A 144,179-nucleotide genomic window follows, 5' to 3' on the forward strand; every position below is an offset into this window, starting at 1 on the left:
AGCATCATCTGGATGTGTGTGCAACAAAAGTTCAACATTCACCTTCTGCTACCATTTCTGTCAAGCCATGTACGTATAGTTTGACGCCTACGTTCGATAAATCCAACGTATGCAGCACACAGAACGCACACCAACTGCATCTGCAAAGCAAGCACGGGAAACGCAGCATTCCATTGGAAATAAATGTACTTCTGGTGTACCAAAATGCAATGACACTGATCGAGGCGTTATCCGTGGTATATTGGTCGTGGTATACTGGCCGTATAGCACACCACCTCGGGCAATATTGTTTTATTATATTGGTGTCAGCTACATATGTATTTAATAATCTGACAAACTTTTTGTCCAATATGCCTACACAAATGCTGGGACAGTAATGCTAAACAATTGGGCTACAATACAAAACGATGCGACGCAAAGGATGCTGCCTCATTCAGGTATTGCTAATCATAAACAGCTGTTCAAATTGACAAGTGTGCCAAGTAGTATAATGTACACCAAATAAGGTAGGGATGAATTTCATTCCTATAATAACGGAGAAGACAAAAGTACACACATGACTCCTTAAAAAAAAGTAGCATTTAGCAAAAGTTTCCATGCAAACACTTCGAGGGAAAAATAACATGCTTGTTGCTCCAACTGCACCCGACATTTTGATTCATTACAAAACATACGGGCATAAACATGCAAATACTGTCCTACCAGTTGAAGACCGAGCAGCATCCACTCGGGCAGAAATGCTTTCCACTCTATTCGTCTTTGAATCCATGGTCATATAAGTTGCAGTTTAGTTTGAGTTCCGACGGTGAGTGTTTGGAGCGCTGGATAGTTTGTTGTATAGATAGATGCTCACTTGCAACTTGTACCGGAGTTATTGCAGAAATCTCGCGCGCATGACATTCTCCATGGGCGCGCGCAAACAATGTGCTATAATTGCAGACCGTAATTCCGGGCGTTTCGCTCATCGATATCTGCCGGGGCAGAAAAGCGTTGAGGTCATGTTGACGCTGCTTGGTCATGTTGTCAACAAGGCAGCATTGTGCATCGTCCAGAAACATGCATCTCTTTCCCATAAAATATTATGTTTTCATTTTCAAACTAATATTCATTGGGAAGGCAGATAAAGCGTTTAAAAAAAATCTAAATCAATCACTTTTGCATGTGAAAACAGAATCTTAATTAAGCACGAGGGGTAATGATTATGTCACTTTTCTTTTACGCCAACTTCGCCCAGGGCTTTGAACGAGCATCTGGCTCATACCTGTGATGCAGCTAGGTTCCAAAATTAATGCAATCAACTTTCACCCTGTGTAAAACACGCCTAACGGGGCACCTGGGCCAAGTTAAATTGGTTCTTTCTGGTGTTATGAGACTGATGGTTTCTTGACAGATGATTCGTTAACATAGCAGCGTTAACTAATGTGGCAGGTTAGGAGAGGTAAGGTTAGGAAAATAGTTAGGGTTAGCTACAACGCTACAGTTGTCCCCAACGGACCAGAAACTGGCACAGACCAATGGTGAACATCAATGTGTGTAACTTGATATCAAGAAACCCTAAATCAGAAAAGACCGCTAATTCGGTCTGCAATTACACCCTTTTTATTCCAAAATGTGAATAAAATCAGGTAAATGTCTCACTGTGCACCCATTTAAATTCTATAGTCTGCACCGTACAGGGATATGAAAAGCTGACTCAAGGACATAAAACAAGTTCTTCCTATTGACACAGTATATTGACTATATATAATTCTGGGGCCATGCAGGAGTATGGTACTGTGGGTAGCTAATATTACAGCTGTACATGAACACACACACGTCTTGGTTTTACCATGCAGACCCTAATGCTTTAAATTCTGAGATCAAAAGACCACCCAGATTGCCTGTCAGCAAATGTAGACAACAAAACTGACGTTTCACAGAAAATGCTTCCTTTCTGCTTTTTACAAACTGTATCGAGTGCCTGTCAGTGACAAATCAAAGGATTTTGCGAATGAGTGGAAAAAGTTATACTCGGCATTACTGGGAATAGACATTTTCATCTCTATTTTGTACACTGTCAGTTACCTAAAGCACAACGGACATCTTTGGTGTAATCATTGGTGTGAAACAGGAGTAAATTTACTCAGTTGATTGCAGAATGATGTATTAAACCACACATTCACATCAAAGGTGCAGTTGTCCTGCTGAGCTTTGCTGCAGGACAGGAAGGAAACTGCTTAGAGATGTCGCCATGAGGTCATTGGTGATTTTAAAACTACAGAGCAATGGCTGTGATGGGAGAAAAATGAGGATGGATCAACATTGTAGTGACTCCACAATAATGACCTAAATGGCTAAAAAATTATAAATAAAAAAAATACAAGTATTCCAAAACATGGAACAATAACAAAAAGCCAACGGATAGGAATACTACGTTTTAATAATACGTTTTGACTTAAATCTGCTTGAAAATCTATAGCAAATTGCCGACCAGCAATGATCCTCAGCACCTGGATAGAGCTTGAAGAATTTTGAAAAGAATAAACGGGCAAATATTATACCATACAGGTGTGCACAGCTCTAATGAGACTTACCCAAGAAGTCTCACAGCTGTAATCGCTAGTGTTTCTGCCATATGTTGACTCAAGGGGGTGAGTACTTATCTAATCAAGGTATATAAACTTAGCAAAATAAGAAACAACACTTATTAAGGACCCTGTCAGTCAAAGATAATTCGTAAAAATCCAAATAACTTCACAGACCTTCATTGTAAAGGGTTTAAACACTGTTTCCCAATGCTTGTTCAATGAACCATAAAAAATGAATGAACAAGCACCTGTAGAACGGTTGTTAAGACACTAATAGCTTACAGACGGTAGGCAATTAAGGTCACAGTTATGAAAACTTAGGACACTAAAGAGGCCTTTCTACTGACTCTGAAAAACACCAAAAGAAAGATGCCCAGGGTCCCTGCTCATCTGCGTGAACATGCTTTAGGCATGTTGCAAGGAGGCATGAGGACTGCAGATGTGGCCAGGGCAATAAATTCCAAAGTCCGTACTGTGAGACGCCTAAGACAGCGCTACAGGGAGACAGAACGGACAGCTGATCGGCCTCACAGTGGCAGACAACGTGTAACAACATCTGCACAGGATCGGTACATCGGAACATGACACTTGCGGGACAGGTACAGGATGGCAACAACTGCCCGAGTTAGACCAGGAACGCACAATCCCTCCATCAGTGCTCAGACAGAGAGACTGGACTGAGGGCTTGTAGGCCTGTTGTAAGGCAGGTCTTCACCAGACATCACCGGCAACAACGTCGCCTATGGGCACAAACCCACCGTCGCTGGACCAGACAAGACTGGCAAGAAGTGCTCTTCACTGACGAGTCGCGGTTTTGTGTCACCAGGGGTGATGGTCGGATTTGCATTTATGGTCGAAGGAATGAGCGTTACACCGAGGCCTGTACTCTGGAGCGGGATCGATTTGGAGGTGGAGGGTCCGTCATGTTCTGAGCCGGTGTGTCACAGCATCATCGGACTGAGCATGTTGTCATTGCAGGCAATCTCAACACTGTGCGTTACAGGGAAGACATCCTCCTCCCTCATGTGGTACCCTTCCTGCAGGCTCATCCTAACATGACCCTCCAGCATGACAATGCCATCAGCCATACTGCTCGTTCTGTGCGTGATTTCCTGCAAGACAGGAATGCCAGTGTTCTGCCATGGCCAGCGAAGAGCCCGGACCTCAATCCCATTAAACACATCTGGGAGCTGTTGGATCGGAGAGTGAGGGCTAGGGCCATTCCCCCCAGAAATGTCTGGGAACTTGCAGGTGCCTTGGTGGAAGAGTGGGGTAACATCGCACAGCAAGAACTGGCAAATCTGGTGCATTCCATGAGGAGGAGATGCACTGCAGTACATAATGCAGATACTGACTGTTACTTCTGATCCCCCCCCCCCCCCTTTGTTCAGGGAGACATTATTCAATTTCTGTTAGTCACGTGTGTGGAACTTGTTCAGTGTATGTCTCAGTTGTTGAATCTTACGTTCATACAAATATTTACACGTTACATTTGCTGAAAATAAACAGTTCACAGTGAGTTTATTTTTTTGTGAGTTTATATATATTTTTAAACATCTTTAAACAATGATAGAATGTTTCTTCCACTTTGACAGAGTATTGTGTAGTGTAGATCCCTAAAAAAAAGTGATAATTAGGAACTCAGAGTGGCGCAGTGGTCTAAGGCACTACATTGCAGTGTTAGCTCTAGCTGCCACTAGAGATTCTGGGTTAGAGTCCAGGCTCTGTCGCAGCCGGCCACAACCGGGAGACCCATGGGGCGGCGCAGAATTTGTCAAGGGTCGTCCGGGTTAGGGGAGGGTTTGGCAGGCAGCGATGTCTTTGTCCCATCGTGCACTAGCGACACTGCTGGGCGCAGTGAACGCTGACACGGTCGCCAGATGTACGGTGTTTCCGACACATTGATGCGGCTGACTTCCGGGTTAAGTGGGCATTGTGTCAAGAAGCAGTGCGGTTTGGCTGGGTTGAATTTCGAAGGACGCAAAGCTCTCGATTTTCGCCTCTCCCGAGTCTGTACGGGAGTTGCAGTGATGAGACAAAACGAACTACCAATTGGATACCACGAAATTGGGGAGAGAAAGGGGTAATAGAAAAAAAATACAAAGGTGACAATTATATAAATTTCTCCCTCTCTTTAACGCAATCAATGTGAAGAAATCCGTTTTTGTCCATTTTGGTGATCGGCAGGGTTTTCTTTAGTCTGTTTCCGCACACAAGATCGGTAGACGAATTCAGCAGTACTACTCGTAGTAGGAGTGGGAACTATGGGAATTATGGACGGGATTGTTCAATGAAGTGTTTGTCAAACAAGAGATGACAACTTTTCATTTTAAAAAAATTACTCAAGAAATACTACACTGAACAAAAATACAAAACGCTACATGTAAAGTGTTGGTCCCATGTTTCATGAGCTGATATAAAAGATCCCTGAAATGTTCCTGATGCACAAAAAAGGCTATTTCCCTCAAATGCTGTGCACAAATGTGTTTACATCCCTGTTAGTGAGCATTTCTCCTTTGCCAAGATAATCCTTCCACCTGACAGGTGTGGCATATTACAGTTTTTTACAATCACTTTGGCACTAATTTCGGAACCTTGATGTCATTTTTCAAAACTCTAGACACAACACTCACAACCAATGATCAAAATGCAAATTTTTCAAAACTCTAGACACAACACTCACAACCAATGATCAAAATGCAAATTTTTCAAAACTCTTAACACTTTTTCCAATTGCTTGGATACAATACACATAAAGCTAAGGTCATTTGTTCATTGAACTAAAATCACCTGTTCAAAACGACAACTTAACATCAAAGTATTACCATTTCAAAATGCAATTCACACATTACATCTGAGATGACTGTCTATTCATTTCATTACAATGATCTAACTATCAATTGATACAACTGCTCAAAATGATAAGTAGCTGTTGCGTTACTCTAAATGCATAGTTTTATAGAAACTGACTAACGATATTCCATGTTAAGATCATGAAAGTTTCAGGATAACGAGATCCATTGACACCAATTACCGTGGAACATGAACCAATTGGACAACATTATCTATGGATGTAATATTTCATCATCATTCTTTCAGACACGGATTTTATCGTCCCATGTACCACTTTTCCAGACCATGTTTTCAGATTTGACATTACTGTACACTTATTTGGCACACCTATCTAGTGCTGGGTAGGACCCCCTTTTGCCACCACAACAGCCTGAATTATTCACGGTGTTGTACGTTAAGAGATGCCCTTCTGCACACCACTGTTTTAAACAGCTGTTATTTGAGCATTTGTGGCCTTTGTTAGCTTGTATGAGTCTGGACATTCTCCTCTGATTTCTCTCATTAACAAGGTGTTTCTGCCCACAGAACTGCTGCTCACTGAATGTGTTTTGTTCATAGCACCATTCTCTGTAAACTCTAGAGACTGTAGTGCATAAAAATCCCAGGAAGGCAGCTGTTTCTGAGAAGCTGGAATCACCGTGTGGCATCAACAATCATACCACGATCAAAGTTCTTTAGATTATGCATCTTGCCCGTTCTAATATTAGGTCGAACAACAACTAAAGCTCTCTACTCTATATATTGAGTTGCAGGCAGCCACATGATTCGCTGTTCGAATGTAACCTTCCTTGATGGGCTAAATCAGGTCTGTAGAGCTAATGGCATGACCCATGTCAGTGTGTGGGATAATGTCAGGTTCCACCATGCTCAAATGGTGCAAGCATGGTTTCAGGCCCATCCACAACTTACCACCCTGTACTTACCCGCATACTCTCCCTTCCTAAAACCCGATTGAGGAATTTTTCTCCACATGGAGGTGGAAGGTATATGATAGGCGCCCTCACGAACAAGCCACCCTTCTCCAGGCCATGGATGACGCATGCAATGACATCACGGCAGACCAGTGTCAGGCCACGCCCGAAGATTCTTACCAAGATGTTTTGCTGATGAGAACCTATGGCCAAATAAGTACAGTAATCAATCCTTTGTTTTGCTTTTTACAGTAAGTCAGGTGAGGAACACTGCAGTTGATGTTTTACTGTAGTTTCTTTTTTTGTAACTAATTATTTTTGCTTTGATTCAAAGAAACTTGAGTGATTTTATTGTATTTCATCAATACATTTCCGATTTTGTTCAATGATTCCACTGTGTCTGTAGTATTCTCTTTACTAGTCCTTTTACAGTGATGTATTTACATGTAGTACCATAATGAAACCTGTATCACATATTTTGTACTACAATATTTAATGATTGAACGAACAACTACACAGTGAAACTATATCGGTATCTTGTGTGTGGGTGATCTAAATGAATGTTCCTATGGTATTTCATGATAAATTAGTTATTTGAACCAATGATTCTGCAAGTGCAAGGTTTCTTTAAAGATATAAATGCACAACGCAATGTTTTGAACATTGGACAGCCTGTGTTACAAGTCATGACCGTTTTGAGTTTTGTGTCTAGAGTTTTGAAAAATGACCACAAGGTTCTGAAATTAGTGCCAAAGGGATTGTAAAAAACTGTAAGAAGCTGATTAAACAGCATGATCATTACACAGGTGCTGGGGACAATAAAATAACTCTAAAATGTGCAGTTATCACAACACTATGCCACAGATGTCTCAAATTTTGACGGAACGTGCAATTGGCATGATGACTGCAGGAATGTTCACCAGAGCTGTTGCCAGATAATTGAATGTGTCTGAGCCGTTGAATTGCGACTCCCCTTTGTCCCTGTACCGGCATTTTGCTTGTTTGATCACCTTCCGGAGAGAATAACTACACTGTTTATATTCAGCCATATTCCCAGACCACTTACCATGGTTAAATGCGGTGGTTCGGGCTTTCAGTTTTGTGCGAATGCCTCCATCCATCCACGGTTTCTGGTTAGGGGAGGTTTTAATAGTCACAGTGGGTACAACATCTCCAATGCACTTCCTTGTAAACTCACTCACAGAGTCAGCGTATAGATCGATGTTGTTCTCTGAGGATGACCGGAACATGTCCGCGTGATCAAAACAATGTTGAAGCGTAGATTCCAATTGGTCAGACCAGCGTTGAATGGTTCTTGTCACTGATACATTCCGTTTCTGCCTATAAGACGGTAGAGGAGCAAGATGGCGTCGTGGTCGTATTTGCCAAAGAGAGGGCGATAGAGCTTTGTATGCATCATGGAAGTTAGAGTAGCTGTGTTCTAGTGTATTACCCCTGCATGTGCAATCTATTTGCTGATGGAATTTAGGTAGCCTTGTTCTCCAATTTTCTTCATTAAAAATCCCCAGCTATAATAAATGCAACCTCAGGATATATGGTTTCCAGTTTATATAGAGTCCAGTGAAGTTCTTTGAGGGCCGTCTTGGTGCCTGCTTGAGGGGGAATGCACACAGCTGTGACAATAACTGAGGATAATTATTTTGGGAGGTTATATGGCCGGCATTTTATTGTAAGGAATTCTAGGTCGGGTGAGCAGAAGGACTTGAGTTCCTGTATGTTGTTATGATTACACCATGAGTCGTTAATCATGAAGCATACACCCCGCCCTTCCTCTTCCCAGAGAGGTGTTTATCTCTGTCGGCGCGATGCATGAAGAAGCCCGGTTGCTGAACCGATTCCGACAACATATCCCGAGAGAACCATGTTTCCGTGAAACAGAGAATGTTACAATCTCTGATGGCTCTCTGGAAGGCAACCCTTGCTCGAATTTCGTCAAGAGACTGGACTTTGGTGAGTAGTATGGGAGCGGTGGGCGATGTGCACATCTACTGAGCCTGACGAGGAGGCCGCTCCATCTGCCCCTTATGCGGCACTGTTGTTTTGGGTCGGCTTCTGGGATTCGATCCATTGTCCTGGGTGGTGGTCCAAACAGAGGATCTGCTTCAGGAAAGTCGTATTTCTGGTCGTAATGTTGGTAAGTTGATGTCGCTCTTATATCCAATAGTTCTTCCCAGCTGTATGTAATAAGACTTCAGATTTCCTGGGGTAACAGTGTAAGAAATAATACACACACAAAAAAAATACTGCACAGTTTCCTAAGGACTCGAAGCGAGGCGACCATCTCTGTCAGCTCCATCTTGCTAATGAATAGTGTTTACATGACTTCCTGTCCTGATTGAGAGATAGAAATGTGATATGTAGAACAGACATTCTATGTGAACTTTCTACTGTGTACAATTACACATTATGGTTTCACAATTCGAGTAACTTCCCAAAAATTCCCAGTTTTTCTGAATCCTGGTTGAAAAATTCCTTGACGTCAGGATGGAATAAGAAGGATATCCATAAGTCCTCCAACCAGGATTTCTAGAAAAACTGGGAATTTTGGGAAAGTTACTGGAATTGTGCAAACCTAATTGCATCCAAGCCTAGTAGGGTATACTATAGAAAATGTGTCCCACTTGAATGTTTTGTAAATACCACTGCCAGCACATTCACTTGACTTGAATAGCATATGAATATGTGCAAATGCCATAGAGTTGAATTGTAGTACATGAAATAAGCTAGTTTACCCAAAAAGCTAGTGGTTCAGTCATAGTAGCTTCCCCTTCAGATGCAATTTGGAGTGATTCTCACAGTAAGCTGTAACCTGCTGATTCTACTATGCAGTTGACGGGTCGCACTAGAACTGAGTGTGGCCTGGGGGTGATGAGGCACACAGTCTGTTATGTGTGATGGGTTTATGTAACTTCAGTCTAAAGTCACCATTTTCTGAGCTATATGGTACACAAAAAGCAGGTCCCTGGATTTGGATATTACAAACACTTGTGTGTTCTCCATTTACCGTGGTCAGTCATTGCCTTTGTGTGGATTATCCTAACGCTCTGAGGTATCGTGGGTAGTCATAGCCTAAAATGCATGCCTTCCAATGGAAATGTAAGTGAAAATCATGAACATGGCAATTAATATAGAAGACTTTAATGAGTCAAAAGATTTCAGATTATTTTGAAAGAATCAATCAATAGTGCAATATTGTGGCTTTCTTGTAAACCTGTAACATATTGCAACATTTCAACTAACCAACATATGTAGGTTTAGTGCAGCGGTGTTAGTGCAGGGCTGTAACAAAACTAAACACTCTGGGAGTCCTATAGGAATGGAATGAAAAAACAACAAAGGAACCTCTCTTCTCCTCCTCAACTTCTACCTTCTCTCTTGCTCTTCTTTCTGCTCAACCTCTCCCTTTCCTCTACTTCCCTCTCACTTTCTCAACTTCTACCTTCTCTCTCACGCTCCCTCCCTCCCTCTTCCATCCTTCGCTCCCTCAATCTCAGTCTACCGCCAGTCGCCCTTTATCTTCATTCCCTCTCCTTCTACCTTCCCTCAATTTCAACCTTCTCTCTTGCTCTTCCTTCCCCTGTCTCTCCCTCAATCTGATCTGCTCCCTCAACCTCGATCTGTCTACCTCCACACACCCTCTACCGCCACTCCTCCTCACCTCAATCTCTCCCTTCCCTCCATCTCTACCTCTTCATCACTTAGCTGAATCTGGACCTCTGCCCATTGCCTTAAAAAAATGGCCCCCACACCCAGCCATCTGCATAGTCAAGAATCCATTTGGATGAGCCTGAAAAGACCATGAGATCCCACTTTCCCATACTGACATCCTAAGTGACTATACCTATAGACCTGCAACAGTTGGATTCAGGACAAGCAAGCCAAACAATGACTTGCTTTTTGACTTCAGCATAGGCCATTGATGAATGTCCTCCATTTCACTCGGTTCAAGGCAAGTTCTTCCACTCGCCCAGTCAACTCCACCTGGTCTTCTCTCCCCCAGGTGTGACTGCAAACAATGCGTTCAGATAAAAGCACATGACTACTCATCATTTTTAGCTGAAAATACTAAGAATACAGAATAGAGAAAAGCGCCATCCAAAGGGACTGCATGGTCTTAAAACATCAGTCCACATGGCCCCCCCATGTGCAGGAGCACACCAAACGATCAACTCTCACCACCACACGGATTCCTGGTTTCAGATTTCGCTACATGTAATAAGACAATGGCTTGACACTGCCGTAATCATTAGAAACGCTGGTTGCTCATTTATAGTTTAGGCCTCTAAAGTTGTAAGTAATTAAGACGCTCCAGGTAATATATGTATTTTCCTCTAGACAGTTCGAGCCAGCTAATTGTGACTAGCACAGATGGCACGACTTTGTAGAACGTATCAATCTTAATTCCCATGGCAAGTTTCCACAACAAAGCCAGATGCTTCTTCCAGGCAAGGTAGGCAGTAAATCGGGAAAATGTAAAAGACGCATTACTCGTCTGACCTTAACCGTCCTTCGCCTCCCATAAGAACGTGGTTGGCCACGCTCTTAAGAAATCATAGTTGATGACAAAAAAAAAACACCATTTGAAGTTTCTCAACTACTTTTTATTTTTTACAGGCAAGTCCTGGAAGCATTGGATATCCTTTGCCGAGTTCTAAACACACATTTGGGGAAGCAATTGACTATTAATATCGGATCTCTGCGTGATTTCAAAGCAGATTGTATCCGCCCGTTGGTCGACTTGATTAGCTCAAGAAAGAAAACAGAAAAGTGTCAACCTCAAGTTAACTTCCTAACAGATGGGATCGACTCCTTGAAACCTCTGTCATTATTTGAAGCTCACTCTCTTGACTGGAGGGAATCACTGAAGCCAACACTAATCAAGCCATAACTGCTCAATACATTATTCAAAGGCCGTATTACAGATTGTCACTTTCAAGATGGCCGGGTAATACATCTCTGCCTGCCTGAAATGTGCTTTGTATTGCATCATTAGCATAAACATTCAAGTGATGTCTTTACTTTCTTTGCTGTGTCCTTCGTGGCTTCGAAAGTTAGTCTTTTTTTAATGAATCCCATCTGGACATTCTTTTTACATGACCTTCACACAAAAGTTGAATAAAAGGACAGATTGATTCGGTATAGGTGCAGTATGTCAAACAAATGACTGTGAAAACGTATTGTGAACATTTAGGGCAGACCCTCCAGCATGGATTGCCCCTAGGCCCTATACGGGGATGACTAATAAACAGATTAAGACCAGTACATGATAACTGACAATTGGATGCATCTAGCAGACTAAATGATGGCAATCCATCCCTCTGCGACACATTGTGCGGTAAAGTACAGCTCAGTCGTCACTCCTCCCCACTCTCTCCTAACAGATATATGCAGCAATATAAAACACTGATGGTCTGCTACAGAGAGGGGAGAGGTATAGAGGTGAAGATGCACTGCACTAATGATCCTCTCATTGCCGACAGTGACTCTCGCTGTCAAATCACTGCAGGCGGTGCAAGCCAGCGGACCCCTTGAGCAAGTCAGTGGTTCCTTGAGCTTGTCAAGGAACCACTGACAGTAGGGGAACTTTTGAGAACAAAGATGTTCTGACTCGCCTTCGCACTCTTGAAATATGCCTGAGTCAAGGTTAACCGAGAACAGGGGAATGAGAGACTTTCAATTAGGTGAATGGAATTAGAAACTGTTGGTTTATTACGTTGGAACACACTAGAAAATACAAAAGAACCAGCCCAATGGATATGCACGGTACAGTAACGGTACAGACCATGCAGTTTCACGTACAAAATTTGAGAACAGTGTAACAAAATCGGGATTAAATGATGTAAAAATAGACCGTTTATAAAATGTCTCCTACAGAAACTGATGAGTGGCATCCAAAACACACACTTTCACAAACTCAAAACAGTGAGACTATTTATCCCGATACATTTTTCTTTTTAAATTAAAAAAAAATAATTGTACAGAAATCTAAAAAGCAACAATAGTATAAAATAAAATTTCACAGTTGAAGGGTAGAGCATGTGATATGCAGTCTTTGGTGCAGAAAACATTCGCTACACGGTAGTTTCGTGTTTCCATAGGCCAGTCTTTATGTTGGCCGAGCTCAAGCTCTCTGTGTTGATTAAAGGCATGTTCTGCCCGTTGTCTTTGAGCGTGCCGTTTTGTATAGCCAAGTTGAGCCCGTACGATTTGGGCTGGCCCTCCACCAGTTCTGTGTTATTGGGCTGCTTTACGCTACTACTGCTTTTACTCGTAACCGAAGCAGCAGTCCCAACCCCCTCACTTTCTCCACCTGATCCTACTATTGTTCCTACACTACCACTTCCAACTCCTCTGACAGCCCCGTTGCCCAGGGTGCTAGTGCTGCCCCCTCCCTTGCCGGCATAGCGCGAGCGTCGGGGCAGGGATGTGCTGGCGTCGCTGCTGTCCTGTTGCATCTGGCTCTGGAGGCGCTCTCTGTATGCCATGTAGGCTGCCCGTCGGCTGCTCCGTGCCTGCTGACTGTCGTGGTGTTCGTGGCGATGCCGCCTGTGGGGGGTGCTCTGCACGCTGCTGTCCACGCTGGTGGGCACATCATAGGCGTACTCGCGCAGCACCGTGAGTCGGCTGGCCCGGTGGGCCCGCGCCCTGTTCTTGTGGTGCCGGCCCGCGTGTCCATTGGTGGCGGCGATGGGATTGTTGTTGTTGTTGACGGGCCGGAACTGCACCTCCACAGGAGCCACGTGCATCTTGATCTCGTTGTCCACAGAGTGCTCAGTCAGGCTGTTGTCCTGCAAGGCTGCGCCATTAGCCAGCGCTGGAAGGGGTAGTAGGGGCAGGGACTTGTTCTGCGCCGCCTCTGCATGCAGATTGGTCAGTTTACTTCCCTGAGCGGAGTTTCGCATGCTGGGGACACTCTTATTGGTGCAGGATGACTCAGCGCTGCTGTGGGCACACTTGACTGCATCGCCATTGCCCCTACCAATCGACCCAGCCGCGGAGGCCGTGGATGTCCCCGGCAGCGGCAGCAGGGCGTCCTCTTGCGCAGAGTATGCCCGTCTCCCAGGGCAACAGGCCTGAGCCCAGTGGTGCCTCATGTCCTGGCGGTTGACGCAGTGGTGCGCCATTAGAAAGCCACCCAGGGCCAGCGCCACCACGCCAAACAGGCAGGAGAACACCAGGTCGGCCGGCCTCTCCTGGGACACGGCCATGGCACCAAACACCCACAGCGCAGCGTAGAGCCCAAGAGCTGCGGCTGCGCCCAGGAGCTGCACCGCGAATGTATGCTCGTTCTCCAAGGCCAACAGAGACACGGCGTGGGGAGCCAAAACTGTGGAGGACGAGGCGTCGTGGAGGTGGAGGAGGGTGGCTGGGACATCTCCGGCCTCGCTGCCTGCTACCGCCAGTCGCCGCTGCTCCTCGGCGGGCTCTTTGAGTTCGTAGCGGCGCTCAGGGTGGCGTCGCAGCTGGAGGAGGATGCTAAGGAAATACATGCAGTCCACGAAGACGATGAAGCTGACAGGGCCGAAGAAGGCCCCCAGGCTGGGCTCCCACGCCATCCAGCAACTGAGACACACACAGAGGGAAAGGCATCAGTACAAACAGTAAATATTTATGTAAATGTGGTACACACGCACATTATCATTCACACAAATGTAGTATGCAGTGGTGTTGATATGTCAACAAAAACATATGTTGGTAATGGAGCCATATGACATGTATTAGGGTCCTGCCACAAAGCGTGCCTTTGATATTTTAAATAGATATTATGCACCAATACTGAATGTTAAAAGCCTGTTATATTAAATGAATTGTCCTTTAAAATAGACCAAATTGTTCATTCAATAAATCATTAAAAAAAAAAAAAATAATAATAATAATAATAATAATAAATATATAAATATAAATATATATATATATCACTTCTTGGGAGATTTTAACCTCTTAACCCCAACATTTCACCAAGTTTCACCAGCCCTAGTTATTTTGTTGCTTTACAAAGTCATTTCTGAGATGATCATTTATTTCATGTGAAGAGTGATTCATTTACATCTGTCCCTCATTTTAAGGTCAACCCTGTTACGTGAACTGAAAATGTGTTAATGGTGAAACTATTCCTTTTTGTTATTATTGCAAAAGAAACATTAAACATTTTAATAGTCAAATAATAATGTTACAGCAGGTGAGCTGGTTCTCTTTTGGGGCATTTTCTCATGTTTTGTGGTGGAAAACTAAGCATAACATTTCAAGCCTATCTACAGGGTTGAGATGTTTTCACAATTTCATTTTGCCACTCCTATTCGCACACAACAAGCTTCCCATGTCACAAGGGGATTTATGGCCAATTTAAGGTGAAATAATCAACTCGATTAATACTTATTTTCCACCATAATTTGCAAATAAATTCATAAAAAAATCCTACAATGTGATTTTCTGGATGATTTTTTCTCTCTCATTTTGTCTGTCATAGTTTAAGTGTACCTACGATGAAAATTACAGGCCTCTCTCATATTTTTAAGTGGGAGAACTTGCACAATTGGTGGCTGACTAAATACTTTTTTGCCCCACTATATATAATAACTTCATCATTTCAAGTTTGAATCAACCCCATATCTCATTAAATCAGGTAAAGACACATGTGCACTCATTGAGCCTCTTTGTATTAAACATCCTGCTCTTCCTATTCTCAGAGAATCGGTTCCAGAAAATTCCACAGGGCGGTTTCCATTCGTCTCGGTAGCTGTGAATTAATTAAACTCCAAAGACTCCCAGGTCCAGATTTCCAAATTACCCAGGGCGCTTATGCAACCCAAACAGCTGCCAACCATAAAAGAGAAAAGGGGGAGCGAGGGAGAGAGCAAGAACAAGAGAGAGATGAGAATGAGAGAAAAAGAGGACGAAAGAGAAGAGAACGATATATTAGGAAAATGGCAGAAGATTCGAGAGAAAAGAGAGCGAGAAGAGAAAGACAGAACACGAGATCGAGAGAAAAAGGAGTGACATTGGCAGCAGACGTGAGGTGCCGAGACACTATAAATAGCGCTCCCTAATCGGGTTCTCAGAACTTCACAGGGACTCAGAACTGTTCCTATCCCCGCTAAATATTTGTTATTTACATAAATCCACACACGCATTCTGGTCAGTCAAAAACAAAAAGCAATTTCTCTTGGGTATAGTTTTGTCTATATACACACACAAAGCCTTCTGGTGAGATAAAATGTAACAGAATTTCCATAAACACACAGTATAGTAGAAGGACTAATTGGTTTCCATACAATGTGACAGACTGGCACTACTTACTATGCCGCGTTGGCCCGACTACCGTAGTTCTTGATGTTGGCGGCTGCGGTTATGCCACAGACTATGATCGGTATCCCTCCGCCTATTAGGTAGAACCTGGTAGGAAAAGGTATTGGAAAAACAACTTATTAGGACCTGCTTTCTTGTGAAAAATATCAAATTGGTGGTAGAGATGGTATGTATGCTTTAGGCCTCTATAGTAACACCCTGTGATGGAATTTAAATAAACAACACAAACCAACCTTTCTCCCTCCACAAGTCACAGAGATAAGAGAAACCTTTCTAAAATATATTTCAATAGTATTAGCAACTCCTTGTAAAGGGAGAGAAAAACATTAAAATGTGAATGTACAGCATTCCAACTACAGTAAACACACTTGTCGGACTCGCTAGATGCCCTGAAAGTGGTACTTCCTGTTTCCTCTTTTTGTAGGCCAAAGATTGGCTTGAAATTTACACAGTCAAATTCATGAAAACGTGGTCATGTAAACATGTATTTGATGGCCAAGATTTTATTTATTTTATTTTTACCTTTATTTAACTAGGCAAGTCAGTTAAGAACAAATTCTTATTTACAATGACGGCCTAGGAACAGGGTTGTTCAGGGGCAGAACGACAGATTTGTACCTTGTCAGTTCGGGGGTTTGCAACCTTTCGGTTACTAGTCTAACGCTCTAACCACTAGGCTACCCAGCCGCCCCAAGATGAAGCATGAAGCCGAAAAGTAATTACAACTACACACTAACTAACTAAATATATATATATATATAACACACTGCTCAAAAAAATAAAGGGAACACCAAAGTAACACATCCTGAATGAATGAATGAAATATTCTTATTAAATACTTTTTTCTTTACATAGTTGAATGTGCTGACAACAAAATCACACAAAAATTATCAATGGAAATCAAATTTATCAACCCATGGAGGTCTGGATTTGTCTAAATTAAAGTGGAAACCCACACTACAGGCTGATCCAACTTTGATGTAATGTCCTTAAAACAAGACAAAATGAGGCTCAGTAGTGTGTGTGGCCTCCACGTGCCTGTATGACCTCCCTACAACGCCTGGGCATGCTCCTGATGAGGTGGCGGATGGTCTCCTGAGGGATCTCCTCCCAGACCTGGACTAAAGCATCCGCCCACTCCTGGACAGTCTGTGGTGCAACGTGGCGTTGGTGGATGGAGCGAGACATGATGTCCCAGATGTGCTCAATTGGATTCAGGTCTGGGGAACAGGCGGGCCAGTCCATAGCATCAATGCCTTCCTCTTGCAGGAACTGCTGACACACTCCAGCCACATGAGGCCTAGCATTGTCTTGCATTAGGAGGAACCCAGGGCCAACCGCACCAGCATATGGTCTCACAAGGGGTCTGAGGATCTCATCTCGGTACCTAATGGCAGTCAGGCTACCTCTGGCGAGCACATGTCCCCCCAAAGAAATGCCACCCTACACCATGACTGAATCACTGCAAAACCGGTCATGCTGGAGGATGTTGCAGGCAGCAGAACGTTCTCCACGGCTTCTCCAGACTCTGTCACGTCTGTCACATGTGCTCAGTGTGAACCTGCTTTCATCTGTGAAGAGCACAGGGCGCCAGTGGCGAATTTGCCAATCTTGGTGTTCTCTGGCAAATGCCAAACGTCCTGCACGGTGTTGGGCTGTAAGCACAACCCCCACCTGTGGACGTCGGGCCCTCATACCACCCTCATGGAGTCTGTTTCTGACCATTTGAGCAGACACATGCACATTTGTGGCCTGCTGGAGGTCATTTTGCAGGGCTCTGGCAGTGCTCCTCTTGCTCCTCCTTGCACAAAGGCGGAGGTAGCGGTCCTGCTGCTGGGTTGTTGCCCTCCTTCGGCCTCTTCCACGTCTCCTGATGTACTGGCCTGTCTCCTGGTAGCGCCTCCATGCTCTGGACACTACGCTGACAGACACAGCAAACCTTCTTGCCACAGCTCACATTGATGTGCCATCCTGGATGAGCTGCACAACCTGAGCCACTTGTGTGGGTTGTAGACTCCGTCTCATGCTACCACTAGAGTGAAAGCACCGCCAGCATTCAAAAGTGACCAGACAGGAAGCATAGGAACTGAGAAGTGGTCTGTGGTCACCACCTGCAGAACCACTCCTTTATTGGGGGCGTCTTGCTAATTGCACAAGAGCATGTGAAATTTATTGTCAATCAGTGTTGCTTCCTAAGTGGACAGTTTGATTTCACAGAAGTGTGATTGACTTGGAGTTAGTTACATTGTGTTGTTTAAGTGTTCCCTTTATTTTTTTGAGCAGTGTATGTATGTATGTATGTATGTATGTATGTATATATGTATATATGTATATATATATATATATATATATATATATATATATATATATATATATATATATATATATAATCTCACTTTCAACAGCTTGCCGTTCTACAAAAAAAATAGGTTTATATTTCTTTTAAGTACTGGCTGGCACTGTTCAGTAAAAAAGCCACAGAGTAATCTAACATAAAACACGTCAAATGGACTGTAACTAAAGGGTTTTTACCATCCTGTGAGTCCTCAACTCAAGCAAGCACGCTCCAGCATGCTAACTAGACTACAGGAATTGTAGTTCAAATGAGACTAACTTTCGCCGATGTATCTTACGTATTAAGCATAAAATATTTTGATAAAAGGCATCAGGTACGAGCAGATTAATACACAAATATAAATATAATTTTATATATATATCTTATATCTTTTCAGGAATTTGATGATATAAGCTTGATATAAGCTTGAAGCCCGTTCAAAAACTGTACAGGGCTAAAATCAGGAAGTAGGCCGGGCTTTCATAGGGTATAATGACCAAGCAGTTTCATAACAGTGCATTGTGGGAACTGTAATATTTTACCTCAGCATGGGTCGTGGAGGGGGCGGGGGCTCGTCCAGCTCTTCATAGCGCTTGGCCTTGCGAGTCACCTGCTTGTAGATGTTGCGTGCCGTCACGCCCACCCACAGAGCTGTGGCCAGGGTAGAGTAGTGCAGAATGATGCCCACCTAAAAACAAGACAACAATCTCAGTCCAACTTCAAACAAAAACCTTAGCTGTGAAAGTGTGAAAGTGCGTACTTGCACACATCCCATCATGGATTTAACAAATGGTGTAAACTCTCTTTAGCCAATCCAATGCATTTCAATCTATTACGGCAAGTGCACACTTTGGGAGAAGGGTGGCGAGTCGGGACTCAGCCACAAGTCCAGAATCACAGTATATTGCCAAAGGCACATCTTTCTCCACAACATCTTGAGGTCCCCATATAATTGTGAGATGCTTTGGGCACGGGAAGGCAGGTTGGCAGTCTGCATGGTAGGCAGATAGGCTTGCACACCAGGGGGGTATGGTGGGTAGTAGGGGGGAATACTCACGGCTTGGCACACGCTGGCGTAGCGTGTCTGGTTGATGCCACCCACAAAGACGACACAGGTGAGGAAGATGTGGAGGCAGAGGTTGACCAGCATATGCCAGTACTTACGGCTGATTCGGACAGACCTGGACACGCAAACACACAGAACTGACATGGTAAGATTCAGCAAATAAATGCTGAGCTCAGGGAATAAAATATGCCAAATGTCAAAAAAAATTTAAAAGCTATTCGTACGTTTGACTAATTCAAAATTTTTGTTGTAATTTTGAATGAATGTGGAATGGTATAGATGTGTTTGTGGAGTGGTGAACATCTTACTGGAGCCTGGACAGTATTGGTTCCTAAACTTCTTTACATTGTGACCCAACCAATAAGAAACCTTCTGGCCACAAATCTTATGCTGCGACCCGAAAGCGAGTCACAGTCCACCATTTGGTAATATACACGGTATTAGATACAGTACTACTAGTAAGATGGTTACTTGGTATTGTCATGTCGTTGCACTGATGGTGAGGTTTATGACCCCTATAAATACCTTTCCCCCCCTTTCTCTACTCTACAGATTGGACTCTTAGAAAGCCCTTTGTTAACATAGAGAGAGTCTGGCAACATCAAAAGGTTGGGGAATGGAACCATATTTCGGTAATCCAACCAGTTGAAAAAAATCTGTGAGTACATAAAGAATATGATGTCAGATCAGTTGTTGTCTGATACATTATTACTGATGATAGGATGACAAACTGTCACATCCTAGTTATCAGATTCACATGGAATTGTTGTGCAATTTAAATGTTTAAATATGAAACTATTTGTGAAAAGATTAAATGTAATTTTAGCTTCTAAATGAGATAATTGTTTTCATGAGTGAACTATGCTCACTCAGTGGCCCCGCCCAACTGAACAGACATTGGTTGTGAACTATGCAACACGCCGTTCTTTCCATCACTACAAAAGCCCATTGACGAAAGTCAACCTTGTGTTCCCGATGACGTGAGAACTGCTGTCCATACGTTTAAAAGGGCTAATATCAACTACAGAACTAAGCCAACCTCAGCATGAGCTCTGGTTGCAAATGGTTGAATGGCAACTTGGTATGAACTTTGAACTCTTATTCTCTAAAGAAGTGATACATCCTAGATGTCGAGTTAGCAGCAGCAGCTGTAAACGTGGGCTAGGAAAGGACTAACAATCTCTTCAGAAAGACAGGGTACTACAACGTATCCATTCTACCACAAGACATATTCTTCAAAGGACAAGGGAGATCTCTGCTGGGCAACCCAGTCTTCCATCTACGACCAATCTATCGAAGCGCAGCTCAGAGTAAATATTTCTTGCATTTTTCTTTTCCAAATGGGCGGTTATTTAGAATGCATAAGAATCTGTATTTACAATAGCAAAGCTTCATAAGATCCGATAGAGACCCAATCCTTTTGTTCCTCAGTCTTCCCGCGCTTTCATTCAAACACAACCCCCTTTCTTTGTGTAACCAGGCGTCATATCGGTTCCGTCCGCTAGGGACGTTTTCTTGTATGACATAATTAGTAATCAATGTATGATCCATCTTGTGTATATGTAATTCTGTGTGATTATTTAGGTTAATAATTGACTGCTATCAATATAAAAGATTACCAGGTCTTTAAGAGTCTATTCGGAACAAAACAGCTCTATAAACATTCTTCCGTGGTGCCCCGACTTTCTAGTTAATTACATTTACATGATTAGTTTGATCAGGTAATATTAATTACAGAAAAATTATTTTATAAAATAGCATGTCATATCACTTAATCCGGCATAGCAAACACACAACACGTATCTTATATACCTGGTATACACTGTATTAGATACTAACAGGATGAGTATGCAGGTAGAGTTGTTACCTGTGGTGGTATATGTAGCTGATGATGATGATCAGTAGACAGAGGAGGAGGACGATAGCCGTGGCGTAAATGACTGGGTGGAGAGGCTCAATGCTGGGAGAGAAATACTCCACCCCAGTAAGATCCTGTGGGATCAAATCAAATAGTTTTTGTCACATGCGTCAAATACAAAAAGTGTAGACCATACCGTGAAATGCTTACTTAGAAGCCCAATGCAGTTCAGGAAATAAGAGTTAAGAAAATATTGACAAAATAAAACAAAATAAAACATAACACAATAAAATAACGAGGCTACATACAGGGGGTACCGGTACCAATGTATCAATGTGCGGGGGTACAGGTTAGTGGAGGTAATTTGTATATGTAGGTAGGGGTAAGACGGACTCTGCATAGATAATAAACAGTGAGTAGCAACAGTGCAAAAGCAAGGGGGGAGGGGGGGGTGTCAATGTAAATAGTCATGGGGGCCATTTGATTAATTGTTCAGCAGTCTCATGGCCTTTTGGACCTAGACTTGGCTCTCCGGTACTGCTTGCCGTGCGGTAGAACAGTCTGACTTCGGTGACTTGAGTCTGACAATTTTTGCCTAGTTTTATAGGTCCTGGATGGCAGGAAGCTTGGCCCCCAGTGATGGACTGGGCCATACGCGCTATCCTCTGTAGCGCCTTTTTTTTTTTACCTCTATTTAAGTCCGTTAAGAACCAATTCTTATTTTCAATGACGGCCTAGGAATAGTGGATTAACTGCCTTGTTCAGAACGACAGATTTTAACCTCGTCAGCTCAGGGATTTGATCTTGCAACCTTTCGGTTACTAGTCCAACGCTCTAACCACTAGGCTACCTGCCTTACGGTCAGATGACGAGCAGATGCCTGCCATACCAGGCGGTGATGCAACCGGTCAGGCTGCTCTTGATGGTGCAGCTGTAAAACTTTGAGGATCTGGGGACCCATGCCAAATCTTTTCAGCCTCCTGAGGGGGAAAAGGTGTTGTCGTGCCCTCTTCACGACTGTCTTGGTGTGTTTGGACCATGATAGTTTGGTGATGTGGACACCAAGGAACTTGAAACTCTCAACCTGCTCCACAACAACCCTGTTGATGTTAATGGGGGCCTGTTTGGTCCTCCTTTTCCTGTAGTCCACGATCAGCTCCTTAATCTTGCTCACATTAAGGGAGAGGTTGTTGTCCTGGCACCACACTGCCAAGTCTCTGACCTCCTCCCTATAGGCTGTCTCATCGTTTTTGGTGATCAGGCCTACCACTGTTCTGTCATTAGAAAATGAAACGATGGTGATGGATTCGTAACTGGCCACACAGTAAACAGCAAGTACAGGAGGGGACAAAGCACGCAGTCCTGAGGGGCCCCAGTGTTGAGGATCAGTGTGGCAGATGTGTTGTTGCCTACCCTTACCACCTTGGGACGGCCCGTCAGGAAGTCCAGGATCCAGTTGCAGAAGGTGGTGTTTAGTCCCAGGGCCCTTAGCTTAGTGATGAGCTTTGTGGGCACTATGGTGTTGAACACTGAGCTGTAGTCAACGAACAGCATTCTCACATAGGTGTTCCTTTTTTCCAGGTGAGAAAGGGCAGTGTGGAGTGCGATTGAGACGGTGTCATCTGTAAATCTGTTGGGGCGGTATGTGAATTGCAGTGGGTCTAGGGTTTCTGGGATGATGGTGTTGATGTGAGCCAGGACCAGCCTTTCAAAACACTTCATGGCTACCGATGTAAGTGCTACGGAGCGTTAGTCATTTAGGCAGATTACCTTTGCGCTCTTGGGCACAGAGACTATGGTGGTCTGCTTGAAACGTGTATGTTGACCTGTTTAAAAGGTCTTGCTCACATCGGCTACGGAGAGCGTGATAACACAGTCGCCTGGAACAGCTGGGGCTCTCATGCATGCGTCAGTGTTGCTTGCCTTGAAGTGAGCATAAAAAGGCATTTAGCTCTTCTGGTAGACTCGCGTCACTGGGCAGCTCACGGTTGGGTTTCCCTTTGTAGTCAGTGACAGTTTGCAAACCCTGCCACATCCAACGAGCGTCAGAGCCGGTTTAGTAGGATTCAATCTTAGTCCTGTATTGATGCTTTGCCTGTTTGATTGTTTCGTCGGAGGGCATAGCACGATTTCTTAAAAGCATCCGGATTAGTGACCCGCTCCTTGAAAGCAGCAGCTCTAGCCTTTGGCTCGGTGCGGATGTTGCATGTAATCTATTGCTTCTGGTTGGGATATGTACAGTTGAAGTCGGAAGTTTACATACACTTATGTTGGAGTCATTATAACTTGTTTTTCAATCAATACACCAATTTCTTGTTAACAAACTATAGTTTTAGCAAGTCGGTTAAGACATCTACTTCGTGCATGACTCAAGTATTTTTTCCAACAATTGTTTACAGACAGATTATTTCACTTACAGTGAATTATATCACAATTCCAGTGGGTCAGAAGTTTACATCCACTAAGTAGACTGTGCACTTAAACAGTTTGGGTAATTCCAGCAAATAATATAGATGAGAACTCTCTCGGTAGATAGTGTGGTCCATAGTTTATCATGAAGTACTCTACCTCAGGGGAGCAATACCTTGAGACTTCTTTAATATTAGACATTGCGCACCAGACAAATAGACACACACCTCCGCCGCTCGTCTTACCAGACGTAGCTGCTCTGTCCTGCCGATACACGGAAAACACAGCCAGCTCGATATTATCCGTGTTGTCATATTTCCTGAGGAAAATAGCCCTTGTTGGGAACAAACAACCTTATGTTGTCACATTTCTTCATTAAGTTCAAAGGCCAGGAACGCCCTGGCCACTCACCATGAGCACGGCATAGTTGCTGAGCGAGTCACAGGAGAGCGTGGTGAAGTTGTCGTGGTGGCCCAGGAGACGGCAGCCCTCGCTTTGCCAACCGCCCTGCCCACCCAACAGGCTGAAGTTCCAGCAGGCGGGCACGGCGTCAGTGCCGCGGGCAAACCTCCGCAGCGTGGCGTTCACCGGCATCCGCAGGCCGCGCAGTGGGAAACCATCTGACCAGAGAGAGAGGCGTTATGTTTTGACCGTCAAGACTGTGGTTCTCATCTTTATGAATCTATCAATCTTTTTTGCGCAACATTTTCAAAAACCTGTTGTAACAAAAGACAAGTTGTCACCTCACACGTAATTAATAGAGAATAAAATGGCCTCACACACTTTCACTACATAGAACTAAATGTTTTTAGCTTTTTCGCACACTGTAAAATGTCAAATTACAGACGAATCCTAAATCAAGTCTTTGAAAGCTTTAATCAACATCTATTCATTCTAATAACATTTGTTGCCCATTACATAAAATTCACTATTAAAACAAGTCACAACACCATCTTGAACAAAACCCATCTAATACTATAGAGATACAGTGAGGTCCATGCCAGACTCACCTATCTTGGCCAGGAGCACGGGGGTGGCCACGTTCCTCCTCTTTCCCCCGTCGGCCAGCAGGGTGGAATTGCCCGTGGAGGGGAAGAGCTTGCCGTTGCGGAAGGCCAGCAGGTGGAACTTGTAGACGTTGTCACCGGCCTGGCCAGGGACAGAGTACTGGGAGAACAGAGAGGGGGGGAGCTGCAGGGACGCCTCCACTATGGTGTTCTAGGGAGAGAAAGAGGTGATTTATTCTATAATTGTATTTATACTTTATTTCTACAGGTGAATCCCATTGAGATTAAAATTCTGGAGTGTACAGTATAACTGTGGGATTCTGGGTAACGCTTTATTCTACAGTTCATCGTTTTAATATGTGTTATGGGTGAACGTCACATGACAATGCACCTCATTAAAGACGTACGCATGTTTCCCCATCCGAAACTGTTTGTGGATAATTATGACAACATTTTGTGACGTTTTGGTCCTTGGTATGTCTTTTTTGGGCTGTTCGTGCACACAACAAGCCAAAGTCTACGCCCCCAAGGTATTCTTCAATTAGTTGTGTTTTGTCATTCAACAAGAGTTGACTCTTTTTCCTGCGAAAATTTTTCACTAGAACAATACTGCACCAAACAGATTAGTTTAATGTAACATTTTACGACTAGGCAAAAACATCAACATTTATGACAGATTTCTTAAATGATCTTAGACTAATTCTGACTGTTTTGAGCAAGTGTATAAGATGGACAAGCTAAGGTCTGAAGGGAGTTCACGTCGCCTAGCCGAGTTCTGCTAGGAGCAAGCCAAACCAAGTATTCAGACGCATTAAGGAGGCCCGTTTCAATTAACGTGACTGCTGCCGTTTGCTCTTTGCGGTCGAGACTTGGTTACTTTATAAGCACCTTGTGATCGACTCCCTTATGGACATTCCTGTGTACTGACCTTAAGAGCAAGGCTGGACAGGGTGCTGGTGATGTTACACTTGAAGCTGAGCTGGCGGTCAGGGTTGCCGTCTAGGTCGATGCGCGGACCCAGGTCTCTGATCCCAACACGTTCAGGCATCAGCTTCTGAAACAGTGTGCAGGTCATGCCGTTGAAGCTGCTCGCCTTGATGGCGTGGGCCTCCAGAGCGATGTTATGGGAATTCTGGGAACAAATAATGGGAATTAGAGAAAGAATAATACACCAGGCGAAATGAAGAACAGTAAGATCAGACGGGCTTTGAAATTCAAATAGTGGAAAACACATCTACAGACAGTAGTGCGCCTCCCAATGACATCAATGCATTTATGCATCAATGCTGCTTAGGATTTGGTCCGTAGAGTTGTAATAGGACATTATATACTGTGATCTCATGATTTACTGTGATCTTACGGTGGAGTAGGCCTGGGCTGTGCTGGCTAAACGGTGTACAGCGATCCTCTGGAGACACTCCACAATGCGGGAGCAGGCCCTGGCCTCGCGCTGAGCCATCCACAGCAACCGCTCATCAGCCAGCATCAGGTTACTGGAGATGTCCACCATCACATTCCCCAACTGAGACAGACAGAGCAGGGTAAACACACACGCCAAGAAACAACATAACTGCATGCTAACAGTTACCTGCACATACACGCAGGGCCACAGACAGGGCACATGCATACACCAGCCGTATCAACCGAAACAATGTTATTATCATCACCATGGTTCCTCTCAGCGCTCTCTCCATTAGTGCTGACTGAGGGCCGGAGGTCTCAACCAGGTGTGACATTCAGAGCCCTCTCTAATGAGCTCAAACTGACAGGTGCGCCACTGAATGCCCTTCCAATGGAAACCAAACAGGCAAAGAAACCTGACCCGGGCCTTGCTCTGCAGTCCCTCACAGCTCAAATCCCAGACAGGAAACATCCCTCATTCCAGATCCTATCTTATCCGCTCTCATTCAGATTTTTGTGGATTTAAACAGGACAGGGTTGCCTTGTCTCAACTACGAGAAACGTAGTGATAAAGTCAAGGGAAGACGCCCCAGATATCAGCAGTAAGATGGAAAGGCCTACAGTAAGTTGTATATTCACACTATCACTTGCACTCAGAAGAAATGTGGCAGCATTCACTTAGAACACAGTGAACACACACTGACAAACTATTACCTACAGTAGCTCGACTTAGTGACCCCATTTCTTCTCATGACACCTATATGCCTGAAGGTTCACCTCATCGTGCATGGTGTTCGTATCCTCTGTTTGTGCGTCTGTGTGTCTTTATATGCAAGTGCGTGCATCTTATTCGTGCCTAAATGAGATACACGGTGGGACTGTGAGATGGAAGCGGGACTCACCTCCTTGTATTTCTCGGCAAACTTGCCAAACTTCTCGATCATCTCGGCCACGAAGATGACGTCCATCTTATCGGAGAAGTTGGCGGCCTCAATTGTGTAGACGAGCAGCTGGCGGGCCGTGATCACTGCGTTGGTCATGTTCAGAGGCATCTAGAACAGACAGACAGAGACAGACAGAGACAGACAGAGACAGACAGAGACAGATTTAGGGTGAAAGCTTCAAGAAGGAATTTGAGTGTCGGAGGGGATTAATAATAATAAAAACCCTGTCAGAAGAAAGAGATGAAAATAACAGACCAAGAGTAAAGACTTGAAAGATGAAAACAAAAGGAAGATGAGGAAAGAGAGAACGGTGGAGGTAGAGAGACAACACAGACAGACAAAGAGGGCAAATCAAACATGGGCAGAAAGAGTGCCGTGGTCACCTGGTTGATGATGTAGAGGATGCGGGTGACGTCCTTCTGGTACTGGCAGCGGGAGTAGTTGTCCTCGGCCCATAGGCCCCCACGGTCACAGTGCCGCCATGCCCGCAGCTCATCACCCACCGAGCCCGAGTAGATTCCCGCGCCCGACGCTAACTTGTTGCAGGGCATGTAGGCTCTGATGCCCGCCATGGTACGAGGCCATCTGAGAGATGGGGGAGGGGGAGAGGAAGAGCCGGAGAGGGGGAGAAAGAGAGAGAAAGTAAGGGGGGGAAAAGAGAGAGAGCCAGATGGAGGGGAGAGAGACAGACGGAGGGGAGAGAGAGGAGAGAGAGAAAGAGAGAGAGAGAATTTGTTCAGTTAGCAAAATGCCAGAATCCCCCTAAGATTGATGAAGTGCTTAATAGATGTGCCAGGTTCACGTTTATTGTCATGAGTCTTCCTCCCAGCAAACCAGTTAATCAGCAAGAGAGTTGGTTACGAAAAAGAAGAGTGGGAATGCCAGAGTGTGGTTAGCATGAGTCACGTGGTGTGTTCCAGGAACATCATGTGATTATTTAGCCACAGCTGCTGCCACTTACTGGTGCTCAACATCACCATCTAAAACCGTGGAAAGCTTTAATTCCAGCCCTGTTCTACGATTCACTCAATGGATTAGACGCTTTTAGACAATTACAATTTTACAAATTGAAAACATTAAGAAATGCTTGTTTTGATTGCTGATCGGACAAGTTCACGTTAGTCCTTCCCTCGTTCTGTCAAGTTTTCTTCCATTTGGTGCCTAGTGAATACAACCTCGATATTACTACAATTAACAGTCTGATATTCAACCACTAGGAGGTGCCACAGAGCCAAGCTTGTTCCACAAACAACTGACACACTTAAGGGATGGGTAGCGTCAAGAAGTTAAACAGCCTAAACAAGTCCATTCAAATTACACAAGTCAGTATATACATACCTGCTTGCATAAAACAATAGATGAGATTAAACCACATGGCGGAGATTAGATTAAACCATTAGATGAATAAAAGTACAATATTCACCTGAAAACATTTATCTGACAGATTACTGACTGACATCAACCCAGCTCACCTGAAGTCTCCCTTGTTGTTTGACACCCTGTCGGGTGGGCAGTACTTGGCAGAGCTCTCCAGAACCATGATGTGGACGGTACGTGTGGTGTTCCCACGGCTGGTCCTCACACGACACTCCCAGTTTCCCGTAGAGCCAGGCTGGATGTTGGAGATGGTCAACACACTGATAGAACAGAGAGGGACAACAGTGACATAATATATTACTGCCAAACAGTAGCTAGTTTCAACCATGATTGCTGACAGGTGCCATTCGCATCAAATTCAAGTTTTTAAAAAAGGTAACGTTCATTACCATTTCTGACTTTGGCCTTTTACCATAACATAGGAGTCATGCACAGGATTTCCTCAGGGCTGACCGCATTGCTTTTTTACAAATGCATATACCGTGGTTTCATACACTGCCGAGGTAAAGAGGCCGCTTCAACTTCACAGTATCAATAACATTTTGTTTACGCTGACCCCCCCCCCCCCCCCAACAGCATTTGTCACAAAGTGCAAACAGTAGCACAGTGAGCAGATAGCAGGAGCACAGTGGCAAGAAGAAACTCCCTGGAAGGAGGAAACAGACAGGAAGCAGATGGTCTTCATCGTACCTGGCGATGAGGGAGCAGTTCTGCACCATGCTCTTCTCGATGAAGATGCCCTGGGCTGCGTCGGGTTCCACCATGCGGCCATCCTGGTACCACAGCACCTGCATGTCCTCCGCCACGAACGAGGCCTGGCACTGGAAGGGCAGGCTGTCGCCCTGGAACACGACCTGATGCTGGGATGGCGTCAGTTGGAAGGAGGGCAGCTCCAGGGGTGCGTCTGGGGAGGACACGGTTCCATTTAGGGCATTTGTTTCAGGTGTGGTTTATTTGGTGATGTGTGTGTGTGTGTGTGTGTGTGTGTGTGTGTGTGTGTGTGTGTGTGTGTGTGTGTGTGTGTGTGTGTGTGTGTACACATGACCATAGGTGAGTGTCTCTCTCTAGGGGACATGTCTGAGTAGGATGGGGTTAATTCAATGCATTTCAAAACAACTTCATTCATCTCCTGCTGGGATCCCCTCAATAGTCAAATGGGGGTCCTATTCATCACTCAGGTCATGTGTGTCTACTTGTGAAAGCTGTGCCACGTATTTCCTAACCCGTGCAGTGAAGAGTGCCAAACTGATAAGACAGGGTAAACAAACGCTGCAGTGCGACGTACTGCTGGCCCTTTCCTTATCGCCTGTGCCATTGGACAACTCCCATTCCCCAAAATACCAGCAACACAAAACAGACGACAGAGACGACAAACTCACCACTATGGAGTGGGGAGAGAGAGGTTTTAAGTACATCTATACATCTGTCCTGTCTGAGAATGCGTCTTAGGAGGGCAGCGTGCCAAAGACTGCTTGTGAGAGTGTGTTCATCAAGAGTTAGCCTTGAGCAAGGTGATGTATGGTGTAGGGGAGTAGCATGTATGTGTTGTTGATTGTGTTCTGACAAAACTTAGGTTTGATGAAGGTGAGTGAGTGTGTGCATTGGTGCGTGCCTATGTCTAGTGTTCTCTCTGTGTATATACGTACGTGGAGCTTATGGGCTGATGACTAAGTGTAGGACCAAATGTGTGTGTCTGTATCCTTACCACAGGTGAACAGTTCAGGCTTGGTGGAGGTGAGGAGCTGGCCCTGCAGGGAGCGAGGGTAGGAGCAGCTGGTGTCCTTCACCCCCACGTTGTTGTCATTGATCCAGCGCAGCAGCCACAGCAGGTTGCAGTCGCACAGCAGGTACGGCGTCTGGAACTCCCTGAGGTAACATGGAGACAGACACGGAGTTAAAGGGGCAGTTCAACACTCCCGATGACATCGTAGAGAGTCATTTTCTTATCTTTTTGACGACAGAATATATTAAATCACCGTTTTACACATCTGTAGAGATAATAAATATGAGGTTAAAAAGTGGTAAAGTGCCCCTTTAAGTTTAATTTCCAGTCAAAAGTGCTAGCCCTGAGTTTTTTTTTGGCAGAACCATTTGATTGTGTGTTTTGTAATGTGTTTGTAGAACCTTAAGTTGCCAACTGGGAAATGAACGTTACAGATTCCACCTTTAAGTGCCTGCCTGAAGAATGGCATAGCCCAGTAAAAACACTGTAAACTGCTAGAGAGACGCATTTCTTTCCGTCACCCCTAAAATCATACTTACAATGTCTTCAACGACACCAAGCTGTCGAACGTCCCTTGGGCTAGCGATGAAAACATATTTCCTGAAAGGTTTCTGAAAAGACAAGACAAAGGCTATCAATCACCTATAACAAATTCATTCAAATATGCCAACCTGTCACATCACACCATCAGGACCCAAACACAAACTGTCATTGGTTACTCTACTGAGTTGTCCAGGAATATCTTAATCCTCACCTTTGTATTGTGGGAAGAGGACATGGAATAATGTGTTGCAGCTGTAGCACTGAACCTCGTGGGGGAACCCTGGGTAATATGCTAATATCTCAGCACCTGGCTGCCACCATTTTCTGGTGTTCTAAGAAGGGCAAATACTATTGGGGCACTGGAGCCAAATATGTAACTTTCCCGTGAATGTACTTATCAATGACTTATGGGGTTGTTTTGAAAGTATTTTTTTAAAGATGGATAGAGAAAAGAAATGAACAGTTTTCAAAGCAAATAGAAAATAACTATTACTTACAGTCGAACCAGACTTAAGAGGCCCTTGAATATGTCCACGTTGAGGCAGCCAATGCGGTTGTTGGACAGGTCTCTGTAGAAAGCCAAACCAATGGAGATTCTGGTTATGTTCTGTCCTGATTTGCTCATGTCAAACAGGAGCAATATTTTTTTGAAACATCATAGGCCACCGCAAATTGTACAAACATGGAATGCATACGTTAATTGACATCATGTGGTGACTCAGTGAATTCTAATAAATCCACGTTTTCGGTCAACAAAAAACTGTCAACTAGACTGGTGTTGTCGTTCCCCGAGAGACAGGTTGGGGCAGAGGCAGGGATAAAAAAATATATATATATATATATATATATATATTTTTTAAATCAGGTGTCAGTTGTACAACTTTTCAAGGTGATTTGAGACGTCTGTGTTCACCCAGAGGGGGTTTCCACATCAAAGCTTGTGTAACCCACTAAACTAGTCAAGATTAGCCTCTTATGATGCCTGTCATACACGTCGAAGCTTGTGTAACCCACTAAACTAGTCAAGATTAGCCTCTTATGATGCCTGTCATACACATCGAAGCTTGTGTAACCCACTAAACTAGTCAAGATTAGCCTCTTATGATGCCTGTCATACACATCAAAGCTTGTGTAACCCACTAAACTAGTCAAGATTAGCCTCTTATGATGCCTGTCATACACATCAAAGCTTGTGTAACCCACTAAACTAGTCAAGATTAACCTCTTATGATGCATGTCATACACATCAAAGCTTGTGTAACCCACTAAACTAGTCAAGATTAGCCTCTTATGATGCCTGTCATACACATCAAAGCCTGTGTAACACACTAAACTAGTCAAGATGAACCTCTTATGATGCATGTCATACACATCAAAGCGTGTCTTTTTCGCCAGGACGGCAGGTAGCATTATCTATTGCCCGGGGGTCCTTTGTAAAGAAACCATGTTTGGGCAAAGATTTTTCTTTGACAACATTCTGGAAATGTGTTGTCTAACTCAAAGATACAGTAGGTCAAACTAGAAGAAATTAGGTAGGCAGGGAATTCGAAAACAGCCATTCCAAAAACATGCCCCCATGTATAAAAGTAATGCTGTGGGTGTATAAAAAGAAATCAAGGTTGTGGGTGTATATGGAAGCAGTAAGAGGTGGATAAAATAGCATCCGCTATCCGCTACATCCGACTCAAACGTAAACCAATGACTAAAGTGTAACACCAGTACATGTTACGAGCATGATAGCATCGATGACATCCTTACGATGCAGCATTGCTACAACCCTAACCCAAGGTCCAATGCCAGGGCAGCAGCATTGCTACAACCCTAACCCAATGCCAGGGCAGCAGCATTGCTACAACCCTAACCCAAGGCCCAATGCCAGGGCAGCAGCATTGCTACAACCCTAACCCAAGGCCCAATGCCAGGGCAGCAGCATTGCTACAACCCTAACCCAAGGCCCAATGCCAGGGCAGCAGCATTGCTACAACCCTAACCCAAGGCCTAATGCCAGGGCAGCAGCATTGCTACAACCCTAACCCAAGGCCCAATACCAGGGCAGCAGCATTGCTACAACCCTAACCCAAGGCCCAATGCCAGGGCAGCAGCATTGCTACAACCCTAACCCAAGGCCCAATGCCAGGGCAGCAGCATTGCTACAACCCAGCAGCATTGCACTGGCAAACATCACAGCACTAGCAACACTTTTTTTCAAATAATTGTGGAGCGCATCACGTAAACGTCCTGGTGTTGGTCTAATTATTGTTGTGGGTCCTAGGGAGGGTGACAGCTGGGGAATTTACTGTGTGAGGTGGTTAGTTCCGCCTGCCCCGGAACCCGGAAAAACCTTTCGGGGGCTGCCAAAAAGTCGTGCTGGCATCCTGTGTCTGAGGAGGATTACCTAGTGGGGGGGGGGGGGTACTTCTTTAGCTAAAGGGATAAACTCCTGTCCTGCCAGTGCTGCCATGCCATATCACTAGACATGGTGCAGTGCTCTCGCAGTTGGGAAAATGTAGTGTGATGTCAAAGCAGCCCACATAAGGAGGAAACCATCTGCTATGCCTCTCACAAATGACATTGTTGTTGCTTGTGTCATCATCAGCAATGATCATAGCAACATCATGTCCAATGAATTTCCAACAATATTTTAAAATGACAATTGCAGATCTCCTTGCCAGTTCCCCCCCCCCCCCACACACTATAACATCGCTTCAGGGCTGTGTGTCAAAGTCACAACTATCTTGGTTGTACAGTACTTCAAATCATAAAACCCGTCCATGAACTTGTAGTCTGTCCATGAAAGTAGCAGCAGAGCTCAACATTGCAGCCAGGCAGACCCAGAGCAGGCCGTCTTTTGTGATATGAGCAGATGTTAAAATAGCCTGGTGTGTCAGTAACAAGGCAGGGTCAGTGACTGTTCAGCTGTTGGTGGAATGTTGAGGCTGCAGCTAGGTGGTAAGCCCCTGGAGAGGCCAGTATGGAAGAGGAGGGGTTGTAGGGTGAAGTTTCCCCCAGACGCTGATCTTTGGTCAGTTTTGCATTTTCACCACTATGGGTTAATATCAGGGTTGGGGGATGGGGGAAGTTGTTCCTACATCTGTACCCAGGGGAAACTTCACCCTGGAGTGACTTGAATAGGTGGCACTAAAACGCATCCAGTGACTCATGCAGCACAAACAAGCATTGTCATTTCATAGGTGTCATGTGACTATATTGCCAACGTATGCATTTTGCTGAATGCAGATGATATATCGACACCGTACTGAGTCGACTACTTGCTCCTCACCAGGACCTTGACTAGATGTATCAGGTGTTACAACAGGGTTGGAACTAGCCTTGCCTGGGGGGGCTCTCTCCTCCCAGGGTCTCTACTCCCCCACCTCTAGCCAGCCCGCCCCTAACAGCTGAGACCAGGCACCGTCTGACTGACACCAGATCAGACGTTTGTCCCGTGAAGAGGCCAGGCGCCAACCTAAAAGCAAAGCTAAGCGACCCTGCCAACGTTGCGGTCATGTTGTGTTAGCTCTGCTTTTTATTTACTACAGTGGGAGAGGATCAGTTGCATATCTGCTGTGCTGTAAGAGCCCTGGTTTGACTTTAATTTTAATTATTTAACCTTTATTTAACTAGGCAAGTCAGTTAAGAACAAATTCTTATTTACAATGACGGCCTACCCCGGGCCAAACACGGATGGCGCTGGGCCAATTGTGCGTCACCCTATGGGACTCCCAATCACGGCCGGTTGTGATACAGCCTGGAAACCAACCAGGGTCTGTAGTGACGCCTCTAGCAGTGTGCTGCTGTGCCTCTCGGAAGCTGCTGTGCCTCTCGGGAGCCAATCAATAGGCTACAACATTTCCTAACAATGTACACTGGAGTGGAAAGAGGACTTTGACCTAAGTAAGTTTTGATTACAAATGATGACAATGAAAGGGGTGAAGTAATGCATTGTAGCGTGCAGGGTAGCCTAGTGGTTAGAGCGTTGGACTAGTAACCGGAAGGTTGCAAGTTCAAACCCCCGAGCTGACAAGGTACAAATCTGTCGTTCTGCCCCTGAACAGGCAGTTAACCCACTGTTCCTAGGCTGTCATTGAAAATAGGAATTTGTTCATAACTGACTTGCCTAGTAAAATAAATAAAATAAATGTATGTTTCTTCAAGTCTGACTTCCCTCTCCTCTCTCTGACAAGATGGGTAAAAGAGGCAGGCAGCCTCGGTTTGGCCTAGCCGCCAGCGAGTGGCATGTCTCAAAAACAAGCAAAAATCTAATTAGGGTTTTTGGAAAGAGGTATAAGGACAGATGGGACAAATTTAAGATTGGCTGAGTGTGAGTGAGTGAGTGAGGGCGCACTGTCTTTGTCACGAGTCTGCTACCGACTGCATTAGAAGAGAGGGAGCATGTATTTTCATGTCCTCCGTGTCAATTATGTCGATCACCTTTTTCCAGAAGCCCAGCAGAGGGCAGGTGCAAGGGTAGGAGTTCAAGACTTTTTACCTCAGCTACTCTTTTCGCTCTTTCGTTAGCTGTGGAATAGGTTGAAGTGTAAACGATATATTGGAGATGCAGCCAGTTACCAATCAAATGCATGATTTAACGACCGGACAAGCTGTCTGCAATATATTTCCACTGCCAAACATGTTCATTTTGTGAAAAGACTGCTGTGTCGTTCTGAACAGAAACGCATTGATGAATTTTCACCAATTGGATATACAGTGTTTCTGATCAATTCGTTTCATTCTGACCCAACGTTGGCATTGTGTTATATAGTCCCATTCAAGATGAAATAGCTGTTGGCTGAATGATATAGGTTAGATAAGGGAAATACGGCTATAGGTTTAGAGAATATAGTTATACTGTTGGTTGTAAAATGGCCGCGGCTTGACAAGGGGAAATTAAGCTCTGTCCAAGCCAAGGAGATGACAACCTTCCCGTCTCACTCACTGCTCTGCACCAGCAGCCAAACTCTAGTTTATGTTGGCAAGGTCCGGCCAGTGTGAGATGACAATACACACGCACTCATACAAGCGCACGCACACACACACACACACACTCTCTCCCTAACACACACGCATACCAAAGCACACACCCATCCCCCTTTTCCCTGTATGTGTGAAAGTAGATAGGGCATCATGCAGTCCCTGGCAAGGGCCCAAATGGACTGGAGAACTGAATAGAAAGCTGCTTTACAGCAGTCGCTTATAGACTGGATACACTAGAGACAGAGAGTTGGCAATAGCCTCGATACGAGATACGACAGATAGGGCCAACATGAGTCAACAGTATTGATGAAACCTGACCTATCGGTCAAAATGGTGCGATGTGGGACCATATACACAGTGTGTAGGTATTTCTCTTATCATCATACCCATCTCTTTCTCTTCTCTAACAGTATTGGAAACGGTGCGAATTGGATTCTGTGAAAGAAATCTGACATTGAGCAAAAGAACTGGGTATAGACACAGGTTTGAAACCGTTCAGCCCATCACTCGTGCTGGCTGCCGTCCAAGAGCTACACATTAAAGCATTTGCCAAGAAATTGACAAATGTTATTAAAATGAAAATGATTTAATGCTGATGGTAATACTGATAATGCTCACAGTCTTTTGAGTGCGAGCAGTCCAAGAAAAGCCCCCGGTTCAATACGGCTGATGATGTTGTTCCGCATGTCCCTGTGAAAGACAAAAGAGGGTAAGTCACAAGAAAATAAAAGACAAACTAAACAAGTAAGTACACAACAATTAATACAAGTACACAACAATTAATACTTGTAGTCTTGTTCAGATATTACGAATACTTGCAACCGACTTCAGTAAAAATGAGTAAAAATCATATAACACACATTAGAAAGAGTTGATTCATATTCCCTGATTGACTGCTCAAATAAATAGGCCTACTGTTAATATAAGTGCATTGTACATTCAGGGACCTCATGAGGGCAAAGAGACTAAAGGTGTTCGCATGCTTCCCAGCTGAAACAGTTCGGAAGAGTTTGTGCATTTTTGTTAGTTTTAGTTAGCGTTTTTCGGCTTTTTTTTTCTTTTCTTCTAGAGGCAAGTCGTCTACATCCCTTCGTCGGCGATTGGTCAACAGCAGGGATTCTTCAATAAAGTATGTTGTCGTCATTCAACGAGGGACAACTCGTTTTGATGCACATTTTCTTCATTGAGAAATACTGCACCAAACATCTTCTTTAGACGTATAATTGTGCGACTAAGATCTCCTTGGCAAAAATGTAATCATGTCTCGAGTGATTTTAGATTCATTCTGACTATTTTGAGGAAGCGTAGACTGGCTACGGCATCTCAAAATGGTCAAACCGTACTAATGGTGCTTTTTTTTCCGTATTTCAATAGAAGGTATTTTAAGGGAGTACGCAAGCACACTAGTTCGGTTTGGCTAGCCAAGTTCGGCTAGGTGCCAACCGAACTGAGGAATGCTGACGCCTTAAGGCCTTCACCCAAGAGCCAGCTTTAAGCTAAAAATTCAGAAAAATGCATTGACTGAAACCCCACTGCTGCTCACCTCATTAACCCCTGGTTCTATGGTACTTTGTTACAAGATAACCACATGGCCAACAATCCTCCCATATCCCGTAGGACTCTCACCCACTCAGATCCCTGTGGCTAGGGCACGAGACCCCCCCCCCCCCTACATCTATCAGGCCTCCTCAGCACAATCGCTGACATCCGTAGGTCCCCACACACTAAGGACCCCGCCACGCTTCGTCCTGGACCAAGTTCAAAGGCTGCGCGGTCACAGATACCCGCTAGCGCCTAGCGCTCCCCCGCGCCGCCACTGCCGAGTCACTCATTTACGATCCATGTTTCAAAAGATCTTGGGGGTCGCCACCTGAGCCGCTGGGTAACTGTGACTGGACTGTTTGATGATGAAGAGCTGTCATCTGGTTGGAGGGGGATGGTGGAGGGGATTGGGAGGCAGGGCTACACATGGATCATAGGAGTCTATTGCTTTTGATGTGAACTGGCAGAATTGGCTTTCCTGTAGAGGGGTGTTGAAAGAAAGATGGAAAAGGGGGAGGACAAAAAAAAATGATTCCCTTTGAAATGCAAGGCACAAATAGAGCACAGAGTGCCTTCGACCACCTGCAAGAGGCGAAGAAGTGAGGATCTTTGTACTTGCTTTGTGCCGAAATTGTACTTTTCCCCTACTAATTTCTCTATAGCCAATTCTGTTCTCCCCTCTAAACACCTTCCAAAAGTTTCACTTTGAAATGCTGGTGTTGCCATCCCCAACCCTAGCTGTGGTTTTTACCCAACTGTTTGATGTTGCTGACCATAGTAAATCAACAGAGGGGCAAAATATCACAAGTGGTAGAATAGCAGTCCAGACTCTGGGGGAGGGTGTTCAACATGCAAAAGGTGGGTTTTACATTTATCCATGTCTTGATCAGGCTTAAATCGTGCCATGGTGGGGCCGGTGCCAGTCAAATGGCCGGTGTCAAAACATCAGTGGGGGCAGTTTAGCACCAAAGCCAATCCCAATCTAATGAGCCTTTCATTTCCTCAAAGAGTAGTGTTGGAATGCTGGCAAAGGGTGAAACAGTCCAAGAATTGTTCTGGACTCGTTTCGAACTCCAGTTCACATTTCTCTGCGATTGCCTTTCCTAAGCGTTCAATGGTTTTCCCCCAAAAAAAAGACAGCTTGAAGTGATCAGTTCTGGGCTTCTTGGAAGGAGGTAAAGAATGGTCTTTGTTTGGTGGATTATTTGAGGCGAGTCACTGAAAGGTACCGTTTCCAATCTGTTTGCAATTCAACGGAGTGTGTCAGTTGTTTAAAGATGGAATTTGTATTAGGGGAAACAGCGCCACTGGTCGCCCCCACCGCCTTTGTTATTGTTTGAACAAGGTGAGGAGCATCACCGTGTGGTAAAGAAGACTTGCAGTACAAATTCTTCTGTTCTATCGTGAGTCCAGTATTCGTTGTTGGAAGTAACTTATTTATTGTTGTAATAGCCCCAACGGACGTGGCCGTTTCACCATTACGGATTCCAGCTTTAAGAAGCTGGTTGATCTAGATGTTTGATTCATCGACGCTTGGGTGAAGTACAATCTGCAGTACCCCACTGTCAAGTTGTCCCTGCTATCACTAAGATGCAATTTGAGGGGTGGCATCAACGTGTTGCAAAGTAAAATCTTACAAACCCAACACTACCACCTTTGCATCTGCAATCTACTGGCAGAAATAGGAGTCAAAGTGCAGAATATAAAACCATTTGAAGTTTCCTTTTTAGAGAAGCTTGTGGATAACACGAGGGAGGGGTTGGGTTAATGGTGGGGGTTGCATTTGGAGGTACACCGTGCACAACCTATCCCAACTCAAATTCTAGCGTCTCTTTGTAAGAACACACTAGGCCTGCTTGCCATGCTAAAATGGAAATTACTGGATAATGGAGTGGGAATTAATTTACCTCAGTGCTTTAGGGGGTTCCAGAATTATCCTCATGTTCGGTCTAGTTTAAACTAAAAGGTTATGAGAAGCCAATGCAGCCATTTTGGAAAGGTGTAGAAACATAGCCAAATGCGCTGTTCAATATGAGAGCACGGTAGCTACTGGCAAACATTATGACCTTGTCATTCTGAAGGTGGAAAAGAAAGTCTCTTCAATTTCCATTTGCCACAATCAATATTAAAAGCCACATTGTCTCTTTGGCAGGTTTCTAAAAAAACATACTCTACCAAATCTGTCACAAAAGGCTGCATTTTCAAGATGAACATTCATGTTGCGACGAAGACAAATTGCCGATGTTAAACAAGGCTGTCTGCTGAAACAAAATGATGGATGATTCCTTGTTAGCAGATCACAAGAGTCGATCAAATAAGGCTTCTCTCAACTTTGAGATTTTTCACTCCACCTCAGTCCGGTTAAGTGAGAAATAGAAATGTCTCACCCCATAATATACCTTTTCTGTAATTGCTTTGTTATCTTATGCACAATATGTACAGTTCTCTTACATGCATACAGTTCCAGACTAGCATTCCTCATAAGACGGTTATTCCCCATAATAATGCTTCCTCTTGAAACGCAATACCTCTCCAGTCTTTCCAAATAACAAGAGATTAGTCCTGCTTCATTCGTAATAACCCTTCGCTCTGCATTGAATTTGTGGCAGCTTTGAGAGAGAATAACCGTGCGACAGGGGCTGGCTTGGGTTCATATTACTGTGTAGGAAGGCAATAATGGGGATTCAGTGGGCCCCGTCTCCATGCTAGGACACCTTTGGCCCTAACAAAACACTGCCGTCGTCACAGTTACCCTGCCATTTCACGGCTGGGGCTGGAAAGGGCTAATCAATGTACCCCCTGCCTGCCACTCACAATCAGCTCCAATCACAGAGCGCACCACTGCACATAGACTTACCCAAGCAGAGAATCCCTATTTTTGTTGGCTGTGATCTGGGAAAGGAGGGGAGGAAGGTAGCAGGGGAGGAAGGAAGGAAGCAGGGGAGGAAGGAAGGTAGCAGGAGAGGAAGGAAGCAGGGGAGGAAGGAAGGAAGCAGGGGAGGAAGGAAGGTAGCAGGGGAGGAAGGAAGGTAGCAGGGGAGGAAGGAAGGAAGCAGGGGAGGAAGGAAGGAAGCAGGGGAGGAAGGAAGGAAGCAGGGGAGGAAGGAAGGAAGCAGGGGAGGAAGGAAGGAAGCAGGGGAGGAAGGAAGGAAGCAGGGGAGGAAGGAAGGAAGCAGGGTAGGAAGGAAGGAAGCAGGGTAGGAAGGAAGGAAGCAGGGTAGGAAGGAAGGAAGCAGGGTAGGAAGGAAGGAAGCAGGGGAGGAAGGAAGGAAGCAGGGGAGGAAGGAAGGAAGCAGGGGAGGAAGGAAGGAAGCAGGGGAGGAAGGAAGGTAGCAGGAGAGGAAGGAAGGTAGCAGGGGAGGAAGGAAGGAAGCAGGGGAGGAAGGAAGGTAGCAGGGGAGGAAGGAAGGTAGCAGGGGAGGAAGGAAGGTAGCAGGGGAGGAAGGAAGGTAGCAGGGGAGGAAGGAGGGATGACAGAGCTCGTCACTGCATGCAAACAGACCAGGGCCCAGCATTTTTATTTTTTGTTGTCGACTGTAGTCAGAGGAGAGAGAGGAGGGAGATGGAGGGAAGAAAAGCAGGGGGCACTTCAGCATGCAACTGGGCTGGCTTTGTGTGTGTGTGTGTGTGTGTGTGTGTGTGTGTGTGTGTGTGTGTGTGTGTGTGTGTGTGTGTGTGTGTGTGTGTGTGTGTGTGTGTGTGTGTGTGAATCATTCTGCCGACACCTCTGGTCTTGGCTTTATTAGAATGACAAAGCAAAGAGCTTCTCTGGATGAGGGGGTGGGATGAAAGGGGGTTGGAGAGGAGGGAAAGCACAATGGGAGCTGCTTTGAGGTACATGTGCCACTGGCTGCACACTTCTTCCACCCAGAGAATTAACTCGCCAGCCGAAGCAACTGGCCGTACACTTATGCATTAAGATGAAGCAAAGAGCATTAAAGGCTTCCTCAGCGTGGTGGATCAAAGGAGCTTACACTCACCGTCAGAAAGCACTTCCAGTTTATCTTACGGCAGGGCTGCCCAACCCTCTTCATGGAGATCTACCGGCTGAAAACCTACAGGACAGTAGATCTCCAGGAAGAGGGTTGGGCAGCCCTGTCTTACGGCCTTCCACTCCGAAATTCTAACATCTGACCCACTTCTAAAAACCAGGAAGGAAGGTCGCCCCAAATAATCTGGGAGCGGATGTCTTATTAACACGGCAAGGTAGTCGGAGTGAGGTCAGGCATGTGGCTGGTCCAAGCATAACTCAAAACAACTACAGTGTACGACATGCATCCGTTTCAGTGCAGTGATATTCTAAAGCAAATCCATGCCTAGGTAAATCCCTGGCCGTGACCCCACTCTCCAAGGGTGTCTCATGGGGAGTTGGGACATTTCCATTTCACACCCGTACAGGTTACCCACTTGTACATGCAGTGAAACAGGACAAATATAAGCACCCCCAATTTGACCTTTGATGTCATTCTGGGTCTTCTCATTGGTTCAAGATGCATTAGCATGGATCTACTAGTCAATAGCATCATAACATGTTCAGATGAGGGATAGGTATGGTGGGGGGTGAAAGACAAACAGAGGGTAAACAGGCTAACAGACTGGAGCTAAACATGTAGCCTCACGCACAGAGGAACCTCAACAAGTGGGAATGTTTACTAGGTAGAACTCAAACTTCCACTGAGCACGGTTACATGCACACAATAATGTGATTATTGTGGACAGACAGGTTAATATAATAGTTTGTTTAAAATGTTTACATGCTTTGCAAGAAGAACGATTTCCCAGAATAATCCTATTTACATGGACACAACTGAAATCAGGCTACTAAATGGGACTTTTAATAAATGCAGAAAATCACCAATCAGAATAAAACAGTCTACCACAGTGACCATGGTATTCTTGCGGATACTTTTTGACATATAAAGTTTGAATGTGAAAACTATTTATAAGGATGCATACTCAATTCACTCGTACAGAAGAGGGAGGCTTGCCCTACCCGGTGCTGGCACATGTGCAGATCAAATACACTGCTGGAACGCTGATTAAGCAGTTTACATGTCCTAATAATTTGAAAGATTGCTCAGAAATCCGGGTGTTTTAATCGACGTGTGCTTAATTCGATTATGACCGTACGCTGATTAATATAAGCAGAGTAAGGTGTTTTACGTGACTAATGCCGCACTCGACCTTCTGCCATAATTAGTTTAATATCGAATTATTAGTGTGCATGTAAACGTACTGTGACCCAACATGAGGGGATACGTTTGTTCTACTCAACCTCCAACCGCCTGGCTATGGTTTCTAGACCAATACCAGATAGCTAACTGCGGCCAAAAAAAAGGCTTCCCATACCTCCCACAGAGACTCCTGTACCTTTTAACAAGACCTTGGAAAGTATTCCCTTAAAATTCCCCATTGATGCGGTCATCGGTTATTGTAGCCTTGGGTAACAACGTGGCTATTAATGGTCTGGTTATTTTATCTGCATGAAGCCATTGCGAAGCAATAAATCATCAGAGGTCCACAACACACGGCCCGAGAGCATTTCCTCTGAGTCTCGGGAGAAACCGCGGCTGATAGGATTCCAAAACAAGACTCTTTGCGTTGTGGCAGGAACAACGAATTTCCACGTGCTCACTCAATCGTTCCGACGCATATTTAATATTGACCGAGCAGAGTAGACTTGAATAAATGTCTTCGCTGCCAATTGACAAGGAGGCAGAGAAAGTACAATAGGCCTAATCCTCTCTGTATTGCTCCCCTCTAGCTTTCGCTCTTACTCTCTGCCTCATTTATCTTTAAAAAAAAGAATGTTCTCTTCCTAACACTCATAGCTTATTGCATAATGTTTACTCCCCTAGATAAACACTAGATATTGTTCTGAAATGAAACACTAAGAAATATCTGGTGTGTGAAACGAGCTCGGCTTGGATTCTGTCATAACTGCCCCTAGAAAAGCTTTGCAAGGCTGTAGTAAATAAAGCACATTTCTGTCTAACATAGCACTTCCCCAAGCTGTATTATGGTATATATAGTAAGAGTAATGGGTTTGGTTTAGGACTCATCTCACACATTATACTGAAAGGAAGCTGTCTTGTCAAAAAGTATGTGTAAAGTGAAACGTGATTCTAGATATTGATTGACACAAGACGAAAGGCATGAATTACACTTAGGATTCATTCTCCCATGGTCAGAGCTTGTAGGAAATATCAGAATATTATGAAAATGTTAAGACTCACAATCTTTCCAAAGTAGACAGCCCGATGAAGGATCCATTCTTCAGTTCCTGAATTTTGTTGTTGCTTAAAATCCTGAAGAAGAAAAAAAAAAAGATATGTCAACTTCATTTAAAGAATTCCTACAAATGTACAGCAGCTTTCAGCAGTAGTTAGTATTAGCAGAATTTTAACTCAACTACATTTCACATACTAAAACGTGCTCATCACCACTCAAGAATGAGTCTACTTTGGACATTTTAAAATTCCTTCAACACTGAAAAAAAGCCCAGCTCTAGTAATCCCATCCCATTGTCCCTCAACCCTCCATTCATGGAATGTTCTCTAGTGCCAGAAAGAGGCCTGGGAAAAACAACTTTAGCTTCTGCCCTCCATGGTCTTTCATGATGCTAAACGGGTAGCATGTGTCTCTACAGGGTACAATTCGTCCAGGTTGGTGAGATGTGATAAAGTCGGTGGTTGCTTACTTTCCGTCAACCCTCTTCCCGCTTTGATGATTAAAGGTATGATCATTTGATCCAAAGCGGCGGTGACTCACTTTGAGATTGTTTCCAGAGTGCCACAAGAAGTCATTTGATGCAATGCTATACGCTTGATCGTAGACACCGGTAGTTCAGGTGTCTTGCCTTGACCTTCGATAATGATAGATGCGTTGGCAACCAGGCATTATCTTTTTATAGGGGTTAGATCCACAAGTCACTGATATTGCTAAATCTAGGTTCAGACTAGTTCTGGTCAGGGCAACAATGACTCAATGAAAGTATGCAGAACTTGTCTGAGAGAAATCTGATCTGTACATATGGTAAGATGAATCACCTCTATATACTATCAATCAGATAACAGATAAAGCATCGTACAAAGTGCGTAAGTATTGTACTTATTGACCCCTTATGAATTTGAGAGAAGATGCTATCAGGTAATCAACGTTGTGAGTGCCAAATACCTCACCAGGAGCACACTGCCTGCCCTCCCAGACATTTACAGCACCCGGTGTCACAGGAAGGCCAAGAAGATCATCAAGGACCTCAGCCACGACCAGTTCACCCAGCTACAAGGCGGAGACCGTACAGGTGCATCAAATCTGACACCGAGAGACTGAAACACAGCTTCTATCTCCAGGCCATCAGACTGTTAAATAGTCACCACTAGCCTAGCCGCCGCCCACAGTACCCTGCCTTGAACCTTAGTAACTGTTACTTAGGCAGTTACCACCCAGTACTCGACTCTGCACCTTAGAGACTGTTGCCCCATGTATATACTCATCGAACAATGGTCACTTTAATGTTAATGTTTGGATACAGCTTTACACATTTCATACACTACCATTCAAAAGTTTGGGGTCACTTAGAAATGTCCTTGTTTTGAAATAAAAGCTATTTTTTGTGGATTAAAATAACATCAAATTGATCAGAAATACAGTGTAGACATTGTTAATGTTGTAAATGCCTATTGTAGCTGGAAATGGCTGATGTTTAATGGAATATCTACATAGGCGTACAGAGGCCCATTATCAGCAACCATCACTCCTGTGTTCCAATGGCACACTAATTTTAAAAGGCAAATTTAATCATTAGAAAACCCTTTTTCAATTATTTTAGCACAGCTGAAAACTGTTGTTTTGATTAAAGAAGCAATACAACTGGCCTTCTTTAGACTAGTTGAGCATCAGCATTTGTGGGTTCGATTACAGGCTCAAAATGGCCCGAAATAAAGCACTTTCTTCTGAAACTCGTGAGTCTGTTCTTGTTTTGAGAAATGAAGGCTATTCCATACGAGAAATTATCAAGAAACTGAAGTTCTCATATGCTGTGTACTACTCCCTTCACAGAACAGTTCAAACTGGCGATAACCAGAATAGAAAGAGGAGTGGGAGGCCCCGGTGCACAACTGAGCAAGAGGACAAGTACATTAGAATGTCTAGTTTGAGAACCAGACGCCTCAAGTCCTCAAATGGCAGCTTCATTAAATAGTACCCGCAAAACACCCGTCTCAACATCAACAATGAAAAGGCCGGGATGCTAGCCTGGATGTCCTTTGGGTGGTGGACCATTTTTGATACACATGGGAAACTGTTGAGCGTGAAAAACCTAGGGGCGTTGTAGTTCTTGACACACTCAAACCGGTGCGCCTGGCACCTACTACCATACCCAATTAAAAGGCATATTTTGTCTTGTCCATTCACCCTCTGAATGGCACACATACACAATCCATGTCTCAATTGTCTCAAGCCTTTAAAAAAATGTAAGGTGTCTCCTCCCCTTCATCTATAGTGATTGAAGTGGATTTAACAAGTGACATCAATAACAAATCATAGCCTTCACCTGGTCAGTCTATGTCATGGAAAGAGCAGGTGTTCCTGATGTTTTGTATACTCAGTGTACATAGACTAATTAAACATCTTTCATTGAATCAGATGGTTCATTTTCCCCCTCAGACCTGGAGAGAAGTCAAAGTCATTCCAATACCGAATAATGGTAAAGTACCCCTTACTGGTTCTAACAGCCGACCAATCAGTTTGCTGCCGACTTTTAGCAACATTTTGTAAAAAATGTATTTGACAGGATAGTATTTATCTGTAAACAAACGAAAATACGTTCAGCATGATTATAGAGAAGGGCACTCAGCATGCAATGTACTGACACAAATGACTGATGAATGGTTGAAAGAAATGTATAATAAGAAGATTGTGGAAGCTGTACTGTCATTATTGACCTTAACCTGTTGCTGAAAAAAGTGTGTTATGGCTTTTCAACCTCAGATTGCCATATTGTGGATTCAGAGCTATGTAATAGAACATAGAGAGTTTTCTTTAATGGAAGCTTCTCTAATGTTAAACAACTAAAGTGTGGTTCTCTTGGCCCTCTCCTCTTTTCTATTTTTTACTAATAACCTGCCACTGGCATCAAACAAAGACTATCTCTTCGAGGTCGACCGATTAATTAGGGCCGATTTCAAGTTTTCATAACAATCGGAAATCTGTATTTTTGGACACCGATTTGGCCGATTCAAAAATGTAAAAATGTATACACCTTTTATTTAATCTTTATTTAACTAGGCATGTCCGTTAAGAACACATTCTTATTTTCAATGACGGCCTAGGTGGGTTAACTGCCTTGTTCAGGGGCAGAACGACAGATTTTTACCTTGTCAGCTCAGGGATTCAATCTTGCAACCTTACAGTTAACTAGTCCAACGCCCTAACCACCTGATTACATTGCACTCCACGAGGAGACTGCCTGTTACACGAATGCAGTAAGCCAAGGTAAGTTGCTAGCTAGCATTAAACTTCTTATTAAATTTTTGTTTATCAATCATAATCACTAGTTAACTACACATGGTTGATGATAGTACTAGTTTATCTAGCGTGTCCCGCGTTGCATATAAATCGGTGCGGTGCGTATCGTTGCTCCAATGTGTATCTAACCATAAACATCAATGCCTTTCTTAAAATCAATACACAGAAGTATATATTTTTAAACCTGCATATTTAGCTAAAAGAAATCCAGGTTAGCATGCAATATTAAAACAGGTGAAATTGTGTCACTTTTCTTGCGTTCATTGCACGCAGAGTCAGTGTATATGCAACAGTTTGGGCAGCCTAATTTGCCAGAATTTTACGTAATTATTACATAACATCTCTAAAACTACAAGCCTTGTATTTGGTACAAATCATTCCCTAAGTTCTAGACCTCAGATGAATCTGATAATGAATAATAAAATGTAGCTGCTGAGCAAGTTGAGGAGACTAAATTACTTGGTGGTGCCTTGGATTGTAAACATTCATGGTCAAAACATATTGATTCAATGGTTGTAAAGATAGGGAGAGGTATGTCCCTGATTAAGGGATTTGACACCACACTCCACAAAGCAAGTCCTCCAGGCTTTAGATGAATCTTATCGTGATTGCCTCGTCTTATGGTCAGGTGCTGCGAAGAAGGACCTAGTTAAGCTGCAGCTGGCTGAGAACAGAGCGCTACGTGTTGCTCTTCACTGTAATCAGAGGTCTAATACTATGCATGCCAGTCTCTCTTGGCTAAAAGTAGAGGAGAGACTTACTGCATCACTTCTTTTTTACAAGAAACATTGTTTTGAAAATTCCAAATTGTTTGCACAATCAATTTACACACAGCTCTGACACACACACACACACTGACTCCACCAGACATGCAAGCCTTGTGTCTTTTCAGTCCCCAAATCAAGAACAAATTCAAGAAAACGTACAGTATGATATAGAGCCATGATTGCGCGGAACTCCCTTCCATTTCATATTGCTCTAGCGAACAGCTAAAAAAAAATTTAAAAACAGATAAAGCAACAGCTCACGGCACAATGCCTCTCCCTTATTTGACCTAGATAGTTTGTGTGTATGTACTGATATGTGCAGGTGTGAAAGTATAATTAATTTCTTCCTGGAACAGAACCTCCTAAAAATTGTATGGGCCTAATCATAGAATTGCTATTAATTCAATAGGATCTCTGTGGGTCTAGTCGTAAAAGATTTGTCATTTAACTTTAAAAACCTATTACCCTTTTTTTGTGGCATAAACACAACCAGTCATGATGTTCTCGTCTGATTGTCAAACAATCACTTCAAAAAAGGGCTCCTTTACTAGGCTACCCCCGCACGTTCATCCACTTTAAATATATTTCCAGCCTCAACGCAGTTGTGAATGGAAAGAGACATCTGTTTCTCTCTACGTCTAGTCTAGGACACCAGTCTAGTTACACAAGACACCATTTGGAGATGGTTATTAAGCCAGAATTTAGGCATCGACTGCTGTCCACACGTGTCTTTGTGTCGGCCACTCATCTCTGCCTTGGCAAAATGTCCGTGTTCTCATCGAACCACATCGCATTTTGGAGCATAGGCTGTACCACCCGTTTTCAAGTCCATTCGCTCATTTTCCATTTATCTGACATGCGGTAATGATCAAAAGTGGTGTAATGGCCTACAGTTTTTGCCATTTTGTTTTTATTATTGTGATTGACTCATGTACCGGACCACCTTACCCCTGGCTATGTGTGACGTTTTCATTTGAAGTAGTTCTTCCCTTGAGCTGTTCTTTTCTATTAATGTTCTGCATTATGTCACGTTTCATGTTTGTGTGGACTCCAGGAAGAACAGCTGCTAATGGGGATCCTAATAAAAAAAACTTTTTTTTTATTTAAAAAGTGATACATTTTATACGTCTCTTTATTCAAGGGTGAAAACCCCTTGAATGCTAAAACAGGAGAAGCCTCGCAGAAACCATACAAATCGGGGAATTTAGGGTTTCAAACTTCAATTACCAAAGTTTTTTTTTTAAATGGTGGCTTAAGCCAAAAGCATAGGGTATGTAATTAACAACAAAAACGGTTTTGACCAATGGGTAAACGAACAGTGTAGATAATCCTCTAAGAAAACCAACGGTCCAAACCGCTTGTCTCGATCACAATTCGTTTAAAAGTTGAGTTTTTACCCTTGCAGGATGGCCGGAATTAGGGTGACTAAATCAGAGGCCAGAGGGAAAAAAAGAGTGGTCAAAATTCCAACCTGGTCTCAGAGCATTTCATATTATTCCATTTAGTATGATATGTTACATTTGCTATGGTTACATAAGACAGATGGTTATGTAAGGCAAAAACAAAAAGGAAGGTGGTTGGTCGGGGTGGATGGGTATAACATCGAGTTCGAATCTCATCATGGACAACTTTTGCATTTTAGCAACTTTTCAACTACTTACTTCTACTTAGCATGTAAGCGAACCCTTCCCCTAACCTAGACACCTAGCTAGAATTTGTAACATAAGTTTAGAAAATTCATAACATATTTAACATTTTGACAATTAGTAATATGTTGTACCGTTTAGCAAACTCATAACATAATACAAATTGTAATTCTTAACATATCACACAAAACGGGTGATGACATACACAAATTAATACATACCATATGAAACGTAACATACTGTATCATACTAAATGGAGTGTTTCACATTTATGTACAGAATAGTAAAAAAAAAGAAGCTCCGAGACCAGGAAAAAAAAATTAAAAAGGAAAATTAGTGTCAGTAGGCTGGATTCTGTGCAAGAATTAAGGCTACTGGCTACCTGACAGGCTCACTTTCCCGTTAATCGTATCCGCAGGAAATATAACGATAGAGGTAAGACATATCAATTGAGACATGTCGCATTTTCATAGTTATTATACGCTTCTCAATATCAATTACAAATTCCTGTTCTTATAGAAGAGGATTTCTCACAAAAACAAGTGTCTCTCTGGAATGTCAACGAGGCACTGAGCGTATTTTTTATTTTCAAAGCCTTTCACATTTAATTCAGCTTGTGTCATGCTAATTTTGCAACCCGCTGAAACAACTTTGAAGACAAACACAAAATGTAAAATCCCCCCCCCAAAAAACTGGACCGCTATGTCAACAGAGCTTGGTGCTTATTATCGGACGTATAAGATTAAGATTTACAACTTTTTAGATTTTTTTTTATATTGTTAAGAGAATGACCCCACTGAACGATTCAGAACATTAATAATTATATTTGTCTTGGTAAAAATGTATTTTATAGCATAAGGAAGTGAATTTATCACCACCAAAGTGCTTTTAACAGTCATTGGTTTACTCTGAAAAACATTGGTCAGAAAAAATGTCCTGTGACAGAAGCAGTGTCATACATGTCAGAAGAAAAAACAAAGCGCAGGGACATTTTTGGCCCCAAAATACACTTTATTCCCCCTTTCTTCAGATTTTTAATCATGCTAGTCACCTTTCACAGTATAGCATGTTATTCAATAGTATGTTAACATCACTATTCAATTACTAAGCCTTTGGAGGAAGAGGGTGTGAGAAGAGGGGGCTTGTGGTCACCCTATTTTTTGGCTTTCTGGGGGGGATGTGGTGGGTTACACACACAACCAGTACCCACAACCCCCGGCCAGATTGGAGTCATTAAAGGGTGTTGAGGGCTAGCTTTATTACAGGGTTGGCCGGTGGAGACTCATTCTATATTTTCTCTTCCCTGCTAAAAACCCCTCAGAGAGGGAACACAAACAGTTCCTGTGTTTCACGGCTGGCCCGTGCAGACTTTTCTCCCTGCTGAAACTCCAGATGTCGGGGCTTGGCGAGGAACGAGACTGCAAAGACTATCACAGCTCTCGACACGTACCGATGATATAGGCAGAGCCACAGGGGCCTCGCATAAAGTGCCCGGGTCGAGAAAATCTCATTTGCATTGAGGAATAACTGGTTTGACTGATTTCTATAGCCTACTTGATTGCTATATTATATGGTTTAGGGAGGGATGGTCTAAAAACGCAATTCCATTGTGAATAAATAATAGGTAAAGTACATGAATGGTTCTTGCACTGATGATAATGTGCACAAAGAAGAAAGCAAGCAACGCTACAAATGAATTACATTTGTATATTTGTGGGGGGAACAAAACTTCGGATACAAGTTCAATATATTCTCGCTCACTGGACCTGAAGGACATCCAGATCCAATTACAGCTTTGTTTATCCACAAATATATAGACTGGATTCAGAATAAAAAAATCAGCACAGCTATATTACAAATACACACACACTGTTTGGAATTCTTCCAAGTCCATCTAGATAAATATGCACTTCTGACCTTGTGACTCTCTGACTGTCAAAATAAATCTGTGTAAGAGAATTCTCCTGAGTCGTGAGCTCTGTTCTCGCTCTTCTCCAGAGTCTCACCCATGACTGGGGTGTGACATCCGTGAAGGGAGCTGCTTAGCTTCCAGGACTGCAGAAAAACTTGCATATAATTTACCATAAACAACTTCCTCTAAACAGCGGGTGTTTATAGTTCTGTTGACCACTCATAATAGTCACGTCTTAATTGGAACAACGGTTCTGCATTGTAGATGAATAGAGGAGCCTACGATGAAGAACAGATAGTCAACCTGTGCTGTAGAATCGATTTTGAAAAGTACGTCAAAGTAGGCCTATAGACTGTGCTATTTCATACGTGAAAGTTCAGTTGAAGTCGGAAGTTTACATACACCTTAGCCAAATACATTTAAACTCAGTTTCACAATTCCTGACATTTAATACAAGTAAAAATTCCCTGTATTAGGGCAGTTAGGAGTCGGGTTTGTAGGCCTCCTTGCTCCCACACGCTTTTTCAGTTCTGCCCACAAATGTTCTATAGGATTGGAGGTCAGGGCTCTGTGATGGCCACTCCAATACCTGGACTTTGTTGTCCTTAAGATATTTTGCCACAACTTCGGAAGTATGCTTGGGGTCATTGTCCATTTGGAAGACCCATTTGCGACCAAGATTTAACTTCCTGAATGATGTCTTGAGATGTTGCTTCAATATATCCACAATATTCCTCCCTCATGATGACATCTATGTTGTGAAGTGCACCAGTCCCTCCCGCAGCAAAGCACCTCCATGTCTGATGCTGCCACCGCGTGATTCACGGTTGGGATGGTGTTCTTTGGCTTGCAAGCATCCCACTTTTTCCTCCAAACATAACAATGGCCATTATGGCCAAACAGTTCTATTTTTGTTTCATCAGACCAGAGGACATTTCTCCAAAAAGTATGATCCTTGTCCCCATGTGCAGTTGTAAACCATATGTCAATCTTCACAAGGCATCTTCACAAGGTGTTTTGCTGTTGTTCTGGGATTGATTTGCACTTTTCGCACCAAAGTACATTAATCTCTAGGAGACAGAAAGCGAGAGTATGATGAGAGTTTGATTCCTGAGAGTATGATGGCGGCATGGTCCCATGGTGTTTATACTTGTTCATCTGTACAAACAATAGTACACAAACAATAGTACACGTGGTACCGTCAGGCGTTTGGAAATTGCTCCCAAGGATGAACCAGACTTGTGGAGGTCTACATAAAAAATTCAGAGGTCTTGGCTTATTTCTTTTGATGTCAAGCAAAAGTTATTCAGTCTCTCAGTACCAGCTTTGATGCACCTGCACTGACCTCGCCTTCTGGATGATATGGGGTGAACAGGCAGTGGCTCGGGTGGTTGTTGCCCTTGATGATTTTTTTGGCCTTCCTGTGACATCGGGTGTTGTAGGTGTCCTGAAAGGCAGGTAGTTTTCCCCTGGTGATGCGTTGTGCAGACCTCACTACCATCTGGAGAGCCTTACGGTTGTGGGCGGAGCAGTTGTCATACCAGGTGGTGATACAGCCCGACAGGATGCTCTCGATTGTGCATCTGTAAAAGTTTGTGAGTGTTTTTGTTGACAAGCCAAATTTCTTCAGTCTCCGCAGTTTGTCCGTGATGTGTACGCCGAGGAACTTAAAACTTTCCACCTTCTCCACTACTGTCCCGTCGATGTGGATAGGGAGGTGCTCCCTCTGCCGTTTCCTGAAGTCCGCGATCATCTCCTTTGTTTTGTTGACGTTGAGTGGGAGGTTATTTTCCTGACACCACACTCCGAGGTCCCTCACCTCCTCCCTGTAGGCCGTCTCATCGTTGTTGGTCATCAAGCCCACCACTGTAGTGTCGTCTGCAAACTTGACAATTGAGTTGGAGGCGTGCATGGCCACGCAGTCATGGGTGAACAGGGACTACAGGAGAGGGCTGAGAACGCACCCTTGTGGGGCCCCAGTCTTGAGGATCAGCGGGGTGGAGATGTTGTTTCCTACTCTCCTCCACCTGGGGGCGGCCCGTCAGAAAGACCAGGACACAGCTGCACAGGGCAGGGTGGAGACCCAGGGTCTCAAGCTTAATGACGAGTTTGGAGGGTACTATGGTGTTAAATAAGTAAATTGAGGGTACTATGGTATAAATTAGAGGGTACTATGGTATTAAATAAGTAAATTGGAGTGAGTCTAGGGTGTCAGGTAGGGTGAAGGTGATATGATCCTTGACTAGTCTCTCAAAACACTTCATGATGACGGAAGTGAGTGCTACGGTGCAATAGTTTAGTTTAGCTCAGTTACCTTAGCTTTCTTGGGAACAGAAACAATGGTGGCCCTCTTCAAGCATGTGGGAACAGCAGACTGGGATAGGGATTGATTGAATATGTCCGTAAACACACCAGCCAGCTGGTCTGCACATGCTCTGAGGACGCGGCTAGGGATGCCGTCTGGGCCGGCAGCCTTGCGAGGGTTAACATGTTTAAATGTTTTACTCACGTTGGCCACGGTGAAGGAGAGCCCACAGGTTTTGGTAGCGAGCCGTGTCAGTGGCACTGTATTGTCATATATATATATATATATATATATATATAATATATATATTATATATATTATATATATATATATATATATATATTTGCGACTGCTCGACTAAAACAGAATCTCAGTCGACCAACAGCCTATCAACCAAACAATCAACTAAATGGGGTCAGCCCTAAGAGAGATCCACACAAATCTCTCGTAATATGCTCTAATGTAATAGGGACTGTAAATCACAAGAATTGTAGCCTCTATCATACAAACCGTGCGTGTTGTCATGCCTAACTGACTGAACTCTCTCTCTGAACTCTCTCTCAGTCTTGAAGGTAAGGTTGTACTCTTTTCACAACAGAAAATCCAGCCATTTGAAGTACATCGGCCCCAGGTTATTAGCACTAAAGTTAACCAGGGATTGAGTAATTTTTTTTTTTTTAAATAATAAAAAATAAATAAAAAAAATCGGCCACTATACAACCTCCCCAAAGGCAACAACAAAAAAGCCTTGCAACACTTTCTTTATGCTTAGAAGGCTTAACAAAGGACGGCCTGAAGGAGAGCTGAAGTCCTTTAGAAACACAGGGGTAACAACGTTTCTGACGGCAATTGAGCTCATAAAAATAAAAAAACCTGCTAAAGAGACTCCACCATTCACTAAGCTCACACAGAGAGAGGGGATGGGCTGTGTTGGTGAAAGAAAAGGAGGGCTCAGTAGCTGTGGTGCTGCCGTGCTTCAGGAGGAGCCTATTAAAAGGGGAAACTATGAACATTCATCAAAAGTATCTGATTGAGATAGGAGGGTAGGCATCATATTACTTAATTACATCTGATGAAATAGAGGTTAAAGGTGACCCTGGCACTTTCTCTCCACTCCCTGAAACTGTGGTAACAACCAGAACGCTTGGGAGACCATAAGGAAACTCCTCAGAAATTCCCATAGATTATTCTTTAACTAAGTTATGAATTGGCAGCCTGCGTATTCCGCAAAATGAAGGCCTGAATACTGTCTTGCATTTGGAAGGAAAAATGCCTCATCTTTGAAAGAATTCACTGAGGCCACTTGTCATACAAGAACAGACTATGCGGTGTCACTCTCCCACAGCTATAAGCCGGACAATATCTCCTTTTAATTCCAATGATCTACGTTAAAGCATGTATAGAAAACAGTCACCTTACAGCTCCTTTACATGCAAGGTAGAGGTCGACCGATTATGATTTCTCAACGCCGATTGTTGCGGGACCAAAAAAGCCGATACCGATTAATCAGCTGTTTTTATAAAAAGGTGTGTGTGTGTGTGATATATAATATATCACACACACACACACTTGTCTTTTTGTAATAATGACAATTACAACCATGCTGAATGAACAATGAACACTTATTTTTACTTACTATTATACATAAATAAATACATAATGAAACATGCTCAATTTGGTTTAAATAATGAAAAAAAAAGTGTTGGAGAAGAAAGTAAAAGTGCAATATGTGCCATGTAAAAAAGCTAACGTTTAAGTTCCTTGCTCAGAACATGAGAACATATGAAAGCTGGTGGTTCAATATCCCCAGTTCTTCAATTTTCCCAGTTAAGAAGTTTTAGGTTGTAGTTAGGAATTATGACGCGTCGGCTATTCCTCTCTATACCATTTGTATTTCACATATCTTTGACTATTGGATGTTCTAATAGGCACGTTAGTATTGCCGGCATAATCTCAGGAGTTGATAGGCTTGAAGTCATTAACAGCATGTGAATCAAGCATTGCTAAAAGCTGCTGGCAAATGCAGTAAAGTTTGAATGAATGCTTACGAGCCTGCAGCCGCCTACCACCGCTCAGTCAGACTGCTCTATCAAATCATAGACTTAATATTATTAACACAGAAATATGAGCCTTAGGTCCTTAATATTGTCAAATCCGTAAACTATCATTTAGAAAACAAAACGTTTATTATTTCAGTAAAATACAGAACCGTTACGTATTTTATCTAACAGGTGGCAACCCCAAGTCTAAATATTTCTGTTACATTGCACAACCTTCAATGTTATGTCATAATTATGTAAAATTCTGGCAAATTAGTTCGCAACGAGCTAGGCAGCCCAAACTGTTGCATATGCAAAATACAGGGCTAACAGACAAATGAATAGAAACCAAGAACTGGAGCCTTTCAAATAGACAAACAAGAAGGCCCACATCCTTGTACAGAAATTCAGGTGCACATAAGACCAAGCCCAAATGAATAGCCTAGCCTTTGAACTTGAGGCCCAAGTATGGTCTGGCAAACCAAATGCTCAACCGGTCTGAGTGTGCAAGGAGAGACTGTGAGCCGCCTGGATGTGAACACTCAGCTGCCAGTCATTGCCTCGCCTTCGGGATTTGGTTCTCCTCTCCAAACATCACACAACAGCAATGAAAAACACAGGGGGCGTTGCGTTAACCCAAACGCTTGCCTGAAAAGCAAAACAAACCTTTCTAGCCACCGGACATGCGTGACAGCGTACTCTTGGGTACTAGTTACACAAGCACTTCAAAAGGCCGCCAGCCTGGCTACTTCCCCTTTTCATGTAGGAGCAGCGAAACAAATCAAGAGAACAACAGAGAGGATTCTACCTTCAGATGCCACAACTAAATTCAGCTCACTCATAACGTAAACAATGATGTCAAATATAGTGGTGAGAGAACGTAGGCTTGTAAATTACTCGTCTTTGTCATGCATCGAAAACGTTTTATAAAATGTCAAATGACAATGTATTTTACCGCAAGTTTCAAGTCAATCTATTATGGAGTTAGCTACTCCCTTCTTAAAACACGGTCCACTGGAATTCACTGCAGGTTAAGTATTCAGGAAACTGGACACATACCAGGCCATCCCCCATGATTCCCTGCTGCTGTGAACCTTGTGTTTACTGCTCCTAACTGTGTCGTCAAACTGCACTTGCTTTTCCTGCAGTGGGGAGGAAATCCCTGCCTCGTGCTGACATCAGTTCCACACTCTTCGGTGGACTCCAGGTGTGCTCTGGGCCGCATAGTCAAGCCCAGGTGTCTGCTGGGAAGGATCCGAGAGGGGCTGTTCTAATGTAGGGTATACTCACACACACATGCAGTTGTGCATATACTCTTCAAACGACACACCTGAAATTACCACACTGTGCGGAAGAAAGAAGCAAAGGTTATGCTAGCACGAGGCCTCATTTTTAAAAAAAATCACTTTTCTGACAACAGAACAAGCTGGTTGTGTTTGTGTCATTTCTCTCAGATTCCTTTGGCATGCAGTATCGGTTGGAGAGTCCAAATGCTGGGAATGCAGCACTCATCCTTTCTCCACAGAGGCATTCAGCAGCCTGAACTCACAGGGTCCCCAAATACTTTCCCTATGAGCCTAATGAGTTTGACTTTTAAACCAATCCAAGTTTTCCAGCCATTTTGATTACAAACAATGTCCAACTAACATTTTTCTAAATCATAGTCCTTAGTTACTCTGACTAAAATGTCTAGATGAATTTCGTTGAGGATTCAAGAAAGTTTTAAACTTGTCTTTGTTATTCGCTTTAAAGCTGCAATATGCAGAAATCGCGTCGCCATTTACTGGTTGCAAAATTTAAATTAAAAAAAGGCTATCTTATTTCAATTTATGTGACAAAACAAGCAGTCTGGATAGAGTATAATTGTACCATCTAAACCGCTGTGAAATATGTTTTCTATAACCAAAAATATTGTATTTTCAGCTGTTTGAAGCTAGTGTACAAAAAAAGCAAAAATCGGAACTTCAGAGCGGGAAGCGTAGACATATTGCACATAGAATAGATCTACTGCTTCTTAGATTTACTCTCATTGAGAATGCGAGACCTATAACTCACAATATATGTGGATTTAGTCCGTTTGCCCAAAAAGTTACATATTGTAGCTTTAACTATGAGCTGCTCAGTTTGGCTAAAGGTCAGATGATCCCTCCAGACAGGAAACAGGAAGTATGTGGGTCAAAAAGGTATGATTAATGGGTCTCTAATTACACCCAACATGAATCACTGCATCGGACCAAGTCGTTAATTTACTGACAAGCAAGTCTGTCAATAGACCATTTCAAATCTCCCAAATAACAAGTCTGGAAAGGGACTGATAACAATGCACCAATTCAACACATTTAGAACATGTTATGGTGGTTTCACAGACCCTAGACCAGTGGTTAAGGCTGGATACGATTGTGTGAACTCTGTCCAGAAACATCCATTATCTGCACAAGTCAGAGGTAGCTCTAGATAAGCCATTCCCTGAGATAATGGCGTGGTAATCCAAACTAAACCAGATAGAAAGGTTTATTTACCCACAATTGTGGGTCTGACACAGGTCATCTTGACATAGAAAATTCACTGGGGAAACGTAACTTTTGCATACCACGGACTTAAAGATGAAATGCCCACAAAACAATCAATGTATGTGGTGTGCTTAACCAGAAGTTAAGGACTATCTTATTGGCAGTCCATTTTTCAAGATAAACCGAAAGAGCTATCCAAATTTCCTTACACTATCAATTTAGGTTTTTGCACTTTCTCTCCTCTCAACTTTAGCTTTTGGGGCCAGAAGGCAGGGTGAACTTCTTGGCCCCACAGAACAAAAGCGAGAGGTAGTAGGGGCATGACTGGGATCTACGGTGTACAGGCAGGGGGAAGTGATTGATTTTCAGGGTCAGGGAAGGTCGGGTGGAGCAGCTGGGATCAGGTCAGTCCAGGCCCAGTGTCCAGACCGCTGTTAACCCCTCTGACAGGACACAGAGAGGTCGTAAACGAGCCCCAAAATGTAGCAGCCAAAAAGAGAGCGCGGTTTCATGGAAAGCAGTCACTTTCATCTGGACAGAGTTGCAGTGAGTCTATTTGACGGAAACCTTGACATCCTGAAGCACTACTGCCATTATTCCCGAAATTTGTTGACATAAACTTTAAGAGACCCATGGGGAAGTTTAGTGGGAAACCCATAGGAATGCCTGAGAACTTTGCAATGTGTGCAATCTAATTAGCGTTCTTGTTCTGCAGTGACCTACTCTCAGACCTTGAATCATGGAGCTTGGTTCAATGTTCAAGACAGGAATATGTTTCCACTCCCAATCAATCACTGTCGGGCGGAACAAAATGATGGCCATCCAAGCAGTTGAGATGTAAGGAATTGTAAGGAAGGAAAAAAGAAAGATCGCATACCCTGACGGGGGTAATAACATCTCAATCAATCACTGACTTAACCAACATCATGCCTAGTCAGAGTAGAAAAATAATCCTTGAAGAACTACAAGTTTCTTTGGAAGAACTTAAAAATGAAGAAGAAAAAGCAACAGTCTACCACCCACATCAATCCACACCTACATCCTCCGTTTTAAAGTTCTACAGGCCCACATACAATCACTAAGCCTAATTCCTTGCATTCTTTCCTCCTATTTTTGGAAGAGGGACTGGAAGTGGCCACTCGAAGAGAGACAACTGTACCAATGAGGCTTTGATACATGCTTGACGTAGCCTCTTGAAAAGACATCCCATCACGTGGTTTGGCATTAAATTAGCGCCGAACAAAAAAAGGCACCCAACAACACATAGATCAAATTAGGCAAAGGCTCAACCTTTCATCAACCAAGTCACAAAAAAATGCCTTTTCCATCTCTTGGGCCATTGAAATGAGGTATTAGTGTAGAGTACTAGTATAATGAACTGATGCTCTTGGCTGGTGTAGACTCCAAAACGCTGCAGTCTTCTCTCCATCGGGGTAACTGCATGTGCAATATGCTGTGGTTGTTTATTAATGGTAAACAGTGTGGTTGCATTACACAAATAGCTGTGTTGTGGCAATGAAAATGATTACCAACCACACACTAGATGTGTTCAACAATCTCAGTATATGTGTCTGCTTAGCTTATATAAATACCCTTGGGATGCCATACAATTATACACTGCATTTACCATTTTAAACTGTATTCTGGTCACTGACATTTCCATCATACAGGACTAGATTATAGTGAGACATGACAATGACATCTGTTAGAAAGGACACTACTATTGTTAAGCAGCTGACGATGGATGGACGTGGAGGTGATACAATAAAGCTACACATGAAATAGGGACCTCTGTATCCTTGACACAAGCAATAAATAAATGTGGAAATTGAGCAAGTAGAGACGACTAAACTGCTTGGAGTAACCCTGGATTGTAAACTGTCATGGTCAAAACATGTTGATACAACAATAGCTAAAATGGGGAGAAGTCTGTCCACAATAAAGCGCTGCTCTGCCTTCTTAACAACACTATCAACAATAGCGGTCGACCGATTAATTAGAGCCGATTTCAAGTTTTCATAACAATCGGAAATCTGTATTTTTGGACACCGATTTGGCTGTTTGTTGTAACCTCTTTTTAACTAGGTAAGTCAGTTAAAAACAAACTGTGTGAAATGAGTGAAGACTGTGCAAACTGTGTGAAGACTATTTATTTCTAACAAAGACAGCCAACTTCCCCAAACGGGGGATGATTTAACAAAAGCGCATTTGCGAAAAAAGCACAATCGTTGCACGACTGTACCTAACCATAAACATCAATGCCTTTCTTAAAATCAGTACACAGAAGTAGCATATTTAGCTAAAAGAAATCCAGGTTAGCAGGCAATATTAGCCAGTTGAAATTGTGTCACTTCTCTTTCGTTCATTGCATGCAGAGTCAGGGTATATGCAACAGTTTGGGCCACCTGGCTCATTGCGAACTAATTTGCCAGAATTCTACGTAATTATGACAGAAATATTTAGACTTATGGATGCCACCCGTTAGATAAAATCGCACCTTGACTACTGTTCAGTCATATCGGGACTTAGGAAAATTGCAATTGGCTCAGAACTGGGCAGCACGTCTGGCTCTTGGATGAACACAGAGAGTTTATATTAATCATATGCATGTCAATGGAGGCGAGATTGTCTTCATCACTACTTGTATTTATGAGAGGTGTTGAATGCACCTAGCTGTCTTTTTGAATTATTGGTACACAGCTCAGACACCATTGCATACCCCACAAGACATGCCACAAGAGGTCTCTTCACAGTCCCCAAGTTCAGAACAGACTATGGGAGGTGCACAGTACTACATAGAGCCATGGCTACATGGAACTCTATTCCACATCAAGTAACTGATGCAAGCAGTAAAATTAGATTTACAAAAAAAAAACACCTTATGGAACAGCGGGAACTGTGAAGCAACACAAACATAGGCACATGTATACACCCACTCGATAACATACACACTACACACACAGATGTATTTAGTACTGTAGATATGTGGTAGTGGTGGAGTAGGGGCCTGAGGGCACACAGTGTGCTGTGAAACCTGTGAATGTATTGTAAAGTTTTTAAAATTGTATAAACAGCCTTAATTTTGCTGGACCCCAGGAAGAGTATCTGCTGCCTTGGCAGCAGCTAATGGGGATCCATAATAAACACAATTTAGTAAGGGCAGGGTAATTTTATTTGAGCTGTAATGTACAGTATGTGTATGTCAGTAGTTGAATTCATCAGCAGAACTTAGTGATTAATCTAAACATTCCCAAACCAGGTTAGTGTAAAACTAACAAGATATAGCTGGCTATTAGCTAATTGAAGAATTCTGCAGGTGGGATTCTGCAGAATCTAAATTGGTACCCCAAGACCCCTCGCTAAGCAATAGTCTTAACGTTTAAAAAACAACTACCGGTATGTTATGCCAGTTGTGTTGGCCTGAAAGTTGAATAGTAGTTGGCCTCAACAGAAAGAATAAAGTGCCGGTAGTAAACAAGACAAACATTTGGCGGTTTGGTTATTTCTGTGTGCCCAAGCTGTTCCAAACAAGGGGACAGCATAATTATTCTGTTGATGCGATTTATACTTACAACGTGACTGTTCTGTTGGAGAAGGAGTCCGGGGGTAACACCTGATGGAGTTCCATATTGCTGCAGACCACTTTCCTATCCGCCGTGGCCACCGACTGTGTGCTTTTCCCTGCGCTTTTTGAACGTTCATCATATGATTTACAATCAGATGATAGCGCAGATCCATCGCCACCGAGTAGCAAAACAAGTAACAATTGCAACAAATCCACCGCGTTTACCCTCATTTTAAATTATATGTAAGATAATCAGGCTACTGAAGCATAGGTAGAGAAAAGTATATATTAATATCAAGTTGTGTGGAAGGCAGGGATTTGTGGTCGTACTGTGAAATGGCCTGGCACAAATAGGCTACTGTTCAAATGGTAAGCCAAAACGTCCTTCAGAATATTCTGAGCTTCAATCATGTTGCAAACATCTTGTCCACCATAATGTGGATTTCCCCCTCCATTTTTTTGCAACGGTTTCGATTTGTGTTCGGCGTCAATTACTCCGAGAGAGGGTATATACATCCTTTGTTTGCCAAAATATACGATTTATAAATCAATTTCTTTATCGGGTCTTTGCTGCCTCCCGAAAAAGAAAAAAAAAACATTCACTTGTAATTGTACCGATTTTTCTAGGCTACACAATTTGACTGCAACGATTGAGAAAATATTTTCTTTTGTCGCCAATAGCGCGGATCCAAGTGAGAATTGTGCCTACTCCACCAAGAGACAGCTGCAGCCATCCAAAGATAACACACTAACTTAATGAAATCTGATCACGCATAAACTTTAAAAACGTTCTCCCTAAGATAACTGATCCCGAGAGGCGTAGACTGCCACACATTTAAATAGCCTTACAACTAACTAAAACATCTGTAAGCAACTTTTCACTTTAGGCGTCCATCGAGTCCAGTTGTTGGAGCAAAGGGAAATCATAGCACTCCTAAAAAAAAACGAACGAAAGAAACATATTCCCACTCGAGTTAGTCAGTAACGTGTAGAAATTCTCCCAAGTTTAAATAGATATCCATAATTGCGGTCCTCGTCTCTCTATTTGAAAGTACTCATTGGCTTCATTTCCGTTGAGAACTCTTCTCCCACAGTCTTGACCCGGGCTCCATGTTGCATGCGTTTACAGCTACTGACGTCACTCTAGTCTACAGCCAACACAGACTGCCTCTTGTCTCCCATTCTAGCTGCTGCTCAGGTTTACATTTTACGTGCAGGTGAAGAAAAAGATGAAACACAATAAACAAAATTGTGCACCCCATCAGTTGCAGAGAAAACAACCCTATTTTCTTTCATTTAATGGAAAATAGATATGCCTAGCCACTTTGACTATGACAAATATCCAGTATTGGTCCTTGAACTTTTGAGCATTCCCGAGTGACAAATATATGTTCTTGAATATTCCTAGAAAATAATGTAATGTTGTCAAGCTTTAGGCTACATCACAAAACAGGGAATGTCAGTTATTAACATGTATTGCCCCTCTCCTTGATAGACCGATAAAAAAAACTTTTTTATAAAAACATTTATTTAACCTTTATTCAACCAGGTAGGCCAGTTGAGAAAAATTCTCATTTACAACTGCGACCTGGCCAAGATAAAGCAAAGCAGTACGACAAAAACAACAACACAGAGTTACAGTCAATAACACAAAATAAAAACAAAGGAAAAATCTATGTACAGTGTGTGCAAATGTAGAAGAGTAGGGAGGTAGGCTATAAATAGGCCCTAGAGATGAAAATAATTACAATTTAGCATTAAAACTGGAGTGATAGATGTGCAGATGATGATGTGCAAGTAGAGATACTGGGTGCAAAAGAGCAAGAGGGTAAGTAATACTATGGGGATGAGGTAGTCGGGTGGGCTATTTACAGATTGGCTGTGTACAGGTACAGTGATCGGTAAGCTGCTCTGACAGTTGATGCTTAAAGTTAGAGAGGGAGATATAAGACTCCAGCTTCAGAGATTTTTGCAATTCGTTCCAGTCATTGGCAGCAGAGAACTGGAAGGAAAGGCAGCCAAATTAAGTGTTGGCTTTGGGGATGACCAGTGCAATGTGGAGCTGGAGTGCTTGCTAAGGCTGGGTGTTGCTATGGTGACCAGTGAGCTGAGATAAGGCAGGGCTTTACCTAGCAAAGACTTATAGATGACCTGGGGCCAGTGGGTTTGGCGACGGATATGTAGCGAGGGCCAGCCAACGAGAGCATACAGGTCGCAGTGGTGGGTAGTATATGGGGCTTTGGTGACAAAACGGATGGCACTGTGATAGACTTCATCCAGTTTGCTGAGTAGAATGTTGGGGGCTATTTTGTAAATGACATCGCCAAAGTCAAGGATCGGTAGGATAGTCAGTTTTACGAGGGTATGTTTGGCGACATGAGTGAAGGAGGCTTTGTTGCGAAATAGGAAGCCGATTCTAGATTTAATTTTGGATTGGAGATGTGAGTCTGGAAGGAGAGTTTACAGTCTAGCCAGACACCTAGGTATTTGTAGTTGTCCACATATTCTAGGTCAGAACCGTCCAGAGTAGTGATGCTACAGGTGGGTGTTGATTTGGAAATGTAGCCTATTTAAATCCTTTCTCATCCTTGGGTAAAATTAATTTGGTAACACTTTACATACTCTTGGTGCTATATGCATAGTAATACTGCAATAACTACAGTAACAACATTGTTGCAATTTTTAAAATGGTATGTAACAACATAGCAATACTTAATTGTTGTTAATAGTGTTATAATAGCATGGTTACCCATCTACCTATACATGTCTACCATAATAACAATGCAGCCAAGACAATTAAACAATGCTTTCCTTTTCAAATGTAATAAAAGCAGGTCTTTGCGATGCACCCCCCCCCCCCTCTCTTTTAGTTCATCCAGCATTGTATCTCCTCTCTTTCTGTGTTCCTTCACACAAAGCTTCTCAAACAAGTTCAGACTAGCTTTTCAATGGGCAATAGCCATGGAAAGCCAGAGTCAGTCAGAGAGGAAAACACCATATAAGAATTCACATGTGCAATACTACAATACCCTTGTCTAACACTCATGCAGAGCCAACCTGTCTTCACTCATATTTTCTATGATGGGGTAAATTGAGCATCTTGGTTTTAGAAGAGCGACAGACGGACAGATGGACAGACAGACAGAGAAAGAGAGACAGAGAGACATACAGAGACAGAAAGACAGAGAGACAGAAAGACAGGCAGACAAAGTAACCCAATTATCTCAGGAAACCCCATACCCCTGGGCTACGCAGCTTTTACTTCCATTAGTCTTGTTTGTTTTCAGGCTCACATAGGACTTTGACGTCCACTGAAAGAAGGCTGCCTGCAAACATACGGACGACAGCTATTGTAGTAACAAACAAAAAAACAACAACACATTTTTTTTTTAAAGCTATTATAGTAACAGATTTTCCTGGAGACAAAGCAAGGAGTGCTTCAGGATGACACAATTAAATGTATTGATGAGGTGGTGGCCTTCAATATTTACTACCAAGAGAACAAAATAAGGTAACATAAGACAATTGTATGAAATAATGTAATATGAGTCATGTAAAATGACTGAAATGTATCTATTTCTCCAGATGCAGGACTTACTCCTATTATATTACCCATAAACTATGCAAATTGTCACTATGGTCCAAAGGATGTCTGTTATGGATAGTATGCAATGACTGGTAATTTGATTACTAGATTGTGCTATCCCTATAGAGGACAGAGGATTAGTCACATGCCTGATCATGAATGATTCAGGAGGTCATCTCACTCTCTGGGTAATTTTTTAAATCAATGGACTCCTGGAACCACTGTTGTGAGGTAGCCTATAACTAATGCATTTGTGGATATATATATATATTTTTTAAACAAATTCAGCCAGGGTACAGGACAGGTAACAAGTGATTAATGAGCAATGCGCGGATTCACAGATAAATAGAGTGCCTTCAGGAAGTATTCATACCCCTTGACTTACTCCACATTTTGTTGAGTTACAACCTTAATTCAAAATGGATTAAATAGATTATTTTTCTCACACATCTACACACAATACCTCATAATAACAAAGCAAAAACATGTTTTTAGAAATGTTTTCAAATTGATCGAAAATAAAATCCTGAAATATCAAATTTTTATAATTATTCACACCCCATGAATAAATACATGTTAGAATCACTTTTGGCAGTGATTACAGCTTCGAGTCTTTCTCTGTAAGTCTCTAAGAGCTTTGCACACCTGGATTGTACAATATTTACACATTATTGCTTTTCAAATTCTTCAAGCTCTGTCAAGTTGGTTGTTAATCATTGCTAGACAGCAATTTTCAAGTCTTGCCCTAGATTTTCAAGCCGATTTAAGTCAAAACTGTAACCAGGCCACTCAGGAACATTCAATGTCATCTTGGTAAGAAACTCCAATGTATATTTGCCCTTGTGTTTTAGGTTATTGTCCTGCTGAAAGATGAATTTCTCTCTCCCAGTGTCTGTTGTAAAGCAGGCTGAACCAGGTTTTCTTCTAGGATTTTGTCTGTACTTAGCTCTATTCTGCTTCTTTTTATCCTAAAAATCTCTAGGCCAAGGCCCAGTTCTCTGTGACATTTTAGAGACACATTTGCGTACACACATGTACACACTTATGAAGAAGATTCCCTTTCACACCCACACCCAGAGCACAAAGAAGAATGAACATTGAGAGAGAATTGACGTTGACTAAGGAAAATACGAAAAATAAGTCAAATAAATGAACTGGGACTGGAATTTGATAAAATAATGATTAAAGGTATGTTAATGTTAATATGTATGTTAATATGTTAAATGACAAAGTTTGAAAGCATAGGGAAATGTATAAGGGAAGATGTTATTAAAGGGTGATTCGAGTAAGGTAGTAAAGGAGTAACAATGTGTGATTAAAGTAATGCACTAAAATAGTTAACAATGTTTTAATGTTGTTTGCTTTAAGGTATGATGCATATAGACTAGTTTGTTAAACATATAGGAACAAGGCCTTAGGGCCTATAGGAGGTTGACAATGGAAGGTTCTAATGTTGACATTTTGTAATGATGAAATGTTTAAGTTGGTGAATGTTTAAGATGTAAGGGGAGTGATACATTGAGTTGGAGTAAGATTGCAATTGAGTGGGATAAGAAAGATTCATGTTTAAAAATTTATGCTTTAAAAGTTAAGATTAATAAAGTATGATAAGGCGAAGCGGATGGACGTCCTGCTTAGGCGAGAAAAAGCCATTTTTTGAACGAGGGTGTTAAGAAAAATGGATGAAATATGGAGAAATAACTCTCTTTGAGCTTGCTAGAAGAGTTTTGCTGTGACTTTCTAACCTAAAATATATTTAGATTTTTATTATAATTATATTTTTATTTTTATTATACTCAGTTAAAGTAAAATTCTAGGAGGAATCCTTAAGGTTACCTCATTGATAGAGGTTTGGTAGATTAGCGGTTAGTGTTTTAGACGTATCTGAGGGACTGATCATACTGAGGGGGAGACAGAAAACTGTTTATAGAGTTGTAGAAGGACCCATTTTTCTTGTTATTAAAAATTTACCTTGTCGTTTTACTCTGGTTCTCTGAAAAATGCTTGATTAATTGAGGATCTCTAGCTAATTTTCATGGTTAAAGGAATCTAACCTGAAAGCCAACTATAGGTATTATATAAGGCCATAATAAACAAGAAAATGCTCATCCAGAGAAGGCGCTCCTAGTGGCCGGGGACTTTAATGCAGGGAAACTTAAATCCATTTTACCTCATTTCTACCAGCATGTTACATATGCATCCAGAGAAAAAAAACTCTAGACCATCTTTACTCCACACTCGCAGATGCATAGAAATCTCTCCCTCGCCTTCCATTTGCCAAATCTGACCATAACTCTTTCCTCCTGATTTCTGCTTATGAGCAAAAACTAAAGCAGGAAGGACCAGTGACTTGTTCAATACGGAAGTGGTCAGATGACGCAGATGCTAAGCTACAGGACTGTTTTGCTAGCACAGACTGGAATATGTTCCAGGACTCGGGTAGGCCGTCATTGTAAATAAGAATTTGTTCCTAACTGACTTGCCTAGTTAAATAAAGGTTCAATTAAAAAAAGGTTAAATAATAATTCTGATGGCATCGATGAGTACACCACATCAGTCAGTGGCTTCATCAGTAAGTGCATCAATGGCGCCGTCCCCACAGTGACCGTAAGTACATACCCCAACCAGAAGCCATGGATTACAGGCAACATACCCACTGAGCTAAAGGGTAGATCTGCCGCTTTCATGGAATGGGACACTAACCCAGACACTTATAAGAAATCCTGCTATGCCCTCCGACAAACCATCAAACAGGCAAAGCATCAATACAGGACTAAGATTGAATCCTACAACACTGGCTCCGACGCCCGTCGGATGTGGCAGGGCTTCAAACTATTAAGGACTACAATGAGAAGCACAGCCGTGAGCTGCCCAGTGACACGAGCCAACCAGACGAGCTAAATGACTTCTATGTGCGCTTTTGAGGCAAGCAACACTGAAGCATGCATGAGAGCACCAGTTGTTCCAGACGACTGTGTGAACACACTCTCCATAGCTGATGTGAGTAAGACCTTTAAATAGGTCAACATTCACAAGGCCGCAGGACCAGACGGATTACCAGGACATGTACTCCGAGCATACGCTGACCAACTGGAAAGTGGGGCTCCCGAGTGGCGCAGCGGTCTAAGGCGCTGCATCTCAGTGCTAGAGGTGCCACTACAGGCCCTGGTTTGATCCTGGGCTCTATCACAACCGGCCGTGATTGGGAGTCCCATAGGGTGGCGCACAACTAGCCCAGCGCCATCCTGGTTAGGTTTTGGCTGGGGTAGGCTGTCACTGTAAATATTAATTTGATCTTCACTGACTTGCCTAGTTAAATAAAGGTTGTATACAAAATGTTTAAAGTATTTTCACTGACATTTTCAACCTGTCCCTGACCGAGTCGGTAATACCTACATGTTTCAAGCAGACCACCATAGTACCTGTGCCCAAGAACACCAAGGTAACCAGCCTAAATGACTACCGACCCATAGTACTCACGTCTGTAGCCATGAAGTGCTTTGAAAGGCTGGTCATGGTTCACAACAACACCATTATCGCAGAAATCATAGAAACAATCCAATTTGCATATCGCCCAAACAGATCCAAAGATTACGCAATCTCTACTGCACTCCACACTGCCCTTTCCCACCTGGACAAAAGGAACACCTACGTGAGAATGTTATTAATTGACTAATGCCTCAGAGTTCAACACCATAGTGCCCTCAAAGCTCATCACTAGGCTAAGGACCCTGGGACTAAACACTTCCCTCTGTAACTCGATCCTAGACTTCCTGACAGGCGACCCCCAGGTGGTAAGGGTAGGTAACAACACATCTGCCATGCTGATCCCCAACACGGGGGCCCCTCATGGGTGCATGTTCAGTCCCCTCCTGTACTCCCTGTTCACCCATGTCTGCATGGCGAGGCCCGACACCAACACCATCATTAAGTTTGCTGACGACACAACAGTGGCAGGCCTGATCACTGACAACGATGAGACAGCCTATAGGGAGGAGGTCAGAGACCGGATAACAACCTCTCCCTCAATGTGATCAAGACAAAGGAGATAATCGTGAACTTAAGGAAAAGGAGGGCCGAACACACCCCCATTCACATCGACGGGCTACAGTGGAACAGGTTGAGAGCCAATGAACTATCATGGTCCAAACACACCAAGACAGTCTTAAAGAGGGCACGACAAGACCTATTCCCCCCCCAGGAGACTAAAAAGATTTGGTATGGGTCCTCAGATTATCAAAAAGTTCTACAGCTGCATTCTCGAGAGTATCCTGACTGGTTGCATCACCGCCTGGTATAGCAACTGCTTGGCCTCTGACCGCAAGGCACTACAGAGGGTAGTGCTTATGGCCCAGTACATGACCGGGGCCAAGCTTTCTGCCATCCAGGACCTCTGTACCAGGCGGTGTCAGAGGAAGGCCCTAAAAATTGCCAAAGACTCCAGCCACCATAGTCATAGCCTGTTCTCTCTGCTACCGTACGACAATCGGTACTGAAGTGCCAAGTCTAGGTTCAAGAGGCTTCTTAACAGCTTCTACCCCCAAGCCAAAAGAGTCCTGATCAGCTAACCAGGACTATTTGCATTGACCCCCCCCCCCCCTCCCCACTTTACCAACATTTACAGTGGGGCAAAAAAGTAGTTAGTCAGCCACCAATTGTGCAAGTTCTCCCACTTAAAAAGATGAGAGAGGCCTGTAATTCTCATCATAGGTACACTTCAACTATGACAGACAAAATGAGAAAAAAAAATCAAAAAAATCACATTGTAGGACTTTTAATGAATTTATTTGCAAATTATGGTGGAAAATAAGTATTTGGTCACCTACAAACAAGCAAGATTTCTGGCTCTCACAGACCTGTAACTTCTTCTTTAAGAGGCTCCTCTGTCCTCCACTCGTCACCTGTATTAATGGCACCTGTTTGAACTTGTTATCAGTATAAAAGATACCTGTCCACAACCTCAAACAGTCACACTCCAAACTCCACTATGGCCAAGACCAAAGAGCTGTCAAAGGACACCAGAAACAAAATTGTAGACCTGCACCAGGCTGGGAAGACTGAATCTGCAATAGGTAAGCAGCTTGGTTTGAAGAAATCAACTGTGGGAGCAATTATTAGGAAACGGAAGACATACAAGACCACTGATAATATCCCTCGATCTGGGGCTCCAAGCAAGATCTCACCCTGTGGGGTCAAAATGATCACAAGAACGGTGAGCAAAAATCCCAGAACCACACGGGGGGACCTAGTGAATGACCTGCAGAGAGGTGGGACCAAAGTAACAAAGCCTACCATCAGTAATACACTACGCCGCCAGGGACTCAAATCCTGCAGTGCCAGACGTGTCCCCCTGCTTAAGCCAGTACATGTCCAGGCCCGTCTGAAGTTTGCTAGAGAGCATTTGGATGATCCAGAAGAAGATTGGGAGAATGTCATATGGTCAGATGAAACCCAAATATAACTTTTTGGTAAAAACTCAACTCGTCGTGTTTGGAGGACAAAGAATGCTGAGTTGCATCCAAAGAACACCATACCTACTGTGAAGCATGGGGGTGGAAACATCATGCTTTGGGGCTGTTTTTCTGCAAAGGGACCAGGACGACTGATCCGTGTAAAGGAAAGAATGAATGGGGTCATGTATCGTGAGATTTTGAGTGAAAAACCTCCTTCCATCAGCAAGGGCATTGAAGATGAAACGTGGCTGGGTCTTTCAGCATGACAATGATCCCAAACACACCGCCCGGGCAACGAAGGAGTGGCTTCGTAAGAAGCATTTCAAGGTCCTGGAGTGACCTAGCCAGTCTCCAGATCTCAACCCCATAGAAAATCTTTGGAGGGAGTTGAAAGTCAGTGTTGCCCAGCAACAGCCCCAAAACATCACTGCTCTAGAGGACATCTGCATGGAGGAATGGGCCAAAATACCAGCAACAGTGTGTGAAAACCTTGTGAAGACTTACAGAAAACGTTTGACCTCTGTCATTGCCAACAAAGGGTATATAACAAAGTATTGAGATAAACTTTTGTTATTGACCAAATACTTATTTTCCACCATAATTTGCAAATAAATTCATAAAAAATCCTACAACAGGATTTTCTGGATTTTTTTTCTAATTTTGTCTGTCATAGTTGAAGTGTACCTATGATGAAAATTACAGGCCTCTCTCATATTTTTAAGTGGGAGAACTTGCTGACTAAATACTTTTTTGCCCCAATGTACATGTTACTTCAATTACCTTGACTAACCTGTGCACTGGCACACTGACTCTGTACCAGTACCCCTGTATATAGCCTTGTTACTGTTATTTTATTGTTGGCCTTTATTGTTTATTGTTGCTCTTTAATTATTTGTTATTTTTCCATTTTCTTATTTTAATTTTCGGTATTTTTTTACTTTTATTTTTTAGTAAATACTTTCTTACTTATTTTCCTTAAAACTGCATTGTTGATTAAGGGCTTGTAAGGAAGCATTTCACTGTTGAATTCTGTGCATGTGACAAATACAATTTGACTTGATTTGAGTGCATTGGTAGGAGTCGTAGGAGGGGAGATTCTGGGCTAAGCCAACCCGGGAGGGAGCCTCTCATAGTGCTCTAAGGTTGAAGCTCTGGCCTGGATGCAGGGTGAAAGAGCGCAGGCAATCGACTTTGGGGATAGCCCACTCTACCGTAAGGCCCTTACTGTTGAGTCTGAAGGACAGTCCCTAGCTGTACACTAACCCAGTGGTAAAGCAGAGTGGCATCTATCAGATCTGTGGGGATTAGGGGCAAGAGATAACGGAACTGCCATTAGGTAGACAGGGCCTAGTTGAGTCAGTTAATCCTGCAGGGGTGGTATTTTAGCTTTGACAACAGCTATTAAAATCTGTAACTGTTTTAAAGTCACCATTGGCCTCATGGTGAAATCCCTGAGCAGTTTCCTTCTGCTCTGGCAACTGAGTTAGGAAGGACATCCTGTATCTTTGTAGTTACTGGGTGTATTTATACACCATGCAATGGTTGATTAATAACTTCACAATGCTCAAAGGGATATTCAGTGTCTGCTTTTTTTTACCCATCTACCAATAGGTGCCCTTCTTTGTGAGACATTGTAAAACCTCCCTGGTCTCCCTGGTTGAATCTGTGTTTGAAATTCACTGGTCGACTGAGGGACCTTACAGATACTTGTATGCGTGGTGTACAAAGATGAGGTAGTCATTCAAAAATTATGTTTAACACTATTATTGCACACAGAGTGAGTCCATGCAACTTGTTTTGTGACTTGTTAAGCACATTTTTACTCCTGAACTTATTTAGGCTTGCCATAAAGATGGGGTTGAATACTTATTGATTCAAGACATTTCAGCTTTTCATTTTTTATTCATTAGAAAAAATGTCTAATGTCCAACCCCTCTTTTACGCTGCTGCTACTTTCTGTTTATCATATATGCATAGTCACTTTAACCACATCTACATGTACATACTACCTCAATCAGCCTGACTAACCGGTGCCTGTATGTAGCCTTACTACTGTTATAGCCTCGCTACTGTATATAGCCTCGCTACTGTTATTTTTCACTGTCTTTTTACTGTTGTTTTATTTCTTTACTTACCTATTGTTCTCCTAATACCTTTTTTGCACTGTTGGTTAGAGCCGGTAAGTAAGCATTTCACTGTAAGGTCTACTACACCTGTTGTCTTCGGCGCACGTTACAAATAAACTTTGATTTGAATTCCACTTTGACACTATGGGGTATTGTGTGTAGGCCAGTGACACAAAATCTAAATGTAATTTTTAATTCAGGCTGTAACAATAAAGTGTGGAAAAGGTCTACGGGTGTGAATACTTTCTGAAGCCAGATAGATCCTCATCTTCCAGCTATGTTTTTTTTTTACTCCAACCTTCATGTAGCCTACAAACAGAATTTGCGCAGCGCGAGTTCACAACAACGCTTGCGAACAAGCCCTAGTGATGTAACGCATCAGAGTCTACGTAACTAAAAGCCAATTTATGCTTTGTTCTAAATATGGTTGGAGGCGGTGTGTGTCGGGTGTGAGACCAAATTGAGTTCTGCACCCCCGTGCACTTTCCAAATGTTGTAACAATGCGGAGGGCTCCGTATAGCTCCGCATCGACATTGATGGTTGACAGTAGGTAATGGCTGGAGATCCTATATAAACACAAACTCACTTCCTTGAAAACTTCCTTCACAATAGCACTGCTCAACAGTTTTGCGCTGCTCCACGTAGCATGAATGCCACGGTAAATGCTGCACGGCCAATGCAGAGGACAGATTGACTATGTAGCTCCTTTAACTCTAACTCGTGCTTGCTTGACAATACAATATTTCACAACAAGAGGGTTGTTGTCTTTTTTATATATATATTTTTTTTTTGTACATGTAGGCAAATATAACCAACAGCCCTGAATGGAATTGTATCCATACGAACGATTCTGAAACCATGTTCCCGACTAACTTTGCATGGGGCGCGGCTACATCCGCTTATCAAATCGAAGGTACGTAATAAGAATTTGTTTGGCGCCGACAGTCAAACTGTACAAGTGTTTTTTTGTGTGTGCATTTGTAGATACAGTAATTTGATTAGGAAAGGTAATGCGCGTCCCCGAGACGACTTTCTCTGGCCTAGCGCGAGAAGGAGGCTAACCTACACACAACTACTTGCAACCTATAGGTCTACCGTTAGGCTGCAGTTGGATCTCTAATGCAAAAGGGGGACTTTAACTCAAGAGTTTCTCTCAACCACTGTATCATGTATTGATAGTAGCCTAATAGTTGAAACATTAATGTAGTTATGTATACATTTAACAACGACAGCATGAGCTATATACATATACAGAATGAGCAACCATAGACTTACAGTAGCCCATTGACAGTGCATTCAGAAAGTATTCATACCCCGTCACCTTTTCCACATTTTGTTACATTACAACCTTATTCTAAAATGGATTAAATAGTTTTTTTCCCCCTCATCAATCTACACACAACACCCCATAATGACAAATCAAAACTGTTTTTTAGATTTTCTTTGCAAATGTATGAAAAATACAAATTCATACTCTTTACTCAGTACTTTGTTGAAGCAACTTTGGCAGCGATTACAGCTTTGAGTCTTCTTGGGTATGACACTACAAGCTTGGCACACTTGTATTTAGGGAGTTTCTCCCATTCTTCTCTGCGTATCCTCTCAAACTCTGTCAGATTGGATAGGGAGCGTTGCTGCACAGCTATTTTCAGGTCTCTCCAGCATTGTTAGATCGGGTTCAAGTCCGGGCTGTGGCTGGGCCACTCAAGGACATTCATAGGTTTGTCCAGAAGCCACTCCTGCGTTGTCTTGGCTGTGTGCTTAGTGTCGTTGTCCCGTCGGAACCTTCCAACAGGATAACGAGCGCAGGACAACGAGAGCAGGTTTTCATCAAGGATCTCTCTGTACTTTGCTCCGTTCATCTTTCCCTCGATCCTGACTAGTCTACCAGTCCCTGCCGCTGAAAAAGATCCCCACAGCATGATGCTGCCACCACTATACTGCACCGTAGGGAGGGTATTGGCCAGGTGATGAGTGATGCCTGGTTTCCACCAGATGTGACGCTTGGCAATCAGGCCAAAAGTTTCTCATGGTCAGAGTCCTTTAGATGCCTTTTGGCAAACTCCAAGTGGGCTGTCATGTGCCTTTTACTGAGGAGTGGCATCCATCTAGCCACTCTACCATAAAGGCCTGGAGCTCTGTCAGAGTGACCATCGGGTTGTTGTTCACCTCCATGACCAAGGCCCTTCTCACTCTATTGCTCAGTTTGGACGTGCGGCCAGCTCTTGGAAGAGTCTTGGTGGTTCCAATCTTCTTCCATTTAAGAATGATGGAGGCCACTGTGTTCTTGGGGACCTTCAATGCTGCAGAAATGTTTTGGTACCCTTCCCCAGATCTGTGCCTCGATACAATCCTGTCTTGGAGCTCTTCTGACAATTCCTTTGACCTCATGGCTTGGTTTTTGCTCTGACATGCACTGTCAACTGTGGGACCTTGTATAGACAGGTGTGTGTCTTTCCAAATCCTGTCCAATTAATTGCATTTTCCACAGGTGGACTCCAATCAAGTTGTAGAAACATGTCAAGGATGATCAATAGGAAACAGGATGCACCTGAGCTCAGTGTAGAGTCTCATAGCAAAGAGTCTAAATACTAATGTGAATAAGTTTTTTTTTTTTTTTATATATTTTTATGTACATTTACAAACATTTCTAAAAGCCTGTTTTCACTTAGTCATTATGGGGTATTGTGTGTAGATTGATGAGGAAAACAATTAATTAATTTTAGAATAAGGCTGTAACGTAACAAAATGTGGAAAATGTCAAGGGGTCTGAATACTTCCCGAATGCACTGTATATAGGCTACAAACAGTACAATAGGAATTGTAGGCACATTTTTCTTTAGAATTTTGTTGTTGATATTCAAACAGTGCGTTATGGATGATCAGTACTGCTATGAATTGAATCTTGCAGGAGGCTGGAATGTGGATGACAAGGGACCGAGCATTTGGGACACGTTCTGTCACGAGGGGGGCAGACTAGTGTTCGAGGGCCAGAGTGGAGATGTCACCTGTAACAGCTATGAGCTCTGGGAAGAGGACCTCCGGTGTATCCGTCAGCTAGGCCTGACCCACTACCACCTGTCTCTGTCCTGGTCCCGCCTGCTACCGGAGGGGATAACACGGCATGTCAATCAAAAAGGTAGCCGTACTCTGAGACTGTGTAGTGGTTACTTACGATAAGATTCCTCCAGTATTTATTTGTGGTGAATGCCTATGGCATATGATATGATAAAAAATAAAGAAATATCATACATTATTGTGTTACGACCCGGCTTTTGTTTATGTAAACAATGCAGTGCCACAAACCCTGTCAAGGGGTCTGGACCCTTTTGCCACAGTTTGTTGTGTGCTACTCTTAGAAGTGCAGCGTCCCTGATTGAAGCCTAATTTATCCTTGATACCCATGATTTACTACTAAGCTATGTGGAAATCTCTGTCCTGCAGGTTTGCGATACTACAACAAAGTGATCAATGATTTGGTGGCTAGTGACGTGTTGCCCATGGTTACTCTGTACCACTTTGACCTGCCACAAGCTCTCCAGGACCAGGGAGGTTGGAAATCACCTGAGATTGCGGCCATCTTTGACAGCTACGCCCGCTTCTGCTTTGGATCGTTCGGGGATCGTGTGAAACTGTGGATCACGTTGAACGAGCCGTACGTGTGCGCTAAACTGGGCCACGAGGATGGCATCTTTGCCCCGGGGGTAAAAGAACCAGGGATGGCTGCCTACCTGGTGGGCCACAACATGCTACGTGGACACGCCAGGGCCTGGCACAGCTACAATGTCCTCTACAGGGCAAAACAGGGTGGCTCGGTGTCCTTAGCGATTAATAGCGACTGGGCTGAACCGTTGGACCCGGCCAGTCCAGATGACACGGCCGCCACCGAACGCTACCTGGCCTTTACACTAGGGTGGTTTGCCTGGCCCCTGTTTGTCACTGGAGACTACCCAGAAGTGATGAGGTCTAGTATTGAGGCCAGAAGCAAAGAACTGGGTTACCAAGAAGGTTCTAGACTGCCCAGGTTTTCCAAAGACGAGCCTAGTCTTCTCGGCACGGCTGACTTTTTTGCGTTGAACTACTACACGTCTCGGAGGGTGAAGCCAGGGGAATGTTGTCCAGGGGTGTTGGGGTTGAAGAGTGACCAGGATGCAGAGGGGGTGGTGGACCCATCCTGGCCGGTATGTGGGGTGTCATGGCTGGCTGTGGTTCCTGACGGCTTGAGGAAACTGCTGAAGTACATTAAGGTAAAGAGGACCAGGGTCCTGTTCCAATACTTACAAAAATAAAGCAACTTTTTAAAAGCTCCACTTCCACACGTCATGTCAGATCAGTGATTACATTAAGGAAAGTCCAAAGGTATTTTTTATTTTTATTTTTTATTTTTATTTTTTATTTTTTATTTTTTTAACCCCTTTTTCTCCCCAATTTCGTGGTATCCAATTGTTGTAGTAGCTACTATCTTGTCTCATCGCTACAACTCCCGTACTGGCTCGGGAGAGACGAAGGTTGAAAGTCATGCGTCCTCCGATACACAACCCAGCCAGCCGTACTGCTTCTTAACACAGCGCGCATCCAACCCGGAAGCCAGCCGCACCAATGTGTCGGAGGCTACACCGTGCACCTGGCAACCTTGGTTAGCGCGCACTGTGCCCGGCCCGCCACAGGAGTCGCTGGTGCGCGATGAGACAAGGACATCCCTACCGACCAAACCCTCCCTAACCCGAACGACGCTAGGCCAATTGTGCATCGCCCCACGGACCTCCCGGTCGCGGCCGGTTACGACAGAGCCTGGGCGCGAACACAGGGACTCTGATGGCACAGCTGGCGCTGCAGTACAGCGCCCTTAACCACTGCGCCACCCGGGAGGCCCAAGTACACATTTTTAAAGTATCCGAACAGCGCCCAGGTTAACAGGGTTGGCTCCATTCAAAAGCAGTCAATTCAGAGGATGAAATTAAGTTTTAGAATACATTTTTTTCTGATGATTTTACATTTAAGGATTATTCAATTCATGGATTGAATCCCCTGCCTTGAGCCAATCAAATTGAGCCAAACCTTTAGTGAGGAGAACATTTAACATTAACATAGTTGCTCGCTATTGAAAGATGACCAGTTCACCCACCTTTGAATGTCAACTTAATGTCTATTCTATTATCTATATTTCTCTGATTTTCCTATGGGGGATTGACAGTATAATTAAAAACAACATATTCCCATTCAAGTCAACATTCTCTGATGTGTGGACCTCCAACCATCTTAGTGGTACCATTTGAAAGTTTAAATTTGTGCAACTAAACCAACAAAAGCCAGAACACACACACACACACACACACACACACACACACCACTGTAGTTTAAAGCCTCCCACTGTGTTTTTTGACTGTCATTATTGAACTCGTGTTTTGTTGGACAATGATAGCAACCAATTTCTTTGACAGGACACATTCAACAACCCTGCGGTCTACATCACAGAAAATGGCTTCTCCCAGGTGGGGCCAGTGGACATGGAAGATGTCCAGCGTTGTGGGTTTTACCATGACATCATCCAGGAAATAGCCAGAGGTATAGACCAGAAAGTGGCCGCCATAAAGCTACCGTATATTATGGAGAATCTATCATTATTTAATGTGAATTTCTTCCAGTCGCTACTTGTACTATTTAAACCTCTGAGGGGTTGCTTCTCACATAAAATCGTAGTATTTATACATCATCCAGAATCTAAGTTACAGGGGGCTGAGTGACTTGAATCCTTCGTTGATGAACCTGTTCTTTTGAATTAGTGACAGTATTTAGCTAATTTCAGGTCAATGGAGAAGGTTAAGAGAGTGACTTATGGCAATCATAATACAATGGGATCTTGTCCTTTTGTGATGTGTGAACAAAGTATTTTCACATCACCTCTTAATGCGCACTGTCACGTATTTGAAAAAATAAATTAAAAAAATACCATGTATGTTTGTCTCTTTGTTCTAGCTCTCCAAGAGGATGGTGTTGACGTGCGAGGCTATTTCGCCTGGTCTCTCCTGGATAACTTTGAATGGGCCGACGGGTTCAGCGTACGTTTTGGCCTGTTCCACGTGGACTTCTCTCGACCGGAGCGACCACGGACTGCGTACCGCTCTGGAAGGGAGTATGCCGGCATAATTTCCAAGTACAGATCTCAGACCATGGTAAATATCTAAACAGCCAATGGGCACAGTGTTAATCAGCCAATAACAGCTATTTTTTTTTTTTTTGCTCAATGTTCTGTTCTAATCGACTGCAACCAAGCTTGGTCCATTGCAATGTTCCTACAGGCAATTTTGAATTGAAGCCCATCTGAAACAGATTGTAGCTCCACTTTTCTCTGTCAACCCTGAAAATGTTTTGTTAAACAGTGCTAAGCTTATACTGCTTCCTTCGCAATAAAGTGATTTTTGTCTGATTTCTTCCCTGACTTTGGCATATAATTGCAAGGACCCAGCCAAAGAGTGTTTTATTTATTCAAGTGAATGGAAAATGTATTCTATCCTGCCCAATTCCCATTCAATTTGTACAAAGGGTTTATGTTGCCAGGCCAAGCTGTTGTGGCCAATGCAGGGCTTGGTGAGGGGCACAAGTCTACAGAGGTGTGTGTGACCTCATATCTCAACCCTCAAGGCCCCTGTATTGCTCAGATAATAAAATCAAATCCTATACAGCCCTCATGTTGAAACAAAATACACAATGCAACTCACTGTGCCCGGTGGAGAGTTAGGGTTGAGTGAGAGCTTGATTTAACACTAAAAATGACGCCAGGCAGAAGCCCATGTCCAGGTAAGAAGGATCACATAGTCTTAAAACACAGGTTTGTATTTACAAACAGAGAATTGGAGATAATACACAAGGCGGAGTCACTTGTATGTCTGTACATTATGAGGGACGAGAGTTACGGACATTCAAATGTCCAAGATGAGGACAAACATGGAACAACATTTACCAGCCGAATGTTAGCAAATGTCAACATTGTTACTGGTGCTCAAGGTTTGCTGCTCATTGTGCTATTCATTGGCAGGAGAAGCCTTCAAAACAGCCAATTCGTCAGGGCATGGACTCTACAAGGTGTCGAAAGCATTCCACAGGAATGCTGGACCATGTTGCATCCAATGTATCCCAACTGTTAAGCAATGAGAAACCCAGTAGCGTTGCAGTTCTTGACACAAACTGGTGCGCCTACCACCCTACCCTGTTCAAAGGCACTTACAGTTTTTGTCTTGCCCATTCACCCTCTGAATGGCACACATAGTACCTGTGCTTCTACACCTGCATTGCTTGCTTTTTAGGGTTTTAGGCTGGGTTCCTGTACAGCACTTTGAGATATCAGCTGATGTAAGAAGGGCTTTATAACTAAATTTGATTTGACATACACAATCCATGTCTCAATTGTCTCGAGATTTAAAAAAATCCTTATTTAATCTGTGGATTTAACAAGTGACATCAATAAGGGATCATAGCTTTCACCTGGATTCACCTTGTCAGTCTGTCATGGAAAAGAGCAGATGTTCCTAATGTTTTGTATACTCAGTGAATACTGTACATACTATAAAAGGGAAACCGTCCTTTTCAGCATCGAGGGAGAAAAGGCATCCGTCAGATGTGTTTTTAGTTGAAAGGGTAAAGGGTCCGCCCATTGGGGGCTGAGGCACAGACAACCTATTGCTCTCTTAATGGATCCAAACACCAGTGGGATTATGATACTTCCTGTGTATGAGACCCTAGTCGAATGGAATAGCGCTGTGGCATAAAGACTCATGGACAGGAGTATTGAGAACTCCAAAACAGCAAATGCATCCAACAAACGTATACAGTCACAAGCTTGATGTAGTCATTGAATGCTATGAATATGGGACCAAACACTTAACTTTCTACTACTATAACCCACATATAAGTGAATATGTCCCAATGCTGTTGGTCTCCTAAAATAGGGGGGGACTATGTACAAAAAGTGCTGTAATTTCGAAACAGTTCAACCAATATGGATGAAAATACCCTCAAATTAAAGCTGACAGTCTGCACTTTAACCAATTTTAAATCCAACCTTTTGGAGTATAGAGACAAAAGACGAAAAAATGCTTCACTCTCCCAATAATTACGGAGGGCACTGAATGGAACATCCTGTTTGTGTTTCCCTGAATCGGAACCCTTTTCATACAAATGTTCCTTTGTGAACTGCAGTGTGTTCTGTACAACAGCCTTGACCTGTAGTTTTGGTAGTACCTCTGTTTTGCCATCTCGTCTTTCCATTCATTGAATTCAAAGCCACCAATGACATTCAATAAAAGGTATTAAAAAGATACAAATAGATTCATTGCATTTTGAGCCTGTCGGCATGGATACAACCCATTGGAACACCTCTGATCGGAATGCCATGCTGAACAACAGATGTCATCATGCCACCTGAAAATCAGGGTGGCGTTTGTGTACTGCTCTGGCTGCTCCCGCAGCTGTTAGAAACTACCCAGAGAACAAGGTGAAAATCCTCCCTTAAGTTCTGTGTTTACTTGATGAACATACTGTGGTTAATTCTGGTTTCATTTTACATTGACCGTCAAACAATGGACTGCAAAACCTGCACAGCTGAGGCTGGTCTTTCTCTGGGAAAGCCATTGCAAAACACCACTGAATGGCATGTCATGCACCCAAATATTTTGAGGGGGGACTTAAGGGATGACCAAATTGAATGTATTTGAATTAATACAGCGTAGAATTAACTACATGTATGTTTTATCCGACAAATGAATGAAATTGCTCCCTTAGTTTCAGTGGGCATTGACGATTGAACAGCCTCAATTGAGTCTGAAAATGTTCAAATAAAATTACACTTATTTTCAGTTAAAGAATTTAATTTATTTGTTTTGTTGTTAGATAAAAAAATATATTCCTTTAACTCGAATACACGTGAACAACGTTGGTTCTTTTTGTTGGCTTACACTGCCGCTGTGTGGTACTAAATGGAACTACAGCTTTAGTGCAAAATTAAATGATCATGGACACAACGTGGCATCACACAAGAAAGTGTTTTGAACCAATACAATGTATCACAGACAATCTATCTATCCACAAGTCCCTAAACCATATCTGTCGTTATGATATATTTCACATGAAATATTAATATTTCTGCACCAGTAGGATAGAAAGCATCATTTATATTATCTATTATGTGACTTTTGTTGTTTGCATTAATAAGGATATTGTGGCATGACGTATCGTCGACTATGCAGATTGTTTTCAACAGATGTGAAAAATGCCTCCGTGGCCCTCCTCTATCTAAGTCAAGCAGAATGAATTTGTCTTTTGTCTTATGATGAATAACAACCTATTGTGCGGCCATCAATAATGTCTTTGAAGTCGGCAGTGAATATTTCTATGCAAATGTCTTTTATATGTGTGTGTGATTTAACAACCTTTCACACCACTTCTCCAACCTGTCTTGAAAACCTCTGGACCAGACAATACATGCTTTAAAGTGCTTTCACCAAAGTTTGCCTCCTCTTTTACAGAGGGAACAACAACATTAACAGCAGAATATCAGTATGGTAAGTTATTAATTAAAGGGGCATGTCACCACATTTAAACACTTCTATTCACATCTATTCTCTCCAGCACCATACCAATGTCTACGTATTTGAAAACAGCGATAAAGACAACAACAAAAAAGTGTGGAAACCAGTACATTAACACACTACTAATCATTTTACACAACATATCAATGATCCTACTCAGTTTGAACCATACAAAACTTTGCAGGTTATAATTCTACCAGCTTCCAAACTATAAGGCTACATTTAGAACACGTGACAAGCCCGTATTCAATTGGGTAAGCACAATAACTAAGTGTTTCTTTTCAGCATCAAATTGGGGGAAAAAATAAGAGATCTTGAGTTATTTCCATATGACCTTTGATTGTCAAGGTATGTAATTTTCCCTCTAAATTCTAGCCTAGACTGGGGTGAGTAATTTCCCAGCCTGTCTTTCCCAGCCTGTCTTTCCCAGCCTGTCTTTCCCAGCCTGTCTTTCCCAACCTGTCTTTCCCAGCCTGTCTTTCCCAGCCTGTCTTTCCCAACCTGTCTTTCCCAGCCTGTCTTTCCCAACCTGTCTTTCCTAGCCTGTCTTTCCCAGCCTGTCTTTCCCAGCCTGTCTTTCCCAACCTGTCTTTCCCAACCTGTCTTTCCCAGCCTGTCTTTCCCAGCCTGTCTTTCCCAGCCTGTCTTTCCCAGCCTGTCTTTCCCAGCCTGTCTTTCCTAGCCTGTCTATCATTATTGATAGATTCATCTTTCCATGTGACTAACTAAGGGACTACTAGTATGTCTGAGAGAACTACTTTGGGAATTGATTGCCTGAAATATGAGGAGAAGTTAGCATTGCCCCTAACGAGCGGCAAGATTGGTCTGTTGTGATAGTTAGGATGTCATAATATGTGCCTACTGCAGGTTGGAATGCTGAAACATTAATTAAAATGTTAATAATTCTCTGTTACAGCCTCCTTTAATCAGCCCCACAAATATTAAACTTTAATTCTTTATTTAGGGAATTAATTCATATTAGGCGGTGATGTAGAAAGTCACTAAGCAAGCCGTTTCCGAACGTGCTTCCCAATTAAGCCACAACTGTATAACGTATAATACATTCATAATACATTATTATTGTCATTATTATTTGCATTTGGACAAACTTAACTTGTTATATTTGACAGGCCCTATAAAATATTCAATGGCCAGGGAACTCATTTTCTTAATATAAGTTATCGGAATAATTTAGCTGCAAATGAGCGAGGATCTCCATAACAAATGACAGTGCGTTGGGAAAGTATTCAGACCCTTTGATTTTCCCACATTTACTTACGTTACAGCCTTATTCTAATTATTATTATTTTTTTAAATTCCCCTCATCATTCAACATTTATTAAAAATAAAATACATAAATACCTTATTTACATACAGTACCAGTCAAAAGTTTGGACACACCTACTCATTCAAGGGTTTTTCTCTATTTTTACTATTTTCTACATTGTAGAATAATCCTGAAGACATCAAAACTATGAAATAACACATTTGGAATCATGTAGTAACGAAATAAGTGTGAAACAAATGTAAATATATTTTATATTTGCGATTCTCTAAAGTAACCACCCTTTGCCTTGATGACAGCGTTACACACTCTTGGCATTCTCTCAACCAGATTGATGAGGTAGTCACCTGGAATGCATTTCAATTAACAGGTGTCCCTTGTTAAAAGTTCATTTGTGGAATTTCTTTCCTTCTTAATGCATTTGAGACAATCAGTTGTATTGTGACAAGGTAGGGGTGGTATACAGAAGATAGCCCTATCCCTAGCCAGGTGCACGGTGTGCCTCCGACACATTGGTGCGGCTGGCTTCCGGGTTGGATGCGCGCTGTGTTAAGAAACAGCCAACATGTTTCTACAACTTTATTGGAGTAAATTCAATTGATTGGACATGAGGCACACATCTGTCCATATAAGGTCCCACAGATTTCAGTGCATGTCAGAGCAAATACCAAGCCATGAGGTGGAAGGAATTGACCGTAGAGCTCAGAGACAGCATTGAAGCTTCCCAAGAACACAGCACCATCATTCTTAAATGGAAGAAGCTGGCCACCTGGCCAAACTGAGCAATCGGGGGAGAAGGGCCTTGGTCAGAAAGGGGACCAAGAACCCCTGTCATTCTGACAGAGCTCCAATGTTTCTCTGTGGAGATGGGACAACCTTCCAGAAGGACAACCATCTCTGCAGCATTCCACCACTCTGGCCACTCTTCAGTGAAAGGCACATGACAACACGCTTAGAGTTTGCCAACAGGCACTTAAAGGACTCTCCGACCATGACAAACAAGATTCTCTGGTCTGATTTAACCAAGATTGAACATTTTGGCCTGAATGCCAAGCGTCACGTCTGGAGGAAACCTGGCACCAACCCTACATGGTGGTAGCAGCATCATGCTGTGGGGATGTCTTTCAGTGGCAGGGGCTGGAAGACTAGTCAGGATTAAAGGAAAGATAAACTGAGAAAATTACAGAGAGATCCTTGATGAAAATCTGCTCCAGAGCGCTCAGGGCTGGGACAAAGGTTCACCTTCTAACAGGACAAAGATTCTAAGCACACAGCCAAGCTAACGCATGAGTGGCTTCCGGATAAGTCTTTAAATGTCCTTGAATGGCCCAGCCAGAGACCAGACTTGACCCAGATCGAACGTCTCTGCAGAGACCTGAAAATAGCTGTGCAGCAACGCTCCCCATCCAACCTGACAGAGCTTGGGAGGATCTGCAGAGAAGAATGGGGGAAACTTCCCAAATACAGGTGTGCCAAGCTTCTAGCGTCATACCCAAGAAGACTTGAGGATGTAATCGCTGCCAAACGTGCTTCAACAAAGTACTGAGTAAAGGGTCTGAATACTTATGTAAATGTTATATTTCAGTTTTTTATTATTTTTATTATAAATGAGCAAAAAATAAAATAATAACTGCTTTTGCTTTGTCATTATCAAATCAAATTTTATTTGTCACATGCGCCGAATAAAATAGGTGTAGACCTTGCAGTGAAATGCTTACTTACAAGCCCTTAACCAACAAAGCAGTTTTAAGAAAATTCTGCCCAAAAAGTAAGAGATAAGAATAACAAATAATTAAAGAGCAGCAGTAAATAAAAATAATGGGGCTGTATACAGGGGGTATCGGTACAGAGTCAATGTGCGGGGGCACTGGTGTCGAGGTAATTGAGGTAATATGTACATGTAGGTAGAGTTATTAAAGTGACTATGCATACATAATAACAGAGAGTAGCAGCAGCGTAGAAGGGTGGGGGTGGGGGGGGGGGGGGCAATGCAAATAGTCTGGGTAGCCATTTGATTAGCTGTTCAGAGTCTTATGGCTTGAGGGTAGAAGCTGTTTAGAAGCCTCTTGGACCTAGACTCCAGTACCACTTGCCGTGCGATAGCAGAGAGAACAGCCTATGACTAGGGTGGCTGGAGTCTTTGACAATTTTTAGGGCCTTCCTCTGACACCGCCTGGTATAGAGGTCCTGGATGGCAGGAAGCTTGGCCCTGTATGCACTACCCTCTGTAGCGCCTTGTGGTCGAAGGGTTTTTATGGGTTAGTGTGTGTAGATTGATGAGAAGAAAAAAACAATTAAATCAATTTTTGAATAATGCTGTAACGTCTTAGGTCTTGACATATACAGGTATATATATATATATATATATATATATATATATACAGGTATATATACAGATACCTTTTCTATTTACTCTCATATACATATTACTGGCAGAAATGGTGCATTGAAATTGTTAATTTATTATCACGACAAAGAGATGTGCCCTTTGTGTACTGAAATGATAGATTTCATGTATTTCACCATCTCTTCCTCACATTCCTAGTCTCTCGATCTCGTTCTCTCTCTCAGCCAATCAGAAAGGGAATGTGGAGAGGTCTATACAGATCTCTGTATCTCTATCTCTCTCTCGCGCCCTCTCCTTTTCTCTCACATCTACAGTATATGCGCGCCTCTGTCTATCTTCCCCATCCCTCTTTCTCTTTCACCCTCTCTCGCTCTCTTTTCCTCCTCTCTCTCTTCCTCTCTCTCACCCTCTCTCCTCCCTCTCTCCTCTCTCTTTCTCTCCAGAGCTCATCTCCTTCCCTCCTTCTAATCGCATTGCTGCTCAGTCTCCATTGACAAGAGAGGAGAAGAAAGAGAAAAAAAACAGGCCAAACTTTCTAAATCCCATTGACCTACTTCACCAGACATTTTGCTGGGAATTCATATTAATGCGAAACACTGAAAAAGAAATGTAGAAAAAAATGTGTTCTCTTTTTTATTTTTTTCTCATCACAACCTCAATATCCCCCTCTTCTTTGAGCTAGAAGCCATTTCCAGCACATCACATTCTGAGGGTAGGGTGGGTGGGGGGGGGTAAATGCTTTTGCGTGGCATAACTCGCTCTTTCTGAGCTTTTGTCCATCTCGTAAGAAGTGTGACATCGGAGTTAAAAAGCGATTGGACGGCCTCGACATTGATTCTTGAATTTGGGGATGAGACAAGATTGAGGGATGAGTGCTTCGGCCTCGAAGACAGGAGCTGACATAGCAGGGAGCGATGCCGAGGACTAAAGCACACAGAAATTATGAAAAAAAAGAACAAACTATTCAAAGTTTTTCTTTGTGGTCCCACTGAGAGAGAGGAAATGACCTCACTGACGACTGTTCTAGCCCAACTTCTCCCGCGTACGACAGCTCTCCGTGATGGGAGTTCACATACCCCTTGAAAAATCAAACGCTTGTGGAATATTCAGCTGCTTCTGAGAGCACAGTGGGTGAGGTGTGAGGAGATTGGTATTCAGTGTGTGTGCGTGGTAGGTAGGTCTAGCGGGGGTGGGAGAGAGACCCCCTGTGTTTGTGGTGACCAATGAGCCAAGTTCCGCCGTCTCTATCTCATGGCGGAAACCGCGGGAGAGAGATAGAGTGAGTGTGTGTGTGTTTGTGTGTGTGTGTGTGTCACTCCAGGACACCTGCAGCAGCTCGAAAATCAGAAGTCAGTAGTTAGGAGCCAAGCAGAGAGAGAAAGATATAATATATTAAATATAGACACTCTTGTGACCACTGTGATTATTATCTGACCCTGCTCGTCATCTATGAACGTTTGAACATCTTGAAGAACAATCTAGCCTTAATGGCCATGTTCTCTTATAATCTCCACCCACACAGCAAGAAGAGGACTGGCGACTCCTCAGAGCCTGGTTCCTCTTAAGGTTTCAATATAGGTTCCTACCTTTCTAGGGTGTTTTCCCTAACAACTGTGCTTCTACATCTGCATTGGTTGCTGTTTGGGGTTTTTTGGCTGGATTTCCCTATATGCCCAAAACAATACCTAACTATTTCCACAAAAACATCATCAATGATCCCTACCAAAATGATCAATAAAACCCCATGACCATCCCATAATCACCTTATTTTTGCGTGAAGGATTATGGTTCCAGCAATCGCTGTCGACTGCCGCCTCTAGCCTCACACCAAAAGGTACGTGCTAAATAAAAGGGAGATGCCTCCGTCCTCACGCTAGTGACAGAGCAAGGAGGTAAGGTGGTGGTGGGGAGCGACAGTGTGCTACTGCCTCGCTAACCAGTGGTGGAAAACGTACCCAATTGTCATACTTGAGTAAAAGAAAGTAAAGATACCTTAATAGAAAATGACTCAAGTAAAAATGAAAGTCACCTACTTGAGTAAAGGTCTTAAACTATCTGGTTTTACGTATCAAAAGTATTACCAAAAGTGAATGTAATTGCTAAAATATACTTAAGTATCAAATGTAAAAGTGAAACTAGAAATCATTTCAAATTCCTTATATTAAACAAGATTTTATTTTTGTGTTTTTATTTTATTTACGCATAGCAAGGGGCACACTTCAACAAGCAAAGCATTTGTGTTTAGTGAGTCTGCCAGATCAGAGGCGGTAGAGATGACCGCTTGCTTGATAAGTGTGTGAACTGGACCATTTTCGTGTCCTGCTAAACATTCAATGTGTAATGAGTATGTAATGAGCCTGTAATGTAATGGTTGTCAAGGAAATTTTTATGGAGTAAAAAGTAAACTATTTTCTTTAGGAATGTAGTGAAGTAAAAGTTGTCCAAAATATAAATAGTAAAGTACAGATACCCCAAAAAACGATTAAAGTAGTACTTTAATGTATTTTAACTTAAGTGCTTCACACCACTGTCGCTAACACTAATGAGCTCTAAGTGTTGCACGACATGCTCGCTCTCACCCGCGTTGTCACTCAGGGTTGGAGTGTGGCTATTGAGTGAGTAATCTAGGCCCCAGCCCCGGTGATAATGCATTCAAATGAACACCGCTGACCTGACCTACGGGATGGCTTTTTAATCTCACCACTTAATACCAATCAGACCGCTCGCTCGACGCTCGTTAGCTTAGCTTCTTTTTTTTTTTTTGCCCAGTCGATGTCCATTTTCGGCATTGATCGAATAGGTGTGCTAATTGTGTTTTAGTTTCTCTGTGATTTCTCCACACGTGGATCGTCAGGTGTTTTGGAGCGAGGGGGGTGAAGTGGCGCACACACTTGAGTCCTGAGACAAAGTGACATGGGTGTGTGTCAGGGTGTGTAAACCCCTTATCGTGGGTATACAGTCAAGGATTAGGGAGGTTAATAAGGTCACGAGTTTACAGCGGAATTCCACGACGTGCAAAAGAGCTTTCGCTTTGTTTGGATTAACATAATCATTATCGGCTGGCACCAAAACCCGACACTGGATTGTTGTGCAAACATTGTTTTCCAACGCAATACAAACCTTCCAAAGGGTTGCCGGGGAAATGTTATAATAATTACCTGGGTGATATTAGTAATTTAAGTGTTCACACTTTAGCAAATAAGCTTGACATTTTTTAATTGGATAAAGGTTGTTGTGAAGGAGGGAGGGAATGTGTGTCTGTGTCGCTTTCTGCCTCTCAGCCAGACAACATTGAACCCCAGAAAAATGAGGAACAACTCCCTTCAGGTGTTTGGATGTTGGTGTTTTTGTTTTTCCAAGTGATACCGGTAATACATAGCGGATCAGGCAGAGTTCAAGGCTGCGCACAAATGTGCTTATGATTTGGCTGGCTTTTTGGGGGCTTTTATCGTTATGAATCTCTTTGGTGTTTGGGTGTGCGTATGTGTGTGTCTATGTGTGCCTTTCCGTCTGTGAATGTGTGTGTGTTTTAGCAGTGTTTTAACTCGTGAGCAGGACTATGAAGGTAAATCAAACCCCCTTGGCCCTCAGACGTCACAGGGAGCGGAGAGGATGGAGAGAAAAGAAAACAGAAAGAAAAAAGGAAAAAGCAAACTCACACCTACACACTCTCTGGAGTGACTTACATAGAAGGCCCTCCACTCCCCAAACTCACTTCTTTATATTGTGTACAAGAAATTTGAATCGAACTGAATAGCGTGCAATTAAGAGGGACTTTAACAGGATTTGCTAAGAGGGTCACTCCAGGGAGATCAAGGCCTATACCTTGGATAGCCAATTCGGTCCGGAATGTATATTTCCAGTTCAATTTAAAAACGCAACAATGGCCACTCGAAGACTACTGCCATCTTATGGGAGTTGCTACGCCACCCCGGAACCTCAATAATGACGGGATTAGACACATGGCAATTGTTATTCCAGCCCTTTTGTTTAGACAAGAGCTTTTTGTTAGTGCATCGCTCTGAAACATACTTCCCCTCTCCTCTGTCACTCCGATGGACGCAGAAAACTCCACCAGCCAGTGGACTTGAAACGTGTTGTATACTGTGGAAGTGTAGTCATTCTTATATAATTATAACTCTCTTTGAATCTGTTTTTCAAGGGAGATTTGGCCATCGAGTACATGATTAATGCATAAATGTGAAGGCAATTGTCGCGTTCGTCATCACGAGGAGACCAAGGCGCAGCGCGATTGGAATACATTATTTTATTTAACGAATAACACTTAAACAAACGTGCCACTATAAACAACTAGTGCTGACATGCAACTACACATAGACAATAACCCACAAAACCAAAATGGAAAATGGCAACCTAAATAGGATCCCCAATCAGAGACCACGATAAACAGCTGTCTCTGATTGGGAACCAATTCAGGCCACCATAGACCTACATTTACCTAGACAATACCAAAACCCCGTAGATATACAAAAAACCCTAGACAAGACAAAAACACACATACCACCCTCGTCACACCCTGACCTAACCAAAATAATAAAGAAAACAAAGATAACTAAGGTCAGGGCGTGACAGCAATATGTATTCAAGAAGTGGTGTAATGTACTTAAGTTAAAATACTTTAATGTACCACTTATGTAGTTTTTTGGGGATCTGTACTTTACCTTACTGTTTATATTTTTGACAGATGTTACTTTTACTCCACTACATTCGTAAAAAAACATATACTTTTTACTCCATTTTTCCTGACACCCAAAAGTACTCGCTACATTTGGAATGTTAACAGTACAGAAAATGTGTCCAATTCAGGTACTTATTAAGAGAACATCCCTGGTCATCCTTACTGCCTCTGATCTGGCGGACTCACTAAACACAAATGTTTGTAAATGATCTCTGAGTGCTGGAGTGTGCCCCTGGCCAGAAGTAAATAACAAAAACAAGAAAGTTGTGCTATCTGGTTTGCTTAATATAAGGAATTAGAAATTATTCATACTTTTACTTTTGATACTTACAGTAAGTATATTTGAGCAATTACATTTACTTTTCATACTTAAATATATCTAAAAACCAAATACCTTTAGACTTTCACTAAAGTAGTGTTGTACTGACTTTCACATTTACTTGAGTCATTTTCTATTAAGGTATCTTTACTTTTACTCAAGTATGACAATTGGGTACTTTTCCCACCACGGTATACACTACCATTCAAAAGTTTGGGGTCACTTAGAATTGTCCTTGTTTTTGAAAGAAAAGCCAATTTTTTGTCCATTAAAATAACATCAAATTGATCAGAAATAGAATGTAGACATTGGTAATGATGTAAAAGACTATTGTAGCTGGAAATGGCTGATTTTGAATGGACTATCTACATAGGCGTACAGAGGCCCATTATCAGCAACCCTCACTCCTGTGTTCCAATGGCACGTTGTGTTAGCTAATCCAAGTTTATAATTTTAAAAGGCTAATTGATCATTAGAAAACCCTTTTGCAATTATGTTAGCACAGCTGAAAACTGTTGTTCTGATTAAAGAAGCAATAAAACTGTCCGTCTTTAGAACTTTCTTCTGAAACTCGTCAGTCTGTTGTTGTTCTGAGAAATGAAGGTTATTCCATGTGACACATTTCCAAGAAACTGAAGATCTCTTCACTGTTGACGTTGAGACTGGTGTTTTACGGGTACTATTTAATGAAGCTACCAGTTGACGACTTGTGAGGCGTCTGTTTCTCAAACTGTTCTGAGAAATGAAGGCTATTCCATGTGAGAAATTGGCAAGAAATTGAAGATCTCATACAACGCTGTGTACTACTCCCTTCACAGAACAGCGCAAACTGTCTCTAACCAGAATAGAAAGAGGCGTGGGAGGCCCCGGTGCACAACTGAGCAAGAGGACAAGTACATTAGTGTCTAGTTTGAGAAACAGACGCCTGTTGTGTTACAGCCTGAATTCAAACTGTATTAAATATATTATTTTTTTTATCTCACCCATCTACACACAATATCCCATAATGACAAATGTATTGAAAAGGAAATATAGAAATATCTAATATTTACATAAGTATTCACACCCCTGAGTCAACACTTTGTAGAAGCACCTTTGGCAGTGATTATAGCTGTGAGTCTTTCTGGGTAAGTATCTAAGAGCCATGGCCTCCTGCTAACTGTGCCACTAGAGATTCTGGGTTCGAGTCCAGGCTCTGTTGCAGCCGGCCACGACCGGGAGACCCATTGGTGCGTCTGGCTTCCGGGTTAAGTGGACATTGTGTCAAGAAGCAGTATGGGTTGTGTTTCGGAGGACACATGGCTCTTGACCTTCGCCTCTCCAGAGTCCGTATGAGAGTTGCAGCGATGAGACAAGATTGTAACTACCATTCGGGAGAAAAAAGTCTCTAAGAGACACCTCGATTGTGCACCATTTACACATGATTATTTTCATTTTATTTTCTTACAGCTCTGCCAAATATTTCTTCTTGCTAGCAACCATTTTCATATTTTGCCATAGATTTTCAAGTAGATTTAAGTCAAAACTGTAAATTGGCTACTCAGCCATTCACTGTCTTCTTTGTAAGCAACTCCAGTGTAGGTTTGGCCTTGTGTTTTCGGTTATTGACCTGCTGAATTAATCTCCCAGGGTCTGGTAGAAAGCAGACTGAACCAGATTTTGCCTGTGCTTAGCTCCATTCGGTTTATTTTTTTATCTTGAAAATCTCCCCAGTCCTTAATGATCACAAGCATATCCATAACATGATACAGCCACCACTATGCTTGAAATAATGAATAGTTATACTCAGGAATGTGTTGTATTGGATTTGCCCCAAACATAACACTGTTGTATTCAGGACAAAACGTGAATTGCTTTGCCACATAGTTTGCAGTATTAATTTAGTTCCTTGTTGCAAACAGGATGCATGTTTTTAGAATGTTTGTGTTCTGTACAGTCTTTCTTCATTTCACTCTGTCAATTAGGTTAGTACTGTGGCGTAACGACAATGGTGTTGATCCATCCTCAGTTTTCTCCTATCACAGCCATTAAACTCTGTAACTGTTTTAAATTCACCATTGACCTCATGGTGAAATCCCTGAGCGGTTTCCTTCCTCTCCGGCAACTGAGTTAGGAAGGATGTCTTGTAGTGACTGGGTGTATTGATACACCATCCAAAGTGTAATTAATAACTTCATATGCTCAAATGTATATGTAATGTCTGCTTTTTGGTTGAATTAACATTGTTTAAATGTAATTTGTCTACATATTGTGAAGTGGAATCTACGTGGAAAATACAATGGAATTGAAAAAAGTCCTTAACGTTAACTGTTGTTTTGAGGGTGAAATTTCAAACACAAGATTATTAGTCATCATGGTAACCAAATTTCAACATAGTCCTTTTATCAATTTGATTTACTGACCTCCTGCATCTTCTCTCCTCCGTCCTCTCTCAACTCCTGAAAAATGTCAAAGGTTATCGAGAATCAGTGAGAAGGGAGCGTGGATGGAAATGCGCTTGCTTGAAATGAGACGGTCCTTCTCCACTTGTGCGTCATTAGGCTAATGACAGTTTACAGGGTGGAATCACAAAATAGACGTTTAAATTGATCAAAACAAATGTAGCTAGTTGTGTAAGACATTTTATAGATAAAAGGACATGTAACATATTTTTTTGAAATGTTTTCATGCTTTTCTCCTTTGAGAAAACAATAGCTGATTCAAAGGGGGTGTGGCAGATTTCAAAGCTCTTCCGCAAAGGACTCAGGTAGGATACACTTGTGCTTCCATGGCAAAAAGAGGCTATTGAGGAGGACTTCTTCCATTTGCCTACTAACGAATTGACGCACTCCTTGACCACTCGACCACTTATCGGTTACCTGGTCACGAGAAGAGAGGACAAGGGCGACAGGACAGAGGATAGACTTTTGCCAAAACAAGAAAACCCTGTAGACAAACCTTGGAAAACATATGTTGAGTTTTTACCTTTAAAACAACAGAAGACTTTCAACATTATATCCACAATCGTAAAAAAAAAAAAAAAAATAGGCTGGGCAGCACCTCCTACAGAAGAGTTAATCCATCTACAGTTACCCTTTGGTTTCCCATCCAAGATTTTAACCAATCCCAGTTCATCTACGGTATTTGTCACTGACTATTACCGATGAGAATGACTGCTGAGAGATCTGTTCTTCAAAACGGAATAGATTCACTGTTGCTATCAAAGTCATTCCAAACGGTAGGCTTACCAGAGCAAACGAAATGTGAGCATACTTTATCAATCACCAATGATGCTATTTAGGCCTACATAACATTTGAATCCCAGAATTCAACTTAAAATAGACAAAACAATAGGCTTAGGGTTTCAAGCTCTGGGTGATTTCAATTGTAATACTATTTAATGATGTTGAATTGTGTTTGGTTGTCTATGCAATCAAATATCAACATTTGAAGGAGATGTATCTTCCGCTTGGATAGTTCCATCTGTCCCACTGACTTAGTCTGGCTTTGATTCCAGTTTGTCGACCAAAAATCGACGTTAAAGAAGACTAAATCAAATCGAACTTAAAATGCCCTTGAAATAAAGTTTGGTTTGATTGTCCTATTCTTTAACTTAGAGTTTTGCTTGAGATGGAGACGTGAACGTAACATATAAATGATTCATTTTTAGACAAACTGGAATTAAAGCCAGACTAAGTCAGCGGGACAGATGGAACTATCCAAGCAGAAGATAAATCCCCTTCAAATGTTGATGTTAGGTCATGTTGACAACCAAACACATTCAATATCACTTTTGAAATGCAATAAATGGCCTATTAACGTGTCGACAAGTTAACAAATGATATGTTGGATTCACGTCTCCAAATCAACCTAAAATTAACATTAAAGAATGGGATTAAGCCAGTTGCTCAGATGGAACTATCTGAGCTGTAGATACATCTCCTTTAAATTATGATATTTAATTGCGTTGTCAACCCCCCAAAAAATCAATGTTACTTTTTTAATATAGTAAATAGCTTAAAGTTAAGGCTTTAATGTTACTTTTTTAATATAGTAAATAGCTTAAAGTTAAGGCTTTAATGTTACTTTTTTAATATAGTAAATAGCTTAAAGTTAAGGCTTTAATGTTACTTTTTTAATATAGTAAATAGCTTAAAGTTAAGGCTTTTCTTACAAACTAATGTAACATTCAACCTTAAAATGAGTAACACATCCTTGGCCACATTTTGAGGTTCCTGTAATTGTACATTTCTTCTTATGTAATCATATCAAGTGTGCATGTTCAAGCTAACATGCATAGGTCATCCCAGGTCTGTGAGACCTTCACAGTTGCTGTGATCATCCGCACAGAATCTCGAATGGCACTTGCACCATGTCCTTTTAATGTAATCTCAACTGCAATCCAGCTCCTTTGCTTCTGCTATTAGATGATATCAAATTCATCTGGTTGTATTAATCAATCTGTTGTATAAATAAACAGAACGTCTGACATTGTATTCCCATTGGAACTGCTGTGCCTTTAAATGGTTGAAAGCGCAGTGATAGACATTTGGGTGACACTAAAACAAAAATCATTGGAATTTGGTCATGCTTTTAGATGGTATAGCATAGTGATAACACAATTGGAAATTCAACTAACTTGTTGCTGTCTTATTGATTGGGTGAATATGTTGTGTTGTGATTCTCATTGATCACCGTCTCAACTAAATATGACCTAATTATCCACGTTGAAATGACGTGGTGTGCCCAGTGGGTAGCCTCTTGTTGAAAGCCATGAGAGTGTTCTATATGGCCTATGGGAGGCAGATTCATCTCTCTATCTATCGCGGCGAGGCCCACTGTCATCCAGTGCCTCAGGTAAAGAGCCCAATCGTCACTTAATCCCGTGACGACCGACGCTATCTACCCTGGCGGTGACTGATGACAAGGGTGCCTGAGAGTGTGTGTGTGTGTCATTTCCGAGGGGGGTCTGGTGGATGGAGGCTGTGTATATGGGAGAGATGGATGCCACCCTGGCCAGGTGCTCTGTTGGAGGCCGGTGGGCAGTGCCACGCCATGCAGCCATGCCCATGACAGAGGAGGGGGGCGGACGGACAACCAAGGGCGACCACTGTCGCCAAGATGGATCAGTTGTCAAATGGTCGTTTGTTGGTGTGACCGGGGGGGCCCTCAGAGGGTGCCCATTTTTGTTCTAGCCCAGCACTAACACATCTCATCCAACTAACCAAAGGCTTGGTCATTAATTGATTAGTTGAATCAGGTGTGTTAGTGCTGGGCTAGGACAGAAATGTGCACTCTCTCTTGAGACAGACCCAGTGAGTCACAATCACCAGCCTGGCCGAAGTGCCTGAAGCCGTCTAGTGGACACAGGGGTATGTAACTCAATGTGACCATGTGTCATTACTGGACCTATAGCAAGGACTCGTCTCTGAGGTGCTGAGGTGTGAGGTGCTCGAATCACCACAATGAACTCTGGGTGCTGAGTGTGTCTGTGTGTGTGTGGACTGAGGCTGAAGGTGATGTGCATGTGTATGTGTGTGTGTTCTCACGCAGCCTTCCCTGAGAAGATCAATGTGTCCCCATGGAACATTGTCCTGACTCTAGTGAGTAGAGACTAAGGGGTTGTAGGGGAGGAGGGGGAGAAAGAACAGCACACTATGGATGTGATGCAAATGGCACCCGAGGACATCAGAATCAATTTACCTTATTGAAACAAATGGGGAGAGCAGCTCAGCCAGGCGGGATACATTTTCTTTGGCAGCCCCCATTGTTATTGTAATTAACCCTCCCAACCCAAATCCGTGACACCCCCCTCTTAACTCTCCCCCTGCACCCCACTCCCGGCGACCCCGTTGCCGGGTCCTGCCTCAGATCCCTTTTACCTTAATGAAAAGCCCTGACGTTCTCAGGTAACATGTAAATGCAGTAATTGTGATTCATAGTCCCGGGTGACACGCTAAAAGGCATATGAGATTTTACATTTACATAAAAAAAATACAAAAATGTAGAGACTTAGCAGAAACACTCTCTCTTATCTGGGGCGCACACATTTTTAAAACTTGTCCCCTGTGAGAATTGAACCCACAACCCTGGTGTTGTAAGCATCACCCTGGACCCCAGACCTGCTGTGGAAATAATTTACCAAGACGATTCCATGTAGGCTGTAGCACCCACTCTCAGCACCCCTCTGAGATGGTTACGGTCATTCCCCAGAACGCTCTCATGTTGATAAACATTCATGAAACACTAAATATACAAAATGGACCCCCCTTCGGCAAAATGACCTCGCGAGACACCATAGCGGCCACTCCAGCACAACGATTATTTCAGTGATGTGTGTCCTATTGAGTATTTGCCATTGTTGTTGTTTTTCTGTGTGGCCACATTGACGTCTGTGGTGGCAGCAGCTATTCCTGAGCGCGGCGGGGCAATGTGATGCGGTCACAGTGGTGATCAATGCCTCCATACAAATGATCTAGAGCCGCCGCTTGACACCCGAGACGGACGTTTCGCCAAACGCCCTCCATACAGAAACGCCACGATGGCGGGGCGGCGGCAGGTCTACAGATGCCGCGGAACCATAACAAAAAGAGGCTATGTGCAAACTAACCCAGCACCCGGGAAAGTGCCGCCAGTGTAGCCCCCACAGTTTACCCTGTACTACCTGAACACAAACACATGCACCTGAGAATGTAAATTAGCCTATGCACAGTGCATGTGCCCCCCTCTCGTGGCTTGCGTTTAACAGGCAAATTGGGATTAATTTGGGAAATGGCAGGCGTGGAGGTGACACCGTGCCGTTCCGCCCCGAAGAAAGGGGGTTTTCCGTGGAGAATGTGGAGCGGCAGGCGACATTGATTGTTCCCCCATTACCCGAGTGCCATTTTGCATAAGCGCCGCTTGGCTGTGATGAAAACAAGTGGCGGTTGGTTTCAGGGGTGTGAGGCAGACACACAGACAATTAGTTTGTCTTTTTTCTCTTCTCGGCCCTTTCCACCACAGCATAATTCCGGGGAGCCATCTTGTGGAAATGTCAGCGTGTGATGGGGCCGCAGAGCCGCCGGCGTGACAAAACGTGACACCTCCCAGGTTGCCGGGCCCTGAGACGGGCTAAGTGGAATGAACGCCGCTGCACGCCTGACCTTGTGGCTGGTGATGTATGCGGCCGCATTTGCGTCATGAAAAACTGAAAACGGATGCCTCTGTCTTGGGCAATTCCATGCCAGGACAGCTACAAAATATGTTGTCTATCTCAGATTGTTCTGGTAGTTGTCACGCAAGGCTGTAATTGCTGAAAATGGAGGATTCTTTGACGAAAGCAAAGTTTGAAGGACACAATTATTATTTCAATTAAAAATCATTATTTATAACCTTGTCAACATATTGACTATATTTCCTATTCACTTTGAAACTACTTTCAACGACATTTCTAAGTTACCCCAAACTTTGGAACGGTAGTGTACATAGACAACAACTATTATGGTTGGCGAGTCCAAGCTAACCAAGCTAGTTGGTGATGTTAATAGTCATATTTCCATTGATGGCATAAGGTGGAAGAACTGTCCATGGTCCTGGTACTTTTTTGGTGACAGACAGTACTTGCCTCTTCTTTGGTGGAGAATGGGACTTCCCACTCACATCGTTGCCAACTAAAACAGCACTCCAGAGCTTCTTGTTCTCCATGTTCGGAGCTGCTGATAACTCTTGAGTGAGCTCTCACACCGATGACCACTTACAGCCATTATTTCCCTTGCCTCCAGGCCCGCATCTGGTAACTTTTGCATTCTGAAGTTGATACCCAAGCGACTGTTTGACCCAGTCTTCAATTCGAATAATTCTATTCATTCTACGTTGCTATGCTAAACAAATCATTGGCATGTAGCTAACTAGCAGATAGTCAATGATTATGAGAGACAAGAACCTCAATAAATAATGATTTAATAAATACCCAATAGGCTTACATAGGTCGCAATGCGCTGCTTAGTGAATACATGGAATTCTGAGTGTTTACAGTTTCCATGATGAACAATTAGGTTCACGTGCATTCTTGGGCTAGCTAGCCTACTGGCATGGGAGAGATCGCGTTTGTAAAATGATGCATTGTTGCACAGGTCGTGGAGGCAGAGAGGTAGGTTTATACAACCCCCAATAGGGCGGCAGGTAGCGGAGTGGTCAGAGCGTTGGACTAGTAACCGCAAGATTGCAAGATCAAATCCCCAAGCTGACGAGGTAAGAATCTGTCGTTCTGTTCCTAGGCTGTCATTGAAAATAAGAATTTCTTCTTAACTGACTTGCCTTGTTAAATAACGGTTAAAAAACAGTTGCAAACCTGCCATTTCAAAAAAGACCCGACGCAGCTCATTTCCTTCTTCAATCATGCAGAGATGGGCAGCATGAATATTTCGTAATTGGGTTTTGCCGGAAAGGGGAGAAATTGTACTTTTCAATGGTGTTCATATTACAGTTGACCTGGAAGTATTACGTTTTTTGGGCACTAAAATAAGGTCAATTGTATGTTACAAAGCAAAGCACAAAGTGTGTTCGCTAACTATGCAGGTCTAAAAAGCATATTAAATGGCCACATTCATCATGATTTCCTTAAAAAGAAATTGTGATACAAATGTCAAAACATGTCAAACATCCTTCCTCCCAATTAAGTTCATAAGTGAGAATTGCCAGAACAATTTGAGATACCCAAAAATATTTCTAGAATGTCCCAACTCCTGGCGGCAGGTTGACATTTATTGGGATGAATCTTATCCTGATGGCAAAAGCTCATTTCTACTAGATGGGCCAGCTGTAAACATGCATGACAAAAATTATCTATTTTGTCTTAATCTAAGGTTAGGCATAATGTCAGCTAGTGGCCACGCTGCAGTGCAGGAGTCACCCCAATTGTACATTTAAGTGATTTAGCTCTTATGTAGAGCGACTTACAGTAATGAGTGCATACACAATCATACGTAGGAATTGAACCCACAACCCCGGCGTCGTATGCACCACACTCTACCAACAGAGCCACACAGGACCAAAACATTCCAACCTGCGTGGAATCTTGGTGGGGTTTTGTCACCGTGAGTGAGAGTGCACCTTTCATGGAGAGGTGGCGCGTCTTTCAAAAAGAGGGTGTTACGTTTTTATTTTCCAGAGGAACATTTTTCCTGCTCCTTTTTTAATAGAGGTCAATTATCTACCTCACATATATTTTTTTGTGCCCCCCCAATTCTTTGCTGTATCTATTGGCACATCCGTAAACCTTCCACTGTTCTATCACAACCCGCTCCACCCCCTACTTCCTACATTGAGAACAACAGCAAAGGTACCATCACCATTTCCGCCACCTCCTCTCACCTTTAGAGACCTGATTACAAATGGTCAACTTGAAAATAGAGTCAAATGTCCTCCAAGGCCGCTTGCTTGTCAATTTGAAAAGGCACAAGGACGAGTAAGTCGCCCGTGTCCTCATCTTGATATTCCCGAGGCGAGAGAGATAGAGAGAGAGGGAGGGAAAGAGAGAAAGAGAGAGATAGATAGAAAGAACATAACAAATTGTCCCTGTTCAGCAGGCAAGGCGATGGTAGGTGATGTGGATGCGAGCGAGGAAGAAGCAGAGGCAGAGGGGGGAACAGGGGATCTTGAACATCTAGCCCTCAGCATTTATATCAGAAGTCTCCACAAAGCCGCAATGGATCACTCCAGTCAGCTGGTGTTCGTGGTATCAGGAAAACCATGGGACTTTCATAATTTACCACAGACAGGCCCTACCCTTTTCTCCCTCAGCCTCAGCCTCACTCAAATGCAGACGCAAGGCTTTGAGGATAATATCTTCTCAAATCCCTCTTCACCATGCTGAGAGAGAAGGCTATTTTTATTTCATATACTGTATATATATATTTATTTCATTCTCTCACTATCTTTCCATCTCCCGCTTGTTTGTTTTCACCGTCTCTCTCTCTCTCTCTCTCTCTCTCTCTCTCTCTCTATATGACTTTACTGCTTGTGACTGCTGGAGGTATCGCTCCAAAGTTAGTCGGGGAGTGGTCTTAGCATGGTTCATTTGTCTGCTGTAGTCCACACTGATTCACTTCTTCAAAGTGGAAGTGGTATTTTCTTGTCTTTTGGAGTTGTATATGTAATACCAATTTATACAGTCCCCATTCAAGTATTTTCACAGTGGTAATTTAACAGTAAGTACCACAAGTCTAAAATATTAGGCAGCGAAGCCCCAAAAACATTTAATCTGAAATAAACCTGTGACAGTGATGATTAGCTTTGGCACTTGCTCTCCTAAAAATGTATCACACAAATTTCACCCATCCTCTGTCCATAGAAATACTAAGGCCATTGTAATGCTACAAACCAACGCTATGAGAGATGCCATCTAGGCATCTGCTGTGATTTGTTCGCATTCATGATGGCCCGCTCTCTGATTAATCATAGCTATGATGGAGAGTGCCCTTTGAAACACTCCAGATGCCGACTGCACCGCAACTCTTCGAAGATTGCTTGTAATCAGATGGGATACACGCTCCCCCCCCTCGCTGTTTTCCCCCACTCTCCCGGAATATATTATGGAGGAATATGAGCGACGGAATGGTCTTTGATATGGCGAGGTGAATTGAAGAGGTCGTGCTTGTGTCGTACTCAAACAGTTGAATGGTAATAGATAGTAGAAGACATATTTTGTTTTATGTGAGCCCGGAGCTCACCAGGATAGCTGTGTAGGTACACTGGCCTCGACTCGTGCAGATAAAAGGGAATATTACCATAAATCACTCTATTGGGCCATTACCATGCGGGTGCTTATCACTGACTGTTCCAAAGCTGCAACATCACCCTGAATGTATGGATCCTGTGAACTTTCCCCCCCCACTTTGCATGACAGGGGCTGTGTTTCATATTGAATGCTGAGCCAGCTTTTGATACCTATCGGCCAACACAAAGCTAGAAAGGAGTGGAAAATGTACAGTATAGCTTTCCCCTCTAGGCTCAATGACGTCTTTGGGGTTGTGACCAGAAATACACCTGGTAGAATATAAGTGTGCTAAATGTATTCCTTTTGTTTCGCCCTGATGAAGGCATTTCCCCAGAAGGTGTTGGTTTTTACCAATAAAGCATTGGTTTATAAAACAAACTATTGTCCTAACTATTGTCCTGCCAAGAGTTGCTGAATATCTTTTCATCTAAGATGAGAAGCCTTATAAACTGACAGGTTTTCCACCAAGCTAATAAGACGATGCTACTGTTATTACTGCAGACACCTATAGGCTACTAGATAAACAAGGCCGCATCGACCTAATTATTTTTTATTTTCTCTCCTCTACTCCTCCTGACAGTTGTTTTTTTTGCACACGAAGGCACATTTGAAGTTGTTGTCTATTATTCTTTATCTAATTCCCTCTAACTACAGTTAAAAAACAACTTTCCTATCTTCCACTTCTCCACTAAGCCGGGTCTTAGTGCGGCCCTCTGCTTACGGGGTTGGGGAGGGATGGAGGGTATAAAATGCTTGGGTTAGCAGAGTAAGGATTCCTTCTTTTCCAGGTAGTTTCCCCCCTTTAGCTGAGACGAGTTTTAACCCTGACTTGTATTATTATTATTATTATTACTATTATCAGCAAACAAGTATTTTTGACGATGATAAGTAATAGCGGAATCCGTATGTGTAGGATGAACATCTCGTTGGAATAGCAAAAGCGATGTGGCCATTTTTCTTTTCAGGTCAGTATCTAACGTTCACTGGGAAAATGGCGTGTGTGCGGGTGCTTATGATTTGTTGTTTTTGCTATTCTCAATTGGCGGCAATGAAGGCAAACTGCTGAGAGTGAGTAGGCCTAATGACACAGACCAGGTGTGGCCACCAAGTGTTTGGTATACTACAACAGCTTTATTAGTTGAGAGTTAAACCAATGAAGACAGAGTCAGATTTGTTTCATTGGATGAAATGGCACATTATTTAGTCTTGAATTCCACGCATGCACGGACGAACGCACGGACGGACGCACGCACACACGGACGGACAGACGCACACACACACACACACACACACACACACACACACACACACACACACACACACACGCACACACACACACACACACACACACACAATGTGGATAATACCCCATGATCAATATGTCAAAATGCACTAGTGAAGGAAAGCTGCAAGCAGAAACTTTGCACTTGCAAAAGCAATCTATAATCTCTTTATGGTAGCAGTAGCACAAATGTCAACTCAACGTGAATAATGCATAGAAAAAAGTTTAGGCCCATTTATGTATTAGCATACAATGCTGAATTCTCAGCTGCAACTAAAACCCACAGAAAAGGTCAGAAAGTTCCTCTGCAAACCATGCATTAGTTAACTAACCCAAACCCTAACCCTAACCGTAGGCATAATCTGCATATTCCTTGGTTTGTGAAGGAAGGTCGGCTTCAAAATCAGGTCTATTCCTCCTGACAGAGGTTTGGCATCTCGCTGTTGATGGGAGGATGGTGAGGAGGATGAAAGAGAGGTATGGACAGGAGGAAGATATATGCTAACCAAGTGGACACAAATAAACAGTGTCTCAGGGCCTCTAATCCTGGAGACATGTTCGGCAGTGCCCTGTCAAACTGCACGTCGCCAATTTGAATGCACAGCGGGAACTCCCCACTCATCAATTTTGAGGGATCTTGTTAATTTGCAACCCCTCTCTCTCCACATCACCAAAAAAAAACTATACCCCTACAAAAAAAAAAGAGTATTATTTGTTTGTGTGCAATTGCTGTTTGACATTGAGGAATAGGGGGAGGATAAGTTGTCCGAAGACGAAGGATTTGGATATTTCAGTAAGTGGGAAAATAAAGGTGTTGGCCTTGTGGACAAGAGCTTTCAGTCTGTTGTTGAATCGTCAGCTATGAAGTCTTGAAGGCCTTCAGGTCCCTTGCCAAGTATGCCATTCACCGACAGTGGAATTCGAAGCATGTGTCCAGACCAATATATCAACAGGGCTGTGGCCCCGCCAACGGAGCGTCACACTGGGAGGTGAGACTGAGGCTAGGTTGGAGGGTTGTGGGGAGGAGAAAGGGTAAAGAGAGTTGCCTCATACATTTGGTCTTTAAAGCCTACTGTTGTCTGTGGTAAGGACACTTCCCAAATGCGACAGGCCGTTTATTTGTGGTTGCAGTCCCACTCCTTACGGATTCTGTCATGTTTATTGAATAGAGAGTTGAAAGGTAGGGGAGAGTGTGCTGAAAGAGCACTGGGCTGGATTGGAATCCATGCTGACAGTGGTACATCGTACATGTGCTTCAGATGCAGCTGCTTAGACCACAAGACCACCCCAGGCCAAAGGATCTAACGTTTTCAAAAATCCTGTTGTTAGGGCTAACAAGCTTGGTAGATTACAACATCCTGCTAGTCAAATTTATAACACTGGTTAAGTAATGGCATAGAAGGGTAGAAGGGCCAACCATTTGAATGCAAATTACAGTACGTTTCCACAGACTTCACACGGAAGTTTGGCATCCTATAAAGTCAGAGGAACAAGCAGAGGAACAAGCAACTAAACAAAACATGTTTTATTATCACCTGAAAAACATGTTTCTCCTGTCTTTAATGAACATGGCATATTTTGCAATCTCCCCAAATAAATGCGAGCTCTGATGAGGTCTCCTCCATCTTGCGTTACAAACACTGCACTTGTCCAACCAGCAGCATAATAAGATTGCATGAAAAGGACATACGGCTGAAGGGCGGTAAGTAGTCGAGTGGTTAATAAGAGTGTTAGGCCAGTAACTGAAAGGTCACGGGTTTGAATCCCTGAGCTGACTATGTGAAAATTCTGCTGATGTGCCCTTTGAGCAAGGCACTTCACCCTAACTCCTCCTGCAAGTTGCTCTGGATTAGAGTGTCTGATAAATGACTTAAATCTAATTCTGTCTGGCTGTGATTAGGGAATAACACACACACACACTAATGCCTGTTGGGTTGCCTGACAAGTAATGCCTTGAGGTGTGCATGTAACCACACCTTCATGTTCCTGTTTGAATGTGTTGTACATGGCACAGTCTATCTCTTGTGTGAGTAGCCTACAAAGGGAAGGAGCTTGGAAAGCCTCGGCCTTGTTCTATTAATAGGACTTGTCATTTCCATATGTGCCCAGGCTGCACATGTGCTGTAACTGAGTTACTCCATCATGAATACAAATCAGAATAGTTAGGTTGATGCCAGGCTAGTTCATAAACCACGGGGCCTGTCTGGTAGTAAGGCTGTTTTTCTACTTTAAGGCCTCAGTGTGGGAGCGTCTTCCTCAAGAGTTCCGGCAAGGTGTTAATTGTGCACCACTGTAATTAATCCGCGTCAGGTCAAAAACAGGCTAAAGTATGATTGCCACGTATTGTTTCGCATTGACAGGGAAATGTAGGAGCTCTTGCTGAGTCTTCTTCTTCTACAGTGCTTTCATGTTTTTAATGCCTGCTAAAGCCTCACGTGGCTTACAGCAAATATTACACATTCACTGCTATAGGATACAGCTTGGGGTTAGAAGTGACAGTAGACTTATGAAGTGGAAATGGAAATGTCCACTCAATGGACACCATGGAACTAATGTACATGTGGCCACTGCCTAACCCCGATTTCTGGTCCAATCACCAAGTCAAAAGAGCATGTTGATGTAATTCTTATGAAAAATATGTTCCCCAAAGAGGATGAAAGTACGCCATGGTTCCAGGATAGATTGGGTTCGGAGTCAAATGCCTGTCCTCCCAGCAGGAACCCACGGGGCACAGACATCAAGTTCAACGTCTAGTTTTGATATATTCAAAGTGAAGTCAACCAAAAATGTCACCCTGTCATTGGATTTAGGTTCAAAGTTGGGTGAAAATAAAACAAAATTCCCGAACATTGATGACTTTTTGCAAATCCAATCAGTTTTCCACCTTGATTCAAGGTCGTCACATTTCATGTTTTGGTTGAAATTACGCGAAAACAACGCTGATTCAACCAGTTTTTTTTCCCAAATGGGGAAAAAAATCACTGGAGTCCAGCCGCCAACATGCCTGGAAAAGGCCCCGGGTGATGATGCACCATATCATCGGAATTTAGCTAGCAGTGTAAAGCTACAGTAGCTACAGTAACTCTACACTGTACCAGAACTCACACCGGTTGTAAAAAAAAAACCAGAAAGCATCTACTCTAGCACTCCTGGAAGCCCTTGCCACCTTTCCCGACAGGTGCCTTGAGGGTTCTGACATCGACTGCTTGGATGAATCACTTGCCGCAAAAGGAGTTCAAATTCGATCGATCTGGACGAACAAAGAGCATGAAAACCCAGGTAGCTTTTAACAAGTACGTCACAGGGGGTAGAACATGAACTTAAACATGAGGTTGAAGAACGGGAGGAGGCCCGGACCACTTTCAGAGTACACGCACATCTCCAACACTCTGAATACACCTTGAAATGTCCAAATATACCAAGCGCACTCAGAGGCAATCGAGAAGGTCCCACATGCCCTTGCCTCACATTCTACTCTCTTAACATCTGTGAGTATCTAACTGTTTGGCCCAATGCATAATATAGAGCTGCTCTATAGAAAAAAATTTTCAGGTGAAGGGGTGAAAAAGACCCATACCAAATTTGGACCACTGAGCAAAACCTCCCATGAATCTCTTGGCTCAAAGATGAGAGCTAGGGTAGAGTATTCTAAAGGGATCTGTGTTTTTTTTTAAAAACTTTATTAATTTTGTTTTTATTTTTTTACACAGGTTCAAAAGTTTGCTTCGTTATCAGGTCTGATTAACATTCCTTAAATGAAAAGTCGAACCAGCGATGAGAGGGAGAGAGAGAGAGAGAGAGAGAGAGGACTTGGGATTTTAGGTGCGATGAGGGAGACGAGGCGCCGAAGAATTGCAGCATAAAAAAGTTTTTTTTGAACAGATAATGAACAGATAATGAACAGGTAATGAACAGATAATGTGGTTCTCCCAGGACTCCGTCAAAGGAAGAGCGAATTTGGTTTTCACTCCTGCCCCGGTGCTCATTTAGACCCTATTAATCTAATTACTCGGCCAATTGTACATATTTAACATTTGCAGGGTTCTCTCCACACTTGACGATATCAAGACATGCCGTGAACCAAGGTGCTTTACAACACGATAAAATAAATTGCTGAAGCTCGCAGATAAAAAAAAGAAGCTAAATGGCCGCAATTCATCAAGCGATTACACCAATTATGGTCCTGGATTTGGATGGAACCTCCGGATCACGAACCTCTCCGTCTGCAGTTCCTGGCACCGCATCCCAACACCGGCCCATCCATCTACCTTTGGGAATACCGGACCCAAATGTCGGAGTTCCGGCACATAGATATTAATGTCCGGCTATAATTCCCGACATCCCTCTGCCTGGCCGGTGACACAAGCAGTTTATATATATGTTATTAATAGCCTATAAATATTCACTAGATGTTTAGTAGGACTTTGTGGTGAGAGATTAGCTGAAGTCATTCTCATGGTGTGGCAAGGAAGAGAGGGAATTTTTTTATGTTCTGACGTGACAAAGTGCAATGCTGTGGCTAACCTTGGGGATCCGATGATGGGGGAATAGACCTTGGTTTGAAGCGCCCACTTTTATTCTTGCGCTTTTCATGACTAGCCAGGCAGAAAATGAGGGGCTGCATGCTCCAGACGACTCTCTCTCATAGCCTTCAATCCCAGACCCCCAAAATCCAAAAGAATCCAGTACACCAGGCACGTGTGACTGTCTGGGATTCAAACCCAGGTCTCCAGCATGACTGCGTTAGCCCGCTCAGCTAAAGGTTCGTTTTCAGATCTGAGGCAAGATTATTCATCAAGCCACCTCTGTTAAATAAGGCAATAAGGAGATGCCTTCCCTTGCTCAAATAACACAGCCAATTCAATCCAGTCTTCAATCCACTTCAATTTTCTACAAATACACCTTTAATAATTGAGCCGACACCTCTCATTGCATAAACCCACACAAAGCTGGGAGAAAAACACAGAGAAAATGTATGTGTATTGTGAGAAAATTTGTCGGTTGACTATTTCACCACAGGTGAAGAGAACCAGATCCACACGAATACCAAATACAATAACAGATATCTTCCTGGAACAAGCACACACCGCTATGTACACCTCAGCTCACAGAGAAACAAATTGCCATCGACAAAGTCTTGTCGCACATTCTCCTATGCTGAGTATGATCTAAATTGTATTCATATTCATACAGATTATTTTGGAGAGAGAGAGAGAGAGAGAGAGGGAGAGAGAGAGAGACAGAGATAAAGAGAGAGAGACAGAGAGAGAAGGAGAGAGAGACAGAGATAAAGAGTGAGAGAGAGAGAGAGAGAGACAGAGAGAGACAGAGACAGAGATAAAGAGAGAGAGAGATAAAGAGAGAGAGAGAGAGAGAGAGAGACAGTGAGAGAGAGAGAGACAGAGAGAGAGAGAGAAAGAGACAGCGAGAGAGAGAGAGAGAGAGAGAGAGACAGAGAGAGAGAGAGAAAGAGACAGAGACAGAGATAAAGAGAGAGATAATAGACAGAGGCGCACAGATAGAGGCACAGATAAAGGAAGATGAGAGGGCAAGAAAGAGGAAGAGTCTCACTGTCTCACTGTCTCTTTGAGTCTGGCTAGGTTTGGTTCACTCTAATTCATGGAGACAGGATAGGGGATAGATTGCTAGCCTTGGGTGTTTAAGGACAGGCCCATTCTCCCAGAGAGATGGATTAGGAGAGGGAGGGGAAATTAATGATCATGGGTTTTAATGGCCTTATGGCTTTCCTATGCCACACCTTCATACCATTTCTGGTTGGGGGACTTTTGCGATTATAATATTTTCGCACATAGAGCATCACCCATTGCAGTTTGACACCACTACAACCACTCCTGACTACATTATGTGATTGAGAGGTCTCACAGCCAAAATGGGCAAATGGTAACAGCTAAAGTATAAATAAACCACTGCAGGTTGACAAAGTACTGAGGCAGAAACGGACTGGCCATAGCGAAGATTGGACAGTGGGCATGTCTAAATAGTTTCGTTTTTTTTTTTTTAAACACAATGATCATTATTTCGCTAATATTGTGGAAGATATAGCCTGGTGAATTGGAAATGCCCAGGATGTCTGGTCACACTCCGTCCATGTGCCTCGATGTTCGCATGCTCTATAAGTCTCTAGAATGGACGCATGCATCCAGCAAGGTTTCTTGGCTAACTCAAACGGTGCCACCTCAAAAGGTTCTTCACAGACGAGCAACGACCCCACACCCCAGATAAACCTTATTCGCCCCCCCAGCTTCCCCCCCAAAGCACACATTGTAACCTAACTATGTATGGGTCAACCATTGCCCCCTGCAGGGGTTGGAAGGTTAGATCTACTTGGCCGGAAACCAGCTGCCAAGCTCTCTATCTATACTGCACTACTGTCGACGTGAGCAGAAGTGATAAGAGGAAAGAACACGAGAGCCATAAATATGAGCCCGGTCAACGCTATCTCAAAATACAGCACATCATAAATCTTTTTATGCACAAGGCACATAGAAGTCTCTAATAGTTGAATAATACACTGTGCCATTACTTTATATGGAAATGTAGCCTTGGGTCTTGGAATAACGAATGGGGCTAGCTCTTAATTTCTGTTATGATAAGTTCTCTTCGTGATTGCCTTCCATAAGGCAAAGATCTATCTTCATAAGGCTCTGTGAGGGTTGTGAGGACTATTAGTGCTGATAATCCATTGGTTTGATTTATTTCTATTACAATATGCCGGGTTACATCTTTTTTTTTTTAAGAGATGACCAAAGACAATGAAAAGGAATCTGGGAATGAAAGACGTGAAATGTTTGTGCACGTTTGAATTAACTTTTTCTCCATTCAACTTTCAACTTTTTTTTTTATTGACAAAGGAGAAGACGTGGTAACATTTTGGAGGTCATCTTTCAGAATTTCTGTGTTTTTTTAAATCTTCTGCAGGGGCCTTTATGTTTGTATTTCACCTTGGTTTTGAATCGGATCAATCTTTAACGACTTAAAGGGACACTCTGGGATTTTGGCCATGATGACCGTTATCTTCTTCCCCGGAGTCAGACGAACTTGTGGATACCATTTTAATGTCTCTGTGTCCAGTATGAAGGAAGTTAGAGGTAGTTTTGTGAGCAAATGCTAACTAGAGTTAATCTGACTCTGTGGAAGTATGTACAGGGCTGCATAACCAAAATCCCCAAAAATGGACAAAATTCAACAGAACTGAATATTACAACGCACCAGAGTCCAAATAAGAACTTGAATCCCCATTTTATTATACATGTCCATTTGAGGCTGTGACCATGGAAGATGAGAAGAGCACAAAGTCAATGCATCACGCTGTCTCTCTGTCTCTCTCTTTCCATCTCTCTCTCTCTCTCTCTCTCTCTCTCTCTCTCTCTCTCTCTCTCTCTCTCTCTCTGCCCTTCCCTTCTTTTTCGCTCTCTGTCCCCCCCTCTCTTTCAACCCCCCTCCCTCCCTCCCTCACCTTTGACCAGGCCAGGGTCGAAGGGATTAACAGCCCAGTTTAGGGCAGAGACTGGAATGAGTTTGGGGGGCTTCGGCCTGTCTGTCCAGCCCCGGGAATCCGTCACCGTCACACCGACCCTACTGGCCCCCCACTCTGGAATCGGTGGGAAAGGGGGATCGGAAGAGGGAAGGATAAAGATGGATGGGTAAGGGGCTTGTGCTCCTCTATCATCATTTCACAGCTCTGGGACAGCTACACCTCACACTGGGAATCATCCCTAACTGTGCTGGAGGACGGAGGGAGAAAGGGATCGAGAGAGGAAAATAGGTTGGAGAGAGTGGGACCAATATACTGAATATCAACCCTGTGTGGCTTGTCACTTACAAAGAACAGCTACACCTATTTGCGGTCAGACATTGAATTGACAGACTGATTGAAATCCAATTTAAACTGATGTGACAATAGATTGTTTATGGGCCACTTGATGAAAAGGTCCATCAAATACTACCTTGCAAGAAATTCGATCACTCTTTTCAATTCATCCAATGTGTTTGACACCTCTGTGCATAATCACGAAGGGAAGGGAACTTAGCGAAGCCATATGCAGTAGGCACACAGCCATACAAACATGTATCCTCACATAAAGACTTCACCCCCCCCCCCCCCCCCCCCCCCCATACAGATTAGGCCACTGCTGGGACTGAGGAAAATAGGTTTAGGGGACCCAGAGCTGCGTCTGTGGTTCCCCGTCTGGGCTTAGACACAGCCTGTCGATAACTAATCCTGACCTTTCCCCAGCCGCAAAATTGAAAATAAGAATAAGAAAAATAACATAGATGGTGGATGCTATCAAGAGGCGTGCGGCTCCAGCGGAGGATATGGTAGAGCTAATGGATTCAGCGCAAGGCTAAGGGGGAAATTGGACAGGCGTTCAGTTGGACGGCCCTATCAGTCCGGGGGCGAGGCCACACAGCACAGGGACTAATTCCTGTCTCCTTGTTCCGACCCAACAGCACAATCCCATCCAGGAGAAGAGCGGCAGTCACGGAGTGGCCGATTGCAGTGGGGATAGAGGGCAAACAGAATGGGAAATGTGCGTGTCGGTCTTCTGGATAGATAGAGATCTAGAAATTGACACCTGAAATGGCACCTTCAGGTAATTGGTGACCTATACAGATTGTAATATATGTGCAAAGCACTCTTCCGGCTCACGTCCTCCTGGTTCACACTGTGCAGGGAGTAGGGACGATATCTGTGGCCTCACCTATCATTTAGCATCCCTTTCCTTACACACACACACAAGTACAAACACACATGGCGGCATGATCACACACACACACACACACACACACACACACACACACACACACACACACACACACACACACACACACACACACACACGCACACATACACACACACACGGCGACACAAACGAACACACACACACGGCGACACAAACGAACACACACACTCCCATAAAAACACACTCCTGCTTGCTCTGTCATACCTGTTAGAGCTCTAAATGACCTTCCCCATCGCCATGGCGAGGGTTGCCATGCATCTCAGTGTAGCGCATACATTTGGTTACATTACCTAGCCACCCATGGAGCTGGGGGGAGTAAGTACTGGGCTAACTCTCCCCAGGATCGAAAAGCAATTCATGCAAAAACATCATTTCGTCATCTGCAGATGGTAGTCATGTCATTGTGTGAACACTAGATACATTAACTAAAATAGTGTCAACTATCTGCTTCGTACAAGTCACTCATTAATACATGTCACTCTCTCAATGTCACTCATTTTCACTGGTTGACAGGTGCGGCTGTGTCGCCTTTCCACACAACACGACAACTTCTTAATTAGGTTGATCATTTAGCAGGTTGTGAAACCTTTCGCTATTTAATTCTGAAGCATGATACATAAGAGAGCTAAAACTAGGAGCATCTGCCAGTGGTGTTAACGGCTGAGCTGAGCTCTCCAAAACCAGGCGTCTAAAAACCTGTAGAAGATCCTGGCCAGCTCTCCTAAACAAAATCCAACAAGGCCCAATCTCATTTAAATTTACAAACAGCCGTGTAGTTACAGCCACCCTGTCCAACTGGAACTAGGCTCCTGGGTATACATTCATACGGCGAGCCTTGGCACGGAATGGCCACTTTCACACACAAAGGATAAAGAAACACACACACAGAGCTATACACACAAGGGCAGGCACGCACGCACAAACAGATGCATACACAAGCACACAGAGACACAACACACACACACACACACACACACACACACACACATACACACTAATCAAAGTGCCAGGCTGATGTACTGCTGGGGGCCACTAGGGGGAGCTATTTCCTCTTTCCTTATCGGACAAGTGCAAAGGCAGTCAGTCTGTCCAGTCAGGTCTGTTTAATCTCTTCTATGCTGCGCTGGTGTTGTGATTTAGCTCTAGCTCATATACAGCCCTCACTCCAGGTCACCAGAGGGATTTCAGGTCAGTCCGTTTGCAGCTCCTAATTCCCTTCCTGTTGGTGGTTGGGATAATAAGGTGCGAGGATCTCGGCCGGGTCATTAGGCAAACCTAATCCGGTTTGAACAAGTCGACTGTACACACAGAGACAGAGAGGAGGAGGAAGAGAGAGATAGAGACGGGCGGAGAAGGGAGGGAGAGAGAGAGAGAGAAAGAAAGAGAGAGAGAGAGAGAGAGAGAGAGAGAGAGAGAGAGAGAGAGAGAGAGAGAGAGACTGAGGATGGGGTGAGGAAGAGAGAGAGAGAGAGAGAGAGAGAGCAGTGAGAGAGAGAGAGAGAGAGAGAGAGAGAGAGAGAGAGAGAGAGAGAGAGAGAGAGAGAGAGAGAGAGAGACTGAGGATGGGGTGAGGAAGAGAGAGAGAGAGAGAGAGAGAGAGCAGTGAGAGAGAGAGAGAGAGAGAGAGAGAGAGAGAGAGAGAGAGAGAGAGAGAGAGAGAGAGAGAGAGAGAGAGAGAGAGAGAGACTGAGGATGGGGTGAGGAAGAGAGAGAGAGAGAGAGAGAGAGAGCAGTGAGAGAGAGAGAGAGAGAGAGAGAGAGAGAGAGAGAGAGAGAGAGAGACTGAGGATGGGGTGAGGAAGAGAGAGAGAGAGAGAGAGAGAGAGAGAGAGAGCAGTGAGAGAGAGAGAGAGAGAGAGAGAGGGAGAGAGAGAGAGAGCAGTGAGAGAGAGAGAGAGAGAGAGAGAGAGAGAGAGAGAGAGAGAGAGAGAGGGAGAGGGAGAGAGAGAGAGAGAGAGAGGAAAGGAAGAAACAGACACAAACCTGTACACGTACTGTTTACACACTCACTCACTCACTCACTAAAATGATTGGTTTCGCAGACGTTCGGGCATGTGGCATCGAGAATGAGAACGGTATAATCTCCCTCCCTCCCTCCCTCCCTCCCTCCCAACCCTCCCTCTTTCAGGTTGGCAGATCAACAGGCCATACCTGTAACTGCTTCTTCCTGGGCGCTGGCACGTCTCTGCTGCTGAAAATGCGCCATGCCTTTTGATGCAAATAATACACATTTGTAAGACTCATTAGTTGCTCAGTGGGTAATGGTGCCAGGCAGACGCAGAGGCCCGGCTAAACAAAAGGAGATAGCATTTTAACAGCCGCCCAACACAGTATCCTTCCCAGAATTTTCATGGTATTGTTCGTTCCTGCCCAGATAACCAGAGTGAAAGAACATGGAGGTAGCGTAGGGGAGAGACCTACAGAGGTGTATTTTTTTTACTCTTCTGGGTAAATCGAAATATGGCTTCTCTTTTTTTCAAGGGAAACCAAAAGGCAGCTCCACGTTTGACTTAAAATGGTAGAAATAGTGTCGGTGGATGTGGGTTTATGGACATGTTGAAATACTCCTTTCCTGCCCCCTTCCTTCAAAGTTACCAACAATCTGACATTACTGGAAAATTAAAAGCTAGGCAGTCAAAGCTAACACATCCTAAATGTATGTCCATGCCATTTTATGGCAGATAGAGCTACGGCGGGTAGAGCCCCTTGTAGAGCTACGGCGGGTAGAGCCCCTTGTAGCGCTACGGCGGGTAGAGCACCTTGTATAGAGCTACGGCGGGTAGAGCCCCTTGTAGAGCTACGGCGGGTAGAGCACCTTGTATAGAGCTACGGCGGGTAGAGCCCCTTGTAGCGCTACAGCGGGTAGAGCACCTTGTATAGAGCTACGGCGGGTAGAGCCCCTTGTAGAGCTACGGCGGGTAGAGCACCTTGTAGAGCTACGGCGGGTAGAGCTCCTTGTAGAGCTATGGCGGGTAGAGCCCCTTGTAGAGCTACGGCGGGTAGAGCCCCTTGTAGCGCTACGGCGGGTAGAGCACCTTGTATAGAGCTACGGCGGGTAGAGCCCCTTGTAGCGCTACGGCGGGTAGAACACCTTGTAGAGCTACGGCGGGTAGAGCCCCTTGTAGAGCTACGGCGGGTAGAGCCCCTTGTAGAGCTATGGCAGGTAGAGCTCTTGTAGAGCTACGGCGGGTAGAGCCCCTTGTAGAGCTATGGCGGGTAGAGCCCCTTGTAGAGCTACGGCGGGTAGAGCCCCTTGTAGAGCTATGGCGGGTAGAGCTCTTGTAGAGCTACGGCGGGTAGATCCCCTTGTAGAGCTATGGTGGGTAGAGCCCCTTGTAGAGCTATGGCGGGTAGAGCCCCTTGTAGAGCTATGGCGGGTAGAGCTCTTGTAGAGCTATGGCGGGTAGAGCACCTTGTATAGAGCTATGGCGGGTAGAGCCCCTTGTATAGAGCTATGGCAGGTAGAGCCCCTTGTAGAGCTATGGCGGGTAGAGCCCCTTGTAGAGCTATGGCAGGTGGAGCCCCTTGTAGAGCTATGGCGGGTAGAGCACCTTGTAGAGCTACTGGCAGTGCAGAGTTATTCTCCAGCCCTTCATCAACACACCTGATTCAGCCAATCACAGTCCTGAAGTGCAACTAATTTGAATCAGCCGAGTCAGGTGTGTTCAAGCATGGCTGGAACAATATGCTGTATATCCACTGGCTCTGCAGAAAGGTTGGCCACCCCTGATTTAGACTATAGTTGCATCTATAATGGCACCCTGTTCACTGGTCAAAATAAATGCACTATATAGGGAATAGGGTGTCTTAAGGGATGCCACCTATTCCACTTTGTCTGTGAAGGTCAATGGTGTGGCGCCCCCTAGTGGAGAGTGTCCTGTTTCTGCATACAGAGTTGTTTTTTTAATGGAGTGTTCGCCTCCAGCTATCCACAGCATGGCTAATTAGCTGGAGTAATTATTTGCTTAGGCAGACAAAGTGAGCGTTTTGTCTGCGTTCGGCACTTTCAAGAGAGGGAACATTGTGTCCGGATGAGGACACAGTCAATAGATGGGAGTAGCCGTGGGTGAGAAACTGACAACAATGGTCACGACGTGCCACCGTGAGTCGTGGCCTGTCCGAGGAAGAGATACGGAGTGTTTGATTTGGAACTGAATAATAACATTTGGGATCAATCACGTTTTGGATCAGATATTTATATTTGTAGCGTTTGATCGTTTGCGAATGTTTTGAATCACGGCAGTGATAGGTGTATGATGGCTCTCTTCATTCAGTCATGAGGAAATTAATTGACATTCAATTCATGACCTTCATAATATCATCTGAAATGGACAATGTGCAGATATAGGTTTGCATCCCAAATGGCACTCTTTTCCCTATGTAGTGCACTACTAACATATGGGCCCTGGTCAAAAGTAGTGCACTAGAAAGGGAATAGGGTGCCATTTGTCACCTGCACAATAAATGAACATTAAACCACAGAGTTACTGAGCAAAATTCTAAATTGGGCTTTGGTAGAATATAATACTGTAACTTCATAAATAGAAGACAGACAAGAGGCTAATGCGTTGGTGTTGTTTAAGCTGTCACGTTATGGGCAGTGGTCTGTGAGAGACTTACTGTATAGAGGGACTACTGTTCCCTCACACACACACACACACACACACACACACACACACACACACACACACACACACACACACACACACACACACACACACACACACACACACACACACACACACACAGACACACACAGACACACACACACACAGTGTGATAAAACAAAGCACTTAAGAAATCAAAGTGAGAACGGCAGGGGCTGGGAGTGAAGGACACCGATCAGGGCTGGGGGGTGGTGGGGGGAGCCATCACCCCCCCACACACACACGTCTGCACACACACAGACATGCTGTCCAGTCCCTTGCTATGCACACACACACACACTTGAGGAAGCTGTGGCTTATGATGCTGTATGCATTCATATGATGCCATTTTCTGTTCTCTCTGCTACCGCATGGCAAGCGGTACCGGTGCACCAAGTCTGGAACCAACAGACCCTGAACAGCTTCTACCTCCAAGCTATAAGACTGATAAATAGTTAGTTAAATAGCTACCAGGATTATCTACATTGACCCTCATCACATATGCTGCTGTTACTGTTTATTATCTATCCCGTTGCATAGTCACTTTATCCCTACCTATATGTACATATCGACCTCAATTACCTTGTACCCCTGCACATCGACTCTGTACTGGTAGCCCGTGTATGTAGCCAAGTTATCATTACTCATTGTGTATTTATTCCTTGTGCTATTATTTGTCTATATTATTGCATTGTTGGGAAGGGACCGTAAGTAAACTTTTCAATTGTGATATCATCACATTCAAATGTAAGTGTTTTCTTATGACTAGAATCCCCAAGGCAAAGAAATAGAATGTTTCATATCAACACTGTTTCTCTTATCACCAAAACATCTGCTTGACATTTGCTTGATTTTGCCTTGTTATGTTAATGTTTTTTTTTTTTGCCATAACAAGGAGAAATTGTGACATTAAGTGCATCACACACGCACGCATGCACGCACACACACACACACACACACCCTTACATAATATATAAAACCAATATCTGCCGTTTAGCGGATGGCTTTATCCAAAGCGACTTACAGTCATTTGTGCATACATTTTACGTATGGGCGGTCCCAGGAATCGTACTCTCCATCCTGGCGTTGCAAGCGCCATGTAACTGACTGAGCTACAGAGGACCAGCATGGTCGCAAACATACATGTTCGCAAATAGATAGTTCTAGAAACATTAGAACATGCAGGAACATACCGGTGAACAGCTAAACAGCACATTCACAGACAGGCAAAGCAATTCCACGTAGACAAAAATGCCTAACACCGCAAGACCCCCTTCCCACCTCCACCCCCATCGCCTCCCATCCCTCTCCTAGGTGTACTGAACAGCCGAGTCGAGCACCTTAAATCTGTTAATCTGTCAAAGCCGTCAGAGTCTATGCGTCATCCTGAGTCCTCGGAGCAGTGGGGTAACAAACACAAATCCCAAATGGCACCCTTTGCCCTACACAGTGCACTACTTTTGACCGGAGCATATGGGGCTCTGCTCAAAAGTAGTGTACTATGTAGGGAATATGCCATTATCTCTCTGAGAAGCCAGAAGAAGGAGGTTTACCATATTTTAAATAGAACCAGAGCGGTGCAGTTTGCCAAGTAATGAAATCCTATTCCGTCATGGCTAGTTCTGTACGAATTAGACATCATTATAAACTGGCAAATTGTATAAGTATGGATTATCCATTGTGAACTACAGCATTTTATTGAGCATAGTATAGGACACTCATCTCAAGGATCTTATTCCAGAGGCACGAGAGCAATGTACAGCCAATTCCTCCTTGACTAGCTTACCTACTACACAGCCACTGTACACACATAAGGACAAACAAATCATAGTCATATCATCAGACACACGCACGCACGCACGCACGCACGCACGCACGCACGCACGCACGCACGCACATGCACACACACACACGCACGCACGCACACGCACACGCACACACACACACACACATTCAAAGACAATGACACACACCCACAAAAAAATGACTTCCATTTGCTCTTTAGGGATCTGCTTACATCAGCATGCTGAACTCACATCCCCTGGCACTAACACAGGGGGCACCAGGGAGGTGTATTTGGGCACTGAGGTGTGTTCAGATTCTACATGCTCCAGGGCTTCAATGACCTTTGAGAGTGTGTGCATGCACGTGTGTGTGTGTGTGTGTAGCTGTCTGTGTGTTTGAGTGTATGTGTGTGTGAGTGTGTGTGTGTGTGTGTGTGTACAGCTGCTTGCACTCCTTAGTATTCCTGCCAGGTACCTTTCCAGGAGGACGTTCGGTGTCATCGCGGACCGGTATACAAGCGCCACCTGAGCGCTGCAATCTCTCTAATTGATTGCGGGTGTTGTCGCCACGCCGCACCGTATCCTGACTCAAGAGGCCTCCGTATCTCCCGCTGACATGCCTCACCTTGTTCCCAGCGAACATGGGGTTTCAAGGCGTGCGGTCGCACCATTGTTTCAAGGCGTGCGTGCGGTCGCACCATTGTGAGACGTGCGTTTGTCGAATTCAATACAAAGGAGAATATTTTTAGACTCGAGCTCGGGTGACGTTGAGTCTAAGGTGTGAAGGTGGACAGTAGTATTGGAAAACCGGTCTGTGAATACGACAATTCAAAGTTTGGCCCAAACGCTCGTAGTCACTAGTACACATATTACCTCTTCTGAAGACATTCCTCTATATTTGTAGCCCTCTCTATCTACCTTACTCTCTCTTCCTATAGACCCTCCCTTAAGGTCACTCTCCCTTTCCCTCTTTCACTCTCCTTCTATTTTTCTCTCTCTCTTTCTCTCTGTCATTTACAGTTTTTCTCTCACCCTCTCCCACCATCTCTCCTGTGAGCAGTGAGATGAGAGTGTGTGTTTGACGTGGTAGGGGAGGAGGTGTGGGGGTTTAATGTCAGACCGTGCCATGATCCGCTCTGAGGAGTTGATTTGCTCCGGCTCAGCGCCCAAGAGGCCGATTAGCATTCTGTCGCTAACCCCGTCTCCCACATACTGTACCCGTATGCACGGCCCCATACATCTGCTGCCACCGCCATCTCTTCACCCGCTCAACCATTTCCTCCTCCCTTCTTCTTACTTAGTCGTTCCCACCACCCACGCTAATAGCGAGGCCTACGACTACATTCTTTGAAAAAAAGTTGCTATGTAGAAACTAAAAGGGTTCTTCGGCTGTCCCCATAGGAGAACCCTTTGAAGAAACCTTTTTGGTTCCAGGTAGAACCGTCTGTGGAAAGGAGGGGGACAGCCGAATAACCCTTTTTTCTAAGAGTGTATGACTGCCACATCCATTCCCAGCTATCCTGCTATCCTGGACTTAGTTCCTATAGATTCAGAAAAGTACTTGTGAATATAGGAGTAATTATCCAAGCAGGAAATAAGCCAATTTCTTTCCCACTCTGTCGTAGTTTTACCTATTGTGATGATGCTGTACCTGTTCAGACCTACACTCAGACAGAGGCCTACGCCTTGGGCTATTAAAAGACTTGCCAGTCTTATTGGCATTGAGACACAGTCGCGCCAGGTTGGAGTTTGTGGGCCCGCTCCTTCACACAGTGGTAATGAGACTAGCACCGATGCCGGTGGGGAGACATTGATCGGTCTGAAATAACCAGATTACTGGTTGTTGGGTTTGGAACTCCGGATAAGCTCCCCGCTCCAATTGAATGTTAAGATAATTGGATCTGAAAGTTCAGAATGAAATATATGTTGTTTTGATAACCCAAATAAGCAATGTAATAATACTCTATAAGATACAATGTTGGTAAAGCCGAATAAGAAATTAAAATGTGTGCTGATATGCCAATAGCTATTGAATAAGTATTGACAAACAAAGTTTATGGTCAAACCTTGTGTGGAACATTGAATAAATATACCTATGACATTTCATTAGAGAGATTTAAATGAATTGAATTCAATCAAAGCCTATTGGATGATAACTTATTTCTAAGTAGGACAGAAGAATTTATAACAGACTTTCTCCGACATAACATAGATACAGAAGATCCCCTTATTGTATGGGACACTAAAGTGTCTTTAGAGGCCATGCAATTAAATGCTCGTCTTTAAAACAAAAGCAATTTTGGTCAGAAGAGTTCACATTAACAAAGGAAATAGAAGGACAAGTAAAAACTGTTCCATAGAGGCACAGAATAAGTTAGAGGAAAAACTGAAAGAAATGGAGTAACTTATTCAAGAAAGATCAAGTGTAATATATGATAAAAAATAAAGCGAACTGTATGGAATATGGGGAAAAATACCAAACCTTTTTTGATTTACTCAGAGAACCGTTATTAGCATGTTTTAACCACTCCTATAAAAATGGTAGATTATATATATACAGTACCAGTCAAAGGTTTGGACACACTTACTCATTCAAGGGGTTTTCTTTATTTTTTTCACTATTTTCTACATTGTAGAATATTGGTGAAGACATCAAAACTATGAAATAACAGAATCTTGCAGAAACCACAAAAGTGTTAATCAAATCAAAAAATATTTCAGATTTGAGATTCTTCAAAGAAGCCTTGATGACAGCTTTGCACTCTCTTGGCATTCTCTCCACCAGCTTCATGAGGTAGTCACCAGAAATGCATTTCAATGAACAGATGTGCCTTGTTTAACGTTAATTTGTGGAGTTTCTTTCCTTCTTAATGTGTTTGAGTCAATGAGTTGCGTTGTGATAAGGTAGGGGGGGGGGGGGGATATACAGAAGATAGCCCTGTTTGGTAAAAGACCAAGTCCATATCATGGCAAGAACAGCTCAAATAAGTAAAAGAGAAATGACAGTCCATCGTTACTTTAAGACATGAAGGTCAGTCAATCTGGAAACTTTGATGAAACTGGCTCGCATGAGGACCGCCACAGAAAAGGAAGACTGCTGCAGAGGACATGTTCATTAGAGTTAACCACCTCAGATTGGAGCCCAAATAAATGCTTCATAGAGTTCAAGTAACAGACACATCTCAACATCAACTGTTCAGAGGAGACTGCATTGGTTGAATTGCTTCAAAGAAACCACTGCTAAAGGACACCAATAATAAGAAGAGACTTGCTTCGGCCAAGAAACACGAGCAATGAACATTAGACAGGTGGAAATCTGTCCTTTGGTCTGATGAGTCCAAATTTGAGATTTTTGGTTCCAGCCGTCGTGTCTTTGTGAGACGCAGAGTAGGTGAAGGGATTATCTACTCATGTGTGGTTCCCACCATGAAGCATGGAGGAGGTGGTGTGATGGTGTGGGGGTGCTTTGCTGGTGACACTGTCAGGGATTTAATTAGAATTCAATGCACACTTAACCAGCATGGCTAGATGAACGATGATCTCTGCATGTATGGTTCCCACCAGGAATTCAAGGCACACTTAACCAGGATGGCTACCACAGCATTCTGCAGCGATACACCATCACATCTGGTTTGCGCTTAGTGGGACTGTAATTTATTTTTCAACAGGACAATGACCCAAAACACACCTCCAGACTGTGTAAGGGCTATTTGACCAAGGATAGTGTTGGAGTGCTGCATCAGATGACGTGGCCTCCACAATCACCTGACCTCAACCCAATTGAGATGGTTTGGGATGAGTTGGACTGCAGAGTGAAGGAAAAGCAGCTAACAAGTGCTCAGCATATGTGGAAACTCCTTCAAGACTGTTGGAAAAGCATTCCAGCTGATGCTGGTTGAGAGAATGCCTAGAGTGTGCAAAGCTGTCATCAAGGCAAAGGGTGGCTACTTTGAAGAATCTAAAATCTAAAATATATTTTGATTTGTTTAACACTTCTTTGGTTACTACAAGATTCCAAATGTGTTATTTCATAGTTTTGATGTCTTCACTATTAAACTACAATGTAGGAAATAGTCAAAATAAAGAAAAACCCCTGAATGAGTAGGTGTGTCCAAACTTTTGACTGGTACTATATATTTACAAAAAAACATATGATGCAGACAATTACGCTGATGAAAGCTACAATCTATCTGCAATATTAAAGCTGATCTACACCCTAAATGTACTTTGGGGAATTCTAAAATGCAATGAGTTACAGATGAACATTGGCTTGTGAACATGTTACATTTGTCTTATTGAACTGATACTAATGTAACTGTCGACTGTACTGTGTATCTACACGTCTTCTTTTGAAAATGGTGGCTTGACATCAGTAAGGCTGGTAGATGCCATCCAACCCATGCATTTCATCTCCTAACTTGAGATGTCATAATTTGATTAGGTGCTCAAGGTCTGTTATATGAGCCATGCGTCTGATAGTTGGTATAAAATCCATAGGTGAGGAGTGCAAACTTTATTGAACTAAAGTGAGAATAAACTTTGGATTATTGAACTCACCCCAGGTGCTCAATAAATGTCATGTTCGATTAGGTGACGGAGCCAAGGTAATGAGCATCAGAGTTTGTGTTCCACATCTCCAGCAAAGGAAAACAAGGCTATAACTGTGTAGGAGTGAATTTACCATTGAGATAACAGAGTTAGAGAAAGACAGATCCGTTTAGGGTATTTCCAATAATCTTCGAACCAGCCCATTAGTGAGTCCCTCAACATTGCGAACAACGAGAGACGACTCCGTAAAATAATAATAATAATAATAATAGAATCTGAATTTTCAAACGTCAACCTCGAGGAAAAGTGCTCGATCATCGGCGATCGGTGCCCTAATCCCTTGTCTGGGCACAGCTTGAAGCTCCTGCCTTTCGTCCTGCCGCTAAATCACCGAGCGCCGTCGCTTCATTCTTTCATACATCAAAATAAGAGAGGAGTATGTATTTTGTCTGCAAGTGTATATTTACAAATGAGCGCTTTTAATTCAAAAGAATGACTCAATTCTTCTCCAGTGTCAAAGACATGATGACTAATGCTTTGCCTGGAGTCGTGCTGCAAGGGATTGGTTTTCTATTGCATCAAAATCAGAGATTCATAGATCATGATAAAGTGGTGCGGCCTGGACAATGCTTCATTAATGACTAGGGGAAGCTGCAGACAAGGAAGCAATTTTTTTTCAAGAAACAGAGTTCTACAAATACAGCTTGATCGCACTGGAAACGTATGTTGCTTTCAAACATCGTTCAGAAGTATGACAAAGTTACCCGACAAAAAGCAAGGTTGTACAATGTATGTGATGCTGGTGGTGCTCAAACTTTCAGGTAACTACTGTACATTGCAGTGATTCTACTGCATGGTGATTGAGTACAGGGGTTACTGTAAGAACACTACAGTGGCCTGAAAGGGTAAAACCTTTACTCGAAGCATCATTGCGTACTGTGCTGTCATTTGCACTGAGAAGAACCTATGAGGCTGCTCTCGGAAACTTTGCAGGAGAGTGGTAGAAGGAGGGATAGGCCAACATGAGGACAGGTCCTTTAGGACATTTCTGACCTCTGTTTTTCCTTCCTTCTCAGTCTTTTGCTTAGCTCGGGTCCTTGAGGTGGCTCCCCTGTTCCCATTCCCCTCCTGGCTGTGTGGATTTTTAATAGAGAACCCCCTCCACCACCACTTCCCCTGCCCTAAAACTATATTTACAGTTGCTCCGTGGCCCTGCCAAATCAGGAGCCCTCAAATTGGGTAGTTAAGGGCCCGGGAGAGTGAGGAGCGTGTTTTATCACTAGATATGCCGAGAAATCAATGTGCCCTCACCAATGACTGTCTCTTTATGGACAGTCAGGGAAATGCACAGATGAAGGAGCAGGAAGTGAGTGAAGGGCTTAATTTTCACCCTCCCAAACTTAAACACAGGTTTTAGCACATTTGGCTCTGTACCTTATAGCTTCGTATTTGAGTCCATTTGAGCAGTTGGGGAGATTCTTTGTCTTGATGGCTTTGGATAAACCGACGAAGGAAAGTGTACAGGCAAGATAACTCAGCGTAGCAAATCAATTAGACCTGCATACCTGCTACTGTATGAGAGTATGAGAGTACAACAGTGGAGGCTGCTGAGGGGAGGACGGCTCATAATAATGACTGGAACGGAGCGAATGGAATGGCATCAAACCACGTGTTTGATCTATTTGTTACCATTCCACCTATTCCGCTCCAGCCATTACCACCAGCCCATCCTCCCCAATTAAGGTGCCACCAACCTCCTGTGGAGTACACACACACACACACATGGGCAACTCCACAGTTCAATCACTAGGTGTGTTGCAAATGCCCGAAGGGGAAACTATGCAACTGACTCAATCGCAGCCGTGTCTTTATTTAGAAAGGCTGCTGCTGCTTCCCAGGTCCAGACTCAAGGTCGGTGGTTGCATCACGTATGGACAGCGCCTGCCAGCAATGAAGCCTATCAGTCATCAGCCTTAATGAAGAGGGGGGTCAGGCAGTCATTCTGGCATAAAAATAGACACCAGGGGAGTCAAACGCGTAAGCTTTCAGGGACGAGGCCAGGAATGGGACTTGGCAATGGGGGTACCTCTGGATTATCAGTCGCCTGACGACTCACACTGAATTCCAGCACTTTCCACCCTCCTTTTAGATGATATCCAGCACAATACAAGTCTACATATCCCATTCATGTCCATAACGGAAATTCAAATGTTCTTTAGTACACCTGTTCTCTGAGCTTACTTCTGGACAAGTCTGAAGACGTGTTTTAAATCGGCCAAAGCGTTTGTTTACAATGTGAGTTTTTTATATTGTACTATATTTTGTCTTTGGACGCATGGGGTTACTTTTTTTTTTTTACACATTTCATTATTAAGTCCTGTGAATACATGTTTATTATTATACATACAGTGCCTTCGGAAAGTTTTCAGACCCCTTGACCCCCCCGTTCTTGGCATTATATGGACTCGGTCTTTTACCAAATAGGTAAAATCTTCTGTTTACCAACCCTACCTTGTCACAACACAACTGATTGGCTCAAAAGCATTAAGAAGGAAATCAATTCCACATAATCACTTTTAACAAGGCACACCTGTTAATTGAAATGCATTCCAGGTGACTACCTCATGAAGCTGGTTGAGAGAATGCCAAGCGTGTGCAAAGCAGTCATCAAGGCAAAGGGTGGCTACTTTGAAGAATATCAAATATCAAATATATTTTGACTTACATTGGATTTGCTTATGCTGCATTAAAATTTGAACATGTTTAAGATCTAAGAAAGAGAAACACAATTTATTTATGCTGCATATGCTCTAGGGGTGTGTGTGTGTGTGTAAGAGAGAAAGAGAGTGTGTGGATTTGTTTAGATATTGTTTTTATATTTATATATTGGTCCAGACCATCTATATACCAAACATTATTAAGATCTAAACATGTTTAAAATATTTCTCTCTCCAGTCTCCGTTTACTTGAACTAGATTTGGAAATAATCCATGCCCTCGTGGGTTCTGTGTGTGTAAGGAGAAAGAGTGTGTGGATTTCTTTCAGCATTGTTTTCATACAGTGCCTTGCAATAGTATTCAGACCCTTTGGATTTCTTCACATTTGATTGTGTTAAAGGTGGGATTAAAATTGATTTGATTGTAATTTTCTTCTCAACAATCTGCCGAAAATACTCAGTCATTTTTTTAAAAGATAAATAAAAACTTGATAAATCAAATATAGTCATTGCATAAGTATTCAGAGCTTTGTTAAGGAAAGCCTAAATTAGATCAGACACATACATCGAAGACACAGTTGTCCTTCTGATTTTAAAACTATTATAGAGTTCAATGGCTGTGATGGGAGACAACTGAGGAAGGATCAACAGCATTTTAGTGACTCCACAATAATGAAAAGAGTGAAAAGACCACAAATATACAGAATATACATATTTCAAAGCATGCAGCTTGTATGGAGCAAGTCACTAAAGTAATACTGCAGAAAAAAAACAAAGCAAAAGAATACACTTTTTTTTGGCCTAAATGCAAATCCTTGTGTTTGGGGCAAATCCAACACAACACATCCCTGAGTGACTGCCTCTTTATTTTCAACTATGGGGATGGCTGCATCATTGTGTGTATGCTTGACATCGGCAAATACTGGGAAGTTTTACCGGATAAAAATAAACAGGATGTGGCTTAGCACAGGAAATAATCCTAAAGGAAAACCTGCTTCAGTCTGCTTTACACCAGACACTAGGGGATAAATTAACCTCTCAGCAGGACAATAACCTACAACACAAGGCCAAATCTACATTGGAGTTGCTTACCAAGAAGACAATGAATGTTCTTGAGTGGCCAAGTTATCATTTGGACTTGAATCTGCTTGAAGATCTATGGCAAAACTTGAAAATTGCTGCCTAGCCATGAACCCCAACATCTTGACAGAGCTAGAAGAGTAATGAAAAGAATAATGGGCTAATATTATACAATCCAGGTGTGTAAAGCTCTTAGAGAGTTACCCAAGAAGACTCATAGCTGTAATCTCTGCCAGGCGTTTCTAACATAACTCAGGGAGCTGAATATTTATGCAGCAACTATATTTTAGTTATTTAATTCCTATTAATATTTAAAAACGGTAAAAAAAATTGCATTACAGAGTATTTTGTATAGATTGTTGACAAAAAAATTAGAATTAAATCCTTTTAATCATACTTTGTAACACGATACAATTTGAAAAAATCAAAGGGGTATGAATACTTTTGCAAGGCACTGTATTTACAGCTGAAGTCGGAAGTTTACATACACTTAGGTTGGAGTCATTAAAACCCGTTTTTCAACCACTCCACAAATTTCTTGTCAACACACTATAGTTTTGGCAAGTTGGTTAGGACATCTACTAATTTTTCCAATAATTGTTTACAGACAGATTATTTTACTTAAAATTCATTGTATCACAATTCCAGTGGGTCAGAAGTTTACACTAAGTTGACTGTGCCTTTAAACAGCTTGGAAATTTCCAGAAAATAATGTCATGGCTTTAGAAGCTTCTGATAGGCTAATTGACATCATTTGAGTCAATTGGAGGTATTTCAAAGCCTACCTTCAAACGCAGTGCTTCTTTGTTTGAAATCATGGGAAAATCTAATGAAATCAGCCAAGACCTCAGAAAAAAAATTGTAGACCTCTGGTTCATCCTTGGGAGCAATGTCCAAATGCCTGAAGGTACCACGTTCATCTGTACAAACAATAGCATGCAAGTATAAACGCCATGAGACCACGCAGCTGTCACACCGCTCAGGAAGGAGACGCGTTGTCTCCTAGAGATGAACGTACTTTGGTGCGAGAAGTGCAAATCAGTCCCAGAACAACAGCAAAGGACCTTGTGAAGATGCTGGAGGAAACAGGTACAAAAGTATCTATGTCCACAGTAAAACGAGTCCCATTGACATAACCTGAAATGCCGCTCAGCAAGGAAGAATCCACTGCTCCAAAACCGCCATAAAAAAGCCAGACTACGCTTAGCAACTGCACATGGGGACAAAGATCGTACTTTTGGAGAAATGTCCTCTGGTCTGATGAAACAAATATAGAATTGTTTGGCTATAATGACCATCATTATGTTTGGAGGAAAAAGTGGGATGCTTGCAAGCCGAAGAACACCATCCCAACCATGAAGCACGGGGTGGCAGCATCATGTTGCGGGGTGCTTTGCTGCAGGAGGGACTGGTGCACTTCACAAAATAGATGGCATCATGAGGTAGGTAAATTATGTGGATTTATTGAAGCACCATCTCAAGACAGTCAGTTAAAGCTTGGTCGCAAATGGGTCTTCCAAATGGACAATGACCCCAAGCATACTTCCAAAGTTGTGGAAAATGGTTTAAGGACAACAAAGTCAAGGTATTGGAGTGGACATCACAAAGCCCTGACCTCAATCCCATAGAAAATACGGGGTGCCGGAGGACATTGTTTCTGATCGGGGCCCCCAGTTCACGTCCCGAGTATGGAGGGTGTTCATGGAGCGTCTGGGGGTCTCGGTCAGCCTGACCTCCGGTTATCACCCCGAAAGTAATGGGCAGGTGGAGAGAGTAAACCAGGAGGTGGGTAGGTTTCTGTGGTCGTACTGCCAGGACCGGCCAGGGGAGTGGGCGAGATACATCCCCTGGGCTGAAATGGCCCAGAACTCACTACGCCACTCCTCTACTAATGTGTCCCCCTTTCAGTGTGTGTTGGGGTACCAGCCGGTCCTGGCACCGTGGCATCCGAGCCAGACCGAGGCTCCTGCGGTGGAGGAATGGGTGCAGCGCTCCAAAGAGACCTGGAGGGCCGTCCAGGAATCCCTTCAACAGGCTAGTGGACGGCAGAAAAGGAGTGCTGACCGCCACCGCAGTGAGGCCCCCGTGTTTGTACCAGGGGACAGGGTCTGGCTCTCGACCCGAAACCTGCCCCTCCGCGTGCCCTGCCGGAAGCTTGGGCCGCAGTGTGTAGGGCCGTTCAAAGTCCTGAGGAGAATAAACGAGGTGTGTTATCGATTACAACTCCCTTCCTATTATCGTATTAACCCCTCGTTTCATGTGTCTCTCCTCAGGCCGGTGGTAGCTGGTTCCCTACAGGACGGTGAGGTGCTGGAGGTCCCTCCTCCCCCTCTGGACATCGAGGGGTCCCCGGCGTATACGATACGGGCCATTCTGGACTCGAGACGCCGGGTAAGGGGCCTGCAGTACCTCGAGGACTGGGAGGGGTACGGTCCGGAGGAGAGGTGCTGTGTACCCACAGGGACATTTTGGATCCGTCAATGTTGAGGGATTTCCATCGCCTCCATCCGGATTGCCCTGCGCCTCGTCCTCCGGGTCGACCTCGAGGCCGGTGTCGGCGCGCTGCGGGAGCCACGCGTCAAGGGGGGGGTACTGTCACGACTCCGATCGAAGGACACTCCCCTTCCCGTTCGGGTGGCGCTCGGCTGTTGTCGTCGCCGGCCTACTAGCTGCCACTGATTATTTCCTCCCCCTCCTTATGTGTTTATTGAGTGCACCTGTTTTGAGTTAGGTAGTTAGTAGTAAGGCTTTATTAGTCAGCCGGCCTGCTTGTGCGGGATTAATTATTGTGACCGTCGGTTTGGTGTACTTATGTGCACATCTATGGGTTGTGTGTTTTCCCATTTTGTGGGGTTTTCCTGGACAGTTTAAGTCCCCCTGTTTGGGGCATTTGTTTGTTCATTTACGCCCTGTGTTTTCGTGAGGGTTGGCTTATGTTCGCCGTTTCTCTGTGCATTAAAATAGCACTCCCCTGAACTCTCTGCTTCCTGCGCCTGACTCCTCACCCACTACACTCAGACCGTTACAGAATGGATCAAAATTCACCCAATTTATTGGGGGAAGTTTGTGGAAGCCTCCCCGAAACGTTTGACCCAAGTTAAACAATTTAAAGGCAATGCTACCAAATACTAATTGAGTGTATGTAAATGTCTGACCCATTGGGAATGTGATGAAAGAAATAAAAGCTGAAATAAATCATTCTCTCTACTATTATTCTGACATTTCACATTCTTAAAATAAAGTGGTGATCCTAACTGACCTAAGACAGGGAATGTTTACTGGGATTAAATGTCAGGAATTGTGAAAAATTGAGTTTAAATGTATTCGGCTAAGGTGTATGTAAACTTCAACTGTATATATTAGTCTGGACAATCTACATACGAAAAAATATGAAGATCTGATAATTTAAAAATGTATTCACGTGATTTGTGAAAGTGTTCAAAAACAATAACCTCATGTGTCCAAAGACTAAATATACTCTAGTACGATGCAGAAATGGCTGTAGTTCTGAAATGACAATGAGTTGAATCGTATAATATGATTTTTATTTTGGAATAATTGGGTCTAGAATAGGTCAAATAACAGTAATACATGCTTTTAAACTATTTCATTCTGAAATGTGTTGCATTATACATATGCTGAAGTCATTTGAATGACTATTTCAAATGTTCAGAAAATCGAAATAAAAATCTAATCAAGTCACATTTTATTGGTCACACACACACGTGTTTAGCAGATGTATTGCGGGTGTAGCGGAATGCTTCTGTTTCTAGCTCCGACGGTGCAGTAACATCTAACAAGTAGTATCTAACAATTTCACAACATATACCCAATACACACAAATCTAAGTAAAATAACATCATGAAGAATATGAAAAATATATGGATGAGCAATGGTTCATCCTAGTTTGATTGGGTATATTCAGCGAGTGTGCAGAGCGTGCTCTCAACCTATAAGAGCCAACCTCTGGGTCCCATGAGTATGCCACTCAAGTCATGACACTTCCATTTAAACAGCTGACAAGCCCCCAACAGCATTTCTCACTCTCACACACGTGTCTACTGCGTGGCTGGAATCTGTCCCCTTTAAAGTCAATTGTCTGAGTATGTGTCTGTGAGTGTGTTTTTTTTTTAAAGAGATGTGTTATAGTGTGTGTTCATTATTTGATTGTGTGTGTGATCGTGAATGAGAGAGAGAATGTAAGTAAGTGCATGTATTTGATTGTGTGTGTGTGTGTGTGTGTGTGTGTGTGTGTGTGTGTGTGTGTGTGTGTGTGTGTGTGTGTGTGTGTGTGTGTGTGTGTGTGTGTGTGTGTGTGTGTGTGTGTGTGAGAGAGAGAGTGTGTGTGTGTGATAGTGAATGAGAGAGATAGAGAGAGAGAGAATGTAAGTAAGTGCATGTATTTGATTGTGTGTGTGTGTGTGTGTGTGTGTGTGTGTGTGTGTGTGTGTGTGTGTGTGTGTGTGTGTGTGTGTGTGTGTGTGTGTGTGTAAGCGCACATGCACTAGGGCAAGGGTAAGACGGGGTCAGTGCAGAAAGGGAATATGTGTCTTAAGAAGCCCTGTCACATGAGAGCAGAAGGACTTTAAAGTGCATAGAAGCGCTGTCACTGTTAATGATCAAACAGATGGACAGATTTAGTTTGCAATTAACGCTAACAAAACTATTTTGCCCCAGAGGAAAGACAAACTACTATAACGGCCCTGTAGTACACCACTCCACTGAAGAAACAAGGGGCTTTTTTCAAAATCAATCCAAAAGTCGAGGGAGGGTGTACCAATCAAGCGTCCTGATTGTCTCAATTATGGAGATGAAGCTAGGGGTAGAATTGACACCAACCTGCCCTTAGGTAAAAAAAAAAATGTTTCTGGTAATCATAGTGCTTCAGAACCTTCTTCTCCTCTATTTTGAGAACCACGTTATACTCATTGCTGAAAAATGTAAACTCCAAAAGAGAATCGAGATGTGATCTCACTTGAATAGAAATTGGAGGCTGCGATTTAGTTGAAAGACTGAAACTTTTGAAAACTTGGTTTATTCAAACCAAAATATGAGGGTTGGAGAAAGGATGTCTGACGAAGATTATGCTTCAGATTGAAAAGATGAGTTCACAAGGGCTGTGTTTAGACAGGCAACCCAATTCTGATAATATTTTCACGAATTGGTCTTTTGACCAATCAGATCAGCTCTGAAAAAAAACTGATGTGAAAAGATCTGATGTGTTTGGTCAAAAGACCAATTAGTGGGATTTTTGTATATTTTTTTAATTAGGCTGCCTGTCTAAATGAAGCCAAAGGCCTGCTCTGAAAACTCAGTGTTGTCTATATCCACACAAAATAACTCTTCAAAAGCAATTATCTCCATAGGCTACCAGTGCTTAACAAAACCACAGGCTGCAATATTCCTACATTTGACAGCATGCAGCGTCAATGCCACTGTCAGAACACACCTTTCATTTCTATAATATACTGTAGAACTACTCATCTACATGGGATGCAACAGATACAAGACTGAAGTGTATATCTATATGTACTGTATGTATCACCAATACAATTCTGACCTTGCATCAGTTGTACCTGCATGAACATACCAGAACGCAAGGATTTAACATAAATTCCACATATCGGGCATATTATGGTTTCATGTGACATTTACTGTGTGTCACTCTCCTGCATTGAGCCCAAATGGGACTCCCATGAGGCCCTGAGGTAGCTAGCGACAGATGGTAGACCCCCTTACGGAGCGGGTATAGGGTTGGCGCTAGCATACCCACCAGCCTGGAGTAACCACACATGCTCCCACAACGTGGTCTCAGGGCAATTCCGTATTATACTGTACTTAAATCTGTGACACTCCATATAGTATATGTTATATTAAGTTAGGTTACATTATGAATGGAATAGGGGTTTTACAATATCATACGGATTGTATGATGTAATTTATTATACGTCTTGGAGGATATTTAGTATTATAAGTCTATCTCTGAGACCAGATCGCAAAGGAGAATTACAGGGAGAATTTACATTGATGGTTAGGTGAACTAACAACAAAGGTTAGGATAATTTGCGTAAAAGGTTAGGAGAATTAAAACAACAAAGGTTAAGTGAATTTGCATAGCGGGTTAGGTGAATTGGGTTAAGTTTAGACAAGGGTTAGCTAAAATGATCCCCGACGCAACTTGAACACGCAACCTTTGGATTGCTAGACGGTCGCAGATTATGCCCACCCATCCCCAACCAAGCACCCTACTTTAGTTTCTGTCTAAAGTAACTAGACTATTAGTACATATCATACATCTTGGAGATGGTCTGACATTCGTATAGTATATTTCGTATGGTTCTGAGGCCAGGCTGGTTCCCAGTGCAATTAAGTCTAGCTGACCCCTTTGAGCCCTGGTACCAGTGGGGTGTTTCCGTCGCATTTCCCCATGCAGATGCTAACGCATGCATGTCCAATGTGAAACACCCTTTCCCACACGTCATGCCGTGCACATATGGCCACTCCGTGTAAGGCACGGTGAATAATGCTGACATGTTTAGGAAACATGACATGATACCATAACGTGCTGCTGGAATACCGGCGGGAGACCTAGATTGGTGTGACCATCTGAATGAAAGGGAAAGGACCAACAAAGTTGTTGAGATATGTACAGGTAACTGCCAAAATAAAGGAAACACTTGAGTAAATGAGGGATGCAATGCATATTGAAAGCAGATGCTTCCACACAGGTGTGGATCCTGAGTTAATTAAGCAATTAAAACATCCCATCATGCTTACACTTCAGCTCCACTATAAGCGTTGCGTTGCCTTGCCATCAGAGTCGTGTCAATGTGACGTTCTACCTGCTACACAGAGCGCGTTGTTTTATAAGAGGAGAGGAGCAGAGGGCAGAGGGTTTATTCTATTTTCCCCTACTGTACTGTAGCATATTCATCGATTATGCGTAAGTACAATAGCTCTGGTCCAGTTTTTCACAAGTACTCATTAAACTGTACAACAGTGTCGAATAATTGCACAAGTTGCTTTTGTTTATATTGTGAGATAGCTAGCTAGAGTTTCTGCTAGCTTGTAGCATCCTGCCTTCATAAATCTTAATTCATTATGGACTATTTTACTTTTGGAGAATCTCTTATGCCATGGATTAAAGTTATGTATAGTATCCCCAAGCATAAAATAATCAATAATGGCTACTTCTCAGAAAGTATTAAACTGTCAAGAGGAGTAAAACAAGGTTGTCCACTATCGGCATATCTATTTATTATGGCCATCGAAATGTTAGCTATTAAAATGAGATTCAAAACTAATATTAAAGGACTAGAAATCCGGGGCTTAAAAACAAAGGTGTCATTGTACGCTGACGACTCATGTTTTCTTTTAATTCCACAATCTAGATTCCTGCACAGCGTCATAGAGGATCTAGATCATTTATTGAACCTCTCTGGATTGAAACCTAACTACGATAAGTGTACTATTACGTATTGTACCGCAAAAAAATACAACTTTTACATTACTATGTAGTTTACCAATAAAATGGTCTGACGGTGAAGTGGACATACTCTGTATTCATTACCCGAATGATCGCAATAAAATACATGAAAAGGTAAACACTTGTCTATTTGTGGAAAAATCACCCTGATGAATTATTTAGTCATATCCCAGTTGACCTATTTACTGATGGCCCTGCCTACACCAGACAACTTGTTTTTTAAATTATTATGAGCAAAAATGATTCCTCGTGATTTGGAACGGCAAGTCAGACAAAGTTAAACGGGCCTATTTATATAATGAATATGAATTCAGAGGGCTAAAATGATTAAATATTTAAACATTGAACCTCTCACTAAAAGCTTCAGTCATACAAAAGTAATACTTAAATCAAAACTCATTTTCGGGTTATTTGAAAATGAAATAATCTCCAAAATATCACTATTTTTAAAACAAGTCATGTAAAGCTGGTTCCAATTTCAGTTTAATCCACCAGAAAAGACAGAATAAATATTACAACAAATATTTTGGCTAAACTCAAATATACTAATTGATAACAAAAATAATATACAGTGGGGCAAAAATGTATTTAGTCAGCCACCAATTGTGCAAGTTATCCCACTTAAAAATATGAGAGAGGCCTGTAATTTTCATCATAGGTACACTTCAACTATGACAGACAAAATGAGAAAAAAATCCAGAAAATCACATTGTAGGATTTTTTATGAATTTATTTGCAAATTATGGTGGAAAATAAGTATTTGGTCTCCTTTACTTAAAATTAGCCAGCATTGAAGTTGAATGTATCAATCACATCTCCAATGAGAGTTACTTCTTTTCAGGTTTGTAGATGAGGCAACACAAATGTTATCATTTGTTCATACTTCCACTCCTTCTCTTTGCTGGCACCCGAGCCACTGGGGAAACGGTTGGTTTTGTTCTTTCTGTGTCTGTTGAATTGGTCCCTCAATCAATCAATTAAATGTATTCATAAAGCCCTTTTTACATCAGCTGATGTCACAAAGTGCTGTACAGAAACCTAGCCTAAAACCCCAAACCCCAAACAGCAAGCAATGCAGATGATTTCCATATTTCTCTGCAGTCTTGACCTGTTGATTGAACTATGACATAGGTCAGATAATCATTCGTTTGTCTACTGTAAGAACACGAGTACTAACGTCCTCTCTTTGCACACAGGTTCCTGGCAACTGGCAAAAGTCTCAAGAGCCTTCAGCTACCGCCTGGGAAGGAAAACATGACCTGTGACGCCATAATCCAGCTGAGAGACATTTGTCAAGACAAAGCTGATCGGTTTTGGAACAAACTGAACTTCCCGAACTGCTTGGGGGAAATCAATGGGAAATATATTCTCATACAGACACCTCGAAAGTCAGGAAGCATTTTCTTCAATTATTGTTTTATTTTAATTAGTGGATGCAGACTATAGGTTCCGCGTCGCCCAAGTTGGAGACTACGGCAGAACCAGTGATGGTGGGATATATGCAGAGTCACCGTTTGGGAAGGGAATGGAAGCTGGGACAGCCCTGCCAGGCTCTAGTGAACTGGGGGAAATGCCTTATGTTAATGATGGGGGAAGCAGCCTTTCCCCTCATTACCTACTTTGTGAGGCCATATCCAGGCAAAGGTCTGCCCAAAGAGAAGGAAATATTATGTTATAGATCATCAAGGCAAAGGATGGTTGTAAAATGTAGACAGTGTGGTATTGGCAGAATGCATCTTGCACTCTACCTGTTGACCCCTCAGGATGCCAGTTCCCTGCAGAGAGAGGCTGAGGAGTCTGGGCGAGCACTACAAGCCATGAGACAAATTGGGGCCAACCGAGCAGGAAGGGCAGCTTACAATGTGCAGAATTGTCAACAGGGAAAGATGTGGAGAAGAGTGTGTACGGTAAACAGCACTTGAGCCTGACAGATAGCTGTCCTGTTAGTACAGTCAGGTTCTCATTTAGCTTCTCATTTATAGTACACAGTTTATGCAATTCTTGCTTCCTGACTGGTATTTTTTTGTAGTCATTTACGGTGAGAGAGAGAGATAGGGAGAGAGATTTGTTCAGGTAGTGAAATGCCAGACTCCCCCTAAGACTGATGAAGTGCTTAATAGGTTGACGTTTATCGTCAAGAGTCTTTCTCCCATCAAACCGGTTAAAGAACTCAGAAAGGCTTTTCTTTCAACATTCTTGCAACGTCAAAGGACTGTTTTGTGCACACTGATTGAAACATTATCTGAATGTCAGCACAACTGGGCAGTTTTTGGGAACCTATCTCTTGCCATATCCCCACAATCCCCACAATGTTCCCACAATCAATGTTCCCTCTAAGCTGTGTTTGTCACGGAGAGAAGCATGCCATTCAACTTTCTAGACTTTTCCCCGTTAGTTAACACTATCAACGTTTCCCTTTACTGTGGCAATTGTGATCGAATCAACGCAACATTACCCACTTTCAATACAACATACAAAAACAATACGGACTATGCAAGACTTAGTATGCAAAACTAACTATGCAAGAGATTTTGTAGTAGGCCGAACACATCAGAGTAGGATTATATTGGATTGACATGCATGACTCAGCCCGTACTCTACATAGACCGGTGCAGCATAACCAATCAGAGCTGCAGTAGGCCTATATGCAAATAGACCATTGCCATATATGGATCTGTGCCATTTACAGCATGAGCCATAGTGAGTAGATCAGCTTGTGTTGAGATCAATGCGAGAGACGCATGTAGCCAGATGTGCACATTTTGTTAATATCCTTTGCTAGTTAGTGAGTTATTAGCCCAGTTACAGATAATTTGCAGTTAAACCATAGGGGAATGATTGCGTCCTACAAGAGCACAAAACATGTACATTGAAAATCATCAGCATCTTTGAAAATCATGTAAAGAGCTTTTTTTGTCTTAAAGGGGAAGTGTTTTATTTTGAGACAGACATGTTGTATTTGAATGCCTAGCCCTGCATGTTTTCAAAAGTATCATGGAATGTGGGCCTACATGTTCTCCATTGCTTTTGATGGTAGGCCTACATCATGATCAAATAGCCACAGTAGCTACTTGACCACCGTCTGGAATTGGAACTTGAAGTGGGCACAGCGGGTTGCCCACAACCTAAAGAAACATTCTGGGAACCTTTTAAAAACGTTATTGTAACATCAGGAGAAGATCAACTTTTTGTTGGTTTGTTAATAAAAAAACAAACATTTGTAGAGCAGTGTTGTGTACACTTTTTTCATATTTTTATAGGCTATTTCAAAGAACAACATGACTATATTGTCAATGTCAAGTAGGCCTAATTTTGTACATACATATACCACATATTTGCAGTATATTATAATATTAGCTACATAGCCTGCAGGAGCCCTGACCTAGAATGCAGGAGTTCAGCTCCTGTGCCCCCCAATTTAACCCGTGGTTATATAGCTGAATAACTCAAGTTATAGTATTGTGAGCACTAATAAATGTCTAATACGCCTAGGCGAATTAACCTCGTCAGATCAACACATGCCACCTGACTCAAACCCACACACAGTAGAGTAGCCTAGAGCATCATGAAACCAGCTAACAAGGCTATATATAGCCTTGAAATACATTTTGAAAATGCATTTACAGATAATTTAGCCAAACTTTTGAACCACAGGCATATTACAATATGTCAGTATCTAACATTAGCTAGCTAGTTAGCTAGCTAGCTAGCTGTCCTTCCATTGACAATATCTTTGTGATATTATTGCAGTGCTTTACCTGCAGCTCCAATGATGGACTCAATCACATCTCATGCTCATTGTTTTACTGTAATGTCCTTGCACAGTGTGTCACTTTGATCGTATACAATCCTGTACTTCTCAACTTCTGCAATCAGTCATTTGTCATCCATCACTTTGCCCATCAACTTTATACCGTCAAAATGTAGGTACCTGTAGGTTCACTAGTGGGGTGAATTAGCTGAACTGCAGCATCTCCCAAATAATTATAATAAGAACCGGCACTCCCGAAAGGTATTAAAAAGGTATTAAAAATACAACTGAAATATCACAGTTAGATAAGTATTCAGACCCTTTACTCAGTACTTTGTTGAAGCACCTTTGGCAGCCATTACAGCCTCAAGTCTTCTTGGGTATGACGCTACAAGCTTGGCACACTTGTATTTGGGGAGTTTCTCACATTCTTCTCTGCAGATCTTCTCAAGCTCTGTCAAGTTGGATGGGGAGCATCGCTGCACAGCTATTTTCAGGTCTCTCCAGAGATGTTCGATCGGGTTCAAGTCCGGGCTCTGGCTGGGCCCCTCAAGGACATTCCCGTAGCCACTCCTTCCTTGTCTTGGCTGTGTGCTCAGTCTGAGGTCCTGAATGCTCTGGAGCAGGTTTTTGTTAAGGATCTCTCTGTACTTTGTTCCGTTCATGTTTCCCTCAATCCTGACTAGTCTCCCAATCCCTGTCGCTGAAAAACATCCCCACAGCATGATGCTGCCACCACCATGCTTCATCGTAGGGATGGTGCCAGGTTTCCTCCAGACGTGATGCTTTGCATTCAGGCCAAGGTGTTCAATCTTGGTTTCATCAGATCAGAGAATCTTGTTTCTCATGGACTGAGAGTCCTTTAGATACATTTTGACAAACTGCAAGCGGGCTGTCATGTGCCTTTTACTGAGGAGCGGCTTTCATCTGGCCACTCTACCATATAGACCTGATTGGTGGAGTGCTGCAGACATGGTTATCCTTCTGGAAGGTTCTCCCATCTCCATCGGATTCTTGGTCACTTCACTGACCAAGGCCCTTCTCCCCTGATTGCTCAGTTTGGCCGGGCGGTTAAGTGGTTCCAAACTTCTTCCATTTAAGAATGTTGGAGGCCACTGTGTTCTTGGGGACCTTCAATGCTGCAGAAATGTTATTGTACCCTTCCCCAGATCTGTGCCTCGCCACAATCCTGTCTCGGAGCTCTACGGACAATTCCTTCGACCTCATGGCTTGGTTTTTTTCTCTGACATTCACTGCCAACTGTGGGACCTTTTATAGACAGGTGTTTTCTTTTCCAAATCATGTCCAATCAATTGAATTTACCACAGGTGGACTCCAATCAATTTGTTGAAACATCTCAAGGGTGATCAATGGAAACAGCATGCACCTGAGCTACATTTTGTGTCTCATAGCAAAGGGTCTGAATACCCATAACTACACATAGGTTGGAGATTTTTCAACCACTCCACGCATTTCTTGTTAATTAACAAACTATAGTTTTGGCAAGACAGTTAGGACATCTACTTTCTACTACATTTTTCCAAAAATTGTTTATAGACAGATTATTTCACTTATAATTCACTGAATCACAATTCCAGTGGGTAATAAGTTTACATACACTAAGTTGACTGGGCCTTTAAACAGCTTGGAAAATTCTTCTGATAGGCCAATTGACATCATATGAGTCAATTGGAGGTGTACCTGTGGATGTTTTTCAAGGCCTACCTTCAAACTCAGTGCCTCTTTGCTTGATCATGGGAAAATCTAAAGAAATCAGCCAAGACCTCAGAAAAAATATTTGTAGAACTCCACATGTCTGGTTCATCTTTGGGAGCAATATCGAGGGTACCAGCTTCATCTGTACAAACAATAGTACACGAGTGTAAACACCATGGGACCATGCAGCCGCCATACCGCTCAGGAAGGAGACGCGTTCTGTCTCCTAGAGATGAATGTACTTTTGTGCGAAAAATGCAAATCAATCCCAGAACAACAGCAAAGGACCTTGTGAAGATGCTGGAGGAAATGGGTACAAAAGTATTTATATCCTCAGTAAAACGAGTCCTATATCGACATAACCTGAAAGGCCGCTCAGCAAGGAAGAAGCCACTGCTCCAAAACCACCATAAAAAAGCCAGACTACGGTTTGCAACTGCACATGGGGACAAAGATCGTACTTTTTGGAGAAATGTCCTCTGGTATGATGAAACAAAAATAGAACTGCTTGGCCATAATGACCATCGTTTTGTTTGGAGGAAAAAGGGGGAGGCTTGCAAGCCAAAGAACACCATCCCAAACGTGAAGCACGAGGGTGGCAGCATCATGTTGTGGGGGTACTTTGCTGCAGGAGGGATTGGTGCACTTCACAAAATAGATGGCATCATCGGGGAGGAACATTTTGTATATACAGTGCCTTGCGAAAGTATTCGGCCCCCTTGAACTTTGTGACCTTTTGCCACATTTCAGGCTTCAAACATAAAGATATAAAACTGTATTTTTTTGTGAAGAATCAACAACAAGTGGGACACAATCATGAAGTGGAACGACATTTATTGGATATTTCAAACTTTTTTAACAAATCCAAAACTGAAAAATTGGGCATGCAAAATTATTCAGCCCCCTTAAGTTAATACTTTGTAGCGCCACCTTTTGCTGCGATTACAGCTGTAAGTCGCTTGGGGTATGTCTCTAGCAGTTTTGCACATCGAGAGACTGACATTTTTTCCCATTCCTCCTTGCAAAACAGCTCGAGCTCAGTGAGGTTGGATGGAGAGCATTTGTGAACAGCAGTTTTCAGTTCTTTCCACAGATTCTCGATTGGATTCAGGTCTGGACTTTGACTTGGCCATTCTAACACCTGGATATGTTTATTTTTGAACCATTCCATTGTAGATTTTGCTTTATGTTTTGAATCATTGTCTTGTTGGAAGACAAATCTCCGTCCCAGTCTCAGGTCTTTTGCAGACTCCATCAGGTTTTCTTCCAGAATGGTCCTGTATTTGGCTCCATCCATCTTCCCATAAATTTTAACCATCTTCCCTGTCCCTGCTGAAGAAAAGCAGGCCCAAACCATGATGCTGCCACCACCATGTTTGACAGTGGGGATGGTGTGTTCAGTGTGATGAGCTGTGTTACTTTTACGCCAAACATAACGTTTTGCATTGTTGCCAAAAAGTTCAATTTTGGTTTCATCTGACCAGAGCACCTTCTTCCACATGTTTGGTGTGTCTCCCAGGTGGCTTGTGGCAAACTTTAAACAACACTTTTTATGGATATCTTTAAGAAATGGCTTTCTTCTTGCCACTCTTCCATAAAGGCCAGATTTGTGCAATATACGACTGATTGTTGTCCTATGGACAGAGTCTCCCACCTCAGCTGTAGATCTCTGCAGTTCATCCAGAGTGATCATGGGCCTCTTGGCTGCATCTCTGATCAGTCTTCTCCTTGTATGAGCTGAAAGTTTAGAGGGACGGCCAGGTCTTGGTAGATTTGCAGTGGTCTGATACTCCTTCCATTTCAATATTATCGCTTGCACAGTGCTCCTTGGGATGTTTAAAGCTTGGGAAATCTTTTTGTATCCAAATCCGGCTTTAAACTTCTTCACAACAGTATCTCAGACCTGCCTGGTGTGTTCCTTGTTCTTCATGATGCTCTCTGCGCTTTTAACGGACCTCTGAGACTATCACAGTGCAGGTGCATTTATACGGAGACTTGATTACACACAGGTGGATTTTATTTATCATCATTAGTCATTTAGGTCAACATTGGATCATTCAGAGATCCTCACTGAACTTCTGGAGAGAGTTTGCTGCACTGAAAGTAAAGGGGCTGAATAATTTTGCACGCCCAATTTTTCAGTTTTTGATTTGTTAAAAAAGTTTGAAATATCCAATAAATGTCGTTCCACTTCATGATTGTGTCCCACTTGTTGTTGATTCTTCACAAAAAAATACAGTTTTATATCTTAATGTTTGAAGCCTGAAATGTGGCAAAAGGTCGCAAAGTTCAAGGGGGCCGAATACTTTCGCAAGGCACTGTATATATTGAGGCAACATCTCAAGACATCAGTCAAGAAGTTAAAGCTTGGTCGCAAATGGGTCTTCCACATGGACAATGACCCCAAGCAAACTTCCAAAGTTGTGGCAAAATGGCTTAAGGACAACAAAGTCAAGGTATTGGAGTGGCCATCACAAAGCCCTGACCACAATCCTATAGAAAGTTTGTGGGAAGAACTGAAAAAACGTGTTCGAGCAAGGAGGCCTACAAACCTGACTCAGTTACACAAGCTCTGTGTCAGGAGGAATAGACCAAAATTCACCCAACTTATTGTGGGAAGCTTGTGGAAGGCTACCCGAAACCTTTGACCCAAGTTAAACAATTTAAAGGCAACGCTACCAAATACTAATTGGGTGCATGTAAACTTCTGACCCACTGGGAATATGATTAATTAAATAAAAGCTGAAATAAATCATTCTCTCTACTATTATTCTGACATTTCATATTAAAATAAAGTGGTGGTCCTAACTGACCTAAGACAGTGCATTTTTACTAGGATTAAATGTCAGGAATTGTGAAAAACTGAGTTTAAATGTATTTGGCTAAGGTGTATGTAAACTTCCAACTTCAACTGTATTTCAGTTTTTTATATTTTATACATTTACCCAAATTTTTACAAACCAGTTTTTGCTTTGTCATTATGGGGTTTTGTGTGTAGAGTCACTCAGCTGCATCTCTCTCTCTCTCTCTCTCTCTCTCTCTCTCTCTCTCTCTCTCTCTCTCTCTCTCTCTCTCTCTCTCTCTCTCTCTCTCTCTGTGTGTGTGTGTGGGGTGACTTAAAGAAGATTAAAGTTACATTCAGCAAGATGTTGAGGCCTTATCTGAATTGACATCTATCTGAAAGTTTTTGAAAGTTCTGAAGGAATAGGCTTACCTCGTCGCAGCTCGTTTGCTTGTACATTAGAGTTACAGGAAGTGTTAATGATATAAGAATAAACATTCTGAATTCACTGAACATAAATGTAATAATGTTAGTGTTTCATTCAAAAGTCAAAACTCATTTTGGCGTTAGTTAGGAGGCAGTAGTAACCACATTTGTTTAAGTTAGTCAGCCATATCAGCTATGGTTTTCAAAAGGGCAGGAAATGAGGCTGAATGAACTGTTTCGCTGTCAGACAAGGCTCCGCTGATAGCCAGATGCAGTGGTGGTAAGGATTCACTCCATGGTGCTGAAAGAAATGCTCTGCTGTTGGGACAGCTTTATTTAGGCCCTAACAGTTTGTGGTCACCATTATAGTGCAATTAATGTATTGTTTAGTGTTGTTGTGTAGTGGCTTTGCTGGCATACACCCTCCCCCGAAAAAAATTCAGCATGACCCCCAGGATTTACATGCTAAAATTGCCACGGATTCAGCTTAAATATGGTAGATATGGTTGACCTGGTTCGAACCCAGTCAGTCACAAGAGCAATATTAAATAGGTAGTAAAAAGGCTATCCTTAGAAGGGCTATGACAGGGCTATTCAACTAAATTCTTATGGGGGCCATATTGCGGTTTTTGTGACACTCTCTTCTAATGCGGCCTGTGATCATTATAAAAGGGGAACAGAAGGCACATCTATGTTCCAGAGTCTTAGCTTTCAGGAATGGTGTCATTCATACTAGCTTATAACCAAAGTGGTTAAAATGTTAGAGCCACCTTTATAGGAAGAAAATAAATTAAACATGCCATGTTGACTTCAGAAACCGTCAGCAGCTTCTGTTTACCACAGAGAGCTTTTGATTCTATCTGTTCTCCTCTACTTTTCCTGGCTGGCAAAGTACCAGGATGTTGTCTGGTTTTGAATCTGCATTTTGATAACTGAATTTGAAAACTGAATGTGAACGCATCTGAAAAGTTTTGATTACCTTGAAATGATGGTCTGTAAACTAGATACACAAACAATGAATGCAATATCTACAATATTGAAAATGAATATTCAGTATAAATATTGAACTTGAATATTAATTAAATGTAAATAGAATTTTGAAACTGAATGCAATATTAATTAAATTCAGTTTTAAATCATGAAATACAAGTTAAATTTCTGAGTTCAATTATTCAATTTGTGCATTACAAATTCAGTATTGTAATACAAATTGGCACTGAAATTCGTCCGTAGGGTTTAAAGGGTGTGTGTGTGTGTTTCAGTCACCAGATCTCAACCCAATTGATTCTGAAGCGGCATGAAAGAAAGGTGTCACATCCCTCCTATAGAGTTTCAGACAGTTGTAAAATATATTCCAAGGCTCATTGAAGCTCTTCTGGCATCTCTGGCAGCTCGACTCCACTCAATATATATATATATATTTTTTCCATTAGTCTACTGTTGATACAGTCCCAACATGTTTTGCAAGTCAGCTATTCAAGTGTTCAAGATATTGGACTTTCAAGAAGAAAAGTATCACCGGCCACATCATCATGATGATGCAAAATGCAAAAAAAGTTCAAATCAGTGGGGAGGAAAACTTCACGCTAAATTCTACCTCTCCAGCTCTGTGCTCCAAGTCAGAACTCAAGAATATCCCCACCATATGATTATGAATACTGAATCATCTGTATATACTGTAACTTGCATTCTCGTGTTTTTTTTTTATGTTTTATCTTGTATTACAACTCGTATTTCATAATTCTTTGACAGTTTCTCATCTCTATAGTATCACTTGAATCGGCATTGTTGGGAAAGAGCTCGCAAGTAAGCATCTCACTTCACTGCTTTACACCTTCTGTGTCCTGTGCACATGACAAATAAACATTGAAACTTTTTTTGATTTATCTTCTGATGTTCAGATGTCACAGCCAGAGGGAAAGGAATATGAAAAAAAATATTCCGGGGAGCTTT

At 42.9% G+C, this 144,179-nt stretch overlaps 3 protein-coding genes across 6 annotated transcripts in view; 1 reads left to right on the forward strand and 2 right to left on the reverse strand.

Moving 5' to 3' along the window:
* Positions 1 to 1,290, reverse strand: part of kcnip4a (potassium voltage-gated channel interacting protein 4a) — a 278,940-nt gene extending 277,650 nt beyond the window's left edge. The window contains exon 1 of the mRNA XM_036987594.2: positions 703 to 1,290. Coding sequence (XP_036843489.2) covers positions 703 to 775 — 73 coding nt within the window. The 5' untranslated portion in view covers positions 776 to 1,290. The remainder of the gene's footprint in view (positions 1 to 702) is intronic.
* Positions 1,291 to 10,931: 9,641 nt separating this feature from the next.
* Positions 10,932 to 62,258, reverse strand: adgra3 (adhesion G protein-coupled receptor A3). 2 transcript variants are annotated; one of them, XM_021615147.3, is made up of 19 exons: positions 61,117 to 62,258; positions 43,074 to 43,145; positions 35,914 to 35,985; positions 30,819 to 30,890; positions 30,318 to 30,389; positions 29,761 to 29,921; positions 28,746 to 28,959; positions 28,151 to 28,315; positions 27,062 to 27,263; positions 26,637 to 26,786; positions 25,694 to 25,855; positions 25,262 to 25,465; positions 24,337 to 24,544; positions 23,738 to 23,946; positions 20,927 to 21,051; positions 19,051 to 19,174; positions 18,536 to 18,681; positions 15,650 to 15,745; positions 10,932 to 13,915 (listed from the first exon to the last, which is right to left on the reverse strand). In XM_021615147.3, the coding sequence occupies exons 1-19, from the start codon at positions 61,338 to 61,340 to the stop codon at positions 12,424 to 12,426; spliced, it is 4,170 nt and encodes a 1,389-aa protein (XP_021470822.2). In that variant the 5' UTR covers positions 61,341 to 62,258; the 3' UTR covers positions 10,932 to 12,423. The 2 variants fall into 2 exon arrangements, with proteins under 2 accessions (XP_021470822.2, XP_090041860.1); XM_090185734.1 differs by having other exon boundaries at positions 10,932 to 15,166; positions 61,117 to 62,254.
* A 10,407-nt stretch (positions 62,259 to 72,665) lies between these two features.
* gba3 (glucosylceramidase beta 3) lies at positions 72,666 to 78,702 on the forward strand. Of its 3 annotated transcripts, none has more exons than XM_021615149.3 (6): positions 72,666 to 72,825; positions 73,077 to 73,188; positions 75,187 to 75,414; positions 75,720 to 76,522; positions 77,717 to 77,840; positions 78,252 to 78,702. In XM_021615149.3, exons 2-6 carry the CDS (start codon positions 73,134 to 73,136, stop codon positions 78,458 to 78,460), a joined length of 1,419 nt encoding a protein of 472 aa, XP_021470824.3. In that variant the 5' UTR covers positions 72,666 to 72,825; positions 73,077 to 73,133; the 3' UTR covers positions 78,461 to 78,702. The 3 variants fall into 3 exon arrangements, with proteins under 3 accessions (XP_021470824.3, XP_021470823.3, XP_036843492.2); XM_021615148.3 differs by having other exon boundaries at positions 72,684 to 72,933; XM_036987597.2 differs by having other exon boundaries at positions 72,694 to 72,821.
* The last annotated feature ends 65,477 nt before the right edge of the window (positions 78,703 to 144,179 follow it).

The sequence above is a fragment of the Oncorhynchus mykiss genome, chromosome 9, assembly GCF_057628025.1.
Source record: "Oncorhynchus mykiss isolate SJ-2025 chromosome 9, ASM5762802v1, whole genome shotgun sequence".
In the NCBI taxonomy this organism is placed as follows: domain Eukaryota; kingdom Metazoa; phylum Chordata; class Actinopteri; order Salmoniformes; family Salmonidae; genus Oncorhynchus; species Oncorhynchus mykiss.

Coding starts and splice junctions, on each gene's coding strand:
- gba3 (XM_021615148.3), top strand. Junction 76,523..77,716: donor AACTGCTGAAGTACATTAAG/GTAAAGAGGACC, acceptor TTTCTTTGACAG/GACACATTCAACAACCCTGC. Junction 77,841..78,251: donor CATCCAGGAAATAGCCAGAG/GTATAGACCAGA, acceptor TCTTTGTTCTAG/CTCTCCAAGAGGATGGTGTT.
- adgra3 (XM_021615147.3), bottom strand. CDS start 61,340: ATGAGGGTAAACGCGGTGGATTTGTTGCAATTGTTACTTGTTTTGCTA. Junction 43,146..61,116: donor TCCAACAGAACAGTCACGTT/GTAAGTATAAAT, acceptor TTTCTTCTTCAG/GATTTTAAGCAACAACAAAA. Junction 30,390..30,818: donor CTCTTAAGTCTGGTTCGACT/GTAAGTAATAGT, acceptor TTGTCTTTTCAG/AAACCTTTCAGGAAATATGT.